At 47.5% G+C, this 117,745-nt stretch overlaps 2 protein-coding genes across 4 annotated transcripts; both read left to right on the plus strand.

Moving 5' to 3' along the window:
* The first annotated feature begins 4,626 nt into the window (after window positions 1-4,626).
* LOC138832519 (carbonyl reductase [NADPH] 3) lies at window positions 4,627-11,458 on the plus strand. 2 transcript variants are annotated; one of them, XM_070030648.1, is made up of 3 exons: window positions 4,627-5,030; window positions 6,489-6,596; window positions 10,943-11,457. In XM_070030648.1, the coding sequence occupies exons 1-3, from the start codon at window positions 4,742-4,744 to the stop codon at window positions 11,377-11,379; spliced, it is 834 nt and encodes a 277-aa protein (XP_069886749.1). In that variant the 5' UTR covers window positions 4,627-4,741; the 3' UTR covers window positions 11,380-11,457. The 2 variants fall into 2 exon arrangements, with proteins under 2 accessions (XP_069886749.1, XP_069886750.1); XM_070030649.1 differs by lacking the exon at window positions 6,489-6,596 and having other exon boundaries at window positions 10,943-11,458.
* A 3,674-nt stretch (window positions 11,459-15,132) lies between these two features.
* Window positions 15,133-110,413, plus strand: Dop1b (DOP1 leucine zipper like protein B). Of its 2 annotated transcripts, none has more exons than XM_070030650.1 (37): window positions 15,133-15,247; window positions 18,881-19,041; window positions 47,381-47,562; window positions 48,249-48,419; window positions 50,215-50,404; window positions 52,165-52,263; window positions 52,421-52,544; window positions 55,465-55,574; window positions 56,144-56,258; window positions 61,236-61,356; window positions 62,808-62,927; window positions 64,697-64,796; window positions 66,204-66,395; window positions 69,436-70,120; window positions 71,927-72,198; window positions 74,903-75,055; window positions 76,249-76,349; window positions 77,229-77,419; window positions 80,341-81,970; window positions 82,376-82,487; window positions 83,078-83,266; window positions 84,628-84,750; window positions 86,957-87,091; window positions 88,222-88,277; window positions 89,133-89,237; window positions 89,337-89,403; window positions 93,726-93,870; window positions 95,173-95,258; window positions 95,628-95,737; window positions 96,085-96,231; window positions 97,998-98,059; window positions 98,677-98,805; window positions 101,336-101,472; window positions 102,424-102,479; window positions 103,214-103,375; window positions 106,510-106,639; window positions 108,427-110,413. In XM_070030650.1, exons 2-37 carry the CDS (start codon window positions 18,904-18,906, stop codon window positions 108,676-108,678), a joined length of 6,897 nt encoding a protein of 2,298 aa, XP_069886751.1. In that variant the 5' UTR covers window positions 15,133-15,247; window positions 18,881-18,903; the 3' UTR covers window positions 108,679-110,413. The 2 variants fall into 2 exon arrangements, with proteins under 2 accessions (XP_069886751.1, XP_069886752.1); XM_070030651.1 differs by having other exon boundaries at window positions 108,435-108,522.
* The last annotated feature ends 7,332 nt before the right edge of the window (window positions 110,414-117,745 follow it).

The following is a 117,745-nucleotide window of genomic DNA, read 5'->3' on the forward strand; positions in this document are numbered from 1 at the left end:
CTAAGTGAGAGAAAAGTCCATTTGAGAAGCACTAGGCTAGGCATTCGTGACTTGTGTTTGTAATCCTAGCTACTTGGGAGGAGGATCTGAGGATCAAGGTTCAAAGCCAGTCAGGGCAGGAAAGTCTCTGAGACTCTTATCTCCAATTAACCAGCAAAAATCTAGAAGTGGACCTGTGGCTCTGAGAAGCGTGAGATATATATAACCAGATAGACCTGTATTTGCCATTTTGTATTAGACCGGTATTTACCATTTTGTACTTTCTTTAACTTGCCTTTCTGCTTGCTAAACCTTGAAGAGTGCAGCTGCTCTTCTACCTGCCCTTGAGCCCCTGACACTCCTGGATCTGGAGCTGAAATTAACGACCCTCTGGCAGGGAGTACCTGACAAAGTACCTGATACATTCCAGACCACTTTCTCTGGGCCTAGGATGGGAGATAGTTGCTGCCCGGCAACCACTTCCCCCGGGTCAGGGTCAGAGATAGTGGCCATCTGGCAACCACTTCTCCTAAATTACCCTAGAAGTACTGTCTAATTAGTTTAGAGCACAATAGCTCGCTAAGGCTGACCAATTATTAGCCCGCTTTGTACAGTGCCAATCATCCGCTAGAATTATGATTTAAATTTCCCGCATGGTGTATTGATTCGTTGCCAATACATACTGAGGCCTTACCCCTACCAAAGAACATATAAGGTGCTGTAACCCTGTGCTAGGGGCCGCTCCCTGCACTCGGACATCAGTGCACAGAGGGGTCCGTGCTTGAGCTCGTCAATAAACGACTCATTGCCGCTTGCATTGATCTTTGGTCTCTGGTGGTCTTTTTAGGCGCTTCAAGTCTCTGGGCATTACAGCTCAAGTGAGCAAAAAAGCCAAGGGACACTGCCCAGGCTGTGTACTGGAGTTCAACTCCAGTACCAGCACAACAACAACAACGACAAAGGAAAAGAGAAGAGAAAGAAGCACCACATCCCATTAACTAAGAACCAGCAGCGCCCTCACTATTCCAAACACAAGCACGTGGCTGTGGGCACAGGGAGGGTTTGCATCTGGTCCTGCACGTGTCCTCTCCACTGACGCAGGTCCTGTGGTTCAGGTTTTCATGGAGTTAGGATGGTGTTGAAGCTGGGATGAGAGGCTTGAGCCACTGAGGCTTGTCTGTTTCCTCCTTTTACTTCCTTCTCCCTCCACCACAGAAACCTACTCAAATTTTTCCCTCCTCAAGCCACACCCTTTCTAAAGATTTGCTCACCACATCACTGAACCACCTTCCCAGCCCCACCAGCCTCTTGGTGTAAAGCTGTACTGGGTATGCGTCACAGGTGCTTTTTCTTCAGCCCTGAACTTGGTCTTGTACTTGGGGTGGGAATCCACCCGGATAACTTGGATCATTTCTTTTATTTTTTTTTGATCAGTTGTGGGGCTTGAACTCTGGGTCTGAACACTGTCCTTCAGCTCTTCAGCTCAAGGCTAGCGATCTATCACTTGAGCCACAGTGTCACTTCTGGTTTTCGAGTGGTTTATTGGAGATAAGAATATCATGGACTTTCCTGCCCCAGCTGGCTTTGAACCACGATCCTCAGATCTCAGCCTCCTGAGTAGTTAGGATTACAGGCGTGAGCTACCGGTGCCCCGCAGCTTGGGTCATTTCTGATAGCTGCCACAACAAATCACCACCAACTCAGAGGCTGATCACGCATATATTACCTTACAGCTCTTGAAGGCAGAAGTCCTAGGGACAAGGCCATTGCCCCCCCCCCCCCTGTAGGCTGCAGGAAAGGATTCAACCTGTCAAGGCCACCTGCATTCCTGGCTCATGGTCACTTTCTCCAGCACCAAAGCAAGAGAGTAGCACCTGACCTTTGCTTCCGTCACATTTCCTGCGTCTCATATAAGGACCCCTGGTATTATGCCAGATGCACCTGGCAGCCCAGGCTACCCTCTCCACATCAAGAGCCTCAATCACAGCTGCGCACTAGGTGGTTCAGAGTTATAATCCCAGCTACTGAGGAGGTAGAAGGATTGCCAGTTTTTTGTTTCAAGAAAAAAGAAAGAAAAAGAAGGAAGAAAGAAGAAAAGGGAGGGTAAAGAAGGGAAGGGAAGGGAGAGGAAAAAATCCTTAATCACATCTGCAAAGCAACACTAGAAGGCCCTGGAAAACTGATGTGCATGTTTTGGGGGAGGAGCACTCCCTTATCACCACAACAACCTGTGTCAGCTCCAAACCACTTCTCTTTTGTCTTTCAAGAACCACAGCTCACGGGGGCAGTGGTAGAGCACTTGCCTAGCAGGCATGAAGCCCTGGGTTCCTCAGTACCACATAAATAGAAAAAAGCTGGAAGTGACGCTATGGCTCAAGTGATAGATTGCTAGCCTTGAGAAAAAAGAAGCTCAGAGACAGTGCCTAGGCCCTGAGCTCAAGCCCCAGGATGGGGAGGGGGAAGGCAAAAACAAACAAAAAGGTAGCTTAGTGGTAGAGTGCTTGCCTTGCATGCATGAAGTCCTGGGTTCAATTCCTCAGCACCACATAAGTAGAAAAAGCTGGAAGTGGTGCTGTGGCTCAAGTGGTAGAGCACTAGCCTTGAGCCAAAGAGCTAAGCGCCAGTGCCCATGGCCCAGATAAGAGTCTCACAGACTTTCCTGCCCAGGCTGGCTTTGAACTGTAATCCTTAGATCTCAGCCTCTGAGTAGCTAGGATTATAGGCATGAGCCACCAGTGCCTACCTTTTATTTTATTTTTTATTTGTCAGTCATGGGTCTTGAACTCTGGGCCTGAGGGACAGTGCCACTTCCGGTTTCTGGTGGTTAATTGGAGATAAGAGTCTCATGGACTTTTTTGCCAAGGCTGGCTTTGAATCTTGATCCTCAGATCTCAGCCTCCTGAGTAGCTAGGACTACAGGCGTGAGCCACCGGTGCCCGGCTTATTTTATTTTTTAACAATGTAAAATATACAATAGTTTTACCCATTATAATTCCTCCCATCATCCACTTCTTAATCTTTTTATGTAGAGGCCAGTCAGCAGATCAAGGAGCAACTTCCTTAAAGTTTTAACACACCAGTGCTTTGATAAATGATATTTGTTACTGGGAGCTGTGGGATTTTTGTTACTTTTTTGGAGGGTTGTTATAAAGATGAGATTGCAGCTATAAGTAACAAGATGTGTTAAACTTGCCTTTTCCCAAATTCAAGCTTGCATGGACATTTGGCTGAAAGATGTTCTAAAAATAAAGCAGTATATATAGACGTAGTCTGTTGGGTTTGTTTGCAAGGCCATCCATTTTCATAACTCTGTTCTCTTTACTGTTCACAGTTCCCTAGTCTGTGATTTATATTGGCTTAGTAGACAAGGATAGGGTAGCCAGATGTCCCAGATTTCGATGGAGATAATTGTTGATGTTTTTCTGTCACCATAACAAAGAATTGCGCTATGATTTGCACACTAATTATTGAGGTCATGAGATTAGGAAATTTTTTTTGTATGTGTGCCAGTACTGGGGTTTGAACTTGGGGCCTGAGTGCTGTCCCTTTTTTTTTTTTTTTAAATTATTATGAAGGCCAGCCTTCTACCATTTGAGCCACAGTTCCATTTTTGGCTTTTTGGTTGTTTATTGAAGATAAAAGTCTCACAGACTTTCCTGCCCAGGCTGGCTTCTAACTGCAATTCTCAGATCTTGTCCTGCTGAATAGCTAGGATGACAGGCATGAGCCACTGGGGTAGCCTGGCTACCTTCTTTGCTTGAGGAGGATCTTACCTTAGCCACAAGCTTGGGCAACATATAGAGACCCTGTCTCAAAATTAAAGTAAATACATAAATAAATGTGATCATCCTACCGCAGCCTCTCTAGTAGCTGTGATTACAGGCACCAGCCACCATGCCAGTCTAGATATAAGAGGACTGTTTGAACCAAAGAATTCAAATCCAATCTGGGCATCACAGAGACTCCATCTCAGAAAAATAAACACGGTCATGGACGGAGCAGAGGCCAGCACGACCACATGAAGAGCAACGATTTCCAGGAAGGCACTCGGGTCCCGACTGGCTAGGAGGCCGAGTCCAGGCAGCCAGGGACTCGGCTGGGGAGAAACTGAGTCACGCTGAGAACGTAATTGTCCCTAGATGTCAAAATCGTTAATGGCACACGCTCGGATCCAAGGGCTGAGATGACAGGCGTCGTTCTGAGGCTTCTTGCGGAGAGGATCCAGCCCCGGCCAGCCCCGGGCCGACCTCGCCGTGCCGCGGGCGTCGTCGGGCCCGAGCTGCAGGCAGACCTCGTGTGACCTTCCCGCAGTGCGTCCGGATGGGGGCCGCGGAAGCCTTGGCTTGGCAAAGGCGAGCACGGGCATTTGGTAGCAAATAACAGGCTCACGTCCAAGAGTTACTCGGCGCGCTTTCTCCCTCGCTGGCTGCTTCAGTCAGGCCCCTGGCCGACCCATTCTCGGCATCGGCCGCCGCCTGGGGGTGGGGGTGCGTCCCAGCTCGCGCCCGGACCAAGCCCGCAGCAGCAGCCCAGGGAGGGGGCAGCCCGGCCGGCGTCGGGGCGTTCCGAAACCTCGGGGAGCCCACGGCCCCTCCTCGCTGGGGCGGGACCGACACCCGCGGCCTGGTTCGCGCTGCCTCTCAGAACTTGGCTCTCCCGGTGCGGCTGCTCGGAGCCCGGCGGGACTCCCCACACGCACCCCGCAGGGCGCCCCCACCCCGGGGTCCGGCGGCCGCCCAGCCGGCCGCGCGCCCGCCCTGCCATGTCGTCCTGCAGCCGCGTGGCGCTGGTGACCGGAGCCAACAAGGGCATCGGCTTCGCCATCACGCGCGAGCTGTGCCGCCAGTTCTCCGGGGACGTGGTGCTCACGGCGCGGGACGAGCCGCGGGGCCGGGCGGCCGTGCAGCAGCTGCAGGCCGAGGGCCTGAGCCCGCGCTTCCACCCGCTGGACATCGACGACCCGCAGAGCATCCGCGCCCTGCGCGACTTCCTGCTCAAGGAGTACGGGGGGCTCAACGTGCTGGTCAATAACGCGGGCATCGCCTTCAAGAGTAGGTGTGGGGCCGGGGAGGGGGTCCCTGGGTGAAGGGTAGCGAGTCCCGGGCGGCACCGACCGTTCGGTGGGGATGCGCCCATTCTCCCTCCCCCCATCCCCCGCGGGCCGGGCCGGGCGGGACTCGGCTTCCCGTGGATCGCTGAGCGCAGCGCCCCGCCTGCCTGCCGCTCCCGCCTGCGGCCTGTGGGGGCCTGTGCCCCGCCCCGGGCCCTCCCGGAACTTTCTCGGGCCGTGGCTGAACGCCGAGTCTCCCAACTCACTCTGGGCTGGCGCCGTGCGCGGAACAAGGGCGCATTCATAGCGCCTTCCCGCACCGCTGCCCAGGCCGGAAGCGCGACCCCGGGACTCGGCACCCACTCGCGCGTCGGAGCCGCTCAGGACGGGGCTGAGGGGGGCGCGTCGGGAAGCGGGCTCGGCTCCTTCCTCCAGGGGGCTGTACTTTCCAGATGCATCTTTCTTGGGGGGCCGGGAAGGGGGGAAGGACATCCCAAGAGATGGCTCATTCCTAACCGAATGCTCCACTGAGAAAGTTGCCGAGCGTGGAGCGTGCTGGGAATATAATATACAGTGATGCGCACGCCAGCTTCATGGATAGGGTAAAAGGAAGGATGGGGGACAGGTCTCCATCTCCTCTGTCCTGGGCCCTCCGGACACCAGGATTCTTCCCCCCCCCCCCAAAAAAACGCCTCCAACTCGGTCTGAGGGCTTTGGGGAGCCCAGAGAGGGAGGGGCGAGTTCCTCCCGCCCACCCCACGCCCAGCAGCTTTCTGCCTTTGGCTGAGAAGTTTGGCGGATTAATACCGCACTTCCTCGGCAACAGGTGTTAGGAACCCTCTGTGTGCCCCCTGTTCAGGGGGGCCCCGGATGTCCAAGGCCAGACACGCACTGTCCACGCAGCAGCTCGGGCACACACTTGCCTGGGCTGCACAGGAAGACCCCCATCTCAGCATCTGATGCTGAGCTCCAGTGGCTCATGCCTGGAAGCAGAGCTCCTCCTCGGGAAGCTGAGATCTGAGGATCCCAAGTTCAAAGTCAACCAAGGCAGACAATTGTGAGACATGCTTATCTCCGATTTACCAGCAAAAAGCTGGATGTGGAGATGTGGGCTCAAGTGGTGGTGCGCCAGCTTAGAGGGGGGAAAGCAAGAACTCAAGGCCCTGAGGTCAAGCCCCAGTACTCTCTCTCTCACACACACCTGCAATTAGCACACATTACACAAGCCACCTATGCCCAGGTTTGAGAAGCTGTAAGCTCTAAGTTCTCCTGCATCATGGCTGGACAGCTATGACCTTCCCAGTGACCTGCAGACTTGTCAGGTGATGTCCTTGAGAACCACCAATTCCTGGTTTAAAGTTGTTTGAAAGTTAGCTTGTTTCTCCTTTAATTAGTTATGTGACAGGATTGTTGATTTCACTATAATTTTATGAAAAATGTGTGGCTTTCTCTTTGAAAGCGGATGACCCAACGCCCTTTGACATTCAAGCTGAAGTGACGCTGAAGACGAACTTTTTTGCCACTAGGAATGTCTGCATGGAGTTACTGCCCATCGTGAAACCCCATGGTAAGACCAGGTGTGGATGTCGGCAGGGCTGAACCCCAGGCCCTGGGAACTCAGCCTGCAGGAGTTAACCAGGGCTTCCATGTCTTTGTTGGAAGGAAAAAAGTAAAAACTGCCTCACTCTCTCAATGTCCCACCCTTCTCTTGCACATTTTACCATTTGTGTCCAAACATATATATGGCTGATCATAAGTTTCTTGGGATCGGTGTCATAAACTCAGCACACTGACAAGACACTGGACATTCCCAAAGGGCCTTGATCATTTTCAATGATTCCTTCTCCAGCAGACAAGGACAGGCCCACAGCTGGCTTGTCTGGGGGCCTGTGGGATGGTATCTAGTCTAGCACTATGATTTTTTTCTATTTTTTTTATGGGGGCAGGTATTTGAGCAATGTTAGGTCCCTCAGCTTTTTCATTGAAGCTAATGTTCTGCAACTTGAGCCACAGCTCCACTTCCAGCTTTTTTGGTGGCTAATTAGAGATAAGAATCTCAGGGACTTTCCTGTCTTAGCTGGCTAGCTTCCATCTGTGATATGTAGATCTCGGCCTTCTGAGTAGCTGGGAGTAGTAGGAGTGAGTCAGCAGAGGTTACTTTTTTTCACTTCAATAAATATTATTTTATAAGATCAGATGCACATAGGCACTGAACCTTTGTGTTCCTCTCCTGAGAATAATCCAGAGGTTTCTTTTAACTTTTGTCTTGCTTATGTGTTCTATTCTGAGTAAACAGGTGAAGTGACATTGAACCACTAGAGGGAGCTACTGGACTGCTCTTTCTAGCCCATAGCTCAGGACCAGAAGAGTCCCCTGGACCTCAGAGAAGGGTGCTGTTCCTGTGGGGGGGGCAGGGCGGGGGCAGATATGCACTAGTTTCCTGGGTGACCCTTTGTCATCTCCTGGCCTCAGGTCGAACACTACCCTTACCCATTTGGAGGATTTGCATCTCCTCAATGGCTTTGAAACTCCTTTTATTTTTGGCCTTTTAAATGTCATTCCTTTCCGTGTCTGAGTCAGAACAAAACTACTTAGAAAGTAATGAAGAATGCACCACCCATGTGTCTTCCAGTGTGGAAATACATTTGTGTGTGTGTGTGTGTGTGTGTGTGTGTGTGTGTGTGCACACGCACGCGCTATTCCTGGGGCTTGAACTCAGGACATGGATGCTGTTCCTGAGCTTTTTTTGTTCAAGGCTGGCACTTCTGGCTTTTTGGTGGCTAACTGAAGATGAGTCTCATGGACTTTCTTGCCTAGGCTAGCTTTAAACTGTGATCCTCAAATCTCAGCCTCCTGAGTAGCAAAGATTGCAGGCATGAGCCACTAGCACCTGGCTCGGAAATATTGACCCAAATCTAAACCCTAAGAAAATCCTACCCATCCAAATTAGGCAGTGGACTACAAAATACAGATCTGCACTTTTCAAAACAGATCATTGTCAATGATGCTTGATGAAAATAGATTAATTTTAGAGCTATGACAACTAAATGAAATCCATGCTCCCATACTAGAAGCTGGAGTGGCATACACAAAAACTATAAAGGAACGTGGTTAAGATGGGAGCGTTGGAGCTTTGTAGTTGTATAGGACATGTCCTCCTTACTATGTGGTCTAGCTTTAGGATCCACTGCTTCCCTATCTGTGGATTCAGCCAACCAGAGGTTAAAAACTACTTGGAGGGAAAGGTTGTATCTGCACTGGACATGTACAGAGGGTTTCTTCATCCCTAAACAATACCATATAGTTGCTATTTACATTAGACTAGGTATGTATTATAATTAATCTAGAGATGATTTGAAGTATATGGGGATACAGGAGATGATGTGTAAGTTACATGCAAATACGCTGCCATCAGACGGAAGAGACGTGAGCACCTGCAGATCTAGGTGTCTGGGGAGATCTGGAACCACTCACAGACAGAGGGACCACTGGAAATACTCAAATATTCAACGTTAGCAGAGCACTGGTGGCTTACATCTGTAATCCTAGGTTCTTAAAAAGCTGAGATCTGAGGATCAAGGTTTGAAGCTAGCTGTCAGACAAGTCTGTGGGACTTGTATATCCAATTAGTTGTTAAAAAGCCAGAAGTGGAGGGCTGGGAAGTTGGCTCAGTGGTAGAGCGCTTGCCTTGCATGCCTGAGGCCCTGGGTTTGATTCCTCAGCACCACATAAGCAAATAAAAAAAGAAAAAAAGCCGGAAGTGGCGCTGTGGCTCAGGTGGTAGGGCACTAGCCTTGAGCTGAAGAGCTGAGGGATAGTGCTCAGGCCCAGAGTTCAGGCCCCACAACCGGACCAAAAAAAAAAAAAAAAGGCAAAAGTGGAAATGTGACTCAAGTAGTAGAGTGCCCAGTTTTGAGTGTATAAGTCAAAAAGGGCACAGGGCCCTTAGTTCAAGTCTTAGGACTGGTACACAAAATACAAGAGGTCAGAGGAGAGAATATTAAGACAGCAAAGAAGTACATATTACATTGGGAGGGAGAGGGAAAAAAAAGGGAAGAAAGGCTCAAGAGTTGTAGGTCCCTAGGGGATCACTGGGGGCTGTTTGTCAAGGACAGATGGAGAATATCTCTCCTTGGGGCTCTGGCTCTCAACAGTGTCCAACAGATTTCCATGCACCCCAAATGTGCATCTGGGGTACCACTCAGAAAATGAAGCTAAATCTAGAGATCTCATTGGATGAAGCGAATGCAGATTCAGAATACAGTGTTAGAACCCCCCCCCCCCCACACACACATACACACATACACACCCATGGCTGGACACCAGTGGCTCACCCCTGTAATCCTAACACTACAGCTGGGATGATAGGTGTGCCTCACCATGCCCAAGCTATTGGTTGGGAAGGGGTCTTGCATGTATGTCCAAACTGGCCTCAAACCACAATCCTCCTAATTCCACCTCCTACATAGCTAGGATTACAGGGCTGTGCCATTATACCCAGTTTGATTTTGCTAACTAACTGCCTAGGATATCCTGGAACCACAATCTTCCCACTTCTAATTCCCATGTAGCAGAAATTACAGGAATGTGCTTCAGCAGAAGCTGTGAATTATTATCAATATAAACAGCAATACCTATTAGCTGTTGAATACTAACAAACATAATATTATGCTTAATGAATCAGAACCATCCTGGTTTAGGCATTCAAACAGAAATGGCTCCCCATGGCATTAGGAAATTGTGCACACCTGGGATTGAAAGCTTTGGTCCTGTCCCACACAGTGGGTTCCTAAGAACCTGGAATGTACACGTAGGAAGAGATAGCAAGTGTAGCAAGGTGTTTTATAAAATGCTATGAGTCAGTGACACCATAATTGGTTAGGAACAAAGTTGGACCGAAATGGGTCCAGGCAAGACTTTCTTTATCAGGACAGTCTGCTTGAGTTAGATAGGAGATATGGCTCTGGAGAGAGGGAGCTAAGACAGGAAGAATTCCCATCAAAAGTTTCCTTAGGGCCAGGAAGGTGGCTCAGTGGTAGAGTGCTTGCCTTGCATGCATGAGACCCTGGGTTCGATTCCTCAGCACCACATAAACAGAAAACACTGGAAGTAGCACTGTGGCTCAAGTGGTAGAACACTAGCCTTGAGCTGAAGAGGTGAGGAATAGTGCCCAGGCCCAGAATTCAAGCCCCACAATCAAAAAAAAAAAAAAAAAGAAGTTTCCTTACACAAAGTTCCTTTATGCAAATAAAGGATTCAAGCTTGCAGAGTAGCCAGTCCTGACTGGTCCAGGTGTTGGCCCAGTTGTAGGCAGTTCAGGTGTCAGCTTTGGCTACACAGGTAAGGCATGTTTTCAGGAGTCTGGTCATTGCCTGCATCTGTGTGAGCGTGGTATGTTTGTAACTATATTTTTAACTCAAGGGCTGCCTGGGAGCTCTGGGATCCCTGGGATCCCATTTATATACTTGTTTGGCTCTGCTGTGAAAGCTAACAACAGGGGCTCTTCCCAACCTCTCAGTATTGTATTCCCAACACACTGGTGTGTGGCTTTTATGCCTTCTAGACTTGCTTCGTAATTTTTTTTTTTTTTTTTTTTGTCGGCCGTGGGGCTTGAACTCTGGGCCTGGGCGCTGTCCCTCAGCTCTTCAGCTCAAGGCGAGCGCTCTACCACTTGAGCTACAGCACCACTTCCGGTTTTCTGGTGGTTTATTGGAGATAGGAGTCTCACGGTCTCTCCTGCCCGGGCTGGCTTTGAACCGCGATCCTCAGATCTCAGCCTCCTGAGTAGCTAGGATTACAGGCGTGAGCCACCAGCGCCCGGCTTGCTTCGTAATTTTATCACCGTCTAACTACACCATGGCTTGGCAGCAAGTGCTTCTGTGATGGACTTCCATTGTTTGCTTCCTGTCACAGGGAGAGTGGTAAATATCAGCAGTTTCCAGGGGTCCAAAGCTCTTGAAGACTGCAGTGAAGATCTCCAGGAAAAATTCCGATGCGACACACTCACAGAGCAGGACCTGGTGGACCTCATGAAAAAGTTTGTGGAAGACACAAAAAATGAGATGCATGAAAGAGAAGGCTGGCCCAACTCAGCTTATGGGGTGTCCAAGTTGGGAGTCACTGTCTTGTCAAGAATCCTGGCCCGGAGGCTGGATGAGAAGAGAAAGGCTGACAGGATCCTGCTAAATGCCTGCTGTCCTGGCTGGGTAAAGACAGACATGGCTGGGGACCAGGGCCCCAGGACTGTGGAGGAGGGGGCCGAGACCCCTGTCTACTTGGCCCTCCTGCCTCCAGATGCAATGGAGCCTCAAGGACAGCTAGTCCGCGATAAAGTTGTACAAACTTGGTGACCATCAGCTTCTTAGCTTAATGTTTAATAAATGGTGGAAGGAAGGAAGGAATGGATTCTGATGGGCAGTTTGATTCTATTTCTATCATAACAAAGAAATGTCCATTTGAGTCTTCTCAAATGGGAGAAGGATGTCCAGCTCCAGAATTTGGGGCTGGATCATTTTACCTTTTTTTGTTGGTGGTGGTGGTCAAGGGGCTTGAACTCAGGACCTGGGTACTGTCCCTGAGCTTTCTCACTCAAGGCTAGTGCTCTACCACTTTGACTCAGTGCCACTTGTGGTTTTCTGGTGGTTAATTGGAGATGAAAGTCTCAAGGACTTTCCTGCTCGGGTTGGCTTTGAACTGTGATCCTCAGATCTTAGTCTCCTGAGTAGCTAGGATTACAGGTGTGAGCCACCAGTGCTTGACCCATTTTGCTATTTCAGAGAAAAATTATATATTATTATTATTATTATTATTATTTGGTGCCAGTAGTGGGGCTTGATCTCAGGGTCTTGTGCTCGTGGTTACCTTTTTTCACTCAAGGCTAGTACTTTACTACTTGAGCTAGACTTCCACCTCCAGCTTTTTGGTGGTTTCTTGGAGGTAAGAGTCTCATGGAACTTTCCTACTCAGGCTGGTTTTGAACCATGATCCTCAGAGCTCAGCTTCATGAGAAGCTAAGATTGCAGGTATGAGCCACCAATGCCTGGCACCATTCCCATACTTTTTAGCCTGAGAAAGAATAGAACATGCAGCAGTCTCAGACTAGTGCACATTGCCATGAGCTGATGCATCCCAGTGGGCTGTGGTGGAGCCCACAATTGCATTTTTAACATGCTCCCAGGCAGTCTCGATGTTGTCAGCCTTAGGAGGGCACTTTCAGGAGTAGCTGTAGAATTAGATTCATATCCCAGCCATTTCCCCATAGTTTCTAATTTATTATGTAAACATGACAATTTATCTTGTTTCCTTAATTCTTCAAGCTTTCTTTGTACTCATGTTGCTTTGTTATATTTGAGGTTTGTTGTTGTTTTTATGCAAGTCCTCAGGTTTGACCTCAGTGCCTGGGACCTCTCCCTGAGCTTTTCTGGTTAATGCTAGTGCTCACTTGAGCCACAGCTCCATTTTCAGCTTTTTGGTAGTTAATTGGACATAAGAATTTCATGGACTTTCCTGCCTGAGCTGGCTTTGAACCACTATCTTCATATCTCAGCCTCCTTTGTAGCTAGGATTATTGGCCACCACCAGTGCCCCGTTTTGTTTTGTATTCAGCTTTGTTGTTCTTTCTTCCTTCCTTTCTTTCTTTTTTTTTTTTTTTTGCCAGTTATGGGGCTTGAACTCTGGGCCTGGGTGCTGTCCCTGAGCTCTTCAGCTCAAGGCTAGCACTCTACCACTTGAGCCACCAGTGCCCAGTTTTGTTTTGTGTTCAGCTTTGTTGTTCTTTCTTTCTTCCTTTCTTTTTTTTTGGTGGTTATGGGCCTTGAACTCTGGGCCTGGGTGCTGTCCCTGAGCTCTTCAGCTCAAAGCTAGCACTCTACCACTTGAACCACAGTGCCACTTCTGGTTTTCTGGTGGTTTATTACAGATAAGAGTCTCATGGACTTTCCTGCCTAGGCTGGCTTTGAACCTCGATCCTCAGCTCTCAGCCTCCAAAGTAGCTAGAATTGTAGGTGTGAGCCACCAGTGCCCAGCTTGTTGTTGTTTTTTTTTTGGGGGGGGGGTCCGGTTGTGGGGTCTGAACTCTGGGCCTGGGTGCTGTCCCTCAGGTCTTCAGCTCAAGGCAAGCGCTCTACCACTGAGCCACCTTCCCAGCCCCTTGTGGTTGTTTCTTAAGGCAAGGTCTTACTCAGGCTTCCTGTGAGTGATTGGATTGCACATGTGCATCACCATGCTGTTTATATTTTTACTGGTTCTGTCAAAAGACCACATTGTAACAAATTTAAAGATCTCAGATGGCTTTTATTTGCAATTGTAGAATGAGGTAATGCCTTATCCCATAAAGCAAAGTAACTTACTTTGATGAGCTGAGCACAGGTTAGTCTTATAGATGGCAAGTTGGGGGTGAGATTGCTCTGCCATCTCTTTCACCCTGCTCATGCTTCCGAAACTCTGGATCATCTGTCTACTCTGACATATGCAGATGTCTCAAACTGGTCTCACTCCTTACTGAGCTACAACCAGATGACTTTTTATTTGGTGCTGCTGGTATTGGGACTGGAATTCAAAGCTTCATGCTTGCTAGGCAAGTCCTCTATTATTTGAACCACATACCCAGCCATGTTTGCTTTTAGGTTATTTTTCAGATAGGGTCTTATATTTTTGCCTAAGGTTAGCCTTGGCCTCCCTGCCTGGCCTTCTCTCCCCCTGCGTCTACAAGTGACTCCACATACATTGCTTTCAAAACTGGATTGCCATTGGGTCTTCGGAGTTCTTGATTTGGATCTTGTTGAAAAAGACTTGGGGACCACAGGGTCTTTTTTTTTGTTGGGGGGGAGGGGGAGGCCGTGGGCCTGAACTCTGGGCCTGGGCACTGTCCCTCAGCTCTTCAGCTCAAGGCTAGCACTCTACCACTTGAGCTACAGCACCTCTTCCAGCTTTTTCTACTTATGTAGTGCTGAGGAATCGAACCCAGGGCCTCAGGCATGCAAGGCAAGCACTCTATCACTGAGCCACCTTCCCAGCCCGGCCACAGGGTCTTATGAAAGAGAAGAAAGGTATTTTAGAATGTACATTACCTATGATGATCCATATTGTATTTAAACTATGACTGCATTTCTCTATGAAACATTTACCCAAGCTAACTTGAGGATCTAATAACCAGATAGCTTCTAAATCACTTATATTAAAAGTATCATCTCCCTTACTTGATTATTATTATTAATAATAATAATCTATGCAATATGGAGGCTTGACCACAGAGCCTAGTGCTCACAAGGCCAGGGAACTACCACACAGGCAGAGAACATTTTCTCTTGCCCCGAAGCGGTCGGTCGGGCCAGATGGGGTGGTCGGGCTGACAGGCAGGGTGGGGGTTCCTCCGGGAACGTGGACGATCTCTAGAGCCTGCTTCCTCAGCCAGCTCCCACGGAACGAGGAGGAAACGAGCACTTCCCCCGCCACCGAGACGGGAGTGGGCCGGGGCCTTCACCAGGGCCCCAAGCCTTCGGCGGGGAAGGGCCTGGTGTGGTCCGACTGGAGAGGACCGAACGAGGCGGGTGCCTCCCGGTTTTCCCCGGAGGCCGAACGGAGCGACGACTCGGGAAAGGCCTCCCAGCCGCCCCTCCGGTGAGAGGCCCGAGGGCGCGCGGCTCACCTGTGTGAGTAGCTCCGTCTCAAGGCGACGCCCACAGCTGAAAGATGAGGAAAACCCCGGCGTCCCGGGCTTGGCGGGACCGCGGGGCTACAGGCCCAGCGCGCCGGGCCCGCCCTCGGCTCTCGTCCCCCGGAGGCCGGCCGGGCCACGAGACCCGCCCCAATCCCGCCTCCAGGACCAAGACGCACCTTCCTATCTCCCTCCCCGCCCTCCAGAAACCACGCCCCCGACCAAGGCTCCTTTCTCCCTACATCTGCCCTATCCGGAAGCCACGCCCCCAGCAAAGCCCCGCCCAATAAGCCCCGCCCTCGTTCCTCTCCTTGCTAATCAAGGCTCCGCCTTTCCATCCTGCCCTACCAGAGACCCCACCCCAACCCGCCTCCAGGGCCACGACCACGCCCCTTCAGAGGCCACGCCCTCAGAGTCGCGGGCGCTCGGGCTCGGGCGCGGCGTTTCCTCGGTGCTCTCGGTTCTCCGCGGGGCTGCACCCGTTCCCGGCTCTCTCTGCTGAGGCTTCCCGGCTTCGCCACGCCGCACGTGGGCGCGCCCGCCGACCAGGGCCGCTGCCGCTGGTAAGTCGTGCTTGAGCCCTTACCTGGCGTTCAGCCCTCGGCCTCCGGGAGAACCCGGCGTCTGGTTGCCGCGGGCCCCGGGGCGGGAGGCGGCGCGGACGGCCTCCCGGGTGCGGAGCGCGCGGCGGCGGCGCGCGGGGCGGCCCGGGACGCAGGTGGAGCTCCCCGCGCGGCCCGGGCCGCGGCGCGCGCTGCAGTGCGGGGCCGGCCCTGCCCTGCGGAGGCCGCGCGTGGGCGCGGGGTTCGGGCCGGGGACCTCCCCCTCGCCCCCGGGCAGCCTGGGAGGGGTCCGCGCCCGGTGCCCGGGTTCCTGCGGTGGAGGATGCGCGGGCGCGCCCGGTCGGGCAGGTGGAGGTCAGGCGGGTCGCCACCCGCCGGTGCCCTCGGCCGCGAAGCTGAAGCTCGGCCTTTTGTTGGCGGGTGCGATCCTGACCCGGCAGGGGCGGGGGGGGGTGCACTCCTTTGTGAACGGGGGAGGGTCTTCCTGTTCCGGGGAGACCCTGGCTCTCCGGGATTGCCCCCCCAAGAGATCCCCGCCGCAGTGCGCGCTGTGCGGGCCTGGTCCCGCGGCTCGCCCAAACCGAGGCTCCAGACACAGTGGCCCCAGATATTGCTCTCTTCTGGGGACGGCAACCCCGCGATGTTGGTGAGGTGGTGGAGAATAAATACCCCTACCCCAAAGCCTACCTCTAGTAACTATTCTTTGTTGTTGTTGGGGTTGAACTCAGTGCCTAGCTGTTGTCCCTTACCTTTTTCACCCAAGGTTGGTGGGTGCTCTACCACTTGGGCCACACCTCTACTTCCATCTTTTTTTTTTGGCTGATTAATTGGAGATAAGAGTATCCATTCATGGACTTTTCTCCCCGGGCTTCTTTCTGACTGTGATCCTCAGATCTCAACCTCCCGCATGTGTGTGAGCTGCACACAATTGGTGTGTGTGCCCAACCTAGTGCCTTCATTTCTGTACAGTTTAATCACGACTCTGAAAGACGAAATTTAGAATAATGGGGCCCCGGAAATGATTCGAAGTCAGTTGAGGCTGACTGATTCTGTGCTGCAGTGTGCTCATTATGCACGGGTAAATGTTCTCCTTGCTTCTGGAAGGCTTGGTCATTTTGCACTCTTCATTTTCATCTAATGCCTTCCTCCTGGTAGGCAAATGAACTTCTTGAGGATCTGGCAGGTGGTTTTGTTTTGTTTTGTTTTCCACATGAGCTTATTTTTTCTAAGAAATTAAAAATGGGTAACGTGAGAGATTTCCTATGGACATTTTCAATTTGGGGGCGGTACTCATTAATTTCTGGTCAAGTGCACTTGGTTTGGATGACTGTGACTGTGACTGTGAACTTACTGAACAACCTGACCTCACAAAGAAGGTGTGCAGGACAGAGTGCAAGATCATTGACAAAGGAGCTAGTCAGAGGCTGCTCTGGTCCCGTTTGTGCTCCTGTAATGAGCTATCTCACTGAGCTGAGTTGAAATCCTGCTTCTGCCAGCTGCTCCCAGAGTGACAGGGAAGATTTTTGAGTGGCCTGATTTCCCCTGCTCCTCCTCTTGGGGACAGTAATATCCATGTCATGGTACTCATGTGACGTATGAGGCAAACACATGCAGAGTGGATGCATGTCCAAGCTCATGCAGAAGAGAAAACTGGACTCCATATTTTAAGTGATTGTTCCCAAACTTCAGGCCTGTCCTGGCTGATAGGTTATACCAGATAGTACTTTGGCCAGTTATAACAACATTCAGTTCCAGTTACCTGCTGTTAATCTGGCTGACCAGCTTCCTGCCAGGAGTAAAGGGTAAAAGCACCTGTGTGCCCTACCTTCTGAACACACACCTTATCAGGGATGCAGCTCTTTTCCTAGTAGCATGAGCCACTCACACCTGTGGACTTTGAGGGCTCCTCTGCTGGTAACTGGGCTTCCTCTTTCTTCTTGCCCCAGTGGGACTCATTCCTCAGAACGCCCTCTCTTCCTAAGTGTGTCACATTAAGTTGTAATTACATATTAGAGATTCCCCCTTTCATTAGGCTGCTGACTGAGAGTAGGATCCCTGTGTTATTCAAGTTTCTTTCCTCAGTGCTCAGACTACACATGGCGTAGGTCAGTGCTGCAGTTACACTGGATTTCTTCCTGAGGAAGTGAAAGGCCCAGCTATGGAATTTCTGCATATACCAGCTTTTCAGTCTTTACTTGGCAAAACCAAACTGCCACCACTTAGTGCATAGTTCCTTTACTATTTTCAAAAAGTGTGAGGGCATCAAGAGGGCATAGGTCTTCCTAAAAATGAATTTTGCAGAGGGGTATGCAAAGGCTTTGTGGTGGGGTGAGACTGTCTTGAATCATCACGGGCAATGAGGAGAGAAGGAGGAGAGGCCTTGTAGACTGGAGATGGGGGAATTTAGATTTATTATAAGCGTAGTAGGAAGAGTTTTGAACATAACAAGGATAGGTATTTGATTTATATTTTAGGAGGAATCCTGGACTGCTGTGTGAAAGAAAATAAATTAAACAGAGGAAAGGAGAGAGCCATTTGGAAACTGCAGGAGTAGGTTGCTCAAACTACAGTGCACTGGGGTAAAGAGCAAGTGAATCATTGTTGTGGAAGAAAAACCAACAGTATTTGAGTGACAAGAACAGGGACTAGTCCAGAACAACCAGAAGTCTCAAGAAGGGATAGACTGAGCAAGGAGCCTGAAGCCTGCTGAGTTGGTGCAATTTCAATTTAGTGTTTTGATTTGTACTGGGGCTTTAACTCTGGATCTCTCACTCATGCTCAGCTCTTTTTGTTCATGATAGGTACTCTACCACTTGATCTATGACTCCAGTACAGCTCTTAGCTGGTTAATTGGAGGTGAGATCTTTTGGACTCTTCTTCCTAAGCTGACTTCAAACCTTGTTCCTCCAGATTCCAGACTTCTAAGTAGCTAGAATTACAGGCATGAATCATCAGCCTCCAACCCCATCTTTTTATTCCCTTTAGGATTTTTGTTTGCCTGTTTGTTGTTTGTTTTTTCAGCACTGGGGATCAACCTAGGGTCTCACAAATGGCTGTGCACATACACTGCCACTGAGCTAGTAACACAGCTGTAATCCTAGGCACTCAGGAGACTGAGATCTGGGGATTGTGGTTCATAGCTGTCCCCGTGAAGCTCTTAACTCCAGTTAACCACTCAAACACCAGAAATGGAGCTGTGGCTCAAAGCAGTAGAGCACTAGCCTTGAGCAAAAGAGCTCAGGAACAGCACCCAGCCCTGAGTTCAAGCCCCACAACCGACAAAAAATAATAATACAAATAAGTAAATAAAATGCTGTGTGTGGCAGAAGCCCTGTCTAGCAACTTCTTTGCATGTTTCACTTCTAGAATGAACTTTGTCAATTAGGTAGGACTGGTATCATCCTTCTTTCTATCCATACATTTGTCTCCTTCAGGATCCATGAGGACCGGAACTCTTTTATCTTTTATTTACCATAGTGCCTGGGCCAGGAGCCTTGCTAAATATTTGAACTGGATTGTCCAGTGAGTGTGCAGAGCTCATTTGTAGACAGGTGTCTCTTCTAGCTCTGGGGCAGGAAGGATTTGCATCGTCCAATAGCTTCCTCATTAGTATTTTTTTCCCTTTGCTTATAGGGACTTTCTTGTGAGAATGTAAGATGGATCCCGAAGAGCAAGAGCTCTTAAATGATTACAGATACCGGAGTTACTCCTCAGTGATTGAAAAGGCTTTGAGAAACTTTGAGTCCTCAAGTGAATGGGCAGATCTCATATCTTCCCTTGGCAAGCTCAACAAGGTAAGTGGCTCGATTCTGTGTGGACTGCATGGGGATTAGGGGCACACCTATCTGTATAATTGCAAAGGACTTGTGATGATTACAACCATTTGAAGATACAGGAAGAAAAAGCCACTGGTGATCCTGCTACCCATAGTTACCTGTGATTAGCTTGGAGTGTGCAAACCTCATTCCAGCATTTTCTGAGTATAGGGTGATTTATAGTGTTGATATGGTTGCACAGACTTTGTCTCAGTGGTGTTTTGTCTACACAAGATAAAACTTGAAATTGTCAGCTCAGTTATTCAAAGATTGTTCCCTATGTACTGCCCAGGATTGTTCCTCCATTTTTTTTCTTTCCTCTGCCTTTTTCCTACCCTTTTCTGTATCTTATAATTCCAAAAATAATAAAGTATGAAATAGCAGTCTGTAATCCCAGCTACTAGAAGGGAGAAACAGGAAAATCATGGTTTGAGGCCACCCTAGACCAAAGTTAACAAGATCCTATCGCTAAAGCAGGCTGCATATGGCACTGCACCCTGATGATCCTAGCTACTCAGAGGATGGAGTCCTGAGGTTCACTGCTTCAAGACCAGCTCAGGCAAAAGCGCAAAACCCTATCTAAAAAGTAAACCAGCCAGGTGCCAGTGGCTTATGCCTGTTAATCCTAGCTACTCAGGAGCTGGATCTGAGTATCATGGTTCGAAGCCAGCCCACACAGGAAAGGAAAGTCTATGAAACTCTTACCTCCACTATACTACCCAAAGAATCTGGAAGCAGTAGAGCTCAAGCCTTAAGCTCAGGGTTAGTGCACAGGACCTGAGTTCAAGCCCCGGACTGGCATTACCAAAAAAAAAAGTAAAAGGAAACAAGACTGGGGCTGGATGCTGGTGGCTTAGAACTGTAATCCTAGCTACTTAGGAGGCTGAGAAGTAAGGATCACAGATTGAAGCCAACACAGAGAGAAAAATCAGTGAGACTTATCTCTAATTAACCACCAAAAAGCCAGAAGTGGAGTATGGTTCAAGAGTATAGCATCAGGGTCTGAGAAGGTGGCTCAGTGGTAGAGCGCTTGCCTTGCATGCATGAGGCCCTGGGTTCGATTCCTCAGCACCATATAAGCAGAAAAAGCCCAAAGTGGGACTCAGGCTCAAGTGGTAGAGCGATAGCCTTGAGCTGAAGAGCTGAGGGACAGTGTCCAGGCCCAGAGTTCAGGCCCCACGACCAGAAAAAGAAAAAAAGTATAGCATCAGCGTGGAGTTAAAATAAAACTAAATTAAACTAAACTAAGAGATTGCACACAGCTCTGAGTTCAAGCCTCAGTATAAATTAGTCAGTTTAACCAGTCAGTCAATCTTTCTTATTTTATGTACATAAGCATATGTACACATGTGTATGTGTTTGGATGAGAAAAAAGGGTGGGGCCTGGGAAGACCTCAACAGGTCAGGTGCAGACTTGACTCAGAGCATTCATTTTGCTAGGTGGATGGGACCATGGCATTCTCCTGCTCAGAAGGAGGGTGACACAAGCACTCTCTAGCGATCTCAAGCAACCACCCATTGGAGCATGTAGATAGAGGAACTTCTGGGCTAGAGATTGGACCCATCTCAGTGGCCATGTGGTGAGGACTTGAGTTTGGAACATGACTGCCACATGGGATTTGGGAGGGGCCCAGCTCTCTTCTGCAGGTGGAGACTCCCCAGGTCAGACACGCTGGGGACTCTAACAACCTCGGCCAGGAGACAGTTCCCTTTCCTCTACCCATCAACGGAGGGAGTGAAGAGTGAGCAGCCTGACCCTGGTGCCTCTCCTGGAAGCAGTCCAACTCTTGATTGCCAAGAAGGTACCTCTCAGCCCTGACAGGTGGCTGTCAGGCTCAGTGGAGATAGGCCGCTATTAACAGCTCAGGCAGGAAACTGCTGGTCCCTTCCCAGGCATTTTACAACATGCAAATATGGAGGCCAAGAGCTGGCTGTTGTGCACAAATGTGTACTTCTGAGGTCTGCTTTTTAGAGAGGAAACAAGAGCTTGAGAATTCTTTGTGCAACTCCAGCCAAGGAGGTCTGAAGCTGGAGGTAGCATTTATGGACCTGCCTGAAGGCAGGCTGCTTATTTAGGGCAAATGGAGAAGCTGCACAGTGGGACTGAGGCCTGTTCAAGTTCTGGCTATTTCACCAGTTCTCTTTTTTTTTTGGTCGGTGTGGGGCTTGAACTCTGGGCTCTTCAGCTCAAAGCGAGCACTCTACAGCTTGAGCCACAGTGCCACTTCCGGTTTTCTAGTGGTTTATTGGAGATAAGAGTCTCACGGACTTTCCTGCCCGGGCTGGCTCTGAACCTCGATCCTCAGATCTCAGCCTCCTGAGTAGCTAGGATTACAGGCGGGCGCCACCGGTTCCCAGCGGTTTCACCAGTTCTGTACCTGCTTACCTAGAGTCTATAGACGGTGTACATTTTTTGGGCAGAGAGGGGACCATAGCGTTCATTATTTTTGTCTTTTTCTTGACATAAAACTCACCACTTATACCTTTTGAAGTGTACAGTTGAGTGGCTTCATTTACAGAATGTAATGATCATCACTGACTAGTTTCAGAACTTTTTCCTTACCCCAAAAGGAAACTTTATTCCAATTAAATAGTCCTCCCTGCCAGTCCTTCCTCTCCAGCCACCAGAAGCCACCAATCATCTTCTGCACGTATACTTCATGTAAATGCAGTGTGCAGTATGCAGCCTTTTACTAATGGCTGATTTCACTTAGCCTAAGGTTCTCGGAGCGCATCCATGTAGCGTGTCTGAGAATTTACCTTTTAAAGGCTGAACAGTATTCCGATGTGTGGGTTGACCACGTTTTCTTTATCCAGTTGTCAGTGGACAATCTTCTAAGTCTCTACCTTTTCACTCTTGTGAGTAATGATGCTATGGGTATTCCTGTATGCATTTTTGTCTGAACAGTTGATTTTTTTTTTCCAGTGCTGGGAATTGAATCTTGTGTATTTATGCCAGGAACCACTAGCTGCGTCCCCAGTCCTCTATCTCAGATTTTTCACATGTAGACTTAGAAGTAGAATTGCTGGGTCATCTGGAAGCTCTGATTAACTTAGTGAAAACTTACCAAATTGCTTTTCTTGTCAGCAGAACCTCCTTACATGCCTACCACCAATTTCTGCCAATCCTCACTGAGACTTATTTTTAGGTTTTTCGATAATTACCGTCCTGATGTGCATGAAGTAATACTTTACTGTGGTTTTGAATTGTTTCCTAGTAACTAATAATTTGAGATATCTCTGTGTTTATAGGCCATTTGTTTTTTGTTTTGTTTTGTTTTGGTGCTAGTGCTAGTACTGGGGTTTGAATTCAGGACCTCAAGCTCTAGCTTAGCTTTTTCCCTTACGGCTGGTACTCTACCCACTTCAGCCACATTTGCATTTCTGGATTTTTGGTGGTTAATTGGAGATGAGTCTCTTGGATTTGTCTGCCCAGATCTCAGCCTAGTAAGTATCTAGGATTACAAGTGTGTAATCATACCAGGCTTATATCTCTTTTAAATAAATTTCTACTCAGGGACTTTGCTCATTTTGAATCTTTTTGTTGCCTTTCATGAAAGTTTTTCTTACATTTTTTTTGTTTTTATTTTTGTTTTTGTTTGCCAGTCCTGGGCTTGAACTCAAGGCCTGGACACTGTCCCTGAACTTCTTTTGTTCAAGGCTAGCATTCTATTACTTTAGCTACAGCACCACTTTTGGCTTTTTCTGTTTATGTAGTACTGAGGAATTGAACCTAGGTCTTCATGCATGCTAGGCAAGCACTCAACCACTGACCCACATTCCCAGCCCTCTCTTACACTTTTAGATAAACAATTTGCAAATATTTCCCCTTTCTTTAGGCTGTCATTTTACTTTTTTATTTGTATGTTGGTTTTCTGGGCCAGCATCTCCTTGTATAATCCAGGCTGACCTTGAACTTTGTGTAACCCAGATTGGCTTAGAGCTTACATCCATCTATAGCCTTCTGAGTGTGTGTGTGTGTGTGTGTGTGTGTGTGTGTGTGTGTGTGTGTGTGTGTGTGTGTGTGTGTGTGTGTGTGTGTGTGTGTGTGTGTGTGTGTGTGTGTCTGTGTGTGTGTGTGTGTCTGTGTGTGTGTGTGTGTCTGTGTGTGTCTGTGTCTGTGTGTCTGTGTGTCTGTGTGTCTCCTGGGGCTTGAACTCAGAGTCTGGGCACTGTCCTTGAGGTTTTTTTGCTCAAGGCTAGTGTTCTCCCGCTTGAGCCAGAGCTCTACTTCTGGCTTATAAGAGTCTCATAGACTTTCTTCCTTGGACTAGCTTTGAACTGTGATCCTTAGCTCTCAGCCTCCTGAGCATCTAAGATTATAGGGATAAGCCACCAGCCCCCGGCTTGTTTAGCTTTTTGATAGTGTCCTTTGCACAAAATTTTTTATTTTGAAGCCCAACTACCTATTATTTTTGTAATTTTCATTTTAAGAACAGCCACAGTTGTTGGTGTTCTATATAAACAATGGCTGCCAAACATAAGATCAGAAAGATTTAGTTTTCACACTAAATTTAGGTCTTTGATCCATTGTGAGTTAATTTTTGTCCATGTGTGGGAAAGGGAGGTCAGCGCCACTCCTTTGCCCATGGAGACCCAGTTGTTCTGGCACAGACTGTTCTTTTCCTGTTGAGTGGTCCTGGAATCCATGTTGGTAATCAGCTGGTCATAGAGGTATGGCTCTGTCTTTGGACTCTTGTTTCATTTCCATTGATCTGTCTATACCATGTTAGTACCATATTGGAGGGGTTTGGGGGGGGGTAGGGATGTGTTTTGTTTCTGTTTTGCTCTGGGGATTAAGCTCAGCTTCATACCTATAAGGGATGTGCTCTATCACTGAACTATGCCTCACTTCCAGTCACAGTATTTTGGATGTTTTTGTTTTTGTTTTATTTTGTGCAGTCCTGGGGCTTGAATCCAGGGCCTGGGCACTGTTCCTGGGCTCTTTTGCTCAAGGCTAGCACTCTACACTTGAGCTGCAGTTCCACTTCTGGCTTTTTGGTGGTTAATGGAAGATAAGAGTCTCACAGTCTTTCCTGCCTGGCTGACTTCAAACCGCGATCCTCGTATCTCAGCCTTCTGAATAGGTTGGATTACAGGTGTGAGCCACCAGTTCTAAGTTTTAATAGCAGTAGAACTTTAACTTAGGGCCTGGTGCTTGCAAGGCACTGGTGGCTCTTGCTTGTAATCCTAGCTACTCAAAAGGCTGAGATCTGAAGATCCTGGTTAGAAGCCAGCCAGGGCAGGAAAGTCTGTGAGGCTCTTTCGTATCTCCAGTTAACCACCAGTAGGCCAGAAGTGGAGCTGTGGCGCAAGTGGTAGAACACTAGCCTTGAGCAAAAAATATCTCAGGCCATTAAGCATGCACATGTCACCTGTCTGCAAAAATAGGGACTTGGAAAACTACTACAGATGCTGGTATGCTGGTTCCCCCTGTGGCTGTGAATAAGAAAGTCCTTTACCTCTGTGGAATCTGCTATTCTGCCAGCCTCCATGAAAAGGTTTAAAACAGCATAACTGGGCTGGGAAGGTGGCTCAGTGGTAGAGCGCTTGCCTTGCATGCCTGAGGCCCTGGGTTCGATTCCTCAGCACCACATAAGCAAAAAGAAAAAAAGCCAGAAGTGACGCTGTGGCTCAAGTGGTAGAGTGCTAGCCTTGAGCTGAAGAGCTGAGGGACAGCACCCCCAGAGTTCAGGCCCCACGACTGGACCCCCCCAAAAAAAACATAAAGCAGCATAACTCTCGGATCTTGCACAGACCTCACACTCTTCTCATTCTTCAGTCATAGAAAATGTTTGACTTTAGCCTTCCCTCTTTCAACTTCTCATTAAATGTTCACTATAGTATAACTCTCTCTGATTATTCTTCTTAATGGCTTCCTTTGAGTAAAATCCTACCCATTTCTCACTGATTAAAGAGCAGGCATCAAATAGCTCAACAATTTAATCAGGCATTAAAAATTTAAAGTAGGGCGGAGAAGGTGGCTCAGTGGTAGAGCGCTTGCTTTCCATGCATGAGGCCCTGGGTTCGATTCCTCAGCACCACATAAGCAAAAAAAAAAAAAAAAAAAAGCTGGAAGTGGCGCTGTGGCTCAAGTGGTAGAATGCTAGCCTTGAGCTGAAGAGCTGAGGGACAGTACCCAGGCTCAGAGTTCAGGCCCCACAACCGGACCCCAAAAAAAAAAAAAAAAATTTAAAGTATTTGCTGCCTAGTTTTTAGAAACGGTATAAATGGTGGGGAAAGTAGTTAGGCACTCAGTCCCAGGGACTTAAGTTCCGTCAGCGGCTTAATATAACCTTACTTGCCTTGTTTTGTACATTCCTTCCAAACATCCAGTGCACACTTAATGGGCTGTACAGTATGAAAAGAACCTCAAACTTGTCAAACCCAAATCTTCCAAAACCAGTGGTAAAGTTGCCCAGGGAGAATCATTAATATTACTAGACAGTAAATGAATCCGCTGTTGGATCCAGAGGGAAACATCATCTCTTTTGTCCAAGGATGGTAGTCTTATAAGAGATAAATCAAAATAGACAGTTTACAGATTGGATGGGAATATAAGAACGGAATGGAGAATTTTCCTCCCAGAGTGAATACCTGAATTATTGGGTGGTAGTGAAAATTACATTCATATAACCACTGTATTCCTGGTAGATGTCTCTGCTTTTATTTAATCTACAGATTATTATTTTTTTTGGGGGGGGGGTCTGGTCGTGGGGCCTGAACTCTGGGCCTGGGCACTGTCCCTCAGTTCTTCAGCTCAAGGCTAGCGCTCCACCACTAGAGCCAGAGCGCCACTTCCGGCTTTTTTCTTTTTTTGCTTATGTGGTGCTGAGGAATTGAACACAGGGCCTCGAGCATGCAAGGCAAGCGCTCTACCACTGAGCCACCTTCCCAGCCTTCTACAGATTATTTCTTGCTATGATACACTTCTTTTTGTTTGGGGCGGGGGAGGTCAGTCATGGGTCTTGAACTCTGGGCTTGGGCACTGTTCCTAAGCTCTTCAGCTCAAGGCAAGTGCTCTACCACTTGAGCCACAGTGCCACTTCGGTTTTTTTGGTGGTTTATTGGAGATAAGAGTCTCATGGACTTTCCTGCCCAGGCTGGCTTTGAAGCGTGATCCTCAGATCTCAGCCTCCTGAGTAACTAGGATGACAGAATGAGCTACTGGTGCCCAGTTTGTAATACACTTCTTAACACTAATACAAGGGACAGTTACTTTATTACATTTATATCAAAGTTCTCCTTAACTTGAGCGGGAAACAGTGAATTCTTATAAGAATAAAAGTCAGAATGTAGAAGGCAAATATATATATATATTTTTTTTAACTTAATTTAATTTAATTTAATTTAATTAATTAATTTTTTTTGTCGGTCCTGGGGCTTGAACTCTGGGCCTGGGTGCTGTCCTTCAGCTCTTCAGCTCAAGGCGAGCGCTCTACCACTTGAGCTACAGCGCCACTTCCGGTTTTCTGGTGGTTTATTGGAGATAGGAGTCTCACGGTCTCTCCTGCCCGGGCTGGCTTTGAACCGCGATCCTCAGATCTTAGCCTCCTGAGTAGCTAGGATTACAGGCGTGAGCCACCAGCGCCCGGCTTTTTAATTTAATTTTATTTGTGAACATACTGTACAGAGAGGTTACAATTACATGGGCAGGATAATGCGTACATTTCTTACCAAGCATTGTAGCCTCCTCCTTTGTTTACCCTTCACATCCCTTCCCAGCCTCCCCCCTCCCCCCCATCCCAATCCTTCTCCTTCCCCCCCCTCTGCCCCCCCCCCCCCCCCCCGCACCGATGTTGTAAAGCTCATTTTGGACATGACAAATTGTACTTCTCATTGTTGCAACAGGTCCACCTGTATCCTTAAACAACTGGTTTTTCCCCATCTCCTCCACAAGTTATACTGACATCAAATATAGTGAAAGCAGGGGTTATACTGTGGGGGAGGGACATACAAAGCAACAAAGAGATAATCTTATAAATGCGTTAGAAACACATGCATGAAAGAAAAAACATTAAAATACATAACTAAGGGTTCATTTTCCTGACATCACATTATCTGACCTTTTCCGCTTGACTCATACATCTACTAGATAATGCAAATAAGGGAAACCATGGGACCTATGTTTTTTTGGGCCTGGCTTATAGAAGGCAAATATATTATATGCATGTATGCGAATAACACCATGTAACCCTGATATATAATTAATTTATCTTAATAAAAAAGTAAGAATTTAACAATTCTGGACATTTTTCAAAGACAGGATTTAAATTCACAAAACTCTAAGTTAAAGTGGTAGAGCTCAGAGCCTCTGTAAAGGAAAATTTCTATCATTCAGACAAAATGTACTTTATATGTTACTAATTCTGTGAGCTAGAATTAAAAACACTTTGTTAGAAAAAAGGATGGATCAATTTTAGGCCTAAACTAACAGACAATGTGGGGTGTTTGTTTGTTGTTTTGTGTGATTTACCTTTTCCACAGTGTTTCTTTTCTCTTTTGTGAAGGGTCCTGCCTGAGTTGGCCTTGTACTCACAATCCCCCTGCTTCAGCCTCCCAATAGCTGGAATTACAGGTGTATGCCATCATGACTGACTGGCAATGTGTTTGTTTTGTTTCTTCCTTATTATTTCATGAGTTAGAGCTCTCTTGAATGGATTTTATACCCTAATAGAAGAGGGCTTATCAAGCAGTAGTACAATTTCTCCTTGTGTTTAGTTTATAAGTATAAGAAAAATAATAGAGATATAACTCATCTTTAAAAAAAGTAAAACAAGCCAGGCGCCGATGGCTCACACCTGTAATCCTAGCTACTCAGGAGGCTGAGATCTAAGGATTACTATTCAAAGCCCTGGGTTTGATTCCTCAGCACCACATAAACAGAAAAGGCCTGAAATGTCGCTGTGGTTCAAGTGTTAGAGTGCTAGCCTTGAGCAAAAGAAGCTCAGAGAGTGCCTAGGAAAGAGAGAGAGGAAAAAAAACAAAAGTGCCAGTAGTCAGACTTTTGGTATCAAGATCAGTGTGATGAAAATGTATGGGGACAGAATAAGAAGTCTCAGAGATGACAGAGCCAGCTAAGTGTGCTGCTCAGGGATGTTTGGGGTGAATCTCACAAATAAAATAACTAATAATATAAAAAAGGGTTAGGTCCATCCATTCAGCCCCTGGTATAGCCAGTATTGTAGTACCCCAGATAAAGTATGCCATTTTGTATTAACTGACTCAACCCAGGAAAAAGATGCCATCATTGTTCCGTGGTTGTTTTTTTTTTCATTAGTTCGTTTATGCCAGACCTGGGGCTTGAACTTGGAGTTGTCCCTGAGCTTCTTTTGTGCAAAGCTAGTACTCTATCACTTGAGCCACAGCACCACTTCTGGCTTGTTTCTCTGTATGTGGTACTGAGAAATCCAATCCAGGGCTTCATGCATGCTAGGCAAGCACTCTACCACATTCCTAGCCCCTTGTCCCATGTTTTAAATAAAGAAACCAAAGCAGCATTGCTGACCTGATGCCATGGGCCCAGCCACCCCATGCCAACTGCCTCTTCCTGCAACTTCCCATGCCCAGGACTATCAAGGGTACTAGATGGACAGTATCTCCAAGTGTCATTTGTGTGTGTGTGTGTGTGTGTGTGTGTGTGTGTGTGTGTGTGTGTGTGTGTGTGTGTGTGTGTGTGTGTGTGTGTGTGTGTGTTTGCTGGTCCTGGAGCTTGAACTCTGGGCACTGTCTTTAAGCTTTTGGGCTCAAGGCTAGCGCTCTACCATTCAAACTATAGCTGCACTTCCACTTTTTTGTGGTTAATTGGAGATAAAGAGTCTGGCAGACTTTCCTGCCTGGCTGGCTTCAACGTGGGATCCTCAGATCTCACCTTCCTGAGTAGCTAGGATTACATATGTGAGTCACTGTGCCTGGCTCCAGCTGTCATCTTGAAGCACATGAACCCTGAGTACCATATGGACCTGGCCTAATTTTAGTTTTGAATCCTAATGATGTGGGAAACATATACCCAGAATGAGCCCACTCTGTGTGAGCAAGGCCTAGAAGTACACGATGGCTTGGTCTGTCACTACACTTGGCACAGCACTTCCAGCCCTCAGGAGTATAGAGGTCACACAGGTTCTACCACCCCTGCTGGCCATTGACACCCAGGCACCATCCATTTGTAGGAAGAAATGATGTAGAGTCTTTCATTCATTCCCTTCCATCCTCAGGAAGGGTCAAAGTCCAGTTCCAAACATCTTCCCTTCTTGAGAGAATTGCTCACTGATGGTGTCAAAGTTCTGAAAGACAACAACTTACTAGGATTGCTGCTCAGGGGCTCCCACCATGCTCCATGTGGCTGCCCTCCCCGACTCCTGCCGCCACCTTGGGCCATGACTTAGATCAGCCACCCTGAAGGGTTTGCGGCCCTGAGTGACACAGCGAGGCTCTACTCCAGCCGCGCCTGTGGTGGCTGATGTCAGAGAGCTGCAGGTGTCCCGCCGACTTCTGTGCAGCGTCATGCAGTTCCCGCCACGGATGTGCAGCTCAGGCTTATGTTTAGCAACTTGTGCCTGGTCACAGACAGCCGTGGTGGGAAGGTTTCAGACTCTCTGTGGCCTGGCCTCAAGCCAGGCTCTTCAGCAGGGCTTCTCTGGGTCTTCTGGGGCGGTGTGTGTGCAGCTAGTGTAAGGGGAAAGGGTGGGGCGTCTCCATTGTCAAGGCCTGACATCATTGCCTGAACAAGGTCGAATCATTTACCCATTGTCCTGTAACTTCAGCGGTCATGGGTTGAATTGCACGCTCCAGGAAGTCCTAACCCCTAGTTTTGTAGAAAGTCATCTCATTTGGAAATGGGGTCTTTGTAGAAGTGATTGGGCTAAAGTGAGGTCATTAGTCTATGGCTGTAAGCCAGCATGGCCTGTGTCCTTACGAAAAGGGGAAGTGTGGACACAGACACAGACATGCGCAGAGAGAGAAGGTGCAGGCCAAGGCAGGGGTAAGAATGATGTGTCTGCCCACCACGGAGCTTGGCAGAGATACTGCAGAACCTCCGGAAGCTAGGGAGGAGCATGGGGGGCAGGACGAGGGGAGGGAAGCAGTCTTCCTTACAGTGCTCCGAAGGAACCTGCTCTATTGGCACCTTGACTTCAGACTTCGAGCCACAAGAAGTGTGTGCCAGACACTCGGTGTGAGGGACTTGGTGACAGCAGCTCCATCAAAGGTTCATAGAAGGGCTGAGAAGGTGGCTCAGTGGTAGAGGGTTTACCTTGCATGCATGAGGCCCTGGGCTCGATTCCTCAGCACCACATAAGCAGAAAAAGCCGGAAGTGGCTCTGTGGCTCCAGTGGTAGAGCGCTAGCCTTGAGCTGAAGAGCTGAGGGACAGCGCCCAGGACCAGAGTTCAAGACCCACGACCGACAACAGAAAAATAAAAAAATAAAAAAAAAAAAAAGGTTCCTAGAAGTAGAGCTGGGACTCACTGAGCGCCCGGGTGCTAGGATATGGCATTAGCATGGAGTCTTGGTCCTCCTGGGCCAGAAGCTGTTTTTGGTGGGCCATCGGCAACAGCACCTGCATCCTGTTGGTTGCTGAATGCTAAGAAGAAAATAAAGCTGGCTGTGAGGTGGTGAGAAGGAGGTGAGGTGCTATTTTAGACAGAGATGGCTCTGTGATACCCTGACATTTGAGCAGAGGCCTGGGTGCAGGGAGTGAGCTGGTGGGGAGACCATCTGCGAAGCTGGCTTGGGTCCAATGCACAGGAAAGGGACAGGTGTGAGGCAGCGAGGGAGAGAGGGGTAGGAAGTGAGAGAGGAGTGGCAGATCACAGATGGAGTGGGGGAGGGAAGGGGAGTCCCTGAGCTCCCCTCCAGTGAAGTTTTCAGTAAGGAATGCCTGCCCTATCTGTCATAGAATCCTCTGAACAAGTGTGATGGTGCATGCCTGTAATCCCAGTGCTCCAGCGGCAGGAAGAGCTAGATTTTGAAGGTGGCTACATAAAGCAAACAAAAACCCCACTCTCTGGCTGCCCCTCCCCCACGAGGGTGAAAGTGACACCTTAGCCCTGAGATCAGTCATGAACTGCTGTGGGGTTTAGGTGGCGCTAGACAGGGCAGTAGGTCTGTGTTGGTAATCACTCCTAGGACTTGCAGCTTGTGGTGAGCCCTGCCTGAAGGGGCTCATATGAACAGTTTCCTTAAGGTTTCAGTGATAGTCAGTTACCTTGGATATATACATACATATATATATATATATATATATATATATATATATATTAGAGAGAGAGAGAGAGTCGGTGTTGGGCTTGAACTCGGAGCCTGGGCGCTGTCCCTGAGCTTTTCGGCTCAAGGCTAGTGCTCTGCCACTTGACTACAGTGCCACTTCCTGTTTTCTGGTGGTTTATTGGAGATAAGAGTTTTACAGACTTTCCTGCCCGGGCTGGCTTTGAACCTCGATCCTCAGATCTCAGCTTCCTGAGTAGCTAGGATTACAGGCGTGAGCCACCGGGCACCTGGCAGCCCTGAGCTCTTTTTTTTGTTGTTGTTTTGGGTCCAGTCGTGGGGCCTGAACTCTGGGCCTGGGCGCTGTCCCTCAGCTCTTCAGCTCAAGGCTAGTGCTCTACCACTTGAGCCACAGCGCCACTTCTGGCTTTTTTCTTTTTGCTTATGTGGTGCTGAGGAATGGAACCCAGGGCCTCATGCATGCAAGGCAAGCGCTCTGCCACTGAGCCACCTTCCCAGCCCTAACCTTGAGCTCTTTAATTCAGGGCTAGTACTCTAGCACTTTGAGCCACAGCTCTACTTACAGTTTTCTGATAAATAATTGGAGATAAGAGTCTCAGGGATTTTCCTGCCCAGGCTGGCTTTGAAACTTGATTTTCAGATCTCGGCCCCCTGAGTAGCTAGAATTACACACTGAGCTACTGGCACCCGGGTACCTTGGGTTATTAGTGTATATGCACAGAACTGCAGTAAGTTAGAGCTGAAAGTAAGAACCTTTACAATATAGATGTTAACAGTGCTGCAGATCAGGGGTTGGATGAAGGTGTTTTCTTTCTTTTTTAGGTAAATGGCTGCAGATTTAATGTATAAACCATGATTCAGAAGAGCAAAAGAGCAGATTTAGTTTAACCCTTTTTACAAATAGAAAACTGGATTTCAACTTTAAACAGACCCTAATTGCATCATTTGCTTTTGTTTTGTTTTTTGTTTTTTGGGTCCGGTCGTGGGGCCTGAACTCTGGGCCTGGGCACTGTCCCTCAGCTCTTCAGCTCAAGGCTAGCGCTCTACCACTTGAGCCACAGCGCCACTTCGGGCTTTTTTCTTTTTGCTTATGTGGTGCTGAGGAATGGAACCCAGGGCCTCAGGCATGCAAGGCAAGTGCTCTACCACTGAGCCACCTTCCCAGCCCAAAAGTACATTGCTTTTTGGACAGTGTCACCCTTCCTTTGCTCTCTCCCAGTTTTTTATTTGCCAATTATTATTTTAATCACTAAGTGCTTTCTTGAGGCTTTACTCTTCCAGGCATTGTGCCAACTGCTGTGCCAATTGGGTTTAGAAATAAAGACTGGTAATGATAGGTAACTATAGACTTTAAAATTTTATCACTAAAGTGTGGTGTGTGTGTGTGTGTGTGTGTGTGTACGTGTGTGTGTGTGTGTGTGTGTGTGTGTGTGTGTGTGTGTGTGTGTGTGTGTGTGTGTGTGTGTGTGTGTGTGTGTGTGTGTGTGTGTGTGTGTGTGTGTGTGTGTGTGTGTGTGTGTGTGTGTGTGTGTGTGTACTAAGATTTGACCTGAAGGCTTTATGCTTATTAGGCCAGTGATCTACCGCTGAGCTACACCTCCAACCCTTTTCTGTTGAACGGGTTATTTTTTTATTTTTTTATTTTTATTTTTGGGTCCAGTCGTGGGGCCTGAACTCTGGGCCTGGGTGCTGTCTCTCAGCTCTTCAGCTCAAGGCTAGCACTCTACCACTTGAGCCACAGCCCATTTCCGGCTTTTTTTTCCCCTGCTTATGTGGTGCTGAGGAATGGAACCTAGGGCCTCAGGCATGCAAGGCAAGCACTCTACCACTGAGCCAGCTTCCCAGCCCTGAATGGGTTATTTTTGAGATGGGATCTCGCTTGCTGCTCAGGTGTACCCCTGGACTATGATCCTCCTGTTTTCTGCTTCCTGCTGTAGCTAGGATTACAGGCTCAAACTACCATGCCTAACTATTGATCAGGAGTCTTGCGTGCTAAGGCTATCCTCGAACCATGCTCCTTCCTTAAAAGAGTGTCATAATGGTTGGTTGCCGGTGGCTCATACCTATAATCCTAGCTACTCAGGGGGCTGAGATCTGAGGGTGGCAGTTCAAAGCCGGCCTGGGCAGAAAAGTTCCTGTGAGACTCTTATCTCCAATTAACACTTCCCCCCCTTTCCCCCCTGCTAAAAAAAACAGAAGTAGTGCTGTGTCTCAAGTGGTAGAATGCTAGCCCTGAGTACAAAGAGGCTCAGGGACAGCCCTCAGGCCCCACAACCAACAACAACAAAAAAATGTCATACTTGGGGTTGGAGATGTGGTGCAATCAGTAGACTGCTTGCCAGTGAGCAAAAGCAGCAGGTAAAGAGTTTGAATGCCAGTCTTGGACCAGAAAAAAAAGTCATAGTGATCTTAAGTGAACTACTTCTTTTTGACATATTTTATTCCACAACCCCCTGCTGTTACCCAAACTGCCTAGAAGGCGAGTTTCGTGAGTAGCAAGCCCTGTGGGGCTTGAGTATCCCAGCTTAACTTTCAGTTTTAAGGCTTAGTTATAAAGCAGCCCTTTCACGGAGCATCTCCTTATTGTGTGTTTTAGAATCAGTGCTGCAGTACAGGAGAAATATGAAATGCTCTCACCTTTCTAGAGTCCAGATGTAACTTTTTGTTGTTGTTGGTCATGGGTCTTGAGCTCAGGGCCTGGGTACTGTCTTTGAGCTCCTTTTGCTCAAGGCTAGCCCTCTACTACTTTGAGCCACAGTGCCACTTCCAGTTTTCTGATGGTTAATTGGAGAAAAGAGTCTCACAGACTTTCCTGCCTGAGCTGGCTTTGAACCATGATCTTCAGATCTCAGCCTCCTGAGTAGCTAGGATGATAGGCGTGAGCTATCAACACCTGGCCAGATATAAATTCTGACTGATAAAATATACCGATTATATCTACCCTGCCAGCTCAACAAGAAGAAAGCAGGAACTGGCTCAGACCCATCATCCTGAGAAGGGGAAGGTCGTGGTTTGAGGCCAGCCTGGGCAGACCACTTTTCAAGGCAGCAATATGTTCCTGACCTCCCAGGCTATGTAGGGCACACTGGATTGACCCACCAGAGGGCTTTATTCTCGCTTAACTACCTTTGAAAGGTCCTGTCTCCACACATAGTCCCATTGGGGAAGATACTAGAAGTCAGACCTTCAATGTAGGGATAGTGTTAGGGGTCTGATTCAGCTCATAACTAGGTATGAAGATGAAGTGCAGATTGTCTCTCCACATTCCGACTTGTTTCACGTGCTCATTTCTCTTAGAGGCCCAGATGTCTTGCATCTTGCCTATGGGTGCAGTGTTATTTCTTGAATCTTTTTCACTACCCAGGAGCACTGTGGAAGCCTTCGGTTCTTGTCTGTTCAGGCTGTGCCACGCTGCATCATGGTACTTTGAGTGTGGTACCCGGGATGGAGGAGGGCAGAGCAGGACACATCCTGCTGGGTATTGGCAGCCTTCCTCGTCCATGCCCCTTTCTCACTTCCAGAGCTCGGCACCAGTATGTTCATGGATCTGTCCCCTAGAGGCGCATGTCTGCTAGGGAGGGTCCTCAAGCCTTCCTACGTCCTAGCAGCTCTTACCCACCCTCCTCACCCCTGCTGGCTAGACTCTGAGCAGGAGGCTAGGAGACATGCCTCTCAGCCTACAGGATGCTGGTGTGATCTGTCTTCTCTCTTGCAGGTCCCCATCTGTTAGTGTCTAGTACTTCAGTTTGGGACTGTTGCCAGTAACCCTCTGAGTTCTGTCTGCCTGTGGCCTTGCAGTCATCATGTAAGAGCAGTGTTAGGTCCTGTTGGGGTCTTGGAAGGCCTGAATTCCTTCTGAGAAGAGGCCGGGTTGAGAGGATGCTATTGATGATTACTCTCCTTACTTTAAATGAAATAGATTCTGTACCTTGAAGTTGAGTGGCCAATACAGGATCCATTCATTTCTGGCAGTGTTCTGTTGTCTTGGCACCAAAATTCAGAAGATGCTGCTAGTGGCACATCCTGTCTAACTCTGGATCTAACATGCGGCAGAGCTGCTGAGTCCTGGTCTGTTGTGAGTGGTATATGGGGTTCTGGTGACATTATGACTTCAGTTTCTACCCAAGGTTATCTGGAGAGTCTGCAAGGCCATTGCCTATTCAGGCCTGATCTGCAGCCTCAATGTGAGCCAACTGTGGGGCTGAGATGGTCTTTTGCAAAGAACATTCTCTTTGCCAAGGAGTCTGCTATACTTTTCAGTAATTTGTAGCTAGGCCAGTCTGTTTATCTTATGTTTGAGTAAAATGCGTACTTTTGCTTTCTTCCTTTCCAGTCTGCTGGAGAGATGGCAGTGGTCCAGGACTGCACAGATGACTTAACTCTCCATAACCTGATGACAAATTTATGTCAGCTCACAGAACTGGGTTTATAGAAAGAGGAAGGGGCCAATCACCCACCTACAGAGTTCTGCCAAGTTTCATGTCAAGCCTTGGTGTAGAAGGAGCTGAAATGTTTCTCCTTTCCCCCCCAAATTTGTACCTGGAGAATGGGGTCATTAGCAGACAGTTTGATAAATGAGATTCTAGGAGCAGGGCTCTAGTCTGATAGGACTGTGGCCTTAAAAGGAAGTGGGGTACCCCTCCTTTTCCGCTCCCTCTGCCAGCTAGTGTGAGGACACAGCCGGAAGGCAACCGTCTACAAACCAAGAGGACTGAAGGACTGTCACCTGCAAGAAGGAAAGGTCTGCTGTTTAAGGCACACAAGGTGTGACATTGTGATGGCAGTCAGAGGAGACTAATGCAGAAGCAACACAGGTCCACGTGGCTCCTTTTTAGTTATGACTGAGCACCAGAATTCAGGCTGGTGTGTGTGAACCAAGTACTGGCACTATAACCCCTCCCTCCCTCTCTCTTCCTTCCTCCCTTCCTCCCTCCCTTCCTCCCTTCTTCCCTTCTTTCCTCCCTCCCTTCCTCCCTTCCTTCCTTTCTTTTTTTCTTTCCTTGTGCCATTTGTGGGGCTTGAATTAAGGGGTCGGTGGGTACTGTCCCTGAGCTCTTTGTATTCCGGGCTAGCACTCTACCACTTTGAGCCACAACAGCTCCACTCCCAGTTCTTTTTTTTTTTTTTTTTTTCCTCTGCTTATGTGGTGCTCATGCATGCAAGGCAAGCGCTCTACCACTGAGCCATCTTCCCAGCCCCCCACTCCCAGTTCTTAAGTGGTTAATTGGAGATAAGAGTCTCACAGGAACTTTTCTACCACAGTCTTCAGATCTCATTGTCCTGAGTAGCTAAGATTACAGGCTTGAGCCACCGGTGCCCTGGCTTTATTTATCTCCTAAAATGGGCTTTTCCATTCTTCTCTTTCAGCTTTATTGACACACATGCACATGTGCATGTGTGAGTCAGAGAGAGGAAATAGATAGATAGATAGATAGATAGATAGATAGATAGATAGATACCTTATTTTACACACCCAGGTTCTCATAAATTCTAAACAAATACTACTACTGAGTCACACTCCAATCTTGCATATATTTAAGGTGTGTAATTGATGGATTCTATATACATATATTACTGTGAAACTGTTACCATAATCAAGATAATGACTGTGGTCTGTCACCCCCAAAGCTTCCCCTGGCTCTTTCAAAACCACTCTCTACCTCCTCTTCTCCCAGACAACCGCTGGTCCACTTTCTGTTACCGTAGACTCTTTTGCATTTTTAAAAACTTGTATAAACAGAGTCATCTTCCTTTATTCCTTCTGGTCTGATTCTTTCTCCCAGCAGAGCTGTTTTGGGGGTCATCCAAGTTATGAATATTGATAGTGCATTATTTTCTTTTATTGCTGAGTAAGATCCACGGACATGCAGTTATTCGTTTTCTCGCTAATGGACATTTGAGTTCCTTCCAATGTCTATGCTTAATTTTTTAAGAATCCACCAAACCATTTTCAAGGTGACTGCATTGTTTTGTGCCCCTCCCCCACCCACTGTGTGTGAGAGCTGCGTCCTCCCTCATCCTTACCAGCACCTGGTGTGGTCAGTCTTACTAGTCAAGACTAGTCTTGCTAGTCTTACTAGCAGCCACTTCAGGGGGAGCAGTCATGTCTCATTGTGGCTTCTGCATTTCCTGTGTGACAGATGATTAGGAAAATGCCACTTGGTCATTTTTTTTTTTTGGGGGGTCCGGTCGTGGGGCCTGAACTCTGGGCCTGGGCGCTGTCCCTCAGCTCTTCAGCTCAAGGCTAGTGCTCTACCACTTGAGCCACAGCGCCACTTCCGGCTTTTTTCTCTTTGCTTATGTGGTGCTGAGGAATGGAACCCAGGGCCTCATGCATGCAAGGCAAGTGCTCTACCACTGAGCCACCTTCCCAGCCCAGTTTTTTTTGTTTTTTTTTTGTTTTGTTTTTTTTTTGGTTCGGTTGTGGGGCCTGAACTCTGGGCCTGGGCACCGTCCCTCAGCTCTTCAGCTCAAGGCTAGCGCTCTACCATTTGAGCCACAGCGCCACTTCTGGCTTTTTTTTTTTTTTTTTTTCTGATTATGTGGTGCTGAGGAATCAAACGCAGGGCCTTAGGCATGCAAGGCAAGCGCTCTACCACCACTGAGCCACATTCCCAGCCCTGTAAATTAGTTTTAATCACAGGGACACATAGAGATAACTGTGGGAATCATTACTGCTTCCTTCTATGTAATAGTGAAAACTTGGCCACCATCAGGAGGGCAGGATCGTGGAATATGTCAAGGCACAACGGCGTTAATGGCATATGATGCCTTTGGATAGAGGAGACTTGGTGTCTCCAACATGAAGACTGCTTGGGATAAACTAAGGGGCCCAGAGGAAGGTTAAGTATTTGTATAGCCCATGTGTGGGCTGGTGCCATCTCTTGGTACAGAATTTTTTCCCTAATATTCTGCTAGTATTTTCACCATTGTTACATACTGATGGTACTACCTCGGAATTAGTTATAGTAATGTTAGCTGCTATAGTAAAAAAAAAAGTTAAAAGTATTCAAAATTGTGTGGAATGGGAATAGCAAAGCTGTTTTTTTGTAAGTGCTACACCACTAAGCCTCACCCCCAACCTCAAGTGAGGTGATATTTGTTTATTTACCTAATATACTGGGACTTGAACTCAGGGTCTTGAGCTCTTGCTCAGCTTTTTCACTCAAGGATGGTGCACTTGAGCCACAAATCCACTTGTAGATTTTTGCTGGTTAATTGGAGATAAGAATCTCACAAACTTTCCTATCCTGGCTGGCTTTGCATTAATATCCTCAGATCTCAGCTCCCAGGTTAGATAGGATGACAGTTGTGAGCCACCAGTGCCCAGCTTTTATTTATTTATTTATCTATCTTTTTGTTGGTCATGGGGCTTGAACTCTGGGCCTGGGGAGCTGTCCTTCAGCTCTTCAGCTAAAGGCTAGTACTCGGCCACTTGTGTTATGGCACCACTTCCGGCTTTTTCTGTGTAAGTGGTGCTGAGGAATCGAACCCAGGGCCTCATGCATGCGAGGCAAGCGCTCTACCACTGAGCCACCTTCCCAGCCCCAGTGCCCAGCTTTGATGTGTCTTTTCTGAGTTGGAGATTCAACACAAGGCCTTATGCATGCTAGGCAAGTACTCTTCTGCCACACCCTGTGGTGTTTTGGTTTGTTTCCTGTTCGTTTTCTCTCCAGAAAGATCCTGGTCATGTTTAGATGTCAGGTGACTGTGTGCCTCAGGAGGGTGGCCCCACATTAGGACTTAGTCCTCCTGGTGATCCTGTTTTTCTTGGCAGAGATTTATGACTATGTTGACATGTGACTGTCTCTGGCCAATGAGATGTGGCAGAAAGGCCCTGAGCCAGCTGTTTCCTCCACTTCAGAGATAATGTGAAATCAAGAAACTCTTGTTTGTTTGCGTGTTGCTTTGGTCTGTAAAAGAATTTGAAGTCTGCATCTATGGTCAACATCTGAGGCATGAGAGGAAGAGAGTAGTTCAGAGTTGAAGCCCAAAGCTGGGTGCCGGTGTCTCACTCCTGTAATCCTAGCTACTCAGGAGGCTGAGATCTGAGGATTGCGGCTCAAAGCCAGCCTGGGCAGCAAAATCCGTGAGATTCTTTTTTTTTGGGGTCCAGTCTTGGGGTCTGAACTCTGGGCCTGGGTGCTGTCCCTCAGCTCTTCCGCTCAAGGCTAGCGCTCTACCACTTGAGCCACAGTGCTATTTCCGGCTTTTTTCTTTTTGCTTATGTAGTGCTGAGGAATCGAACCCAGGGCCTCATGCATGCAAGGCAAGTGCCCTACCGCTGAGCCACCTTCCCAGGCCCTCCGTGAGATTCTTATCTCCAATAAACCACCAGAAAACCAGAAGTGGCACTATGGCTCAAGTGGTAGAGCGCTTGCCTTGAGCTAAAGTGCTGAGGGACAATGCTCAGGCCCAAAGTTCAAGCTTCATGACCAACCAAAAAAAAAAGTTGAAGTCCACCCTTGCCAGCACATAGGCATGAACAAGCCTGGGTCTTTTGGGAGAATTCTGGGGCCCTTTGCGTAAATCCAAGACAGAACCCTTCTCCTCTGGACTGGGTGTCTTGGCCTGGTTGGGTGCCAAGCCCTGGAGGGTGTGTTTGTTACCATGCTGGCCTCTGCTCACTCCATGCCAGCTCATCTTCCCCACCCCAAGGTGTGATGGCCACAGTGTCTCCTGACACTGTCAGACGTCCCGTAGTGACAGTTAGCCCAGTTGAGAGCCGCTGCCCTCGACTCTGGGTTTGAAAAGCAGAATGTTTTCTTCATTTAACCCCATGTGGTTCATTGGGCACTTCTCTGCCACCCTGGATCCCCCGAATGATGGAGCTGAGCCCGTCCCTGTCCAAGCTTGGCTCTTGCCAGTCAAAGTATTTTCATGTCCTCAGAAAAGACAGGCAGTCCCTGCCCTTGCCATCTGCACTGAAGTGGCTGCTGGCTGGGTCCAAGACTTTCACTAAATAATGGCAGAGGCTGCCAGGCGCTGGTGCATTCCTAGCCTGTAATCCTAGCTGAGCTCTGAGGATTGTGGTTCAAAACCAGCCTGGGCAGGAAAGTCCGTGAGACTCTTATCTTCAATAAACCACCAGAAAACTGCAAGTGATGCTGTGGCTCAAGGGGTAGAATGCTAGCCTTGAGATGATCAGCTCTGGGAGCACCCAGGCCCAGAGTTCAAGCCCCACGACTAATAATAATAATAGTAATAGTAATAATAATAATGGCAGAGGCTGCTAGCATTCCAAGCACAGAACCTTCACCGCATTTCTGAGGAGGTCATGTTCTGCCTGCGCTCCCTCTTAATCCAGCCACGGGGCTCTGCTCTTTGTTCTGAAACCAAGTTTTCGAGCCAATGGTATGTTGGGCTTGGCTTTTTCTGGAGGAAGCCCAGCTTTCATGTCCTTGTAACACTTCCTGTGCAGCCACCCAGGGCTGGTTCCTGTACAGTCTTGGTCCTGTGCAGATGGCTTGTTTCCAGGACAGGGAAGCCTCACTGGACCAGATAAGCAAGAGCTATCAACCCAGTGATGAAGAGCAGTGCCCTTCTCAGCCTGGTGTTTTTGCTGGCTGGTCTGTCCCCAGCTGTTCATTGAGTAACCCATATACATTTCAGGTATGGGGCATCTTGGGTACTGGAAGGAACCAGAACATTCTGGGAGCTTTGCCCCAAGTTCTAGAAACTGTTCAGTTCCAGCACTGAGGATTGATATTTAGTTTCAAAGACCTCCAGACAAAGGTGTTGTGGAGGAAGAGATAACACTCAGTCCTAGTAGACTGGAGTATGTCAGCTCTCTTCTTCGGGGTGTGATTCTTTGGAAGAATACTGAGTTCTACTGGTAGAACTTTTGGGGGCTGAAGTCTGTCTGGGATTTGTAATGAGACTCTTGTTTTCCAAATGTTCTTTCTTCTCTCCTAGCTCTGACTTTATGAAGTTGTGTTCCATATGTGTTAGAGCTGTGTTGTTGGTTAAGTCTGTCATTTGTATATAGATTAAAATATGTTTGAAAGACAGGAAACTGATTCCTTGCCTGGTACCTATACACCAGTTGGACCTCTGACATATGATCGTACATCCTTGTACACACGATTGTACATCCACACATATATCTGTGTTCACTGCATTGCAAGCTTTAGGCAACCTTCAGGTTGTGTGTGCTACATCTTCCCTCTTCCCACCACTTATCACTTCTGAACCTATTAGTTCTTTAACCTTGAAATAGAAATCATACCCCTCAAATGCACACACACACATACATGTCTGCGAGTCATGCATGCTTTCCTCGGTGAGCCCCTGTAATATGCTTGTCCCCTCTTCTGTTCAGACCATGACCCTCCATACCTGGTTCCATTGGGCCTCTATTGATTGAAGAAGACACTGATGCTTAGCCACGTGCTGGAGGCTTCACAGTGCAGACTGCCTTTCCTTTCCATGTTCTAGCCCAACCAGAACCTCTGCAAAGCCCATGTTCCCCGGGGATGGGTGAGTGGCCATCAGGAGAACTCCAGGCCTGTGTAGTATGTGAGTCTAGAAACAAGTAGCACTGCAGAGCCTTGCAGTCATCCAGAGTTGCTTTGTGAGAAGGTGGGAAAACATCAGTGGGCAGATTAAGTGGCTTTAATACTCTAAATGCAGTAAACTCAGGAGTGGTGTTTGCTTGTAAGCTGTGGCTTGCTGGCTGTGAGGTATAACAGGTGTTAGGATGTGTTTTAGGAAGTAGTTTTGTGCTGTGTCGTACACAATCCTGTAATCCGAGCACTTGGGAGGCTGAGACAGAGGGTCATGAGTTTGAGGCTTACAGTGAGACTCTTTTTCAAGAGGAAAATTGTATTGAGTAGATTCCTAAGTCAACTTGAAATCATTGTAGCCACAAGACCTGGCACACCCTGCGTGGTTGAAGGGCCTGTGACTCACAACTGTGAGTCTGTGCATATAGAGTGTGTGTGTGTGCATGTGTTTGTGTGATAGGGGATGTGTGCATATGTGTGCATTTTGTGTGCTGAGGTGGGTGTGCCTGTGAGTGTGCTCTTGTATATACATATGCTATGTGTGCACATGTAGGGTTTAGACCCATTCATTTGCAGGTGTAGTGTGTGTGTGTGTGTGTGTGTGTGTGTGTGTGTGTGTGTGTGTGTGTGTGTGTGTGTGTGTGTGTGTGTGTGTGTGTGTGTGTGTGTGTGTGTGTGTGTGTGTGTGTGTTGGGCCTGTGTTCAGCATTGATCCTGCTGCAGGAATGGAAATGGACTGGTGACAGCATGTTTATGTGGAGCAAACAGTAGCTCAGAACACTCAGGGACAGGCTCAGAGAGGGAGCCCGCCTCGGCCTGGTCTGGTGGTTCTGAGTCTGTGTGCCCTTCTTCACTCCCCTCCGCTGGCTTTCCCAGCTGCTCGTCCCAGGAGAGATGGGCTAGAACATTCCCTCCCAGACAGACAGACAGACAGAGCCAACTCTGGATAAACAGTGAGGCTGTGAGTGCCAGCGGCGCAGCCAGTATACTGGTGGCTGACCACACCCTCTGCCTTTGTTTACCCCACCCCAGCAGCAGGGCAGGCCAGGAGAGCAGGTCAGCTCAGTTAGAGCAAGCCTGTGTAAGAGAACAAGAGGACAGCTGGCTTAACGTGAGAAGGCAGTTTGAGGAACATTTCCAAATGTGTGTCTCTAAGCCCACACACGTGGTCTAACCCACGTGTCTGCAGCTTTTCTGCTATGCAGCCCAGCAGGGATAGGGTTGGTGACCGAAGCCCACTGCAGACACTGCTGCTGACCATCCGGGGCATGGCTCAGGGAGGGTGCAGAGCCCTCTGCCTGCAGGTGGCACTATATCAGCTGATGACCCTATTCAGAAGGCAGCTTCCTGTTTGTGTAGAATTGTGACAGTTAAACAAAGGCCACCTATGGGACCAAGGCCTGCAATACTCCCAGAGGCCTGGCCAGTGTGCCCTTTCTCTACCTTGCCTCTTGCAGACGCCACTTCCCAGCCCCCAAGTCAGGTAAAGCCTGATGCTTACTGCCATCAGAACTGTGCTAAGTCCTGGCCAGTTTGTTCTTACTCAGTGTCTTCTCCTCTCTCATTCTGTCTAAAGGGCACGGTTGGTGTCCCTTGGCAAGGAGGTCACTTGAGTGTTGAACTTTGTGCCTGCCGCCTGACCAGTATGACTCACTGAAATATCTTACAGTTTCATTATAACACAAAATGAGCATCCTTAATGGATGACAGACTTACAGAAGGAAGCCATGCTGGCTCTATGTCGGGATGGTACATGTTCCTTATTTGCTGGTTGAAAGGTGTGATTGAGGTTGGCTTGCCTACAGTTCCCTGTAGACAGCATCTGGAGGTCTGCGAAAGCAGGTTAGCACTGTCCCTTCTGGGAACTTTTCAAGGAAATATTTTGCTACGTTTATTTAAAAACAAACCACAACTCCTCACCCTTCCCTCTCATATTGTTAAATTATCTTTGCTTAGAACATTTTTACTCAGTGGTAAAACACATAGCCTAAAATTTATCACTTTAAACATTTTTATGCATATTAAATTACTGGAGTTGGTGGTCTGCCTTTCTAAATCAGTTTGTGTTCTGGGGAATATCATCCTGTCAGTTTGTATAATGTCGAAGGAAAACATGGCAGAGATGTTTCCTTGGAACCAAACTTTCTTGGCTTCTAGTTTAATTTTTTTCAGACTTATATTTTATAATTATATCTTTTTCATTTATTGATTGATTTACTTGCTTATTTATTTACTGATTATTGCTGGGGATCCAGCCCAGGGCCTTGTGCGTGCTGATAAGCACATACATACACTGACCTACACTTTTAGCCCCTACTATTTTAAGGTCAGCCTATGAGCCTATGACTGTAATGTGGTCACAAATACTGTCCTTATCTCAATGATAGCTCGGGGAATGCTTTTAGATTAGTACAGTCCCCGAGTGAAATGATAGGCAGTTTAATTTCCTGTTAATCCCAGTGTTTTCCTTCCCATAATGCACGTTGAAAACGTGGCCATTTGTCTCAGTTCACCTCCTTCTCTGAGAGATTTGTCCTTTGCTTTAGAATACTTAGAATATCCCCTAAACTATAAATAGCTAAGCTTATGAGCCAGCCAGTTTGGGTTTCTGTTTCCTGAAAAGCCACGCCCACACATGGATCTGCCCGAGACGTATTTGCTGATTTTTTTGTCAGACTTCTTGACTGGAGGCTGGAAAGGGAAAGACAGATGCTGGTGGCCTACCTACCAGGATGCCAGCATTGGCAGCTCTCTGGGAGGAGGGAGGGCAGGAGGGAAGGCCTGAGAAGAGAAGCTGGCTTGTCACTGGCTTGTCACAGGGGACGCTCATATAAGAGGAGCCATACAATGTCTGTTGTGACTGACTGTCCTCAGGGTGTACCCTGTTAGCATGTGTCAGAACTGCCTTTCTCTTTAAGGTTGAATACCATTCCACTGTGTGTTGGTACCATGTTGGTATATTCATTCATTTTTGGACACCTGGGTGGTTTCTACGTGGGGAGGATGGGAACGAGTCCTTCTCCCGCCCACCCCCCAGCCCCCACAAGTGGGGTTGCAGAGTCATATGCTAATTGGATATGCTTAGTCTTTGGAGGTGTCACCACACTGGCTGTACCATTGTGTCCCCACAGTGTTGAGTATTGGCAGACTTAATCTCCCCTCAGAGAAGCACTGGCCTCCCCTCCCCCCAGTGTCTTTAGATGATCTTCTAGTGACTGAGGGCATGAGGCCTGATGGCTCACAGGCAGAGGGGGTTTCTTTCTTTCCTCTCCTCTCCTCTCCTCTCCTTTTCTTTTCTTTTCTTTTCTTTTCTTCTGAGATCCTCAGATCTGAGTAGCTAGGATTACAGGTGTAAGCCACCGGCACCCGGCTGTAATTGCATTTCTATCAGAAGAGGTATTGGTAAAGGTGGAGAAGGTCATGCCAGGGCAGCAGACAAGCCCCGAATCTCAGTGACTTTGCAACGTACTTTAGTTCTGGCTCTGCAGTTTCTCAGAGCCCCAGGTCGGGAAGGATTTCATTTCTACCTCTATTTCATGGTCTTAGAGGCAGGAGAAAGGACTTGCCAGCTTCAGGTGACTCGGGTAGTTCCACTGATCTCATGGCCAAAGTAAGTTACCATCCTGGGGTCGGTCAAAAGGCAGAATGAAGGGATGGGCTCCCGCTTTGTACAGGTGAAGGGGCAACGTGACCATGTTCTCAGTGAGCCTTGGGTGGCGCAAGTAGGATTTCAAGCTGAGTCTTCAGGACTCAGTTGATACGCAGAAGCGGTGATGGTGATGGTGGTAGGCCTGGCAGTTCTGCCTGCTCCTGTGTACCGTGTGCAGCCTCTGCCTTCACACCGCCTGCTGCACGCTGTACCTCCCACCTGGTTCTTGTCCTCTCCTACAGTTTGTGGCCTCCTCCTCCATTCTTCCTCTCCCCCATCTCTCTCTTTTTTTGGGGGGGGGGAGTGGTCGTGGGACTTGAATTCAGGGCCTGGGTGCTGTCTCTGAGTTCAAATTTCATTCAAGTGCTTTGCCACTTTGAGCCACAATGCCACTTCTGGTTTTCTGCTGGTTAATTGGAGGTAAGAGTCTCAGGGACTTTCCCGCCTAAGCTGGCTTCAAACTATGATCCTCAGATCTCAGTCTCCTCAGTAGCTAGCATTACAGAGCCACCAGCACCCAGCCCTGTTTCTCTTTTTATGTGAGTACATTATTCAAGTCATTTTGTGGGCTTTCTCTTTGTTTCTGTATAAATAACATTTTAAGATATTCCTTGGCCGGGTGCTGGTGGCTCGCACCTGTAATCCTAGTTACTCAGGAGGCTGAGATTTGAGGATCATGGTTCAAAGCCAGCCCGGGCAGGAAAGGGAGACTCTTATCTTCAGTAATCCACCAGAAAATCGGAAGTGGCTCTGTGGCTCAAGTGGTAGAGCACTCGCCTTGAGCTGAAGGGCTGAGGGGACAGCGCTCAGGCCCAGAGTTCAAGCCCCACAACCAACAAAAAGAAGAAGAAGAGGAGGAGGAGGAGGGAGAGGAAGAAGAGGAAGAAGAAGGAGGAGGAGGAGGAGGAGGAGAAGATGTAGGCCTTTGGTCCTGGACCAGTGCTCCTGACCCATGGATGGAATGCATTGGCACAGTAAAGGTTCCAGACCACCTGCTTCCTTTCAGGCAGTGTGCAAAGTGCTGAAGACAGCAGAGATGCACAAGATAAGCCCCTCAAGCTGCACAGAGGAGTTGTGGCCCCCTTGAGCTGTGCAGAGGCCAGTCTGGGGGTTCTTCCGTCTCCCTGCAGTGGGGAGGTGCCCGCTAACTCCACACGGGGGGCTGCTGAGCGTTCATGCAGAAGACACCGATTGTTCTGTGTTGTGGCGGTGTTTGGAGCTGGGGAATTGAAATAATGGGGCAGACAGGAGCCAGGCTGCGGAGGCCTTTTTACCCCATGCCCTGAGTGCATCCCCATACGTGGGAATGCTGTGTTACGGAGTCATTGGGAGCATCCTGCCACAGTGGTCTCAGTGATTGCACAACGCCACGGGAGGACGCCTCCTCCCCCCTGGTACTGGGGCAGGGGCTGTCACTGAGCTGTTCGCAGCCCAAGAACAGCTTTGGTCTTTCCGTTACCTTGGCTTGGTCTTGGCTCCAGCTAGTACCAAAAGGGTTTTCATACGTGTCCTGTGTCCTGTCCTGCACATAAAGCCTTGCCCACCAAGGAATACTGGTGTTCCATCCCAACAGGGGTCCCGGGGTCCCTCTTTGCACCATCCAGGAAGGACCCCTCCTCAGAGCCCCCTGGCTGGGAGAAGGAGGAGATAAGTCAGACTTCTTCTCTCTGGCAAACATCTGGAGCCTTCCATGGCACACACGCCAACCTCTTATCAGGAAGAGCTTTTCTGCTCTGATGTAGTGCATGTTCTATGCGTGGGTTCCAAGGTGTTGCCAAGAGCAGTCACTGATGCTTGCCTCCTTTCCAGCCTGGGCCCTCTGGGTCTTTGTCCTGCACGCCTCTTTCTTCCAACGGTCCAGGGGGCTTCTGACCTGGGAGGTTTGCTTGCGCTCTGGGTCACACCGCGGCCTTCATCCCATGTTTTTCCTTGTTCTGCAGGCACTTCAGAGCAACCTGAAGTATTCCTTGTTGCCAAGACGCCTCATTATCAGCAAGAGATTAGCTCAGTGTTTGCACCCTGCCCTACCCAGTGGTGTACATTTAAAAGCCCTAGAAACCTATGAGATTATCTTTAAAATCGTGGGGACCAAATGGCTGGCCAAGGACTTGTTCCTGTACAGGTACGGTGACTTCTCCACTGGAATACTTTTTATTACCTGAGTAATCCACGTTTCAGTTCACGAGATTCGAGAATGTTCAACAGGCCAGCATGGCAGGAGGGGAGCATGGCACAAATTAGTCACAAAACCCACACAGGGGGGTCACCTTGGGGAAAGGCCATGTCCAGCTTATGAAGAAAACCCGTATGTGCATACAGCTTGGTGCCTGCTCTTTAAATAATGGTGTCTTATGACCATCTCCTGTTAAACGTGAATCTGTGTCGCCAGCTCAAATGGCAGTCCTGCTCTTCATAAGTCCCTTCTGGGGATGGGGTGGGCATCAGGCATCAGTGGCATGACTTGTCCAGCATGTACCAGGCCCTGGGTTCCATCCCCAGCACCAGTGAAAACACATGAGTACCAGAATCAAGAGCTCTTGCCGGGCGCTGGTGGCTCACGCCTGTAATCCTAGCTACTCAGGAGGCGAGATCTGAGGATCACAGTTCAAAGCCAGCCCGGACAGGAAAGTCCATGAGACTCTTTTGTTGTTGTTGTTGTCGGTTGTGGGCCTGAACTCTGGGCCTGGGTGCTGTCCCTCCTACGACCGACCCCCCCCCCCCCCCCAAAAAAAAAAATAAAAATAAAAAAGAGCTCTTCCTTCTGATCATCTGCAACTTCTAACCACTGTCCTGCTTTTCTTTCTATAGCTGTGGCCTATTTCCCCTCCTGGCAAATGCAGCCATGTCTGTGCGTCCAGTGCTGCTGGGCCTATATGAGAAGTACTTCCTCCCACTGCAGAAGCTGCTTCTACCCAGTCTCCAGGCTTTTCTCGTGGGCCTGCTCCCCGGTCTGGAGGAAGGCTCCGAAATCTATGACAGGTAGGCAGATGTCTAGTCCTGCGGCCACTTTTATATATAAGGTAGAAATAGAAAGAAGCCAAGACACAGGCTTTTAACAAGAGAGCTGCTTCCCATGCCTGTGGGCCCTACTTGAGGTAGCGTCTTCTCCCAGGAGCCTTGCCCTGGGAACCCTGAGATGGCATGCTTTACCCACAGAAGCGTCCTGGCTAGGGAGGGAGACTGTGATTCAGATCTCCATTATGTCCTGTCCACATTGTCTGACAAATGGCCCTGGGTCATGACAGACTTGTCCTGGGTCCCACTACCTGGACCCTGAAGGGCTGACTCTGAAAACACAGGTGAGCTGCCCCAGCACACATTGTCTTCTGTCTTCTTTGCAAGTTGGAATCCTTAACTGGGAGAGAGTGAGCAAAGGGGTGACATTGTCCAAAAAGAAATGTACTCCTTATCGGTGACTCATGTCACTGTACCCACTCCGTTCATCACTTTTACAATAACAATTTTTTTTTTTTTTGGTCGGTTGTAGGCTTGAACTCTGGGCCTGGGCACTGTCCCTGAGCTCTTCAGCTCAAAGGAGTGCTCTACCACTTTGAGCCACAGTGCCACTTCCGGTTTTCAGGTCAAGATAAGAGTATTACAAGCCGGGCGCCGGTGGCTCACGCCTGTAATCCTAGCTACTCAGGAGGCTGAGATCTGAGAATCGCGGTTCAAAGCCAGCCTGGGCAGGAAAGACCGTGAGACTCCTATCTCCAATAAACCACTAGAAAACCGGAAGTGGCGCTGTAGCTCAAGTGGTAGAGCGCTCGCCTTGAGCTGAAGAGCTGAGGGACAGCGCCCAGGCCCAGAGTTCAAGCCCCATGACCGACAAAAAAAAAAAAAAAAAGAGTATTACAGACTTTCCCCACCCAGGCTGGCTTTGAACTGTGATCTACAGATCTCAGCCTCCTGAGTAGCTAGGGTAACAGGTGTGAGACCAGTCCCCGGCAACAATAAGTATTTTAAGAAAAATGAAAGAAAAAAGAAATGGAATCCTTGCAGAGTATGAGTCTGAGCACTCAGGCAAGGGGGACAGGTGCCTCCGCTGGGTCGCTGGACATCTGTCACCACCAGCCCGCAGGTGGCTTTCAGTGCTGACAGGGAGGCGCCTCTCAAGTACAGCCCTGCCACTGCACACAGCAGAGCCCGGCCTTAGCCCTGAGCTGCTCACAGAAGGCGCTGACTGTGTGTCACGGGAGAGCTAGGTAGGCCGAGATAGGTGCAGAGCTGTGGGCCTCGGCACAGGAGCTTCTCAGAGCAGAGGTCAGCAGGTGAAGGTGCTGAGGGCAGGTGGAAGGGAAACACTGTGCCCAGATGTCTGGAATTTGCAGGCTGGCCGAGCTGGCTGGTGTTCTGAAGTGAGTGCCACCCGGCAGATACCTGGCTGTTTGCACAGGGACATCTCTGTAGTTGTAAGCCTTTGGTTTGTCCCATCAGCATTTTGTTGTGTTTTCTGGAGGACACCTTGCCCTTTCGCTGTAAAGCCGTTGATCTGCTCCCTTCTACATCCAGGCCAAGCCTGGGGGTGGAGGCAATCCCTGAGCCATGGCGACACGGCTGAGCAGAGTTTCCTGTTGGCTGGGGCACTATGCCTCTCAGTGATACGTTTGTGTTAGCAAATTTCCATTCAGTATGACAGCTGATGGGGGGAACACCGAAGGGCCAGAGAGGGCAGCAGCTCAGAACAGAAGGAGGGGCCTCCCCACCAGGACAAGTCTGTTCGTGGAGATCTAGAAGATGGGCTGAACCCCTCAGTGCTTTCATGTCTTGTTTACAGGACAGACGCCCTGCTCCTGAGACTGTCCCTGGTGGTGGGCCGGGAAGTGTTCTATACCGCCCTGTGGGGAAGCGTCCTGGCAAGCCCGTCCATTCGCCTCCCCGCCTCGCTCTTTGTGGTGGGCCACATCAACAGGGACTTGCCTGGGAAGGAGCAGAAGTACATGCTGGGGACCGACCACCGGCTCACGGTGGGTACTGCATTCTTTCCAGGGGCAGAGGGGCGGGCATGGTCTCTAATATACCATGTGTGTCACCAAGGCTGCAGAGGTGCGTCAGGGAGCAGGGGAGAGGGAGGCATTTGCTGGTGCTGAGCTCCCAACAAGAGCTGAGGCTGCATCACCGTGAGGTCAAGTCTGGCGATGGGCTTCTTTTGTAAACTCAAGCATGGAGGATCATGCGTTGGGAAAGGTGCTCATATCCACGGGGTCCTGTGGGGACTGCATGTCTTCACAGCAGTGGAGCATGCCTGGAGAGCATCTGAGCCAAACCTTGGCTGCCTGGCTTTATTGCTGGTGCTCCCCTGCTCTGTCGACCCCAGACACCACACCTGCATGCAGCGAGCCCCCATTTGTCACCCGAGCTGCTCTCGGCCCTGTTTCTTCCTCTGTGCTCTCCTCTGACTGCTCTCAAACCTAAGTGGTCAGGTTCTCCAGGTGTCAGGCTCCAGGCCCATGGCAAGAAGCTGTGTTCTCTGGCAGCTACATCCCTTCTCATGAGCTGAGAAATGCCAGCTTCCCGGAGCATTGCCTTTGCCCCATCCCTACTGCTTGTGCTTAATTAACTTACTTAATTTTATTTTATTTTATTTACCTTTCTTTCTTTCTTTCTCTTTCTTTCTTTCTCTTTCTTTCTTTCTCTTTCTTTCTTTCTTTCTTTCTTTCTTTCTTTCTTTCTTTCTTTCTTTCTTTCTTTCTTTCTTTCTTTCTTTCTCTTTCTTTCTGTCATGGAGCTTGAACTCTGGGCCTGGGCACTGTCCCTGCACTCTTCAGCTCAAAGCGAAGCTCTACCACTTGAGCCACAGCGCCACTTCCAGTTTTCTAGTAGTTTATTGCAGATAAGAGTCTCATGGACTTTTCTGCCCAGGCTAGCTTTGAACTGCAATCCTCAGATCTCAGCTTCCTGAGTAGCTAGGATTACAGGCGTGAGCCACCAGTGCCCCGCTTTTATTTACTTTTTGTTGGTTGTTGGCTTGAACTCTGGGCTGAGGCACTGTCCCTCAGCATTTCAGCTCAAGGCTAGTGCTCTACTACTTGATCCACAGAGCCACTTCCAGTTTTCTGGTGATTAATTGATAAGAGTCTCATGGACTTTCCTGCCTGGGCTGGCTTTGAATCACAATCCTCAGATCTCAGCCACCTGTAGCTAGGATTACAGTGAGCCACAGGTGACCCGCCCTCTTGTTTTTAATGGCTAGCTGTGTGTCGCCACCTGCTGGTAGACCCTCACTCTGACTTTATTTATTTATTTATTTTGGTTGTGTGGCCTGAATTCTGGGCCTGGGCGCTGTCCCTCAGCTCTTCTGCTCAAGGCTAGCACTCTAACACTTGGGCCACAGCGCCACTTGAGGCTTTTTCTGCTTATGTGGTACTGAGGAATAGAACCCCCAGGGAGGGCCTCATGCATGTGAGGAAAGCACTCTACCACTGAGCCAGCTTCCCAACCCAAGCTGAGGTTTCTTTTCAGTCTGGTCTGGGGATCACAGACTGAGATCTTTGAACCCAGCCATCTGGTCAGTTCTTCTGACCAGAGGGCAGGCGAGGTGGGCAGTTGTACATCTTTCCCAAGTCACCCAGTTTCCAGCATATAGAGCTCAAACCTCTGCCCTGAGCCTGCAGCTTGCGCTCTTCAGCGTTCACTGACGTGGTCTTAGTTAGGCCTGTACAGGGCATCCTGCAGAGGCTATTACATGTGTTTGAAGCAAACTGTTAATGCTGTTTATCACTTACAGGTAAAATCACTGTGTGCATCACTGCTGGACTCGAACGTTCTTGTGCAAAGAAATAATCTGGAAATCGTCCTGTTTTTCTTTCCATTTTATACCTGCCTGGTAAGTCACACGTGAAGATATAGACAAGTCCTGCCACTTCCCTGGGCAAAGGCTCAGGGCTTGGACGTCTGGAGCCTGTGTCAAGTACAGAACCTAAGAAGGGGCAAGTATCAAGAACTCTTGTCTACTTCATCACTCCCTTTCTCTGTCTTCACAGGATCCCAATGAGCAAGCCATCCCCCTGCTTAGATCCGACATCGTGGGCATCCTTTCAGCCGCCACCCAGACCCTGCTAAGAAGAGACATGTCTCTCAACAGAAGACTCTATGCCTGGTTACTAGGTAAGGAGCAGGAGGGCAAGGGAAAGCTGTAGTGCTGGTTTGGGGGTGTTTCATTCTTGGCGATCCAGTTCTGAATCATGCCGTGTGGAAAGACCCTGCAGTGACTAGATGCACTGGCTAGTGGAGACTGCTTCCTACACACAGCTGCGGCTCTCAGCCTTTTCTTTTAAAAAGAGAAACAAAATACTTAGATAGTGGGATATTTTGTTTTTCATTTCTGTTATTTCACTGGTCTTTGTTTGATGTTATAACTGGTAGAATGAGATGTGGCTAGGTTGTGTTTTTCTTCTTTAAAATTTCCTCTTTGGGGGTGGCTGAGTGTTGGAAGGTGGCACTGATGGAGACTCACTGTTCTGGTGAACTGCTTTGTGACATGGCATCTCCTTTATGCAGTTACTTACATAGAATTTTTAAAAATAGCTTAATTTTGAAGTAGTTAAAAAAGAGAAGTAAATGAAATTTTTTTAAATGTCATCTGGGAGCTGGGGGCATGGCGCAAACATGCACAAGGCCCTAAATTCGCATCCCCCAAACCACATTAAAACAGCAAAAGTTAGTTGAGCTGGGAAGTTGGCTCAGTGGTAGAGCGCTTGCCTTGCATGCCTGAGGCCCTGGGTTTGATTCCTCTGAGCACCACATAAGCAAAAAGAAAAAAGCCGGAAGTGGTGCTGTGGCTCAGTGGTAGAACGCCAGCCTTGAGCTGAAGAGCTGAAGGGACAGCGCCCAGGCCCAGAGTTCAGGCCCCACGACTGGACCCAAAAAAAAAGTTAGCTGAAAAGATGGAAGTTAAAAAAAAAAAATGTAGCTAATAGGGCTGGGAAGGTGGCTCAGGGGTAGAGTGCTTGCCTTGCATGCATGAGGTCCTGGGTTCGATTCCTCAGCACCACATAAGCAGAAAAAGCCAGAAGTGGTACTATGGCTCAAATGGTACAGTGCTAGCCTTGAGCTGAAGAGCTGAGGGACAGCGCCCAGGCCTAGAGTTCAGGCCCCACAACTGACCAAAAAAAAAAAAAGCATTCATTAGAAGTTTGTTGTAAAGCCAGGCATGGTGGTATGCTCCTATAATCCCAATGTTGAGAAGACAGAGGCAGGAGGATCAAGCGTTCCGGGACAGCTTATACTATATAGTGAAACCCTGTCTCAAAAGGAAGTTTACTAAGGGCTGGAGCATAGCTCAGTAGTAAAGTCTGAAGGCAGCCCAGGCAGGAAAAGTTCATGAGACTCTTATCTCCAAGTAACTACTAAAAAAGCTAGAAGTAGAGCTAAGATTACTGGTATGTGCTAAGACACTCCTGGCTGCTACTTTGTTTTTCATTTGTGAATAGAAAATTACTGGGGGAAAATGTAGCAGTCTGCATATTTTAAGATATTTAATAGTAAAAATTTGCATGTAGTGTTTAATATGCTAATGTACCTTTCTTAGCTGCTCCAAATTTGCTCTGTATGGGTTAAGCTAAAGACTAAGTAACTGATTTTCAATGAGAAAGAAACTGTTGATGTTCTGCATGAAAGCCAGAGGAATCCTGCAATCAGGAGCCAAGCTTTCCCCAGAAGAACCTGGACTCGCTGGGCGCTGGTGGCTCACGCCTGTAATCCTAGCTACTCAGGAGGCTGAGATCTGAGGATCACGGTTCAAAGCCAGCCCGGGCAGGAGAGACCGTGAGACTCCTATCTCCAATAAACCACCAGAAAACTGGAAGTGGCGCTGTAGCTCAAGTGGTAGAGCGCTCACCTTGAGCTGAAGAGCTAAGGGACAGCACCCAGGCCCAGAGTTCAAGCCCCACAACCGACCAAAAAAAAAAAAAAAAAAAAAAGAACTTGGACTCCTGGGGGACTCAGAAGTGCCCCTGATTTTGTCCCTCTCCATGTCCCCAGAATGGGAGTTGTTTTTGCTCCTTTGTCAACAGCTGTGACTTCGAAGAGAGCCTAGAGATTTCTGAAGCATTAGGGAGAAAGGACTTAATTTTGTTAATGGAAATCTGTGTGACAGCCAGGTCCTGGTGGCTAACCTGTAATCCTAGCTACTCAGGAGGCTGAGAGTTGAGGATTGTAGTCTGAAGCCAGCCTACACAGGAAAGACCATGAGATTCTTGTCTCTAGTTAACAACCCGAAAAAAGTTGGAAGCCAGGCACTGGTGACTCATGCCTGGCTGGAATCCTAAATGCTCAGGAGGCAAACTGGGGATCGCAGTTCAAAGCTAGCCTGGGCAGAAAAGTCCATGAGACTCTTATTTCCTACCACCCCCAAAAACCTGGAAGTGGAGCTGTGGCTCAAAGTGGTAGAGTGCTACCCTTGAGCACAAAAGCTCAGGGACAGTGCCCAGGCCATGATTTCGAGCCCCACAACCAACAACAACAACAAAAAAATTGGAAGTGGAGCTGTGGCTCAAGTTGTAGAGTGCTAGCCTTGAACAAAAAGAAGCTCAGGGGGCTGGGAAGGTGGCTCAGTGGTAGAGCGCTTGCCTTGGATGCATGAGGCCCTGGGTTTGATTCCTCAGCACCACATAAGCAAAAAAAAAAAGCTGGAAGTAGTGCTGTGACTCAAGTGGTAGAGCGCTAGCCTTGAGCTGAAATGCTGAGTGACAGCGCCCAGGCCCAAAGTTCAGGCCCCATGACCGGACCCCCCCCCCAAAAAAAAGCAGCTCAGGGACAGTGCCCAGGACCTGAGTTCAAGCCCCATGACCAGCACAAAAAAAAGAAGAAAACCTGTATGAAAAATACTATTTTTTGTTCAGATAAGTAAATTCATAATATTCTTAACTTGCATACTTAACTCTGGTTTATATGTATGTATATTTATGTATGTATTTGTGTATGTGCATGCACATGCACGTACATCAGACCATGAGAATTTTTCATAGTACGATGTCCTCTGACAGCACAGATTTCTTAGCAACTCACCATTTTTGTTTTTTTGTAGGTTCAGACATTAAAGGGAATACCATTGTGCCAGAATCTGAACTCTCAAGTTCTTTTGAAGATCAGTCCTCTTATTTGTTTGAAAAATACTCCAAGGATCTTTTAGTTGAGGTATGGACATTTTTTGAAAGTCAATAATCCTATTCAGGGCCTTCCTCATCATGAATTGTTTTTGGCAGTACTTGTGCTTGCTAACTAAGCAAGTGCTCTATCACTTGAGTCACACTGTCAGGCCCCTTTTGTGCTGGCTAATTTCAAGGCCAGCCTGGACTGTGATCCTCCTGTTTGAGCTTCCCTATGTAGCTGGGCTTATAACATGTGTCATGAGACCTGGCCTTGTCTTTCTCCCTGTAGCTTGAGTGCAAGCCATTGGTCAAGATGGAGTCTCAAAACCTTTCTTGTTGCCCCAGTATCTACCTTCCAAGTAGCTAGGTTTACGGGTGTCTGGCTTTTTTTTTTTCCTCCAGTATTAGGTACTCTCCCACTCGAGCCACACCTCTACCCGCTCATCTCCATCTTCAGAGGGTTTTCTTGGGTGTGGTCCTTGGCACCTGGCTTGGAGAGCTGTAGCGTATTGTGGACCAGGATTGGCTCTCTTCGAGTGTTTTATCGTTGGGAAACTGATGATGTCATACATCATCCTGTGCAGTATCCTAATGTGTGCCTTTTTGAACAACCAGAGTCTGGCTAAGATTCTGCACCAGAAGTTCTTAGATGCTGATGTGGAGGAACGTCACCATGCGTATCTGAAGCCTTTCCGTATCCTCGTCAGTCTGCTGGACAAGCCGGAAATCGGTATGGAGGGAAAAGCCCCTGCCTCTCAGGGTGGCTAGACACACAGGATCTGATTCCGGGGAATTGAAACACAGGGAGATACAATCACAGTGTGTCTGTCACTCTAACCACTGTAATTCACTTGTTTGGAATTGTAAAATTGTAAAGTCATATTGTTCAGTTCTTATCTCTGAAACTGCCTTAAGGTTTTGCTTAAAATAGTTTGGGATGTGGCTCAGTAGAAGAGTGTTTCCCTGGGATTTGATCCCCAGCCCCAGTTTAAAAACACACACACTCACATATAATTAAAAACAACTAGCCAGTCACTGGTGGCTCATGCCTGTAATCCTAGCTACTAAGGAGGCTGAGATTTGAGGATCATGGTTCAAAGCCAGCCCAGGCAGGACAATCTCCAATAAATCACCAGAAAACCAGAAGTGGCTCTGTGGCTGAAATGGGAGACTGCTAGCCTTTAGCTGAAGAGCTCAGGGACAGCATCCAGGCCCAGAGTCCAAGCCCCACAACCAACAAAACAAACAAACAAAAAACAACAACTGATTTCCCTTTGCCTGGGGAGATGGCACATGCCTGTATACTTCTATTTCCAGCGTTTAGAGGCAGAAGCAGGATAATTGTGGTTCAAAGCCATCCTAAACTACATAGTAAGACCTTGCCTTTGAGTTCATTGTACATGTTTGTGCATAAATGCCGGATGAACACAGTATTTATTTTATTTTTTGAATACATTTCTTTGTGTGTGTGGGTCGGGGTGTGCCAGTCCTGGGGATTGAACTCAGGGTCTGGGCACTGTTTATGAAGCTTCTTTTGCTCAAGGGTAGCACTTACCACTCAAGCCACAGCTCTACTTCTGACTTTTTGGAAGTTCATTGGAGATAAGAGTCTCATGGACTTTCCTGCCTAGGCTGGCTTCAAACCGTGCTCAACCTTTTAAGTAGCTAGGATTACAGGCAGGAATCCCCAGCATTCAGTGAGAGCATTTCTTTATTCCAACATCATGCTTCTCTTTTTGTTTTGTTTCTTTGAGACTGAGAGGCTTACTATGTAGCCTAGCTGGTCTCAAACTCACTATATAGCTTACGTTTGGCCCTGAACTTCTCAACTCAAGCATTATCTTCCTGCTTCAGCCTCTTGAGTGCTGGAATTACAGGCATGTGTCATCATACTAGCCCTAATGTCACCCTTCCAATGAGCTTTCTTACAAGCAAGCTTTAGGAGGTGCTACTGGCTATATTTTTGCTTTGTGACCATGAGCAAGTCACTTCTTTCACTGTGAAATGAAAGGAAATGAATTGGACTTACACACTGTTGTCCTATGAACATGGTTGAGGAAAAAGTACCTTTCTCTTCCTCTTTAATTGTGTGTGTTGGTCCTTGTTTCTTGCTATGCTTTCTTGCTCATGGCTGCCACTCCATCACTTGAGCCACTTCTCTTTAGTGTTTGGCTAGTTAATTGGATATAAGTATCTTAAATTTTTCTTCCAAGGCTGGCTTTGTACCATGATTCTCCAAGCCTCAGCCTGGAGCTGAGCCACTGCACTCGGCTTCTGCCTTACTTAAAAAATAAATAAACTCTCTAAATACCCACTCATGGTCAGACCTGACATCCAGGGCTGAGAGCTGCATGTCTTCCATCTCCATGACAGCTCAGAGGTGTCTGAGTGTTCCAGACATGCCACCTCCTGGCGGCTCTTTGCAGAGAAGAGAGTTGACATTCTGCCATGCTGATCTCTCTAGCCTGTGGGTCGAAGCCCTTCCTGGTGCACTCAGAGCATCTGCTAAGTGGCAGGGATGTGCAAGTTCAAGAGCTACAAAGGAACGAGGCACCAGTGGCTCACTCCTGTAATCCTAGCTACTCAGGAGGCTGAGATCTGAAGATCATTGTTCAAAGCTATCTCAGGCAGGAAAGTGCATGAGACTCTTTTTTTTGTTGTGGGGCCTGAACTCTGGGCCTGGGCACTGTCCATCAGCTCTTCAGCTCAAGGATAGCGCTCTACCACTTGAGCCACAGTGCCACTTCCAGCTTTTTTCTTTTTGCTTATGTGGTGCTGAGGAATCGAACCCTGGGCCTCAGGCATGCAAGGCAAGCGCTCTACCACTGAGCCACCTTCCCAGCCCCGCATGAGACTCTTATCTCCAATAAACCACCAGAAAACTGGAAGTAGTGCTGTGGCTCAAAGTGGTAGAGTGCTAGCCTTAAGCTGAAGAGCTCAGGGCAGTGTCCAGGTCCTGTGTTCAAGCCAACAAGAAAGAAAAGCTACAAATGAGCAGAGGTTGCGAATTGTGTTGAACGAGATGGCAAGGTCCTGTAGTATTTGACTGCTCTGTAATGGTAACAATGGCTGATGAGTTTTTGAGCAATTATTTTGTACCAAGTGATTGTATACGTGATGGAGTGATTGATTGCTTGATCAAGGTGCTAAGGTTTGCACCCAGGATGTTGTACATGCAACTGTCTGAGCCTCTGCCCTAGGTGTAGGCAAGTCTTTTCATGTGTAGCTCCCTACTTCCAACAACCCTGAGTGCGTTTTCTTGCACTACCCATTTTACTGGGGTAGATCCTGCTAGCTAGCCTGATGGCACTGAGGTCATTTGTCCCAAGATGGTTCCTTGTGTCACAAAGAGCTTTTCCAAGCTATGCTGCTCTGGCTGCTTTTAACCAACTCGAAGTGTGACTCCTTTGTTCTTCCAAGCCTGTCTGACACTTTAAGTACCAGCCCCCGGTACTTCTGCTGCGCTCAGCCTCCTTTCTCCACCCCCATCCACCAGAGACGGCATGAATAGATAGGTCTGAGTGTGGAGTAATGGCAGCTCCGAAAAATGGAGTTTAGCCCAGAAGGTAGAACAAGATGTATTCATGTGTTGGGAGCTTGGCATGCAAAGAAGAAATTAGCCCTTTGGAGAGATGTGTTTTATGTCAAAGCCAGGCGCCTCAGTGATCCAGGTACCTGTTCTGCCAGTTGGGCTCCAGGTTATGTTTCTCAAGGAATGAATGTCAGCATTGCTCAGTCATAATCATTGTTAATGGGCTCTGCCTGATGGCCATCTTGACTGAGGCAAACGAGCAGGCGATTCAGAAAGAGAGCACAGAGCGGATGGTCACTCAGTCATGACCATTTCTTCACTGGCTGGACTTTAGCCTCTATTAAGTGCAGTGACCAAACTGCCTTTGTTTTATGTAAAGCAGTTGACTTGTACTCCTAGTGCTCCATGCCTCCATTGGTGGCTGGTCGTGGCCTGGCTGCCCCTTGTGACTCTGTCCCTTGCTTTCTGCCTCCCATTGAGGCACACAGACACTAGTCTGCTTTAAAAAAATAATAGTAAGTGGGCTGGGAAGGTGGCTAAGTGGTACAGTGCTGGCCCCGCATGCAGGAGGCCCTGGGTTTGATTCCTCAGCACCACATAAGCAGAAAGAAGCCAAGTAGTGCTGTGGCCCAGAGTTCAGGCCCCACGACCGGACCCAAAAAAATAAAAATTAAAAAAAAAAAAAGACTAGGATTCCTTTTTTTTTTTTTTTTAAGGTTACTGTTTTACTTTTTTGTTGGTTGTGGGGCCTGAACTCTGGGTCTGGGCGCTGTCCTTAGCTCTTCAGCACAAGGCTAGCGTTCTACCACTTGAGCCACAGCACCACTTCCTGCTTTTTCTGCTTATGTGGTGCCGAGGAAATGAATCCAGGGCCTCCCTCATGCATGCAAGGCAAGCACTCTACTACTGAGCCACCTTCCCAGCCCCAAGACTAGTATTCTTAAAGGCATATGTTTTGATTTTGAGAAAAGTATAAAATAGGAGATTAAAGCTAGGTGCAGTGGCTTAAGTCTGTAATCCTAGCTACTTGGGAGGTGGGGATCAAAAAGTCAACAGTTAGAAGCCAGCCAGGTAAAAGGAAGGTCTCAAGATTCCATCTCAACCAGTGTGGCTGTGCATGGTGGCACATTCCTGTCATCCTAGCTACAGGAGAATCACAATGGCTGGGCACAGTGATGTGTGCCTCTCATCCCCCATGAGGAAAGCACAGGTAGGAGGATTGGGGTGCAGGCCAGCCGGGGCCAAAAGCAATATCCTATCTGAAATAACCAGTGGAAAAAGGAACTAGAGACGTGGCTCGTGTGGCAAAGTGTCTGCCTAGCAAGCCCAAGTCATGAGTTCAAGTCCCAGTACCAAAGGAAAAAAAGAGGTAACTACAGGGGCTGGGAGTGTAGCTCAGTGTTACTTAGTGTGTGCAAGGCCCCACATTCCATCCCCAGCACTGCAGAAAGGAAAGAGTATCTGAATCTGCTGACTGCTTTATGCACAGCGGTGTTGGCAGCAGGGTAATATCCTGTGAGTGGACATGCCTTCATCCCTCTGGACGTGTGGGCTAAGAGCTGTCCCCCAGCGGCCTGGCCCTGAGTGTGTACCTCGGGACTCCCCTGCCCGACACTGTCAGACCAGCAAGGACGCCTCTCACAGCTGGTGCAATTCTTTGTGGGTCTTTATGATCTTTTCAGGCTTGGAGTTACTTGTTTTATGTTCTCATCCATAATGAAAACGCAAGCGTGAGGATGGTGCCCTCACGTGTACACGTTTCTGTGGAGTAGTATGTATGCCTGGCCTGGCAGGTTGTCACTGGAACATGTAGCATATAGTTACACTGGCTTGACCTCTCCGAGCCTCGGTCTCCTGTGTGTCATCAGGGGTAACAATATGGTCTCTGCTCACATGGCTATGTAGCAGACTCAGCCATTCCTAGCTGTGAAATGCCAGCAGCAGGGTCCAGCGCATAGTGAGCTCTGTAGAAGCATGGGTCATTTTCATGAAGGTTGTTCTCTAGCTAACGTTGTTGCTATCCTAGCAGTATGTTTCTGTGCATTAGGAGTGCATAAAAGGCCTTATTTATGAGGTGGGGGGGGGTGTGGGGGTGTGAGTGTGTGAGATGAGTGTCTTGGTTGATGTTACAGTGGATTTTTAGTCCTCCTCTGACCATTTTCCTTTTGATTTCAGGGCCTCAGGTGGTTGAGAATTTGTTTCTCGAAGTCATCAGAGCCTTTTATTCTTACTGTAGAGATGCCCTTGGCTCCGACCTTAAACTTAGCTACACTCAGAGTGGAAATCTGTTGCTAAGGTATGATATGGATATGGCCTCTGATGTCACAGGCTTCCCTTGGTGCCACAGTTGTTTTTGTTCACTCTCCCTCCCCCTCCCCCCCACACTGCCGGGGGGCTTGAAGTCAGGGTCTTATACTCTTGCTTACTTTGTGTGTGTGTGTGTGTGTGTGTGTGTGTGTGTGTGCTGATTTTGAGGCTTGAACTCAGGGCCTAGTTGCTATCCTTGAGCTTTTTTTGTTGTTGTTGTTAGTCATGGGGCTTGAACTCTGGGCCTGAACAACACTGTCCTTCAGCTCTAAGGCTAGTACTCTACCACTTGAGCCACAGCGCCACTTCCAGATTTCTGAGTGGTTTATTGGAGATAAGAGTCTCACAGACTTTCCCGCCCGGGCTGGCTTTGAATCTCAATCTTCAGCTCTCAGTCTTTTGAGTAGCTAGGATTACAGGTATGAGACACTGGCACGTGGCTCAAGACTAGCACCCTACCACTTGAGCCACAGGGTCACTCCTGGTTTGTTGGTGGTTAACTAGAGACTCTTATCTTTAGCCCTTTAGCCCTCTCTCTGCCTAGGCTGGCTTTGAACCACACAATCGTTAGATCTCAGCCTCCAAGTCGCTAGGATTACAGGCAAGAGCCACTGGTGTCTGGCTTTGCTTAACTTTTTTGCCCAAGGCTGGCACCCTACTACTTGACCCTTACCTCTATTCTGGCTGTTTTTGGTTGATTGGAGATAAGAGTCTCCCAATCTTGCAAAAATAACATGCACAAAAAAGAGCTAGAGGTATTTATAGCTCAGCAGTAGTTCACCTGGTAGCAAGTATTCAAACTCCAGTACTGCCAAAAGAGATTTTTTTGTTTTTCGGATTTTGTTTTGTTTTCAGCTAAGGACTGAAAAGGGATATAGTTCAGTAGTAGAACATTTACCCAGCATGTGTAAAGCCCTGGATTTGACCTAAATTTTTCTGTCAAGTCATTGTTGTGCCCATGTTATTCCACTAATAGAGTATCTAAATTCCCTATAGTTGGACTAAAGCTGGGTTTTTTGTTGTTGTTTTTCAGTCATGGAGCTTGAACTGGGCCTAGATACTGTCCCTGAGCTCTTCACCTCAAGGCTAGAGCTCCACCACTTGAGCCACAGCACCCACTTCTGACTTTTTCTGTGTTTGTGGTGCTGAGGAATTGAACCCAAGGCCTCATGCTAGTGAGGCAAGCACTCTATCACTAAGCCAACTTCTCAGCCCTAAAGCTGTTTTCTATACCAAATTATTTTACAGTAGCTCTTGCACTTATTTCTAGGAGAAAGTGTCAGTATAAATATTGTTTAATATGGCATTATGCAAATAAGATAGTAATATTTTTATCTCTAGCATCTCTGGAAATAAGCTGTAAATGGTAAAATGATCTACAGACTTTCAGACAGTGTTTTCGTAACTCGGGTTTTTCAGGAATACTGATTTGTCTTACAGTACAATCAAAGAAAACAGAAATGCCTCTGAGATCGTGAAGACGGTGAATCTGCTCATCTCATCCCTGAGCACTGACTTCGTCTGGGATTATATGACAAGGTGTTTTGAGGCATGCTTCAGGTAAGTTGAGGGTGGGCACACTTGGGAAGGGAGAGCAGGTGTGACTATTCTGTAGCTGTTTGGAAGGGCCCAATTATCACTGGCTTTGTTGGTTCACACCTATAATCCTAGCTACTCAGGAGACTGAGATCTGAGGATCACAGTTGAAAGCCAGCCTGGGAAGACAAGTCTGAGCCCTTATCTCCAATTAATGGGCCAAAAGCTAGAAGTGCATATGTGGCTCAAGTGGTAGAGAACCAACCTTGAGCAAAAAAATTAACTGACAAGTTTCTAGGTCCTGAGTTCAAGCCCCAGGACCAGGACAAAAAGTACAAGGTGGGGGAGGGGGTTGCCAATTATACATAAGCAGCTGAAGCCAGCGGTCTCTTCTGCTCTTAGAAGTTTAGCTGAAACAGAATTGGAAAGAATTTGCATATGATTTTAATAGAACAAAGAACATATGCAGTAAAAAGATACACACCATCTTTGCCATCCTGTGGCTTTTCTGTTATTTATTAAAGTCTAGCTTTAGAAAACCATCTGTAATTTCCAGTAAGGCTCATCAAATCAGCTCCACCACACAGTTCTCTGAGAAGCTTAGTGTACTTAACACAGCTCTGTCTGGTGACTCTGGTCTGGGTGGAGTGTTTTGAACATTTACGTCTTCTTAACTTATTACTGAAATTTAGTATGTAGCTGCTAAGATCAGAGTATTAATGATTTAAGCTACTGTAATCAGCTTTACTGTCCCTGTTAATCTGAGGGTGAATTGCAGGACCTCAGAGCTGTGCTTGAGGCTCACTCAAGGAGCAGGCTTTCTGCGAGCAGCCTTTCCCCCTTGCATTTTCTTTACTGGAGGAACGTCCTGAGGGGCATGCCCTAGACCTTCCTTCTTGTCAGTCCACACTGGAGCTTGGCCTTCTCCCTGTACTCCACAAGCCTGTAGCTGCTGTAATTGAAGCTTCCCCTATAAACACTTGGGTGTGTCCTGGGCTGCAAAGCCTGACTTTAATTCTTGGTTTTCATGCTTTTGATGTGTAAGAAGGCTAGAGCCCAAAAACATGAAGTTTCTTGTCCAACATTGCATAGCAACTTGATCACAGCAGAAGTTAGAATGTAGCCTGACTTAGGAGTCTCTCTTCCCAGCTGCTGTTTGGTGCTTTTCTGCTTCCCTCAGCATTAGGCTTAAAGCGCTTTGCTCCTATGCTGAATTTTGTTTATTATCATTGTATCTATGGGCAACAGCAAGAACGTGATACTGAAGTCAATGCTTTGGTCAGCAAAAGAGAAAAAAAATGATGCTGGGGCTGGAAGGTGGCTCAGTGGTAGAGCGCTTGCCTTGCATGCCAGAGGCCCTGGGTTCCATTCCTCAGCACCACATAAGAAAAAAGAAAAAAGCTGGAAGTGGCGCTGTGGCTCAAGCGGTAGAGTGCTAGCCTTGAGCTGAAGAGCTGAGGGACAGTGCCCAGGCCCAGAGTTCAGGCCCACAACCGGACCCCCCCCCAAAAAAAAAAAAATGATGCTACCAGATTGAGCACTTTGCACCTTCCCAACACTCGTTCCTCCCAGAGTTAATCCCTGTCCTGGAATTACTGTCTGTCCTTCCCAGGATAGGTTGCTGCACTATTATAACAAGTGTGTGTCTGAGCCTATGTTGTCTGCTCAAATTCTCTATGCTGTCAGGCTAGGGGCTTATATAGTGAGCTCCTACCTCAAAAACAAACAAACTGATGTTTGAGCATGTTACAGAAGAAATGATTAATTTCCTCTTCTTTCTGTGCTTCATTTAGACCAGTGAAGCAGAATGGCACCATTGGAACCGTCAGCCCTCCTGCCACGGTCTCGGAGCTCTGCACTCTCCTTGTGTTCCTCCTGGACGTTATTCCCTTGGTGGGTACTGTGCTGGGACGCGGCGGCTCACTACATGCTCCTGTGGCAATCTCCTTAGTGCTACAGGCTGTTCCGTGCACCCAGGTTTACTGACCAGGGGCTTTACCTAAATACACACACAGATTTTAAGTTTGTTTTGCTGTGGAACATGTAGCCGTGTAGCCTAATTGTGTTTTTTTTTCTTTTTTTCTTTTGATGTATGTATGCATTACTTGAGATTGAACTCAGACCTTTTGTTTACTATGCATGTTTTCTATATATCATTTGAGCCATGTCCATCCTTTTGCCTTTAGTTTGTTTTTTCAGATAAGGTCCCGTGCTTTTGCCCAGGCCAGGCTCAGATCATAATCCTCCTGCCTGAGCTTTCTTAGTGTCTGGGATCACAGGCCTCCATCACCATGCCTCCCCTGACTATTCTCCTTTTTCAGTTATTTTATGCCTTCCTTAAAATTCCATTATTTTTCATATATCTTTGTATACCTCTTTAAGGATTTCTGTAAGATGTACTAAGATAAATTTTCTTATGCATAGAAGATGAACCCTTAGCCAAGGGTTGGAGATGTAGCTCAGTGGTAGAGTAGTTACCTAGCATGCGCAAAGTCCTGGGATTGATCCCTAGTACTGCAGTCACAATAAATCACTAAAATTTTCTGCTGAGAGAGTATCTTTTTTTTTGGTTGGTCATGGGGCTTGAACTCTGGGTGGTAGAGTGCTAGCCTTGAGCTGAAGAGCTGAGGGACAGTGCCCAGAATTCAGGCCCCACAACTGACCTCCCACCCACCCCCACCCACCCCCCCAAAAAAAGAGTCTCACAGACTTTCCTGCCCAGGCTAGCTTCGAACTGTGATCTTCAGATCTCAGCCTGCTGAGTAGCTAGGATTGTAGGTGGGAGCCACTGGCGCCCAGCCAGAGTATCTTTTTTGTTGTTTTTGTTGGTTCTGGGGCCTGAACTCTGGGCCTTGGCTCTGTTCCCTCAGCTCTTCAGCTCTACCACCCTGAGCCATAGTACCACTTCTGGCTTTTTCCGCTTATGTGGTGCTGAAGAATCAAACTCAGTGCCTCATGCATACAAAGCAAGCACTCTACCACTGAGCCACCTTCCCAGCCCTAAGGACACTAATGTTTTTGTTGTTTTTTTGTTTTGAGATAGGATCTCCCTATGTAGCCCAATTCTTTTGCCTTAGTCTCCAGCTTGCTGAGATTATAGGTGTGCACCGCCCCAACTCTTCATTTTATTAATACAGAAATATAAGTGGCAGTTCTGTAATTTCCTCCCTGTTGGGTAGCACTACTTAGGAAGATAGCCTTGATTTCCCCAGTTCAAAAGGAACCTAAAACATAGGCTGTGAGAGTCCGTCTCCCCACTCTGAGCTGGCAAGTGTGTGGTGACAGTGCTGTGTTTTGCAGGAACTCTACTCTGAGGTACAAACCCAGTACCTCCCACAGGTGCTTGGCTGCCTGGTGCAGCCACTTGCTGAGCAGGTGGAGGCCCTGAGCTTGCCTGAGCTCACACACGCCTTGAAGACGTGTTTCAAGGTGCTTAGCAAAGTCCAGATGCCACCTACCTACTTGGACACGGAGACCCCCAGCGGCAGCTCGGTACGTGCCCCAAGGATAGAGGCGAGCATCCTCATGACTGCTGGCCAGACGGGGGGGGGGGGGGGGGGGCGGGCACTAGGGGTGGTCAGGATTGCATTATACATGAAAACATGTACCAACCATGTGTTCAGTGTACTTGTAAAGTACTTAGGGTTTGGTGTAACAAACCCTCTTCATGTCACCCTCTCCCCTGCTGTCTAACTACAGCTAGTGGCTAAATAGAGCTGATGACCATGGTCAGTGGCAACTTATTGTAGCTCTCCTTTCAGACCTCTATACGTGTGGGGGTTGTACACACGTGATCTGGGTTACTGGAAGTAATTTAGCATCCATAGACAGTTGATTTGTCAGGGCCACCATCCCAAAGGGCTCAACAACTGAAATTAATTTTCTCACAGTTCTGGAGGCCAGAGTGTAATAACAAGGTATTTGCAGGGTCCTTCCAAGTGTGCCATGCATGAAGAATCTGTTCCAGGTCTCTGCAAGCTTCCGCTGCCTTGCCAGCTGCCTTGTGTGTGCTGAGCTTGTGAACACCCAGCCCGTCTGTGTCCTGGTGTTTCCCTTGCATTTCCCTGTGTATCTGTCTGTGTTGCCAGATCTCCTTTCTCCAGGACATAGTCTTGTTGGCTTTGGACCCACTCTATAATGTGTCTGTCTTAACTTGAGCATCTGCCAGTATCTTATTTCCAAATAAGGTCACATTCCTAGTATTGGAGTTTAGGACATCAGCTTCTTTGGAAGACACAGTTCAATCCCCATGTCATTGTTTTACCACTCACTGTAGTTTCCATTCAAACAGCATTTTAAGGACAGCATTGTATAGCAGTATAGATAAGTGCTGGTGGCTCATGATTGTCTCCTAGCTACTCAGGAGGCTGAGATCCAAGAATCATGGGTTCAGACCAGGCATGAAAGTCCACGAGTCTCATTTCTAACCATGTAAAAGCCAGAACAGACAACACCCAGGCTGTGAGTTAAACCTCAGTGCCACCATGTACACATGCGTGCACACACACAACAGTATTTTTCAGACTTCATATGTTTCTTCCTCGTTTTTCTGAGGAAGCAGAGTAGAATAAATATTACTTCCAGATTTAATGTAAGAAACAGTACAGGAAAAGAAAATGATCCTTTGATGGTTGAAGTATTATAACTTTGGAAAGCCATATTGTATGTATATGTGTGTATACATATGTATGTATATATATTCAAATGTAGCTAAGTACCCCAGGTCCAGATCTGAAGTATTTTGCATTTTAGTTTTTCAAAGTTTGGAATATTTGCATATTGACAATGAGGGAGCATAGGAAATAGGACCTGAGTCTAAACATGAAATCAATATGTATTTCTTGCACTTTTATCCACATAACCTGGAAGCAATTTTCCATAGTATGTCTATGCCCCTGTATTTTTAGTCAGACACCCCACAGGAAGTTTGGTGTAGAATTTCCAATGTGTGGCATTGTATGTAGTGCTTATAGTGTATGGATTTGGAGCATTTTGGCTTCTGAGTTTTTATATTCAGTCTGTGTTTGAATTTTGCTCTAGCTTTCTACTTACTTTAGTTATTTAGTGTGTTGGGTGGGCACAGGGCCTTACACCCCTGCTCAGCTTTTTTGCATAGTTGGCTACACTTTCCCACTTGAGCCACACTTCCAGTTCCAGCTTTTTGCTGGTTAATTGGAGACAACAGTCTTGAGCACTGCCATGGCTTGCTTTGAACTGCAGTCCTCAGATTTCAGCCTGAGTAACTAAGAGTATAGACATGAGTCACCAACACCCAGCTCTTAATTCAGGTTTGTTTGTTTGTTTGTTTGTCTGTCTGTCATGGGGCTTGAACTCTGGGCTTGGGCACTGTGCCTCAGCTCTTCAGCTCAAAGTGAGCGCTCTACCACTTGAGCCACAGCGCCACTTCTGGTTTTCTGGTGGTTTATTGGAGATAAGAGTTTCACAGACTTTCCTGCCCTGGCTGGCTTTGAACCGCAATCCTCAGATCTCAGCCTTCTGAGTAGCTAGGATTACAGGTGTGAACCACTGGCGCACGGCTTTAATTTAGTATTTTTATGTCTTTATTCAAACATCAACCCAGTTTCCCCCTCATACTTTTACATTTGTCAGAAATACATTTTAAGCCGGGTGCTGGTGGCTCATGCCTGTAATCCTAGCTACTCAGGAGGCTGAGATCTGAGGATCGCGGTTCAAAGCCAGCCCGGGCAGGAGAGACTGTGAGACTCCTATCTCCAATAAACCACCAGAAAACCGGAAGTGGCGCTGTAGCTCAAGTGGTAGAGCGCTCGCCTTGAGCTGAAGAGCTGAGGGACAGCGTCTAGGCCCAGAGTTCAAGCCCCACGACCGACAAAAAAAAAAAAAAAAAGAAATACATTTTAAGCCGGGCGCTGGTGGCTCATGCCTATAATCCTAGCTACTCAGGAGGCTGAGATCTGAGGATCGTGGTTCAAAGCCAGCCCGGATAGGAGAGACCATGAGACTCCTATCTCCAATAAACCACCAGAAAACCGGAAGTGGCGCTGTAGCTCAAGTGGTAGAGCACTGGTCTTGAGCTGAAGAGCTGAGGGACAGCACCCAGGCCCAGAGTTCAAGCCCCATGACCGACAAAAACAAAAACAAAAAAGAAAGAAATACATTTTAAATAGCTAATTTGAACCCTGAAGAATCTCAATAAATAAGACAAAACAGACTGGGAAAGAGTGAGGGAAGGGGTGACATTGTCCAGAAAGAAATGTACTCATTACCTGACTTATATAACTGTAACCCCTCTGTACATCACCTTTATAATAACAATTAAAACAATAAGACAAAACCTGCTGACAGATCAGATGCCCACAAAAGTGGATGGCAGCTTCCTTAGGTCTGCACCCCTGTCCTGCCTCTGCCTCACCTGATTCCTTCTTCACTTGATGATGTTCTTTTACAGGGCATTCTCTTCAGGAATTGCGACTCTTGGTTTGCCCAGTTGAACTGATTCTTGAATCCCTTGGCTTTAGGAGATGCACAGTACAATTTTTAAATTGTTTTTCAGAGTCCAGTAAAAGGTGAGAATGGCGCTATCATTTTGGAAACAAAGGCCATCGTTCCGGATGATGAAGATGCTTCCTTTGCCCCACTCAAGTCTGAGGACAGTGGTATCGGGCTCAGCGCCTCGTCTCCAGAGCTCTCTGAGCATCTGAGGGTGCCACGAGTTTCTCCTGAAAGAGACGATGTGTGGAAGAAAGGCGGGGTCATGCAAAGGACCTTTCTTTGCATCCAGCAGCTAATTGCCAACTTTGCCAGCAGGAACATTTTTACAGCACCCCTGACAGTGTCTGGAGAAGAAAGCAGGTCTGAAGAGCCTGCAGGGAGGAGGGACAAGGGCAGGGCCCAGAGCACAGCGGATGACAGCTTTGCCAGGAAGAACTCCTGGGAGACCAAGCCCATCACTGTGCCCCAGTTCAAGCAGATGCTTTCAGACTTGTTCACAGTGCGTGGGTCGCCATTTAAGACGAAAAATTCAGAGTCACCATCGTCTGTGCCTAATAGCCCTGGAGGAAAAGTGGGAGCAGAATGGGATGTTGACCAGGTGGTCTTTGAACTGGGGGGCTCCAAGGAGGACTGCAGAGAGGCCTTCGCGGCCGCCTGCCACCTGCTGCTGGACTGTGCCACATTCCCGGTCTATCTGTCCGAGGAGGAGACTGAACAGCTGTGTGACACGCTCTACCAGCTTCCAGGTGAGAGGGCAGCCCCGCCCAGCCCATTGTTGTGAATCCTGGCACAGAGGCCATTGATATTCACAGACTAGCTCAGCCAAGGTGGGACTACAGGTACTCACCCTAATCCAGAATCTAAAATGCCTGGAAGTTCAAATTTCTTTGAACATTGACATGGTTCTGGAGCATTTTGGATAAGGGACCAGGACTGTGCTGGTCCAGTGGCCATTGGAGGGTTGGAATACCCGATCTGTGGGTCCTGGCTTCTATCGCTACTTCTGCAGATACTCTAAAAAAAAACTAAGCCAGGTGCTGGTGGCTCACGCCTGTAATCCTAGCTACTCAAGAGGCTGAGATCTGAGGATCCCGGTTCAAAGCCAGCCTGGACAGGAAAGTCCATAAGACTCTTATCTCCAATAAACCACCAGAAAAACAGAAGTGGTGCTGTGGCTCAAGTGGTAGAGTGCTAGCCTTGGGCTGAAGAGCTGAGGGACAGCGCCCAGGCCCAGAGTTCAAGCCCCACAACCAACAACAACAACAACAACAAAAATCTAAAAATCTGAAACATTTCTGGTCCCATGTGTTTTTTTGTTTTTTGGGTTTTTTTTGGTCATGAGACTTGAACTCAAGGCCTGGGCGCTATCCCTGAGTTTTTTTTTCACTCAAGGCTAGTATCTACCACTTCGAGCCTCAGCTCCACTTTACTAGTGGTTAGTTGGAGTCCCACAGACTTTCCTCCCCTGGCTGGTTTTGAACCATGATCCTCAGATCTCAAGGTAGGATTACAAGTATGAGCTACCAGCATCCAGCACAGATCTTTTTAAATAGGTGATAGTCAGCTTGTAGGGACTGAGTTTGTTTCTTCTCTCATTTTGTAATTAGTTGTGTTCAATGTCTGTCTGGTACAGGGGATTGAAGTTGTATATGGTTTTTTTTTGGGGGGGAGGATCTGGTTGTGGGGCCTGAACTCTGGGCCTGGGCGCTGTCCCTCAGCTCTACTACTTGAGCCACAGCGCCACTTCCGTCTGTTTTCTTTTTGCTTATATGGTGCTAAGGAATCAAACCCAGGGCCTCATGCATGCAAAGCAAGCGCTCTACCACTAAGCCACTTCCCAGCCCTTGTGTATGTTTTTGATTTGTGTGTTAGCACACAGTAAGGTGGCAATGGTTGGGACATCAGAAGAAGTAGTGTACTAAAGATGTCAATAATAGTCAGTAAATAGATGGTTTCATCACAAAGATGCAATACTTATATGCCTCCAATCATATAAAATAATATTTCCTGAAATGAATCCCAGGAAATGGAAAAAATTAGACTTGTTTCATGATTCCTATTGTTCAAGATTTAGAAACAGTTTCCATAGCTGCTATAGCAGATGACCACAACTTGAGTGACTTAAACAATAGAAACTTACTGTGTTGTGGTTCTAGAAGCCAGCAGTCCAAATTTAAGTGGTCAGCAAGGCCATATTCTCTCAGAGACTCTAGGTGGAACCCCTCCTCGCAGCCTCCAAGCTCCTAGTAGTGGCCAACAGTATTCAGCCTTCCTTTTTTTGTGTTGCTCCAATGTCTGTCTTCATGTGACACCTTCCTTTCACAAGGACACTCTCACCCTGGAATAAGGCCACACTGATGACCACATTGTTGCTTGATTACAACTGTAAGAAGTGTCACCACCACAAGTTAGCACACTACTGTCCATTGGGACTCTGAAGTCACTTCCCCAGTCTAGGGTGCTATGGAGCCTATTAATTTGGAAACCCTTCTCACCTATTGGTTTGTTTGTTTTTTGCCTATTTCTGTTTTGTGTGGCTGGCCTCCAATCAGGAGCCAGTGATTCTAGCTTTCCATCCTGGCTGAAATCTCTTATGACCATTTGCTGCTGTGTGAATGACTGCTACCTGCAGAACGTGGCCATCTCCACCCTGCTGGAAGTGATAAACCATTCCCAGTCCCTCGCACTTGTTATCGAAGACAAGATGAAGCGATACAAGAATTCCGGGCACAATCCATTTTTCGGCAAGCTGCAGATGGTGACGGTTCCCCCCATTGCTCCAGGAATACTGAAAGTCATCGCAGAGAAGACAGACTTCTACCAGGTATCTTGTGGGGGGGGGAGAGGTAGACAAAGGACTGTAGTGGGGGCCTTCTTCTCAGGCTATTTGTTTAAGGTTGTCACTAACACTAGGCTTACTGGCTAGGACAAGGACTATGCCATTCCAACAGCCATCAGAGGGTTTGTTTGAGACCCAAAAATGCCTGGTCTGTGCGTTCTGGCTTCTGTCACAATCTCTGCACTGCAGCTGGGCCAAGGCAGCGGCCTCCAGTGTTCTGAGCATTCCTTTCCTTGCATGTAATTTCACCCTGTAAGCAAATTACAGAGAGAGCAATTAAGGCCTCAGTCTGTTTGGCCTGCTGTGCCTAAGTGGATTTTCTACATATAAGTGGGGGCTGTGTGGAGGCAGGGAGCCCATGACACCCCCCCCCCAGCTGGGTGGATCCTCTGCTGCTCAGAGGAATGGGATGGCAACATGCTGGTGGCCTGCCCAGGGACTTGGCAGAGCCCTTGGCTGGAATATGGGGGAAGACATCACGTCTTTTATCTCGTCTGCAGTGGACAGTCATGTTTCCAGCAAGCTGAGCTAGGGCAAGACATCGACATGAAGAGGTTTATGGCTCAAGTCCCATGCATTTTTGCTGTTTTACCATAATTTAGGCTCTCCTTTTCTTTCTTTCTTTCTTCCTTTTTTTTTAAAAATAGAGATAGGGTCTTGCAATGCAGACTGGCTTTGAATTTACAACCCCCCAAACCTCCGCCATCTGAGTGCTGAGATTACAGCTGAAGACCACTACACTTGACTACATTTTTTTTCTTTTTTCTTTTTTTCCTTCTGGTCCTGCAGCTTGAACTCAGGGCCTGGGCACTGTCCCTGAGTCTCTCTGTGCTCAAGGCTAGCACATTATCACTTGAACCACTTCCTGCTTTTTCTGTCTATGTGGTACTGAGGAATCGAGCCCAGGTCTTCATCATGCATACTTGGCAAGCACTCTACCACTAAGCCTCATTCCAAACCTTAACTAGATTTTCACTTTCTTTTTTTGTCAATTGTAGGGCTTGACCTCTGGGCCTGGGCGCTTTCCCTCAGCTCCAGGCTAGCACTCTACCACTTGAGCCACAGCGCCACTTCTGGTTTTCTGAACCATTTATTAGAGATAAGAGTCTCATGGACTTTTCTGCCTGGGCTGTCTTTGAACCACGATCCTCAGATCTGAGCCTCCTGAGTAGCTTGGGATTACAGGCATGAGCCATAGGCTCCCAGCTAGATTTTCTTTCTATTTTTGGCCCGGTTGTGGGGCTTGAACTCTGGGCCTCGGCACTGTCCCTCAGCTCTTCAGCTCAAGGCTAGCGCTCTACCACTTGAGCCACAGCACCACTTCTGGCTTTTTTTTTCTTTTTGCTTATTTGGTGCTGAGGAATCAAACCCAGGGTCTCATGCATGCAAGGCAAGCGCTCTATCACTGAGCCACCTTCCCAGCCCCTAGATTTTCTTAAATACATGTTTAATTGTTTCTTGAATGCTGTTAAGATCATTTCAAAGGCTCTAAATGGTTGTGGACTTTGGGTTACTGCTGCCAGTTGTGGTTGTTTTACTTAGGAGAGGATCCATGAGCACTCTGCGAGTCCAGCTCAGCTTCACTTCTGTGTGGCGGGTTCCTGTCTGTTGTTCTCTTCCCTTCCTGCCAGAGTTGAGTCCTGTATAGATCTTGAGTCTATGGAGCTTGGCACCAGAACAAAGGCCCCTCAAACATCAGGGATTGGCCAAGTTTTTGCTGAATCCCATACAGATCAGACTGTTCGGCAGAATTCACTGTAGGCCCAGGGAATTAAAAAGAAGAAAGAATTTTGTCTGTGAATCTTTGAAATGGTATTTATAGAATTAAAAGGGCAAGCCAGGCGCTGGTGGCTCACACCTGTAATCCTAGCTACTCAGGAGGCTGAGATCTGAGGATCACGGTTCAAAGCCAGCCCGGGCAGGAGAGACTGTGAGACTCCTATCTCCAATAAACCACCAGAAAACCGGAAGTGGCGCTGTAGCTCAAGTGGTAGAGCGCTTGCCTTGAGCTGAAGAGCTGAGGGACAGCACCCAGGCCCAGAGTTCAAGCCCCACGGCCAACCAAAAAGTAATAATAATAAAAAATAAATAAATAAAAGGGCAGCATTTTCTAGTAGGAAGGTTTTTCATTAAGCCTCAACTCTTTGTGATAGTCCTAAGGCTTGAATTCAGGACCTGGTTACTGTTCGTGAGCTTTTTTTTTCTCAAGGCTAGAGTTTACCACTTGAACCACAGCTCCATTCCAGCTTTTAATTGGGGTTAATTGGGGATAAGCGTCTCACAGACTTTCTAGCCCACGTTGGCTTCGAACTGTGATCCTTAGATCTCAGTCTTCTGAGTAGCTAGAGTTATAGGCAGGAGCTACTGTCACCTGGTTTGGGGTTTTTTGTTTTGATTTGTGTTTTTTGCCAGTACTGAGGCTTGAACACAGGGCCTGAATACTATTTCTGAGCTTCTTTTTTGCCCAAGGCTAATACTGTACCACTTGAGTGCCACTTTTGCTTTTTCTGTTTATGCGACTGAGGAATCGAATCTAGGGTGTCATGCATGCTAGGCTAGCACTCTACCACTGAGGCACATTCCCAGCCATGGTTTTGGCATTTCTTTGGATGAGATTTCTCTATGGAGAGGAGGATGGGAGCAGTGGTATCAGCTGTGTCCCTATGGCCCTGCGCACTTTTCCTTACAGAGGGTGGCTCGCGTGCTTTGGAATCAGCTAAACAAGGAGAGCCGGGAGCACCACATCACCTGCGTAGAACTGTTCTACAGGCTGCATTGCCTGGCCCCCACAGCCAGCGTCTGCGAGGACATCATCTGCCACGCCCTCCTGGACCCTGACAAGGTAAGCCTTCCACCTGTGTCTACCGCTACTGCTGCTGGGGCAGCCCTACTTCATATGTCCCAGGAAGACCTGGCCATACCCAGCCAGAGTATTGGGCTCTGTGGACATCCTTATTCATGAGCTGAAGTGTTCAAGAACTTCAAGTCTGGAAGATTTCTGAGAGCTCAAGCCATCCTCTTTAGGGTCCTAAAAACATGTTCATGTGTGTATGAAGGCTCCTGGAGAAACCCACCCAATGCCAAGTCAGGACTTGCAGGGTTTCTGCAGGTACTGGAAAGCAAGCAGTTACTGAAAATGTGTTGTCTGTATTTTCCCTTTACCCGCTTTCACTATATTTGATGTCAGTATAACATGTGGAGGAGATGGGGACAAACAAGTCGTTTAAGGATTCAGGTGGACCTTTTGCAACAATGAGAAGTACAAAATGTCATGTCAAAACCAGCTTTACAATGTCGGTGTGGGGGGGGTATGATTGGGTGGGGGGGAGGGGGGAGGCTGGGAAGGGAGGTGAAGGGTAAACAAAGGAGGAGGCTGCAATGCTTGGTAAGAAATGTATGCATTATCCTGCCCATGTAATTGTAACCCCTCTGTACAGTATGTTCTCAAATAAAAATAAAAAAAAAATTGTTCTGAAGCCGAGCGCTGGTGGCTCACACCTGTAATCCTAGCTACTCAGGAGGCTGAGATCTGAGGATAGCAGTTCAAAGCCAGCCCGGGCAGGAGAGACCGTGAGACTCCTATCTCCAATAAACCACCAGAAAACTGGAAGTGGCGCTGCAGCTCAAGTGGTAGAGCGCTTGCCTTGAACTGAAGAGCTGAGGGACAGCGCCCAGGCCCAGAGTTCAAGCCCCGCGACTTACTACAAGAAAATTATTGAGCCTTGATTGCCCCAATGCAACCTTGTTTTTTCTGGTTATCGGCCTGGCACTTCCAAACAATGCTCTGCTTTTCCTTAGACCACATTCCTCTGGTGACCCTGAACACAGACCAAAGCTGAGGCTTCAGCATGCCCTTCATTGTCAAAAAGAGTGACAGTGCTGGGTTTTCCCTTTCCTGCTGAAAAGTCCCACCAGAAAAATACTGCACCTGGCTATGGTGCTGACAGCATGTATTTGTTATTTAAATGGGATCACTGTGACTGAACACAGCATTGGGAAACCTGATTTCTCACACTTGTGCATTTCCTAATCAAGGGAACAAGGTTGGAGGCCCTGTTTCGGTTTTCTGTGATCTGGCACCTGACGAGGGAGATACAAGGCAGCCGCGTCACCTCCCACAATCGCTCCTTCGATCGGTGAGCTCCTTCTCATTGGATCCCAGGAGTTCCTGGTCCGTGTAGGAGGCTGGGTCACGTAAGCATGACCTCCACCCCCATATATGACCTCCCATTGCACAAGTGCACCCATGGCATTCTAAATAAGTTAGGCCGGAAGCCTGGGAGGACACATTAGGAATGGTCTTAATTTGGTGGGGAGTGAAAATGCTCGCAGGCTTTGGATCAGCCGTGGAGCTCTGTATCGTCTTTGATGAAATGACTGTAGCGGGAGAGGCAGATGCGTGAAGGATTGTGGAGGGAGTGGCGGAAGCCCCACACCTCCACAGTGGCTGACGGCATGGTGGTGTACACTTGCTCAGCAGCAGCACATGCCTGAGATGGGAGTTTTATTGTAAAAACATTCTATTCTGCTTTGTTGATTTCACGTAGTGCACATTCTCTCAAACCAGCTGAGGCCAGGCACCACAGTCTAAGAGAGATTCAGGGCCCTCCCCCAGCGTGGAGCCCAGGCAATTCACAGAGAAGTCAGATTTTTTTTTGTTCCTCCACAATTATAACAAGAAACCAAGGTTGAGACCCTCCTGTCCTCCTGTGCTTGTGTTTGGAAGCCCAACGTGGTGATGCATTCTCTCTCCCTCTCTCTCTCTCTCTCTCTCTCTCTCTCTCTCTCTCTCTCTCTCTCTCTCTCTCTCTCTCTCTCTTTCTCTCTCTCTCTCTCTCTTTCTTTCTCTCTTTCTCTCTTCCTCTCTCGCCCCTCTCCCTTTCTCCTCACTCATACACACACACACACACACACACACACACACGAGAATCTGGGTTTCCATGGTGTCTGTTGGCCACCATGCCTGGTACACAGGACTGGCAGAGCTGGACTCAGTGGTGTCTTTCCGCACACAGGTCCTTGTTTGTCGTCTTGGACAGCCTGGCCTGCACGGATGGTGCCATCAGTGCTGCAGCCCAGTGCTGGCTGGTGCGTGCACTCTCCCTTGGGGACGTGGCACGCATCCTTGAACCTGTGCTGCTGCTGCTGCTCCAGCCCAAAACCCAGAGGACTTCCATCCACTGCCTGAAACAGGAGAACTCAGCTGGTGAGCTGTGACTCAGGGTCCCCAACACGGGAGGGAGGCCCTCCACTGCCCCGGCCACAGTTCAGGGATTAGCCCCACTTGGCAGTCCTGCTAGATTCAGATGGCTTGAAAATGCCTTGTCAGCTGTGGGTACTGTGAAATTTTAAGCAATCGGAATTAGCACTCAATACTGCTTGTTAGTAGATTGTTGTTTTCACTAAAACACCAGGAGAGTTTTGTTACAAAAGAAGGAAAATTTGAAATGTGTTTATTATTAACGGTGGCCACCATACTGTGCAGTAGATCACTAAAACGGAATCCTCCCATCCAACTAAATCTTCCTGCCTTTGGCTTCTGTCCTTCTTCTTCCCTCTGCTCCTCCCATATTCTATTCTCTACTTCGGTGGGAGTAGGTTTTACCCATCCTCAATACTAGAAAATGGCAAGAGGAGATATGTTCATTTGATTTAATAATTTCATGGGGCCGGGAAGGTGGCTCAGTGGAAAAGCACTTGCCTTGCATGCCTGAGGCCCTGGGTTCGATTCCTTAGCCCCACATAGGCAAAAAAGAAAAAAGCCGGAAGTAGCGCTGTGGCTCAAGTGGTAGAGCACTAGCCTTGAGCTGAAGAGCTGAGGGACAGCACCCAGGCCCAGAGTTCAGGCCCCACGACCAGACACCCAAAAAAAATCTTAAAAAAATAATTTCATATATACTTTTTCTTTCGTGGTACTGAGGTTTAAACTCAGGCCCTCAAGCTTGACAGTCTCTCTACCACTTGATCCATACCTCTAGTTCTTTATGTTTCATAATTTTTTGAATAGGGTCTTTTTCCTGGGATAGCCTGGACCATGATCCTCCTATATATACTTTACAAATAACTAGTAACAGTCGCATGCCACCATTTACAGCTTTTTGTTGATTGAGTTGGTGTCTTTAAGACATTTTGTCTAGACTAGGACTGAATTGCTAATCTCAGCCTTGGAGTGGCTATGATTATAGATATTAGCCAACATACTTAGTTCATAATATATACACATTAAAACAATACATTATACTCCATAAAAGTATGATTTGTTGACTAATTATTTTTAATCAATCATGTTTGAATAAAAATAAGGATTCTTAGCCAGGGCTAAGGGCTGAGGGCTCAACCCTGTAACCCTAACTACTCAGAAGGCTGAGATTTAGAGGAACATGGTTTGAAACTAGCCCAGGCAGAAAAGTTCATCTCTAAAAGTCTTATCTCCAATCAACCAGCAAAATGTTGGAACCAGAGGCATGGTTCAAGTGTAAAAGTGCCAGCCATGAGCCGGAAAAGCCGAGTATGAGCTAGAGGCTCTGAGTTAAAGCCCCAGTACCCACACAAAACAAAACAAGTGTGGCTTTTTTTTTTCATGGCAGCTACATTTAAGATATTTGTACCTGTTTTATTTTTATCGTAAAGCTGATATACAGAGGGATGACAGTTATATAAGACAGATATAGAGCACATTTCTTTTTAGAAGAAAGTTTGGACTCCATTGATTTTTAGGTTTAGAAAATCTCAATCCTGTCTCTCTTCTTCCTCTTAACATGTTTTCTGTCCATTAACAGAGCTGTTGTAGAACTCTTCTAATAGGAGAAGATATCCTTGCTCTGCCATTTTCTTTCTCTGTAAGGAATTGAGAAATGTACTACCTACCCCTTCCTCTTCCTACCATCCCGTAGCAATCTATTTGTAAAATGTTAAACTATTAACCTCAAGCAGGCCATTATTTCTAATATCTTATTCATCTTTCCCTTCATTTTATGAACTCTTGCTCGGGGTTTACGGCATTTATTTGTTAAAAGCTACCAATAGACAGCATTTGGAAATACCAAAGATTTTTGCCTTTCACTAAAGAGAGCTGAGTATTTAAGAGGGCTGTGTATGTTCTGGCTACAGAAGTGTCAATGTGAAGTGGTGCTGTGGCTCAAGCAGTAGAGCACTGGCCTTGAGCTGAAAAGTGAAGAGACAGCGTCCAAGCCCAGAGTTCAAGCCCCACCACCCCCAAAGAAAAAAAAAAATACAAGTTAGAAGTGTCAATGTGCCTCTTTTCAAAAGTGGGATAATGAGGGCTGGGAAGATGGCTCAGTGGTAGAGCGCTTGCCTTGCATGCCTGAGGCCCTGGGTTCGATTCCTCAGCACCACATAAGCAAAATGAAAAAAGCTGGAAGTGGAGCTGTGACTCAAGTGGTAGAGCTCTAGCCTTGAGCTGAAGAGCTGAGGGACAGCGCCCAGGCCCAGAGTTCAGGCCCCACAACCGGACCCAAAAAAAAAAAAAAAAAAAAAAAAAAAAAAAAAAAAAGTGGGATAATGAGGAAGTAGAAGCACAGGTGGAAGTCTGTGGTAGCGCCACCTGCAGGTTAGACAGACACTGTCCCTTCCACACCACTTCTGCTCTTCCCTGTACTCAGTGAGTCCTGCACACTGATCTTATCAGCACAAAGGAACACGTGTTTAAGCACCTGAGCAGGAGTCTGCCGAGTGCGTGGACCTAACGTGTTCACTGCAGTCCTCTTCTTTGATCTGCAGTTCACTCAGTAGTTTGTCTTCACACACAGCATTTCAATGAAGACCCTTATCTTAGCACTATGAGACCTTTTACTGGCATTTCTGTGGGATACCTTTCTAGAAAGGGAATTCTTGGAACAACATCACAAATATTTTTTAATTGCTGCCCATAAAAATGTGATAACTTAGCATTTCTGTGAGAACATGACTGAATTGCCCCATCCTTTGAGCATTCTACAATACAGACTCATTTTCCTATGTCTCACCCTTCTGTTCTCATGGAATTAGGCTGGTTGGATTTGTGGGGGAATTGTACTAATACTGATTTTTCTGTCTGGCTTCAAGACAGCACATTCAGCATCACTAGCCTCTCTGTTCTAAAGTCATTTGTCACGTTGTGCTTTCCAGAGGACTTGCATCGTTGGTTTAACAGGAAGAAGCCTCCTCATAAAGAGGCTTCCTGGGTGTCTGAGCTCCAGGAAAGTGGTTCTGAAGAGCCCCTCCCTCTCAGCCAGCTCACCACAGTGGATCGAGAAGCCATTTGGGCCGAAGTGGAGAAGGAACCAGAGAAGTGCCCGCCAAGAAGCGAGCTGAGTGAGGAAGACCTGCCCTACTACGTGGACCTTCCCGACAGGACAGCCTCGGGCACCGCGGACAGCAGCGAGCACACCGAGTCTGCAGATACCAGCTCTGTCCACACCGACAGCGAGAACACGTCCACCTTCTCCTCCCCCTCCCACGACCCACAGGAGCTGAGCCATGAGGAGAACTGCTGCGCACCCCTCCCCATGGGGGGCAGAGCGTACCCCAAGCGCTCAGCCTTGCTGGCAGCCTCCCAGTCAGAAAACTTCAAGTCCAATGCCAAGTTGGGCCTGGTGAGGGTGGACTCGGACAAGACACAGGCCTCGGAGTCTTTCTCGAGTGACGAGGAGGCAGACTTGGAGCTCCAGGCCCTCACCACATCTCGGCTGCTGAAGCAGCAGAAGGAGAGGCAGGAGACCCTCGAGGCCTTGTTCAAGCACATCCTGCTCTACCTGCAGCCCTACGACTCCCGGCGGGTTCTGTACGCCTTCTCCGTGCTGGAGGCCGTGCTCAAGACCAACCCGAAGGAGTTCATCGAGGCCGTGTCCAGAACCAGCATGGACACCAGCTCCACCGCGCACCTCAATCTCATCTCCAACCTTCTCGCGCGCCACCAGGAGGCCCTTGTGGGGCAGAGTTTCTATGGGAAACTCCAGACCCAGGCCCCTAACGTGTGCCCCCACTCCCTGCTGATCGAGCTCCTCACCTACCTCTGCCTGAGCTTCCTGCGCTCCTACTACCCTTGCTACTTAAAGGTGTGCCACCGAGACATCCTCGGGAACCGGGACGTGCAGGTGAAGAGCGTAGAGGTTCTCATTCGAATCATGACACAGCTGGTGTCGGTGGCCAAGTCCGCCGAGGGGAAGAACGTGGACTTTATCCACAGCCTACTGCAGAGGTGCAAGGTGCAGGAGTTCGTCCTGCTCTCCCTCTCGGCGTCCATGTACACAAGCCAGAAGCGCTACGGCCTGGCCGTGGCAGACCGTGGCCGCGCCCTGCTGGAGGACAGCCTGTTTGAAGAGAGCCTTATCAACCTGGGGCAGGACCAGATCTGGAGTGAACACCCACTGCAGATCGAGCTGCTCAAGCTCCTGCAGGCACTCATTGTCTTGGAGCACCACCTGGGCCAGGTCCAGGAGGAGGCCGAAAGCCAGCCTGCCCTATCCCGGGAATGGCAGAAGGCCCTTAACTTCCAGCAAGCCATCGGCGCCATGCAGTATGTGCAGCCCCACCCTCTCACCTCCCAGGGCCTTCTGGTTTCTGCAGTGGTGCGAGGCCTGCAGCCGGCCTACGGCTATGGCATGCACCCCGCCTGGGTGAGCCTGGTCACCCATTCCTTGCCATACTTTGGAAAGTCTCTGGGCTGGACCGTGACACCCTTTGTGGTCCAGATTTGCAAAAACCTGGACGAGCTGGTCAAGCAGTATGAATGTGAGTCTGTGAAGTTGTCCATCAGGTATGTGGAAGGCTTGGAGGCAGCGCAATACTTCCATGACAGTGTTTGCTGGGCCTAGGTATCAGTTGGAGGACATCAGCCTACTCAGAAGCCTGGCTGCTATTGTCATTACACACTCAGTCTAGTCAGGGTTTCTGTGTGAGTACGTCTCACTACAAGTCAGTTAGTTCTGCCAAACAGAGATAAACATTAAGCAGAATCACCTCCTCTGCAACTCGCAAACATCTTAAACCATTTTTCCAAAGCGACTGTGACCATAAAATAGCACCAGTCATTCTCACGCTGTTTCATTAGGAGAGTCCAAGTTCACATATGATAGGGTTTTCAATATTTGCATGTCAGATTATAACTTTGATGGTTCCATTCTCTAAAATTCTCTAAATCAGTCTCATTTCTTCATTAAAGCTCAACCTCAAAGAAGGAAAACATTTCTCCAGATTATCCACTTACTCTTCTAGAGGGTCTAACAACCATCAGTCATTTCTGTCTTTTGGAACAACCCAACCAAACCAAAAAGGTACTTTCATTTATTTTTTTCCTGTGCTCGGGGTAATTGGCATATAATGTGTGTCTTTATTGGGTTACGACTGTTTCAGAGGAATAACATGATGTAATAATGTATTTACGTGAGTTGTGCAGATGTGTAGTTAAGGCACACACATTTGGTTTTGATCTAGCTCTGGGCTTCAGCCCTTGCCGCTTGTTTTGTCAGAAACGACATAATAGAAATGTAAAGGCTCTTGTTTGATGTTAGGCTTCTGCTCATTTTCTTAGTGTTGTACTTGCTGGCATGGTACTTGTTAAATCTGCATTGGGAGTCATCATCGATGTTAGCTGCGGTACAAGGGCTGGGATTAAATCTTAGAATACACCCACTGCTTTGAGTGGATCATTGAAAGAGTTTGTAATCTAGAGAGTTCCCTCCCAGCTGTCTCTCTTTGAAAGAAAGCCAAGATTGAAACAGACAGAAGTGGGTATTACTTCCAGACAGCACTGGCATGACTCGCTGGAGAGACCGTCGCCCACCCGAGCCCCGGCAGCACCCACCGCCTTCCTGAAGAAAAGCTCTGGTGATGCCAAGTCTCACTTGTCCATTTTAACTTTCAGGCTACTGCTGCAAGTGACCCTATCAGCATGAGAAATGCCAAGAATGCCATTTTAGAAGAGCTTCCTCGAATTGTAAATACCATGGCCCTTCTCTGGAATGTTCTCAGAAAGGAGGAGACTCAGAAGAGACCTGTGGATCTCCTGGGAACCACAAAAGGATCTTCTTCTGTTTACTTTAAAACCACCAAGGTGAGGGACCTTTCTCCTTGTGGCTCAGGCAGTTGGATGGTGTGATACATAGGTGGCTTCCAGAATGTTCTTGCAGTGCCAAAGGGTCTCTGAAGGAGTTGCGTAGCAGTTCAAGCCTGCTGGGAAAAGTTCAGAAAAAGCCTTTGTACTCAGCCTGTCTGGGCCTCCATTTCCTCACCTGTAAGATAGGCTGCTAGTCTTCCACCTATGGACCAGTGGAGATGAATTATGGTGTTGGTGGGTACTTACTGACTGAGTTCCTGACTCTTAGCCCTTCCACAGTGGTGGAGCGGGACCCAAGGAGGCATTTCTGGAGCACAAACCTGGTAGAATGGAGGGGACAGCTCCATGCTAGGTTCACTTTGTCTGTGGTAGTCTAAGCATGGGTAATGAGGACTGGTTCTCGGTATGCATTTTCTCACCATGTTCCTGTGCCTGCTGTGTGCACCAGGCCCTGTACCTCTGTCTGTGGACAAGATAGATGGAATCCTACCCTCCTGGTAGAGGCCAGCAAGGGGGTGGGGAGGGGGTGGAGAGAAGTTCTTCCAGGAAAGGCAAATGCTCTGACCTTGTCTAGGGCTATGGGAGGAGAGAGATCCTGAGGCTGATCCTAAGGCAGACTGGCCTGCTGAGACCCCAGGTTCGCTGGAGTGGGGACATTTAACCAGCTGGGAAGGAAGCTGGCTTCACCAACTAGGGTCGTAGCAGCTTTCAGAAGCTGGAAAAGCCTGTGAGACACCAGAGGCAGGGTGACAGAATAAGGAGCTCCATCTGGGGTGAGGGCGCAAGTTTAAGTTGGCTAAGTAACAAGTAGCGAAATGGTACTTAATGAACCTAAGCCCGCCCCTGGCTGCCAGAGGCCAGGCTAAGGCTGTAGAAAGAGGGCTCAGCTGCCTGGGTCCCCTCTTAGCACCTCTGCCAAGTCTGTGTGGCTTTTTCAAGACCCCACCCTGGGCTGGGGCATGAGAGTTTGCCTGGCATGCACCAGGCCCTATGTTCCATTCCCAGCTGTCTAGAAAAAAAAAAAAAAAGCCCAGCCCCATCCCACTCACAGGTGGGGTGGGGAGGGAGAGATATCCATCATCTCCTGGGACTCCTGCTCAGCTTGGCTAGCCACATCCCTGCACGTCACAATGCGCTCCCTTTGGCATGACAACAGACGCCATCTCCCATCCAGTCCCTTTAATGGCGGCTCCTGTCCTTCCTCTTCTCACCCAGCTGTGAAGCCTGCTGTTTGAATACTGACACCATAGATCCTTGCACTCAGTACCTACCATAGGTGGTAGCTAAATGTGGATTCCATGAGAGCTCTGATATTATTTATTCTGCAACAGATCTTTTTTTTTTTTTCTACTTTCTAGACCATAAGACAAAAGATTTTGGACTTCCTAAACCCCTTGACAGCCCATCTCGGGGTCCAGCTGATAGCCGCAGTTGCAGCAGTGTGGAGCAGGAAGAGAGCTCAGCGCCACAGCAAGATGAAGGTAAACTCACTTTGGCTTAAAAACAAACAAAAAACCAGAGAGCCCTGGAAACTCAGGTGACACAGGGGCCAGCGTGGGGATCGCTGTGTTGGGAAACAGCAGGAATCGTGGGTTTGATGCGCAGAGAGGAGTCCACCTCTGCCTTCCATTTGTTAGTTTTTCTAATGGATATAATTCCCTTCTTTTTGCCTCTTTTCATCTAACTTGCCTGCACTTTTGCAGAGAACATTGTCTATTATAAAGAATTAAGAAACGTCTGAGGGGCTGGGGGTTTAGCCCAGCGGAAGGGCGCCCACCCGGCGCGCGCAAGGCCCTGGGTTCGGTCCTCAGCCCTGGAAAAGAAAAAAGAAACGTCTGAGTGAAGTAGCTTACGCCTATAATCCTAACTACTCAAGAGGCAAAATTGGGAGGTCAGAGGTTCAAGGTCAGCCCAGGCAGAAGTTTGTCAGAATTCATCTCAGCCAATGATTTGGCATGGTCATACACGCCCATTGACACAAAACACAAATAGGAAGATCACAGTTAAGCTAGCTCAGGCATAAATCAAGACCTTCTCTCAAAAATAATCAATGCACACCAGGTAAGGGTGGCTCACACTTGCTACTCAGAAGGCTGAGATCTAAGGATTGCAGTGCAAAGCCAGCCCAGGCAGGAAAGCTCAGGGTGCTCATGCCCTGAGTTCAGGTCCCAGAACTGGCACGAAACAAAAAAAAAATGCAAAAAGGGAAAGAAGGATGGTTCAAGTGCTATAGAGCCTGCCTAGCAAATGCAAAGCCCAGTGTTCAACCTTAGTACCACCAAAAACAAAACAAAAACACATCTTAAAGTGCTGTGACTATCTCACCCAGCTAAGAAGCAATCCACTGTCCTCCTATTCCTTGGTTCCACTTACACTTCTCTAATGCAGAACAGTACCACTTGTCCCTGATTATAATAAGGAATGAACGATTCCTCTTAGTGAATGAATGATGACTTCGCCCTGGATTTGCTCCACTCGTTGTTGTCCCAGTGGTCCATCAGGATGTCCTCCAGCACTTAGTTTACTTACGGCTGCAGAGCCAACACACTTTGCATTATTCCACCAGGGTGGGGAGGGGGTGCCTCCTCCTAGATGACCCTAGTGCCCCAGCTCCATGGCCAAGATGGGCTGCCGCTGTCTGAGAAGAGCGAGCAGTGGGGCCCCAATCACCTTTCTTCACATGGCAAGATGCTCTCCCAGCAGTAAACCTGATACTAGCTGGGTTTGTTTGTTTTCCCCAAGTTCTTGTGACTATGATATGTAGACCTCTGTGGGCAAAAGTGTGCTCTTCCTGCCAGAGCCTGCCAGCCTGAAGAACTTGATCTGCCTGGAGTGTTCCCTCCTGTCTTCATGCTTTCAGTTTCCGTTTCTTCATTTCAGCTCTTTCAAGCACAGTGCATCTGTTTCTAAAATACTTTTTTTTTTTTTTTTTTTTGTCGGTCGTGGGGCTTGAACTCTGGGCCTGAGCGCTGTCCCTCAGCTCTTCAGCTCAAGGCGAGCGCTCTACCACTTGAGCTACAGCGCCACTTCCGGTTTTCTGGTGGTTTATTGGAGATAGGAGTCTCACGGTCTCTCCTGCCCGGGCTGGCTTTGAACCGCGATCCTCAGATCTCAGCCTCCTGAGTAGCTAGGATTACAGGTGTGAGCCACCAGCGCCCGGCTCTAAAATACTTTTTACTCTTGTATGTACCATCACTATTGCCCGTGGCCCCTACACCTTGTCTTCCCGATTTATGGCACATACCGAAAGCTTTCCTTTCGGTATGGGAAAGGTATATTCCTTTTCCCAGCTCAGTAGAAAATATTGGTTTCAAAAGTGTGTGTGTGTGTGTATGTGTGAGAGAGACAGAGACAGAGACAGAGACAGAGAGACAAAGACAGAGAGAGAGACAGAGCAGGATGCTGGTGATTCACACTTGTAATCCTAGCTACTCAGGATGCTAAGATCTTGAGGAGCATGGCTGGTTTGAAGTTAGCCCAGGGAGAAAAGTTCATCTCCAAAAGTCTTATCTCCAGTTAACCAGCAAAATGCTGGAACCAGAGGCATGGTTGAAAGAAAAACCAAGTGCAAGGCAGAGGTTTCAAAGATCAAAGCCGACTACTTCTTTCTCTGAGAAGAGCTACGTGGAATGCTTCTGTTTTTATTTCCTCTGTGCCAGCCTTCGAGGAGTTACTTTTTCTTGGCAGATAGTCCCGGTGGCCAGCATGTCCCAGCTCACCCTGGTTGACTTGATCTGTGCACTCAGCACCCTGCAGACAGACACAGTGCTGCATCTGGTGAAGGAGGTGGTGAAGAGGCCACCGCAAATCAAAGGGGATGAGGTGAGCCTGGGGAATCTCTTGCTAATGCTCCTCTCTGCACATTGTGTCCAGGAGGGAAGAGCAGCGGGCGGCATGTGATATTCCTGGGCTGGTTGCTCCAGTGCTGCTGTTTGAAGCAGTAGCCACCTGAGGTCAGATCCCACTGCCCTGACTCCCAACTGCCTGGTGTTCCCGTTTGTTGTTAGCACCTTCTGTGCACCTCCTGGAATGGCATTTAGAAAGAGGAAACGCACTTGTCTCAAAGAACTTACAGTCTTAAAGGTGTCAAGTAAACCCAGCCAGCCTCTGCCCAAGGTGGTACTGGCAGATGTGAATCATGGCGGCCACAGTGGGGAAGGAGCTGGGCTCAATTCTGACCTGTGCAGAAGGATTAGAGGGAGAAGGAGGGGCAAGGAGCCGGGGAGAGAGGGCACTCAGAGAACAGCAGGTGTGTGCAAGGAGTGGGGTCACTGTGATTGGGCTGTCCGGGCCATCTGCTGCTTCCCACCCTCCTGTGGAGGCCAGGAGACTGAGGCTGGTCTTTCTTGGTGATTATAAATCCAAGGATGGTCCCTAGGTCGAAAGAGACATTTCCTGAGTTGCAGAAGACACACATTGAAAGGGCCAAGGGGACATTGATAGTTTTAAGCTTTTTATAGAGAAGGCTGCTGGGGCTGGGAAGGTGGCTCAGTGGTAGAGTGCTTGCCTTGCATGCATGAGGCCCTGGGTTCGATTCCTCAGCACCACATAAGAAAAAAGCTGAGGGGATGGGAAGGTAGCTCAGTGGTAGAGCACTTGCCTTGCATGCATGAGGCCCTGGGTTCGATTCCCCAGCACCACATAAGCAAAAAGAAAAAAAGAAAAGAAAAAAGCCAGAAGTGGCGCTGTGGCTCAAGTGGTAGAGCGCTAGCCATGAGCTGAAGAGCTGAGGGACAGCGCCCAGGCCCAAAGATCAGGCCCCACGACCAGACCCCTCCCCCCCAAAAAAAAGATGCTGTCAGCAAGGGAGGGAAGGTGCTTATAGTCGGGTATTGGGGTATTGGCTTAGATCTTTGATTTGATAGGTACATGACATTGCCTTTTGTGTTGAAATTGTTTGATAGTCTCACTGCCTACCAGTGTGGAGTAATGGATTTTGCTTTATTTTTCAGAAATCTCCCCTAGTGGATATCCCTGTGTTGCAGTTTTGCTATGCTTTCATCCAGAGGTAACGTAGTCCCGTCACGAGCCCTCCGGGATTGTATGTGCCATTGTTGTGACCATGAATTAATTAATCAACATCTGGTTTTCTTTCTTTTGGGGGGGGGACATGGGGGAATGCTACTTAAATTCATGGTCTCCCACATACTAAACAGTGCTGTACCACTTGTGCCACTCCTTGTGGGTCCCTTTTTACATTAGTCATTTTGAGATAGGGAGTTGCTTACGTCCAGACCAGCCTGTGCTGCACTTCTCCTATTTGTTTCCTTTGTCACTGGGATGACAGGCATGTCTCACTGTGCCCCCAACCATGGGTTGAGATTGAATCTTGAGAACTTTGATGCCTGGATTGCTTTCAAACCATAATCCCCAATCTTTGTTTCCCAAATAGCTAGGATTATAGACATCCAAGTGCTTGCCCAAATACCAGAGTTGAGCTTGTGTCTACTGTGATAAAACAAACAGAAAGCAAAGCAAGTACCAGGCCAGTGAAACTGTTCCCCCCCCCCCCCCAGGGGACTATTTGAGATTAGGAACTAGCAGGAGGGAGGCGGACAAGAGTGTGGAGGGGTGAATGTGATCCAGGACATCATGCCAGGCATGAGAATAGACTACTGAAACCCTCCACAGAAGGATTAGAGGTTGTGAAAGAGCCATAACGGGAGTGAGTTCTGTCCAAGTTCATCATATGTGTGTTTGGAAAGATCACAGTATAATCTCTTTGTACAGTTAATTTGCACTAACAAAAATGAGTTTCCTCCCCTGTGTTCTAAACTTGCAGATCTAAAATTTGCTTAGGAAGTAAATATTCTACTTTGAGTTGTTCACAGTTGGTATTTTTTTTCTATTTTTTTAAAAACAGACTTCCAGTTCTGGACTTGCAAGAGAACTTCCCTTCGCTGTTGGGAGTACTGAAGGAGTCTGCGCAGCTGAACCTTGCCCCACCAGGATATTTTCTGCTTCTCAGGTATCCTGTCACTGGCTTCACACAGAGGTTGTGCTTTCTGATGGGACGTGGTTTATTTCTGCAGCACTTTTTGATGGGAAGCTGATTGTCTCTCAACAGCATGCTGTACGACTTCATAACAAGAACCCCCACCCTGGAAAGCAAGAAGGATCAAAAAGACCTGCAGGTCTGTATGTGAACATACTTTTCCTACAGTGCCATCCATCTTTAAAGGATGTCACTGCTGATGATAAGCCAGGGTACAGTCTCATCCTAGCTGTTGACAGGGGAGCGGGCAGTCTTAAGCAGTGTTTACTGAAGAAGGCTCTTGTGCCACGTTGGAGCCATACATGGTTTTCGTCACCATTCTCAGAGTGCAGACATCTGCTGCATAAATCTTTCTGTGTGACTTCCTTTTCTTACAAGTGACTCTTCAAACTGGGTGTCAGTGGCTTATACCTGTAATCCTAGCTACTCAGGAGGCTGGGATCTGAGGATCATGGTTCAAAGCCAGCTGGGGCAGAAAAGTTTCCATGACATTCTTCTCTCCAATTAACTTCAAAAACTGGTAGTAGAGCTATGGCTCAAAGTAGTAGAATGCTAGCCTTGAGCAAAAGAGCTCAGGGGCAGAGCCCAGGCCCTGTTTTCCTGAGAACTGAACACCTTAAGACCACTAATCTGTATCCTCAGCCAGTTTCTGAATTTTCTTTTCTTTTTTTTTTGCCAGTCATGGGGCCTGAACTCTGGGCCTGGGCACTGTTCCTCAGCTCTTCAGCTCAAGGCTAGTGCTCTACCACTTGAGCCACAGTGCTACTTCCAGCTTTTTTCTGCTTATGTGGTGCTGAGGAATTGAACCATGCAAGGCAAGCACTCTACCACTGAGCCACCTTCCCAGCCCCCTGAATTTTATTTTCAGACTAGGTTTCACTAAGTTGCCCGGGCTGACATTGAACTTGCAAGCCTCCTGCCTCAATTTCCCAATTTAGAGATTTTTAATGGGCTTAATTTGTGATTTAAGAATCAGGAAATAGCAAGGCGCCAGTGGCTCACGCCTGTAATCCTAGCTATTCAGCAGACTGAGATCTGAGGATCACCGTTCAAAGCCAGCTTGGGCAGGAAAGTCTGAGAGATTCTTATCTCCAATAAACCACTCAGAAAACCAGAAGTGGCACTGTGGCTCAAGTGGTAGTGCTAACCTTGAGCTGAAGAGCTGAGGGACAGTGCCCAGGCCCTGAGTTCAAGCCCCACAACCGGAGGGGAAAAAAAAAAGAAGAATCAGGAAATACTTCATTCCATACAATGGAATACGTGTTCTGGTCGGTTTTAGAGAAGGGCTAAAGAAAGCAGAAACAAAGAACAGAAAGCAAAATTATTTCAATTACTTTCCCAGTAAGCCCTGGAATAGGAAAACAGGCCAGTTTAAAAAAAAAAAAAAAAAAAAAAAAAGCTTGTCGGGCACCAGTAGCTCACGCCTGTAATCCTAGCTCCTCAGGAGGCTAAGATTTGAAACCAGCCTAGACAGGAAAGTCTATGAGACTCTTACCAAAGCAATAGAAAATAGGAAGTAGCACTGTAGCTAAAAATTAAAAAAAAAAATTTACAGGTTAATATCAGGTTTCTCTTTTGTCAGGATTAAAGCAGAAGAAACTTTATTATCATGCCAATTATAGAGGGCCTGGTTTGGAACTGAAGTGTTTAGGAAGGCCAGGTAACCACTCAGCTTACAGCTGGTGTGGAACTGTTAGGGGAGCTCTCACCGTAAGACCTGGCTTTGAGACCAAAAGCTCACCTGCATTAAGAGAAAACACTTTGGATGGATGGATGGATGGATGGATGGATGGATGGATGGTTGGATGGATATGTGGGTGGGTGGGTGGGTGGATGGATGGGTGGATGTATAGAAAATGAAAGTATACAACCAAAGACAGGAAACACATATGTGTAGATTTAGCTATGAGCCCCAAGAACTGGGAGGTAAATCTTCTCTTGGCTCCAGAAACCACAGATTTAGGAGGTAGGCCATTTTCACTGCCAGCTTTCCTATAGGAAACTGCCGCTGAAAAGGACATTTTTTTTGAAGACAGATCCTAATTCCTCATGCTCTTGAGAATTCCTCTCAGAGGGATTTGAGATGTCATGTCTTCCATTTGACTCTGTTACTGCATGGTGTGTGGATTTCACTGAGGACACTTGAACCATCCAAGTGAAAAAAGACCCAGATGTTCGTTCTGAAAGTAGGTCCTTTGCAAATTGCAGAGCAGAAAACCAGTAGGAACCAAGTCTGATGATAGCTTGTTAGCTCCACCTGGTGGAAGGAGAGAAAGCATTTCTTTAGCTCTAGTTGTTTCTGGCAGAACAGTTCCATTTGAAAGTTTTCCTGTGATTTCTCTGAAGACATGGATGGTTGATCAACCTGTGCTTTTGTCCCATAGGGGACGGTGGGTCAGACGGTGGGGTGGGGGGAGGAGAGGAAAGGGGGTAGGGCTGAGGGGGGAAGAGCACTTTTTAGCCAAATTTGAGTAACTAATCAAGTTTACAAAAAAATGATTCTTCAGCTTGAGGATACTGTTTAACTGATAACTCAGAACAGAAATGGAACGTAGACATCCAATTGTGACAGACCTAGTTCTTTCACAATGTTACATTTAAGAGTACTCAGAGGCCTTTTGTGTAAACCAAGGTGAATCATTTAGGGAAAAAAACACTATTTTATATTTAACAAATTGTTAATATTTCAATAGGAATCACCTCAAAAGTTTCAAATAGCAAATCTTTCCTAGAATTTGATTTGTCTGAGATTTTAACCATATAGAATATCAAGAATCACTTTTTTTTTTGGTCATTTGTGGGGCTTGAACTCTGGGCTTGGGCACTGTCCCTGTGCTCTTCAGCTCAAGGCAAACACTCTACCACTTGAGCCACATTACCACTTCCAATTTTCTATTTTTCTAGTGGCTTATTGGAGATAAGAGTCTCACTTTCCTGCCCAGGCTGGCTTTGAACGGTGATCCTCAGATCTCAGCCTCCTGAGTAGCTAGGATTACAGCACCTGGCTGCTGCTGCTGCTGCTTCTTCTGCTGCTTCTGCTTCTGCTTCTGCTTCTGCTTCTGCTGCTTCTTCTTCCGCTTCTGCTTCTTCTTCTGCTGCTTCTTCTGCTGCTGCTTCTTCTGCTGCTTCTGCTTCTTCTTCTGTTGCTGCTTCTTCTGCTTCTTCTGCTTCTGCTTCTGCTTCTTCTGCTTCTGCTTCTTCTGCTTCTGCTTCTTCTGCTTCTGCTTCTTCTGCTTCTGCTTCTTCTTCTGCTGCTTCTGCTTCTTCTTCTGCTGCTTCTGCTTCTTCTTCTGCTGCTTCTGCTTCTTCTTCTTCCTCTGCTTCTGCTGCTCCTTCTTCTGCTGCTTCCTCTTCTTCTGCTTCTGCTTCTTCTGCTTCTGCTTCTTCTTCTGCTTCTGCTTCTGCTTCTGCTTCTGCTTCCGCTGCTTCTTCTTCCCCTCCTCCTCCTTCCCCTCCTCCTCCTCCTTCCCCTCCTCCTCCTCCTCCTCCTCCTCCTCCTCCTCCTCCTCCTCCTCCTCCTCCTCCTCCTCCTCCTCCTCCTCCTCCTCCTCCTCCTCCTCTTCCTCCTCCTCCTCCTCCTCCTCTGTTGGTCATGGGGCCTGAACTCTGGGTCTGGGCACTGTCCCTCAGCAATTTAGCTCAAGGCTAGTACTCTACCATCTACCACTTGAGCCACAGCACCACCTCCAGCCCAGGCATAAAAATCATGAACTCTATCTACAATTAATAATAAATAAAGCTGAAAAGGAGCTTTGGTTAAAGTAATAAAATACTAGACTTGAACAAAAAGAGCTCAGGGACAGACAGCATCCAGGCCCAGAGTTAAAGTTCCAGGACCAGCACATACACAATAAAAAAGCTTACAGAGAGCCAGAACCCCCAACCTCCAAAACTCATGAGTACACACTTGTGTGCACATACACAGCATACTCTTTCATGTATTTGATATGTGTATATATACATGTCACAAACACCAAAATGAAATCCCTTTGTACCATTAATTCTTGTAATAAAGTTTTTTTTTGTTGTTGTTGGTTGTAGGACTTGAACTCTGGGCCTGGGTACTATCCCTCAGCTCTTCAGCTCAAGTCTAGCCCTCTACCACTTGAGCCACAGCACCACTTCTGGTTTTCTGAGTGGTTTATTGGAGATAATGGTCTCACAGACTTTCTTGTCCGGGCTGGCTTTGAACCGTGGTCCTCAGATCTCACCCTTCTGAGTAGCTAGGATTATTGGCCTGAGCCACTAGTGCCTGGACTAATAAAGTTTTTTTTTAAAAAAACATATTAAAATTAGCTACACTTATTTTTTTACCTTTTAGTGTGACTCCTAGAACATTCTAGCACATTATTTTACATAAATGGATAACAGTCGTGCCTGGATTCTCTCTGTGTGCTAGGCCATCCTTCAGGCACCTACACTGTGCCTTAACTAACTCCTTTTCTTTTCTGATACTCTCAGGAAATCACTCAGAAAATTCTGGAAGCTATAGGCAATGTTGCTGGCTCCTCCTTGGAGCAAACCAGCTGGCTCAGCAGAAACCTGGAAGTGAAGGCCCAGCCTCAGGTCACTCTAGAAGAATCTGATGCTGAGGACGACCTGTATGGTACGTATAGGAGAGTTGGCAGGTCACACTTGCAGTCAGCCAGCAGTGCTGTTTCCTCTAAGAAAGATCCTGTGCTTGCAACACACAAAGTCCAGTGTAGTAGTTTTTTTTTTTTTTTTTGTCGGTCGTGGGGCTTGAACTCTGGGCCTGGGCGTTGTCCCTCAGCTCTTCAGCTCAAGGCGAGCGCTCTACCACTTGAGCTACAGCGCCACTTCCGGTTTTCTGGTGGTTTATTGGAGATAGGAGTCTCACAGTCTTTCTTGCCCGGGCTGGCTTTGAACCGCGATCCTCAGATCTCAGCCTCCTGAGTAGCTAGGATTACAGGCGTGAGCCACCAGCACCCGGCCAGTGTAGTAGTTTTTTAAAAACAAAATCTATGTGAAGATTTGGAGTTGATTGAGAAGCTAACCAACCGTGGTATAAATAGTTTAACAGTGTACACATACAGGGAAGTGTCAGGTTCCAACCTTCAGTGTATACAGTTTTGCTTGTACACAAGGGTGACCGTCACTCTCCCCAGAGCTCGGCAGGCATGCCAGGTGGGGTGGTCTGCTTGGGTTTTTATCTTAACCTAAGGGTGACACTGTCCCTTCCCCGGTTGCCAAGGATTCAGGCTCATGATTTTTTTTTTTTTTTGGTCGGTCGTGGGGTCTGAACTCCGCGCCTGGTGCTGTCCCTCAGCTCTTTAGCTCAAGGCGAGTGCTCTACCACTTGAGCCACAGTGCCACTTTTTTGTTTATGTGGTGCCGAGGACTCAAATCCAGGGCCTCAGGCTTGCAAGGCAAGCACTCTACCACTAAGCCACCTTCCCAGCCCTGACAGTTTTTTTAAATTGATTACCAGGTGATGAGGCAGTACAGTACGTTGGAAGGAGCTCTGTCCGTGAAAGGTTCCTACTGGCCGAGGGGGAAGATTCAGGCGTTCAGGATTCTGGGCCTTCAGAGCTGGAGGTGGGGGTTGTGGGAACAACGATGACAGGGGGTGACGGAGACGGTAGCTGAGCCCGAGCAGAGTGGGGGATGATCGGAAGGAGAGACTGCAAGAGATTGAAAGCCCAGGATGCTAGCTAGGTGAATCCCAAGAGGATTCTGAGGCTCCAAGAATGGACACGAAGGGGCACAGGGTGTTAGTATGACGTTATTTGCCAAATGTCCACATTCTCAGTTGCTGAAATTGAATGTCACCAGGGAAGAATAGCTGAGTCCCATATCCATGGTCAGAACGGCAGGTAGGAGCTCCTGCAGGGCTTTGGCGACCCAAAGTCAAGAGGGCTGTCCCAGCTAAGCCAACACCCCTTTGTAGCCACAGATGCTGCCGCAGCTTCAGCAATGGTGTCCGCATCTGCTCCCTCTGTGTACAGCGTGCAAGCCCTCTCTCTCCTGGCAGAGGTAAACACACACCTCACTGTGGGCCCATGGGGGAGTTGCTTGCCATCCTGCATCATAGGGAAAGTTTGTGTGAGCTGGGGCTGGGGAGTGATGGACAAGCACAGAAAGAGGCAGGGCCCTGGTCCCATGACCCTTGTCAGCAACCTGACTCCCTTCCATAGGCCTGTCTTGCAGTTTCCACCACTTCCCAATCCTGCCACAGGCTGGCATTGAAGCCGGCAACACGTGGACCTTTTGGGAAGCATTCTACACCCAAACAGGCCTCAAGTGCCCCATGACTTTGACCCTTAGGTTTTACTTGGGGAAAAGGACTTGTCTTTGTTACTTGTGTCAGTGGTTTCTGATCTCGTACTGGCCTCCTTCTTGCAGGTTCTGGCTTCTCTCCTGGACATGGTTTACCGCAGTGATGAGAAGGAGAAAGCGGTGCCTTTAATCTCGCGCTTGCTTTACTACGTCTTCCCTTACTTGCGCAACCACAGGTGGTGATGTTTCTCTGTTTCATCCTACACAATTGCAGAAAAATGTATGAGTTTTTTGGTTCTGATTCTGTGCCACTACTGAAGCTTGGAATCAGGACCTAGGTACCGTCCCTTTACTTTTTCACTCAAAGCCGGTGCTCTCCACTTGAGCCACTAGCTCCACTTCCAGCTTTTTGATGGTTAATTAGAGATTTAATTCTCATGAACTTTCCTGCCTAGGCTGGCTTCAAACTGCAGTCCTCAGATCTCAGCCTCCTGAGTAGTTAGGATTGCAGGCGTGGGCCATAGGCATCTGGTGAAAAATGTGTTGCACTGTCTTTGACCTTGACTGTTTTCTCTCTCCACAGTGCCTACAACGCCCCCAGCTTCCGGGCCAGCGCCCAGCTGCTGAGCTCCCTGAGTGGCTATGCCTACACAAAACGTGCCTGGAAGAAAGAAGTGTTGGAATTGTTTTTGGACCCTACTTTCTTTCAAATGGATACCTCCTGTGTTTAGTAAGAAATGCTGTCCTGATAAAATGTGCTGCTCTTTTTTTTTTTGGTCATGAAACTTGAACTCAGGGCCTGGGCACTGTCCCTTAGCTCTTTTGCTTAAGGCTAGAGGCTCTACCCTTGGCACCACAGCTTCACTTCCAGTTTTCTGGAGGTAAGAGTTTCACAGACTTTCCTGCCCAGGCTGGCTTTGAACCTAGTCTCTCAGATCTCAGCCTCTTGAGTAGCACATTACAGGCCACCAGTCACCAGCAGAGGGTCTAAGCAACGTGCCTTGTCCTTACAATTTCCGGGTGCCTTGCTGGTAGGAGGGGCTTCCCACCCAGCTCTGAAAAGCCTAGAGGTGAGAGAGGCCACTCAGTGAATTGCAGGTGTCACCTTTGTTATTATCTCCCTAAATGGTTTGGTCAGCTTAACCTTTACTGTTTCCCTAAAGGTTAACCCCTGAGCTACTTTCCTATAAAAGATCTGCTTCTGTTGAAAGTAGAGCCCCACCCTAAACATGTTTTTTTTGTGTTTATGGTGGCTCAGTGGTAGAGCGCTTGCCTTGTTTGCATGAGGCCCTGGGTTTGATTCCTCAGCACCACATAAGCAGAAAAAAAAAGCTGGAAGTGGCACTGTGGCTCAAGTGGTAAAGCGCTAGCCTTGAGCTGAAGAGCTGAGGGACAGCGCCCAGGCCCAGAGTTCAGGCCCCACGACCGGACACCCCCCCCCCAAAAAAAAAAAGAAAAAAAAAAAAACCACAGACGCCCAAGTCCCTCGTTTCAGAATGGTACAGTATTTGCCTATAATGATATATACTATATTATACTTGAAATCCTCTTCTGATTACTCAGACTACCAAACAAAATGTGAATAGTCATTATGCTGTATTTTTTTTTTGGGGGGGGGGGGTCCGGTCGTGGGGCCTGAACTCTGGGCCTGGGCGCTGTCCCTCAGCTCTTCAGCTCAAGGCTAGCACTCTACCACTTGAGCCACAGCACCACTTCCGGCTTTTTTCTTTTTGCTTATGTGGTGCTGAGGAATCAAACCCAGGGCCTCATGTATGTAAGGCAAGCACTCTACCACTGAGCCACCTTCCCAGCCCTATGCTGTATTTTTTTAAAGGGAATAATGATAAGGAAAAAATGTCTATGCCAGCTGGGCACTGGTGGCTCAGATCTGAAGATTGTATTTCAAAGCCAGCCTGGACAGGAAAGTCTGTGAGACTCTTGTCTCCAAGTAACCACCAGAAAATGGGAAGTGGTGCTGTGGTTCAAAGTGGTAGCTCACTAGCCTTGAGCAAAAGAGCTCAGGGATAATAATCAGGCTCTGAGTTCAAGTACCATGACCAACATGCCCTGTTTAAGACAGATACAATTTTTTTTTCTGAGTATTTTCCATGCATGATTAAGTGTGCGAATGTAAAACCCAGGGATCCTGGCCTTATTGTCGCTTCCCAAACTAGCTTCCATTACTACAAGCTAAGGAGGAATGGATATTTGCCCATACAAGCCCTTCCATCAACAAACAGTAAAGTTATGCGACCAAATAGAAGGACACCCTTGAAAAAGCCAGAGTCCCTTGCCAGTTGGTTTTTCTTTATATTAAGAAAAGTCACTATTCATTACGTTAGGATTTGCTTGGCCTTTCCTAATGTTTTAGAAACGAACTATCAATTTGTACCACTAATCCTGTTTCATAGAACAGATTTTAACATTTTAAAGCAGCATTTAATCAGATTGTTATCCATGACATCTTTAACTAATTTTGCTTTTCTTCATATCCAGTTGGAAGTCCATTATTGACCATCTTCTGACTCATGAGAAAACAATGTTTAAGGACTTAATGAGTAAGTTTTGTGTTATTTTTCACACTTTAAGGACCAGTGCCATTTTAGCCAGCTTTTACCCTACCTAGCATTTTTGCGGTGCTAAGATGTGGTGTGTTGGGTAGACCACATCAGTGCTAAATGAACAGGTCTTCCCACTTGCCACCTGACCAAGAGACCACCACAGCCTGTCTTTAGAGTTTCATGATAGGTCCACCATGTTGCAGAAAGCAGCCCGGTTCCCATCCTGATATTTGTTTTAGAAGTAATGTTTTCCCTGTGTGTGTGTTTGCGTGTGTGTATACATGCTCATACGTGGGGGGCTCTTGAGACAGGGTTTTACTGTGAAACTCAGGTTTGCTTTGAACTCTGTTCCTCCTACTTCCAGAGTTCTAGGATTTCAGGCATATGCCACCATGTCTAGTTTAGGAGTATCTTTCTACACCTGAGATCGTCTTTTAATGCCTTATCATTATATATTAATGAAATAAACATTTTTTAAATGCACAAGGAAATAATCACATGTTCTCATTAGTTGAGAGAGCATTTTTTTGCTTGTTTTGGCTAGGGAGCTATGACTTAGCACTCATCTCTGGTTGTAGCTTCCTGCTTGCATGCTTGCTTGCTGTTTGTTTCAGGTATGCAGAGCAGTTCTTTAAAACTATTCTCCAGTTTTGAGCAAAAGGCCATGCTGCTGAAGCGCCAGGCTTTCGCTGTCTTCAGTGGCGAGCTGGATCAGTACCACCTATATCTTCCCCTGATACAAGGTAAGTCACAAGCTTGGACTGCGCTGTGCTGCTAGGCATGGTGATCCACGACAAACAGGAAAGATCGGTCTCTGGTCGTGGGAGCTGGAAGCACAGTGTCTGACGAGGCTTTCCTGTTGCCTGTCCTGCCTCATCCTATGGCAGAAGGCCCAGATCAAGACAGCACCATGAGCCAGATTCACCTTTTTGTTACACCACCTACCTATTGTGAGGGCCTAATCATGTCCTAAAGGCCTAAAAGGTGTGGGAGGATGTGTTTTGGAGGGAGTTAACAAGAAGCGCCGTGGTCATCATCCCTTCCCTGCCTCACTCCCCAAAGACCGACCCCCAGGTGGGTGGGTGGCAGGCAGCTCCAAGAGGGCCACACGAATTTCCAGCAGCCCAGCAGCGGTCAGGTGTCACAATAAGCCAGCCCTCTACAGAAATATAATGGAACCTTAGGCAGGTATCAGCAAATCTGAAACTTAAATATAGATACTCACCCCTCCCCGGCTTTTTTTAAATTAAATCTGTTCTGATTGTCCCTTTTTCCTCTCATCTACTTTCTGCTGTTGAGCTCACCCAGTTCTTTTCATTCCTATGGTTCTATTTTCTTCATTATAAAATTTCCATTTGCCTTGTCTGTTTACTTTGTGTTGTTGTTGTTGTTGCTGCGGGTTATTTCTGTTTTGTTTTTTTGTACTGTTTATCCTCTTAGTTTTTTCCTGTTTTAGAGCAAGGTCTACATTGCTCATGCTGGCCTCTAACTCTTACTCCTCCTGCCTGTCAAGCACCAGTAGTGTAGACATGCACCCCCACACTTCGGTCCTATCACTTTGTTTGTTTGTTGTGCGGCTTGAACTCAGGGCCTGGGCACTGTTCCTGGCCTCTTTGTGCTCAAAGATAGGGCTCTACCACTTGAGCCCCAGTGCCACTTCCAGTTTCTTGTTTTTGTTTTGTCAGTCATAGGGCTTGAACTCTGGGCACTGTCCTTGCGCTCTTCAGCTCAAGGCGAGTACTCTACCGCTTGAGCCACAGCACCACTTCTGGTTTTCTAGTGGTTTATTGGAGATAAGAGTCTCATGGACTTTTCCTGCCTAGGCTAGCTTTGAACTGTGATCCTCAGATCTCAGCCTCCTGAGTAGCTAGGATTACAGGCGTGAGCCACCAGGGCTTAGCTTGCCACTTCCAGTTTTAAAGTGGTTAATTGGAGATAAGAGTCTCCTGGGGACTTTCCTGCCTGGGCTGGCTTCAGATCTCAGCCTTCTTAGTAGCTAGGATTATAGGTGTCACCTTTAAAGGGAAGAACTAATAACCCTAAATCATTTCTTAGTTAACATCACTGTTTTCTCCAACAACATGTTACATCCCTAAAATAACCTTTAAAATCCTCATGCACCTGTTAGGTTCTGGTTTTCTGAAACCATATAGAAATGAAGCCAGGAATCAAGGGAACTTGAGTGAGGAAAGTGCATGGCAAAGCAAAAGTAATGGCTGCTTGGGAGAACAGAAAGCAAGCAGCAAGCCAGAAACAGGTTGTATGTTTCAGATGCTCAGGGGAGCTCCTTTTATTCCCTCCATCCTAGCTTTGAGTTTGCCCCTGAAGACCTATTGGTCCATTTGAATTAGGGGCAGAGCCCAGACAGAGGACTGGGTAGGTTTCCAGGAAGTCCAATTGGACGCTAGGGCAATGTCCCATCCCCACTGTTGAAAGACCCTGTACAGTGACTGTGATTTTTCTCCATTAATCCCATCCTCAAATCAGTTGTGGAGAAGTGAAAAAGTGTTGGGGCTTGAGAATTGCCCTTTTAATTTTCTTTCCTTACGGCAAAAAATGTTTGTGTCATGGTCATCAACTCTGTCTTACTCATTGCTTCACTTCCTACTTGCAACTTATTCCCTAAGTATGTTTGCCAGGCAATATACATGCTGGTCTAAGCCCATCACTCAGACTATGGCTGTCGTTAGTTTTTTGTTTTTTGGTTTTTTTTTTTTAATTCATGGGGCTTGAACTCTGGGCCTGGACACTGTCTCTGAGCTCTTCAGCTCAAGGCAAGCACTCTACCACTTGAGTCACAGCACCACTTCTGGTTTTCTGGTGGTTTACTGGAGATGAGTCTCCTGGACTTACCTGCCTGGGGTGGCTTTGAATCGTAATTCTCTTGAGTAGCTAGGATTTCAGGCATGAGCCACTGGCGATCAGCTGTCTCTGCTTTCTGAGTCTAGAATTCTTATTCATAGAAGGACATGGCTCAGTAGGTTCCCAGTAGTCATAGGCAACCCAGTAGGTTTCTAGTCGGTGTCCCATGCTTTGTTCCCAGCCATCGTGGGAGGATGACAGTTACCAGAGTCCACACCTTCAGTGCAAGGGCCTCGAGGTTACTTGATACCCGGGGGGTAGCGATCCCAGCATATGTCCTCCAGCACTGGTCTTTTATACTGGGTTGTCATCAGAATGCCAAAGCAGTTGCAGTTTTGTTTTTCTTCTTTGACTAATGAGAAACCCCAAAGGTAATGTTTGTTTTACATCTCTACAATTTTTTTTCCTTAGAACGCCTGACAGACAATCTCAGAGTGGGACAGACATCCACAGTTGCTGCTCAGATGTTTCTTTTTTTCAGAGTTTTGCTGCTAAGAATTTCTCCTCAACATCTGACCTCACTCTGGCCCATAATGGTCTCTGAGCTGGTGAGTACTCATTTTACTCTTGAGAGCAAGGTCTGAGCTTGGTAGAATGATTTTTTTTCATTATCAGATAAGATACAGCTCTATAAGCATCAGTTTTCTCTAACAGTTGTGTTTAATCAGGTTGGAGGCACCCAGTCAGCTTTTAGTTAATTAGAGGATAATCTATTCTATAATCATATTTGACCTCTCAATCTTTATTGGTGTAGTCCAGCAATTCCAATTTATTGTACCACTTACTTACTATTCTGTGCTAGCTTTGTTGTTATTGCTGTTGATTTAAGTGCTGTGTTGGAGCCCAGGGCTTCCCTTCATGCTAGGCCAGCACTTTACCCCTGAGCTAACTCCTCAGCCATGCTAGTTTCTTTTTTTTTGGGTCCGGTCGTGGGGCCTGAACTCTGGGCCTGGGCGCTGTCCCTCAGCTCTTCAGCTCAAGGCTAGCACTCTACCACTTGAGCCATAGGGCCACTTCCGGCTTTTTTCATTTTGCTTATGTGGTGCTGAGGAATCGAACCCAGGGCCTCAGGCATGCAAGGCAAGCGCTCTACCACTGAGCCACCTTCCCAGCCCGCTAGTTTCTTATAAAAAGTTGGATAATTCTAAAGCTGGGTGCCAGTGTCTCACTCTGGTAATCCTAGCTACACAGGAGGCTGAAATCTGAGAATCACGGTTTAATGCAGGAAAGTCCAGGAGACTCCAATCAACTATCAAAAAAGCCAGAGGTGGAACTGTGGCTGAAGTGGTAGGGCACCAGCCTTGAGCAAAAGAAGCTCAGGGACTGTGCCCAGACCCAGACAGAGTTCAAGTCCCAGGATGGGCGCCACACGCGCGCGCGCGCACACACACACACACACACACACACACAGGCACGCACGCACGCACGCGCACACACACACAAAATAGATAAATTTAATCTCTTTAGATGGTAACTTGAATACGCCTTTTTCTTTTAAGATTCAGACATTCCTACAGCTTGAAGATTATCTTAAAGAGGAAGATGAGTCTTTGAGGTAAGAGAGATGTGTCAGACCGGGGACATCACTGTGGGATGTAGGGCCATCAAATGCCAGCATTCTCCTTGGAATTTCAGGAGGTCCCAGCTATTCTAAAAAAAAGTCTTCATAGAAAATGGCTGGCCACGCCGGGCGCCGGTGGCTCACGCCTGTAATCCTAGCTACTCAGGAGGCTGAGATCTGAGAATCGTGGTTCAAAGCCAGCCCGGGCAGGAAAGACCATGAGACTCCTATCTCCAATAAACCACTAGAAAACCAGAAGTGGTGCTGTAGCTCAAGTGGTAGAGCGCTCGCCTTGAGCTGAAGAGCTGAGGGACAGCGCCCAGGCCCAGAATTCAAGCCCCGTGACCGACAAAAAAAAAAAGAAAGAAAGAAAAAGAGGCTGGCCAGCAGTGCCTCATGCCTGTAATCCTAGTTACTCAAACCAGCCCCGCAGGAAAGGCTGTGAGACTCTTAATGTGTATTAAACTACTCTGAAAAAGCTGGAAATGGTACGTGGCTTAAGTGATAGATCACTAGCCTTGAGCAAAAGAAGGTCAAGGACAGAGCCCATGTCCAGAGCTGAAGCCTGAGGGATAGCAAAGAAAAAAAAGGAAGGAGGGAAGGAAGGAAGGAAGGAAGGAGGGAGGGAGGGAGGGAGGGGAGGAGGGAAAACTCCATCTTGTAAACTTTGATAAGCAAGTGGACTGCACTAAATTAAATTAACAAAAATTTTCCTTTCAAATTTACAGAAACAGCAACAAAATGAACAGAATAAAAGTTGCAGGCACTGATGGAAATGGGCCTTTGGTGAGGGAAGTGGCCCCTAGTGACCTCATCTTGTATGTATCAGCATGCAAATTCCTGGACACTGCACTTTCTTTTCCCCCTGACAAGATGCCGTTATTTCAGATGTAAGTTGGAAAGGCCAGGAGTGGCCTCATGTTCCAGCTGGAGGGTCTCCTCCCTCACAGCCTTCCCTTAAGCAGTTACCACGTCTGGAGGCCTGTGAACTCTGCTCCGGAGCTGTGGTTTCAGATTACTCCTCACATTTGTGGTTTCCAAATTGGTTTTTAATTGTGTTGTGTGTGTCACTGTGGAGTGTCTCTGTCTTTCTAGGGAGTTTTTGCTACTGAATGCTTATAAAACAGGGCCACCCCCTGAGGGCCCTCAGTGCATTTGCATAGAATGTGCTGTCTGTTTGTGGTTGGATGCTGATGCTTTTATTTAGAACGTGTGTCTCCAACTCACTTTGCCCTTTGGCACAGTCCCTACAGGCTCCTCACAGCATCCTGGGTTTCATTTCAGGCCTGGCCCCACAGGCTGCCTCTCTCTGTCCTTGGCCCCCAAAGAGTGGGTCGTGTAGAATCATATGTAGTTAAAACATTTATGGGATACCTTAAATGTCTTTTTTTTTTTTTTGTCGGTCGTGGGGCTTGAACTCTGGGCCTGGGCGCTGTCCCTCAGCTCTTCAGCTCAAGGATAGCACTCTACCACTTGAGCTACAGCGCCACTTCGGGTTTTCTGGTGGCTTATTGGAGATAGGAGTCTGACGGTCTTTCCTGCCCGGGCTGGCTTTGAACTGCGATCCTCAGATCTCAGCCTCCTGAGTAGCTAGGATTACAGGCGTGAGCCACCAGCGCCCGGCTAAATGTCTATTTTTAAGTGAAAAAAACATACACTGTATCATTTCATGAATGTGACAGTCTGGAAAATGACAAAACTGTAAGAACAGAGCCTGATGCTGATGGCTCATGCCAGTAATCCTAGCTACTATACCAGCTGAGCTAAGAGGATCACAGTTCAAAACCAACCCTGGGCAGAAAAATCTGAAAGACTGCATCTTCAGTTCACCAGCAAGAGGGCCAGGCTGATGGCTCAAGTGGTAGAGCACCAGGTGCTAACTACCAGCAGCTAACAAGGTCGTTATGCAAGAGTAAGGCTCTGAGCTTTAAGCCCTGGTAGTGGTACAAGGAAAAAAAAAAAAAAGGCAAAACAATAAAGGAACAGTTAAAAGAGGAGTGCATGTGAAGATAGGGAGTGAGGGGGCTAGAACCGGGTTTTTACTGTGATGACACCACTCTCGGACACTGTGCCAATGACACAGTGATAAGCATGTGTCAGAACTCATACAGTGGCAAGCACAGTGACTCACACCTGTTATCCTAGCTACTGAGGAGGCTGAAATTGGGAGGATCATGGTTTGAGACAAAAGGTTCAAAGGACCTTAACAGAAAAAAATTAGGCATGATGGTATATGTCTGTCATTTACACTACAGTGGGAACATAACTAGGCATTTCCAGTCTAGGCTGACCTGTGTAAAAAGTAGACCCTGGGGCTGGGAAGGTGGCTCAGTGGTAGAGCACTTGCCTTGCATGCCTGAGGCCTTGGGTTCCATTCCTCAGCACCACATAAGCAAAAAGAAAAAAGCCGAAAGAGGCGCTGTGGCTCAAGTGGTAGAGCGCTAGCCTTGAGCTGAAGAGCTGAGGGACAGCGCCCAGGCCCAGAGTTCAGACCCCACGACCAGACCCCCCCCCCCCAAAAAAAAAGTAAAGACTCTGTCTTACCAAAAATGACCCAAGCAATACACAAAGCTAGGGTCGTGGCTCAAGTGGCAGGTCAACTGCCTATCAAGAAAGTCTGTTTAAAAGATGTGGAGTGGGGAGGATGATGTAGCTCGTTGGTTCTGGCCTGGCTTGTACAATGTTGTTTTTTTTTGTTTTTGTTTTTGTTTTTTGTCAGTCGTGGGGCTTGAACTCTGGGCCTGGGCGCTGTCCCTCAGCTCTTTAGCTCAAGGCGAGCGCTCTACCACTTGAGCTACAGCGCCACTTCCGGTTTTCTGGTGGTTTATTGGAGATAGGAGTCTCACGGTCTCTCCTGCCTAGGCTGGCTTTGAACCGTGATCCTCAGATCTCAGCCTCCTGAGTAGCTAGGATTACAGGCGTGAGCCACCAGCGCCAGGCTGGCTTGTACAATGTTCTGAGCTCAATCCCTAGCACCAGAAAAAAATGATGATGTGGGTTTAGATATGTGTACAAAACTGTACAGAGCAGCATTATTTCTAACAGCCAGGATGTGGAGACTACCCAAGTGGCAGCCAGGTGAATAAGCTGTGGTATAGCAGTCTAGCTGAGTGAAATATCTATCACTCAGCAAGAAAAAAAAAAAAAAAAGAGTCCTGGGAATGTGGCTCAGTGGTAGAGTGCTTGCCTAGCATGCATGAAGCCCTGGGTTTGATTCCTCAGTACCACATACACAGAAAAAGTCAGAACTGGTGCTGTGGCTTAAGTGGTAGACTGCTAGCTTTGAGCAAAAAGAAGCTCAGGGACAGTACCCAGGCCCTGAGTTCAAGCCCCTGGACTGGAAAAAAAAGAAAGAAAGAAAGAAAGAAAAAGAAATAATGACATAGGTCACATGGTAAACCTTGAAAATATTACAGTAAGTGGGTACACAGGTTCTACAGGATATATATTGTACAATGGCATCCATGCAGTGTCTAGAATTAAAAAAAAAAAACCTGTAAAGCCAGGTGCTGGTGGCTCAAGCTATAATCCTAGCTACCAAGGAGGCTGAGATCTGAGGATCATGGTTCAAAGCTAGCCCAGGCAGGAAAGTCCACAAGACTCTATCTCCAATAAACTACTCAGAAAAAGCCACAATTGGCTCCGTAGCACAGGTGGTAGAACACTAGCATTGAGCACAGAGAGGCTCAGGGACAGAGCCTAGGCTCTGAGTTTAAGCCCCTAGATCATCCAAAAAAAAAAAAAAAAGAAGGAAGAAAGGGAAGGAAGAAAGGAAGGAAACTTGTAAGCAGGAAGTATATCAGTGGGTTGCCTAGATCAGGAAGAAGACTCAGGGTATCTAGAGGTGATGCTGAGGAAAACAGGGCAATTAATTATTTAATAAATGTATAATTCTGTGAATATACTAAGAATATTAAGTTGTGTGTATTAAATGGGTATGATATGTGAATTGTATCATAATTGAACTTTCTTACATGGATGCTGATTCAGCATTCCTGACTTTGCTGTTTTTCTTTCCCTTCAGTTATAGGTGGGCATTTGTTCCAGAAGTGGACACCAAGTTTCCTGCCTACCTGTCAGATCTGGAGGAGAATCACCAAGCTTGCAAACCCCACACTGTCAGGATTCTAGAACTTCTAACATTAAAATATGGGGTAAATATTTTCCTTTTTTTTCTTTTTTCTTTTTTTGCCAGTCCTTGGGCTTGCCAGTCCTAGACACTGTCCCTGAGCTTCTTTTTTATTCAAGGCTAACACTCTACCACATGAGCCACAGCATCACTTCTGGCTTTTTCTGTGTATCTGATACTGAGGAATTGAAGCCAGAGCTTCATGCATGCTAGGCAAGCACTCTACCACCAAGCCACATTCCCAGCCCAATGTTTTCCTTTTAAAAAACCTATTCACAGCAAAGATGATGAGGAGTAGGCAGTGAGAAGCCATTTCTTGCCAGGCGCTGGTGGCTCACACCTGCAATCCTAGCTACTAAGGAGGCTGAGATCTGAGGATTGCGGTTTGAAGCCAACCTGGGCAAGAAGGCCTGTGAGACACTTTTTTCTTTTTTCTTTTTTTTTTCTTTTTCTTTTTCTTTTTGTCAGTTGAGGGACCTGAACTTTGGGTCTGATCGCTGGCCCTCAGCCCTTCAGCTCAAGGCTAGTACTCTACCACTTGAGCCACAGCACCAATTCCAGTTTTTTCTGCTTATGTGGTGCTGAGGAATTGAACCCAGGGCCTCATACATGCAAGACAAGCACTCTGCCACTGAGCCACCTTTCCAGCCCTGGCTGTGAGACTCTTATCTCCAACTAATCACAGAAAAAGCTGGACATGAAGCTGGACATGACACTGTGGCTCAAGTGATAGAGTACTAGCCTTGAACAAAAGGAGCTCAGGGACAGCACTCAGGCCAAGTTCAAGCCCACAACCAACCAAAAAAAAAAAAAAAAGAAGAAGAAGAAAGCCATGTCTTGTCACTTGATTTTAATGGTTTTGAATACTTTCTAAATATGTTCTAGTTTTAAAACTCAAGATGACTCCAAATTCCATCTTTATCTTCTTCCATATTGCAGACAGCAATCCTAGTAACTGAGAAGTATAGCTTGCTAGCTTACACAGTCTCACAGAAATGACTTGCCTCTTTTTATTTTTTTATTTATTTATTTATTTTCTTGTCCAGTCGTGGGGCCTGAACTCTGGGCCTGGGCGCTGTCCCTCAGCTCTTCAGCTCAAGGCTAGTGCTCTACCACTTGAGCCACAGCACCACTTCCGGCTTTTTTCCTTTTGCTTATGTGGTGCTGAGGAATCGAACCCAGGGCCTCAGGCTTGCAAGGCAAGCGCTTCTACCACTGAGCCAACTTCCCAGCCCTGACTTGCCTCTTAAGTTGCTCTGCCATTCAGCTTTTACAATCTAAGGAGCCTGATAGTAAGAATGGCCAAGACCTTCAGTTAGGCTGGGCCCAGGGTAAAAACTCTGATAGAACATGTGAATTAAAGTCAAGCACTGGTGGATCATGCCTGTAATCCTAGCTACCCAGGAGGTTGGGATCTAAGGATCATGATTTGAAGCCAGCCCAGACAGGAAAGTCCTTGAGACTCTTACCGCCAATTAACCAGCAAAAAGCTGAAAACAGAGCTGTAGCTCAAATGGTAGAGCTCTAGCCTTGAGCAAAAAAGCCAGGGGACAGTGCCCAGGCCCAGAGTTTAAGCCCCAGTAGTGCCAGCAAAATAAAAAAAAGAGAGAGAGAAGACTTAGAATTTGAAGCTTTGCCCTGTCACTAGGACTGGTGATGGGTCTTCCTGAAGAAGTGGTCTCTTAGCTTTCACTGCACAATGTGCCTTTTAGGTTCTCTAGCCCCTAGGAAAGCCTTCTTGTCTCTGTACCCTGTCATCTCTGTAGTCTTGGTCCTTTTTTTTCTTTTTTTCTTTTTTTTTTTTTTTTGCAGGAAATTAGTGAGTCTGATGAGCTCACCATGAAGGGTGAATTTCCTCTTCTGCGCCAACACTCTGTTTCCAGCATTAGGCAGCTGATGCCGTTCTTCAAGACTCTGAACTATGCATTTAAAACCCAGAGTCAGCTGCCTGCTGATGCCCCAGTAGCCGTTCTCCCAGAGCTCCCTGTCACCGACAGCCCCAGAGTCTTAAGACTGCTGGAAGAATGTGTGGAATATGATTTTTTGGAACATACTGAATGCTAACATTAGGAGCTTGTTTGATCCATTTACTGATGAATACAAGGGTATATTCTAAATAAGAAAGTTCATTTCAGATAATTTTCTGCTCAGCAACAAAACAATGCCTTGTAATGTATTTGAATTCCATCCTGTGTTTCTTCTTTGATTTATGTAATGGGAATAAAATTAATATATTCTCTAGCAGCAGCAGCACACATGTGTAATGTGAAGTAAAGCATGGAAAGAATGAAGGAGTAATTTTGTTTGTGGGAGGAGATACCATGGGCCTCAGTGTATTTCTCTTAAGAAGTATAAACTTATTAAAAGAATGCTATTTTTAATGTTTCGCACAAATGTCCTTTAAAGCATTTATTTTGGTATTGCCTTTTGAAACTCAAATGTATTGTTTTTTGAAAATAATGCCCATTTACCTTCGCAGCAGAGGGGAGCACTTGAGTTCGTTCCAGTGTATTCACCTCTTGCCCATTAAAATCACGTTGTGTTGTTTAACTGCACAAGGCGTGTGTGGTCTTACAATTCTGACAGCTGTAACGTTCGTTGTGCAGCATGATGTACCTTCCAGGCCCTGTTGAATCCATTCAGGCAGTGAAGTCATGGACGTTGAATGCTTGAAACTGCTGTCAGGACTCTTCCTGCACGCTCTTCTCTCCGGATCAATTTACCTCTTTGCAGACATCACTATACATTAAACTAATCCTCTGCTTTCATAGCATCTGATCCCACTCTCTCACAAGCCTGTCTGCTGCTAGCTACTCAACTTCCATCCTGGCTTGGAGCCATTTCTGTGCAATAGGAGCTTTGACTCCCTGCCAGGCAGCCCTGTGCAGTCCAAATTCCAGGCAATGAGAATTAATTATGTAAAACGTAGACACTGAATAATGAAGAAAGAAAAATTGCCAGGCGTTGATGGCTCACGCCTGTAATTCTAGGTACTCAGGAGGCTGAGATCTGAGGATCTTGGTTCAAAGCCAGCCTGGGCAGGAAAGTCTCTGAGACTCTTACCTCCAATAAACCATTCAGAAAACTGGAAGTGGTGCTGTGGCTCAAGTGGTAGAGTGCTATCCTTGAAGAGTGGAGGGACAGTACCCAGGCCCAGAGTTCAAACCCCATGACTGACAAAAAAAATAATAATAAAAGTGAAAAGTACATTTTTAAGCAGAGCACTGGTGGCTCACACCTGTAACCTAGCTACTCAGGAGGCTGAGAATTGAGGATCATGTTGTTTAAAGCCAGTCAGGATAGGAAAGTTCATAAGAAACTAGAAAACTCAAAGTGGCACTGTAGCTCAATGTGGTAGAGTACTAGCCTTGAGCAAAAGCTCAGTAACAGTGCCCAGGCCCTGAATTCAAGCACTAGGACCATGTCCCTCTTCCCTACCCCCAAAAAAGAATTGGGTCATTTTGTATGCAAGGTATCTTTTTTGTCTGTCATGGGTCTTGAACTCTGAGCCTGGGTGCTGTTCCTGCACTCTTCAGCTCAAGGCTAGCGCTTTACCACTAAGCCCAGTGCCACTTCCAATTTTCTGGTGGTTAATTGGAAGTTAAAGAGTCTCATGGACTTCCCTGCCTGGGCTGGCTTTGAACTTCGATCCTCAGATCTCAGATCCTGAGTAGCTAGGATTACAGGCATGAACTGCCTGGCTAAGGTATTATCCTTAATGTAAATACATTTGCAAAATTTGGCCACTAAAATTTAAACTATCAAATTGCAAGTTCTGTATATCATGATTGTTTATATGCTGAGTTATTTGCGATTGAAACTTGCTGGTATATCAGGTAACTATGTATATCTAATTAGCAAAATTTATAATAAAATCAGTGACTGGATTATGTCACTGTACCTATGATGCCATGAAAGTTCTGTGACTGCACAAAGATTTAGAAATTCAGCTCTTCAGTATTTTCTCCCTAATATCTAATGTACTATTTTCTGATGATACCAAGTCCAATTGAATCCTTATTTACTAAAGAGAAATCCTAGGAGACAGAGATTGACTGCTCACATTCTTACATCACCCAAGTATACTAGCCATGTGGTGGGCGCCTGCACATTCTCTTGCTGCACCATGTATTATGGTTGAGGTGCTGGCTCTGGGGTTCACTTGCCTGGGTGTGACTCTCACCTTCCCTGAGAACTAGCCTGGCAGATGTTCCCTGTCCCCAGTGTCCCTTCTATCCAGTGCCACTGTCCTGGTTGGCAGTGACTAACCGGCTCTGTGCTGTCTCAAATGTCCTAACAGTCTTCATAATATGAGCATCTGCACCCCACTTTGGAGATGATTGCACTGCCCCGTAATAGTGCTAAAGGTCAAAGGGCAGACTTCATGTTGGACGAGGCTGGTGCCAGCAGCTGAGATTTGCAACAAGAATTCAAGGGTGTTGCTGGGAGTCCAGGTGTGCCTGTGTGAAATGAGCCCTGGGGCAGGGGCCAGGCCCAATGCCTGGGCATGCATGAGTTTATTTCTTACCATCTCTTCAGGACAAAGGCCTGTTAACAGTTTTCCAAGCCAGGAGGACTGAGGCTCTGAGAAGCAGAGCCAGGAACGGGTCCTAGATTTTCCTGGCTCTTGAGTTCCATGTTGTCAAGCCCAGGGCAGGCAGACTGTAAGGTCCATTCCTGGACAGCGAACAGACCTCGCCCAGTACCTGCATTACCTAGGCAACTGGGACACCTGGAAGAAGTCACATCTGCATCCGCTGAGGTTACATCTTAATCTGATGTGGCCACACCTTTCTCCCACCTGATCCCACTTCCCTTTACCTGGACACACCTTTCCCAACCCCTACCCTATATAAGGCCTAACTCGGGGCCAGATGCTCTCTTTTGCCAGCCACGTGGAGTGCCAACCTTGCCTGTTCCCAGCAGGTCTACTGAATAAACCTACCCCTTACCTGAATACCACGTGCATGGTGCAGTTCTTACTCAGCTACCTCTTTCTAAAAACCTAATACAGGGGCTGGGAAGGTGGCTCAGTGGTAGAGCGCTTGCCTTGCATGCCTGAGGCCCTGAGTTCGGTTTCCCAGCACCACATAAGCAAAAAGAAAAAAGCCGGAAGTGGCGCTGTGGCTCAAGTGGTAGAGCACTAGCCTTGAGCTGAAGAGCTGAAGGACAGCTCCCAAGCCCAGAGTTCAGGTCCCACGACCGGACCCAAAAAATAAAAATAAAAACCTAACACAGACAGCTACCACTGTTCAGCTACAAGTGGAAATGGAAGAAAGTTCTGAAACTACCCTGCTCCATAAGACCTCCCGATACCTTCCTGGAGGAGCCCTGCAGTGCAGGTCCCCAGCTCCCAGGTACAGTAAAGGCCTTAGTATATGTACACTGTGTAGTTCAGAGTGGGGATCTGAGTGCGGGTGGCTCAAGCCTGTAATCCTAGCTATCAGGAGGATCGGAGGATCACATTTCAAAGCCAGCTAGGGCAGGAAAGTCTTGAGACTCTTAATCTCCAATTAATCAGAAAAAGAAATGGCACTGTGATGCAAGTGGTAAAACACTATCTTTGAGCAAAAAGGGGCTCAGGGACAGTGCCCAGGCCCTAAATTAAAGCCCCAGGTCCGAGGGGTGAGAGTGTCTTCTCCAGAAAGTCTGAATTAGTAACTGGAAGTGAGGCTCCCTGGAGCACTTTGGGAGAAACTCTAGTTCTCAGAGCAATGCCCTAACAAGCGGGCTCCTAGGGAACTAGGTGAGGGTTGGGTGAGGAACCAGCAAAGCTGCAGCTGGCTTGGCTGCTGCTCATCTTATACCAGGAGCTGCGGTCCAAAATAACCAAGCCCATCTCGTAACTGGAGTGAGGAAGAAAAACAGACCTAAACACAGTATGGCACTTCTCCCAAACATTCATTGAGCCTAAAATTACCAAATGACCCAGCAGTTCTCTAGAAGTAGAACACCCAAGAGAAGTTCATCAGCATCAGATATACAAATGAATGCCCACAGCAGAACCAGCAGAATCAGGCAGGTTGGAATCTGGGAACTGTTCCGTGACCCCTCCATCTCTTCAACCTTTCTGAGATGTATACCTGTTTCATTAGTCACCCACCTTTTACTCCACCTGGCCTGCTTTCTTCTGCTGTTCCAAGGCCCACCCAATATTGCCAAGTCCAACTGACCTATTCCACTGCCACTTGACCTTTCTTTCCTGTCTTGTCTTTTTATAGTACTGAGGATTTTTTTTTTTTTTTTTTTGGTGATGGTACAGGAATTGACCTCAGGGCCCGGGAGAGGTCCCTTAGCATTTTATGCTCTGGGCTGGTGCTCCACCACTTGAGTCACTCCTTCATTTGCAGCTTTTTACTGGTTTATTGGAGATAAGATTGTTGGGAATATATATTGGCCAAGGCTGGTTAAGAATCACTATCCTCAGATCTCAGCCTCCTGCCTAGCTAGGATTACAGGCATGAGCCACCAGTGCTTTAGCTGAATTAGTGTGTGTGTGTGTGTGTGTGTGTGTGTGTGTGTGTGTGTGTGTGTGTGTGTGTGTGTGTGTGTGTGTGTGTGTGTGTGTGTGTGTACTCAGGGCCTGTTGATCTCCCTTGTCATTTTTTTTTTTTTGTCGGTTGTGGGTCTTGAACTCTGGGCCTGGGCGCTGTTCCTCAGCTCTTCAACTCAAGGCTAGTGCTCTACCACTTGAACCTCAGCCCCACTTCCGGCTTTTTCTGCTTATGTGGTGCTGAGGAATCAAACCCAGGGCCTCATGCATGCAAGGCAAGCACTCTACCACTGAGCCACCTTCCCAGTGCCTCCCTTGTCTTTTTGTTTGGCTTTTTCATGCAAGGCTTTCTAACTCTATGACTTGAGCCATATCTACAGTTCTGGCTTTTTGTTAGTTAATTGGAATTAAGAGTCTCTTGGAGGGGCTGGGAAAGGAAAAAGCCGGACATGAAGCTGCGGCTCTAGTGGTAGAGTGCTAGCCTTGAGCTAAAGAGCTGAGGGACAGTTCCCAGGCCCAGAGTTCAGGCCCACGATCAACCAAAAAAATAAAAATCATATTGTTATTTGGGGAAAGTGTGTGTGTGTGTGTGTGTGTGTGTGTGTGGTGTTTTAAGTGGCTGAGCGTAGTATGCATACCTTTAATCTCAGGGAGGTGGATCTCAATTTGAGGAATAGTTCAAACAAAAAGGAAAACTATCTCAACAAACTGAGAATGGTGATTTCTGACTATAATTCCAACTATGTGAGAGGCCAAGAATCATGAATCACTATCCTCAGCTCTTAATCTGCAGAGGAGCTAGGATGACAGGTTTACAGGCCTAAGCCACTCACACCCATCCAGGAATCGAACCCAGGGCCTCATGCATGAGGGGCAAAAGCACTCTACCACTGAGCCACCTTCCCAGCTATCACTTGGATTTTTTGCTCTAGACTGGTGCTCCACCACTTGAGCCATTCCTTCACTTCCAGCTATTTTGTAGATAAGAGTCTCACAGACTTTTCTGATGGATTTGCTTTGAACCTTGATCCTCAGATCAGCCTCTTGAATAGCTAAGATTGAGCCACTAGCGATGAGCTTCAGCCTTGTGTGTGTGTGTGTGTGTTTTGGGGAGGAGACAGAGAGAGAGAGAGGGAGAAGGGGAGAGAGAGAGACAGAGACAAAGAGGGAAGGTGGAAGAGAGAGGAAGTGTTCTTGGGCTTGAACTCAAGGCTTGGGAGCCTTTGCTCTTTGCTAATGGCTTGTTTTCTACCACTTGAGCCACAGCTCCATTTCAGACATTTTTATTTGTTCTTAATTGGAGATGAGTCTCACAGGCTTTCCTGCCCAGACTAGCTTTGAATCAAGATCCTCAGATCTCAGTGACCTCAGTAGCTAGGATTACAGGCTTGAGCCACCAGTATCCAACTTTTTCAACCACCCTGTGCACACATGTGTATATGCATGTGAAATGGCCAGCCTTACTTTCTCTCTGATCTCTTTATTTATTATATTTATCATTCATATAGCAGTAACTACATGCCAGAAACACTAACTGCTCAGAGTACTTGTACAAGTATTCAATCAATTCTCATGAAACTCTATGAGGAAAGGACTAATATTGTCCTCATTTTATAGACAAGGACACTGGGACAGAAGTAAAGCAACTTGGGCTTGGAAAGTGGCTCAGTGATAGAGTGCTTGCCTTGCATGCATGAGGCCCTGGGTTCAATTCCTCAGCACCACATAAGCAGAATAAGCCAAAGTGGCTCAAGTGTTAGAGTGCTCACCTTGAGCTGAAGAGCTCAGGGGCAGTGCCCAGGCCCAGAGTTCAAGCACAGGACTGGCAAAAAAAAAAAAAAGTAAAGCAATTTGCTGAATGTCACATATTCATAAGAGAAGGTGGAAGTAAGCGCAGTCCTGCACTGTGCCATTACATTCGAATTCTAGTATTTGGGAGGCACAGGCATGAGTTCAAGACAAGCCTGGACTACAGAGCAAGACTTGATCTCAATTTTTAAAAAACAGATTCTAGTTGTGTTTTTACAAAGTCTATTATAACTCACTATGATTTCATAATACACCAGCGGGCCATGACCTGTTGCTTAACAATTGTGACACTCTAACTTCTACAAGAGTAGAAGCATGTTGTGCTTCCTGAGCAGAGGCTCGCTTAAGAGTTTTACATTTGGGCTAGAAAGGTGGTTCAGTGGTAGAGTGCTTGCCTTGCATGCATGAGGCTCTAGGTTCAATCCTCAGCACCACATAAGCAGAAAAAAGCTGGAAGTGGTGCTGTGGCTCAAGTGGTAGAGTGCTAACCTTGAGCTAAAGAGCTGAGGGACAGCGCCCAGGCCCAGAGTTCAGGCCTCAGGACTGACAAAAAAAAGAAAAAAAGAATTTTGAACTTGACAATACAGTTTGAAAACCAGAAGAAACCTGAGAAATGTTGCCAGAATATTAACTAGTACTCTTGGGTGACTAGCTTTATGTTATTTTACCACTTATCAGTGACAAAGGTAGCAACATTTTGTTTCTTCAATCATTAATTAAAAAACATTCTCACAGTTACAAATTTCAAATTGATCTAAGTTATGGAAGACAAGTTGCAGAAAATCTGAGCCAAGTATTACAATATTTAGTAGCTTATAAATCTGGAGCAAGGTTCAAATTGTTTTTCTGTTCCAGTAAACAGGATGGGAGGTAGTTTTTAATGTTTTGGTATTATTTGAAAACGTATAAATATAATGTATTTTATGAAATGGCAATACGTGTTTGAAACCTTCCCCCCCTTTTTTTTGTCAGTAATGGTGCTTGAACTCTGGACCTGGGCGCTGTCCCTCAGCTCTTCAGCTCAAGGCTAGCATTGTATTACTTGAGCTACAGCACCACTTCCCATTTTCAGGTGGTTTATTGGTGGTAACAGTCTTGCAGAGGGGCTGGGAAGGTGGCTCAGTGGTACAGCGCTTGCCTTGCATACATGAGGCCCTGGGTTCTATTCCTCAGCACCACATAAGCAAAAAAAGAAAAAAAGCCGGAATTTGTGCTGTGGCTCAAGTGGTAGAGCGCTAGCCTTGAGCTGAAGAGCTGAGGGACAGCGCCCAGGCCCAGAGTTCAGGCCCCACAACCAGAACAAAAAAAAAAGAGTCTTGCAGACTTTCCTGCCCAGGCTGGCTTTGAACCACCATCCTCAAATCTCAGTTTCTTGAGTAGCTAGATTACAGGCATAAGCCACTACTGCCTGCTACTGAAAAACTTTTCTTTAGTCTTCATCTGTAATATTTAGAAATCCTTGCTAGAAGGCTGGGAAGGTGAGCAAAAGAAGCTCAGGGAAAGTGCCCAGACTCTAAGTTCAAGCCCTAGGACTGGCAAAACAAAACAAAACAAAAAACTCCTTGATAGATTTACTTCTATGTTGTATTACTTAGCCCAACATTGACCTCAATGTGTGTTTGTTTTTGGCCAGTCCTGGGGCTTGACTCAGGGCCTAGGCACTGTCCCTGAGCTTCTTTTGTTCAAGGCTACCACTCTACCACTAGACCACAGGGCCACTTCTGGCCTTTTCTGTGTATGTGCTACTGAGGAATCGAATCCAGGGCTTCATTCATGCTAGGCAAGCACCCTACCACCAAGCCACGTTCCCAGTCCTGACCTCATCGTTGACACCAAATAAACGTTCATGGGCCTTTTCTTTTCTTTTCTTTTCTTTTGGGTCCGGTCGTGGGGCCTGAACTCTGGGCCTGGTCGCTGTCCCTCAGCTTTCTAGCACTCTACCACTTGAGCCACAGCGCCACTTCCGGCTTTTTTTCTTTTTGCTTATATGGTGCCAGGGAATCAAACCCAGGGCCTTAGGCATGCAAGGCAAGCGCTCTACCACTGAGCCACCTTCCCAGCCCCTTTTCTTTTCTTTTTCAAATGATAGTAGGACTTGAACTCTGAGCCTTGCATTTGTTAGAAAGGTGCTCTATTACTTGAGTCATGCCTTCAACCCTTTGGTTACTTTTTTTCAGATGAAGTCTAGAGTTTTTTGCTCAAGAAATCCTGGATTTCTTATCCTATTTGAGCCTCCTTAATTGCTGTAATTATGGACAGTGAACCTCCCTCCACCAAGGTCATTTGTTGAAATGGGATTCTCTGCTTTTGCCCAGCATGTCCTCTTCTTCAATAGCTCCTTACAGAGATGACCCATCCAAGCCTGGCTGAGAATGATTGCTTTTAGAATGAAGGATGATCATTTCTGTAAGGTCCGCTCAGGGATGGTGAGCAGACCCCACCCTCCTCACAGCAAAGTCTCCACCCAGTATCTGCGTTACCTAGGCAACTGGCACACCTGGAAGAGGTCACATCTGCATCCACTGAGGTCACATCTGAATTTGAGTTGGCCACACCTTTCTCTGCCTATACCCTCGATAAGGCCTTGCCCAGACCCAGGCACTTTCTTTCCCAGCTCTTTCCCAACCACTTGGAGGGCCAAGATGACCTGGTGCCAGCCAGAACAATGAATAAAACTACCCCTTACTTGAATATCACGTGCGTGGTGCTGTTCTTACTCTGCTACCTCTTTTTAAAAACCTAACAATTCCCATTAGGAAACTTGAAAAATCTTTTTAATATTATAAGGGTGTTGTACAGAGGTGTTAGTTACATGAGTTAGGTAAAGAG

The sequence above is a fragment of the Dipodomys merriami genome, unplaced genomic scaffold (assembly GCF_024711535.1).
Source record: "Dipodomys merriami isolate MVZ:Mamm:240054 unplaced genomic scaffold, mDipMer1.0.p SCAF_2, whole genome shotgun sequence".
In the NCBI taxonomy this organism is placed as follows: domain Eukaryota; kingdom Metazoa; phylum Chordata; class Mammalia; order Rodentia; family Heteromyidae; genus Dipodomys; species Dipodomys merriami.

Bases quoted from the DNA above. Each gene is read 5' to 3' on its own strand.
- Dop1b (XM_070030650.1), top strand. From the start codon at position 18,904: ATGGATCCCGAAGAGCAAGAGCTCTTAAATGATTACAGATACCGGAGT. The intron at 52,264-52,420 runs GTAAGTCACACG...CTGTCTTCACAG, and splicing joins TTCCATTTTATACCTGCCTG to GATCCCAATGAGCAAGCCAT. The intron at 98,060-98,676 runs GTAAGTTTTGTG...TGTTTGTTTCAG, and splicing joins AATGTTTAAGGACTTAATGA to GTATGCAGAGCAGTTCTTTA.
- LOC138832519 (XM_070030648.1), top strand. From the start codon at position 4,742: ATGTCGTCCTGCAGCCGCGTGGCGCTGGTGACCGGAGCCAACAAGGGC. The intron at 5,031-6,488 runs GTAGGTGTGGGG...TCTCTTTGAAAG, and splicing joins CGCGGGCATCGCCTTCAAGA to CGGATGACCCAACGCCCTTT. The intron at 6,597-10,942 runs GTAAGACCAGGT...TTCCTGTCACAG, and splicing joins GCCCATCGTGAAACCCCATG to GGAGAGTGGTAAATATCAGC.